This window comes from Patella vulgata, chromosome 2, assembly GCF_932274485.2.
Source record: "Patella vulgata chromosome 2, xgPatVulg1.2, whole genome shotgun sequence".
In the NCBI taxonomy this organism is placed as follows: domain Eukaryota; kingdom Metazoa; phylum Mollusca; class Gastropoda; family Patellidae; genus Patella; species Patella vulgata.
In genome coordinates, this window is record NC_065880.2 from 4,599,287 (window position 1) to 4,743,465 (window position 144,179).

The 144,179-nt window shown below is 38.7% G+C and overlaps 1 protein-coding gene across 1 annotated transcript; it reads left to right on the forward strand.

Annotated features, from left to right (window-relative positions):
• Positions 1–34,486: 34,486 nt before the first annotated feature.
• On the forward strand, positions 34,487–99,415 carry LOC126810664 (pyrokinin-1 receptor). The gene is made up of 2 exons (XM_056098810.1): positions 34,487–34,775; positions 98,862–99,415. The coding sequence occupies exons 1-2, from the start codon at positions 34,487–34,489 to the stop codon at positions 99,413–99,415; spliced, it is 843 nt and encodes a 280-aa protein (XP_055954785.1).
• Positions 99,416–144,179: the final 44,764 nt, after the last annotated feature.

The window sequence follows — 144,179 nt, forward strand, 5'->3', positions numbered from 1 at the left end:
TTAACGAATTGGCAACATTGCAGATTTGCAAAAAATAATGAATGACTTAGATTTAAATATCAAATTCACAATTGAAACGAACGATCTGCAAATCGCATTCTTGGACGTTCTAGTGAAACGAAGGGGAGAACTCCTTATAACGGATATGTATTCTAAAGAAACAGATACCAAAAACTATCTTTCATATAAATCATGTCACCCACGCCATACCAAAAATAATATAGCTAGAAAAATATGCAGAATTGTGATAGATGATGACCTCCGGGTTGTCAGATTAGGTGAGCTAAAAAGATATTTATTGAAACAGTATTACCCCCTCGAGGTAATAGAGGTTGGGATAAATAAGGCATTGGCAATTGATATTCAAACACTGAGGGCTACTAAAGCAAAAGACAGTTCGGATAATATCATTACCTTTGTCGCTACTCATAACCCCCAACATCCCAATTTCTTTAAAACATTGTACGAGAGCAGGACAATCCTGGCATCAAAAGACAACCTCAGAAAGAAATTTGATAATGTTCAATTCATTAAATCACAAAGACAGCGTTGTAACACAGCCACCTAATCTGAAACGCCCCCTAACCAAAGCAAAATTCAATTCATCTATCACAAGGGCCGGCTTTTATGTATCTAAATGCCTGGATCTTCGATGTAAATGTTGCGACCATATTACGCCAAATAGCAAATATAATTTTCCTAAGTTTACATTTAGTGTCAACGACAATATGAATTGTGACACAAAAAATCTAATATATGTCTTGACTTGCAATGGGTGTCTAAATTTTTACATACGGGAGACGTCCACGCATCTACGGGATAGAGTGCACAACCATCGACGGGATTGTAATATTGAAAATGGGCCCTTATTTGTAAATAGACATATCTTTAAATGTGTACAACACCTACAAGTAAAATTCCAAATTTTCCCTTTTTATAAAATGAAAGTCGATGACACCACGAAAAGGAAATTAATGGAAAGCCACTTTATTAAAAAATATGTTCCTCGACTTAATAGTCAATAAGTAACAATTGGCCATTAGCTTCATTTATTTTCTTAATCCCACGATTATCTTCCAGTCATTGTTTACCGTGGAACAAAGTAGTGCAGCTTTGCGGTTGTGCTGGCAGTACGCAATGGTTAGACGGCCAATTTACACAAATACGATGGAACCACAACCAAACCACGCGAAGAACCCACAACTTGTGGGGTTTTATTATTCGTGTTCGTTATTTGAGCGCAAGGAGATTAACTATAGCATTAAATAATGTATACCATACATTCAGTGTTATTTTTTGGTTATCTATTTCAAATTTTCAATATCTGAAAGGCTTTGAAAAGAAAAGTCATATAAAAAACATCTTCATTTAACTTTCCTAAGATAAGAAATGGTTTCAAAAATCCTAAAATGAAATGAAATGTGAGTTTAACGTCCTACTATTCTGCTCCGGCTGGACTAACGACGACAGGCATACGCGATACAGTGTGCTATGGGGGAAATTTTGCCCCGACAGCGGCGCTACAGCCCACCCTTATATCGAATTCCAACTGCCAAGGGATCATTTACGTGAACGTCAGTGTTATAAGGGACCTCGGTTTTTCTTCTCATGCGAACGACTAGACAGCTGTCGTTGTCAGGCCCTCCGTCCTGTACCACTGACAAGGGAAAACCACCCTGGAAAATTCCAATGAACTTTCTCGTCAAACATCGGGCACAAACCTGTGACCTTCCGGATAGCGAGCCAGCATCTTACTCACTTAGCCACCTCGACTCCCCCACAAAAAAACTTTAACGGGAATGTTTAATTCCAAATCAGTATTAGGAGATTTGTGTATAGATGAGAGTTTTTGCACGCTTAGTTGATTCACGATGTCCAGATAATTATTGACTCCTTTAACCAATTCATAACAAATGTGAACAGACTTAAAGATGTGATAATGTGGGTAATAAAAATAGCTATGCCTAAATCACTTAATGTTTTCTGTCTGTCCAGTACTTGTCCAAATCATAATTAAATATTAGATATACGAGAGTTCTTACACTGTTTTCATATAACGCATTTATGGGAGCAAAGTTCACATCACAGCTGCGTAGAACTTCTGATATGATCAATAAACTTGATTATATCTTGTTCGTTGTTGTAAAGATTTCTACCTTTGGTCATGTCATTACCACCTACTAATATACTAATAAGAAAATAATGTGATTAAAGTCAGGTAGATGATTATAGGACAGCTGTCTGTTTATGGTGGATGTAGTTCCACCCTTTACATACTTTACAGTTACATTTCCTGTTACACGTATTGGAGTAATTAAAGGAGAGAGAGAGAGAGAGAGATGGGGTTTAACGTCCACTCGACACAAACTAGGTCATTTCGGGACTAACATATGGTTTAATTTTATTTCAATAATTCGCTTGCGCATAGGGGTCTTTAGCAGTGGGAGGAAACCGGAGAACCCGGAGAAAACCCACGAGGTTGGACAGGCGCCCCTACTCCTTGTCACGTACAACCGGGGATTCGAAACCACGCCAGTCGACTCAATGACAGACTTTATGATACAGCGCGCGCACGCTAACCATTCAGCCATCCAACCCCCCCTGTAATTAAAGGATGGAGCATCCAATCCAACAATAAGGTAGTATATGATAGTATTGGCTGGGTTTGGGACCCTCTCAGTTTCCATCAACCCATGAACCCAAAGGAAACGATGTCATTAGTGATCGTGGGAACTATATCGGGCGCTATTTTTAAATGTCTTATATTTTGTAGGAGGTAACTCTATTTCTGAGTACCCAATATCACAGGTACATGTGCACAGGAACGTGATTTTTCAACAAAAAAAAGAAAAAAAAAAGATTTTCTGTTGTTTTCTAAATACTTTTCAAAATTCTTGATTTGTTTTATGTTCTTTACATTTTGTGATAAATCATGCAATAATTAATTCAAACAAGTTCCTAATAACAAACATACACCCTGGTTTATAATAATGGAGAACGGTGGGACACTTTTTTGTTAAAACTTTGTTCTCTGTAAGGTACCTTTCACACTTGAATATCATAAATGAAATTGTCTTAAGAGAGAAAAAAAAACGTGTTTATTATACATCAGAAGAAAAAATAGAATTGTTTTTTTTTTTTTTTTTTTGGCGAATATTAAGTTTCTGTCCACATCTACTAAGAAGCTTTAACTGGAGACGGCATGATGTGTTTTTATCATTATGACGATTGAAGCCAGTGACGCCAAATTGGATAACCCAAAACATTAAAATCAATTGGCTATGTTGAGTAAATAAAATTTCTTTAAAAAACAAATAATAAAAAGAATAACCCCGAGAATCAGATAATACTTTATTATCCCATAGGACATTTGTTTTAGGTGAAAGGCAACAAACGTACAGATATAAATAATAAATAAAAAAAGTTATAATAAATCATTTAATTTCCATATAGTTATAGAATTAAAAATATCATCTCAAACAGAGTAGCCTATCTACAATATATTATAGAATATTGCAATTTTTTTCAATTAAATGCCACTGTGTGATTCCCGCGCTACAATAATCATCTGCGAACTATAATATTATGAAAGTGAAATCTTTAGAATACCAATACCTGTCCGAAAATGGTTCGGGTCCACCAACCGATGCGACACCCTACACTACAGGTGTCGCATCGGAAATTGATTACGCAGAATATTGCAGAAAAATTAATTGTGTGACAAAACGGCTACAATGTAAACAATACTGCTTGGAGACGAACAATTCTTTCGCCGTTTTTAATACCTTAAATCACTGTCCAAAGTTTTAGGGACGACCCCAGATTAAACGAAGGGCTGCCATGTTGCTGAACTTAGGAGAGATTTGACTTAACGGGAAAAATAGATATAGTCTCTCAAAAGCTCAAGTATCAGAAGTCAATCCAGCAATGACCAGAGGGGATTTCGCTGGCCATTGCTTCAGGAATATGGGGGAGGGTGACATATGTCCGATAAAATTTCCCATTTAAATCCTGTGGGCCTTGGCCGGTACTATCGGTCGCCAAATGTCTCAAAGCGCGCCGCTGGCAGATATCTTGGAGGCGCTAATTCAATCCATGAATACAACGACCTTAAAGTGCTCAAATATAGCGTTAATTTTATGTTTTTGCAAAATAAATTCAACCCAATGCCCATGCAAAAAATATTGCCCCTAAAGTAGAGTGACTAGTATTAGAGTGAAAATGAAATGAAATGGGGTTTAACGCCCTACTGCTCTGCTCCTAACCTGGGCTAATGAAGACGGGCATACGCCATACAGTGTGCTATGAGGGAAATTTTGCCCGGGCAGCGGCACTATCGCCTACTCTTATATCGAATTGCAACTGCCAAGGGATCTTTTACGTGCAATCCAATGTAATGATGACGGGCATACGCCATACAGTGTGGTATGAGGGAATTTTTACCCGGACAGCGGCGCTACGGCCTACTCTTATATCGAATTCCAACTGCCAAGGGATCTTTTACGTGCACGCCAATGTGTACACGGGACCTCGGTGTTTCGTCCCATCCGAACGACTAGACAGCTGCCCTTGTCGGGACCTCCATCCGGCATCACTGACAAGGGGAAACCACGCCGGAAAATCGGGATGCACTTTATCGGCCAATGCAGGGATCGAACACCCGACCTCCAGGCTAGCGAGCCAGCGTCTTACCCACTTAGCCACGTGATCCCCTAGTTTTAGAGTGACGCTAGACATTGTTTATTACACTGATATTTAATTTTGTTATCTGTTAGTCAATTTAAAGATATCAATTCCCGAAAAAAAAATTAATGAATAGCCCGATAACATTCGCACAATACAGATTGGTTTCACACCAAAAAGTCATGGGATTTCGGGCACCTTATTTTGTCGACTAGCAGGCAAAGGGATCCCCCCTCCCCCCACCAAAAAAAAAAGGCTATATTTCTTGTTTTTGTCACATTAGACGTCTACTCGGAACAGCCCGTCATGTCGTCAGCAAAATTAGAAAGAAGTTGTTTTGGGGTAACCAATATGGTGTCGATGGTTTCATCAAAATGACGCCATGCCGCCTCCACAGGCAAGTAGCCAGAGTCCGGGCCTGGGAGATAAGGGTAAGAACGGCAACATCGCATGAAAAGCAAACTTGCGTGTGAGGAGTGTAGGGGTGCAACACCCTGATAATTTTGAAATATGGATCGCCGCAAAAGCTACATCCTGCACTTTCGAGGTGTAGTTGGGAGGGCAGGAATCGAAAAAGCGAAAATTTTTTAAAAAACAATCATATAGATAGTAAAAATATTTAAAAAAAACACGAATTTGTACATGAAATATAGTGCAGAATTGGGCTTCAAAAGTTTGAAAATCAGATGGTGCAAATACCATTTCGTGTACTTTGGGACATTAGGGGCTATACATAAGAACATGTAAAAACTGTATAGTCATGATAGAAATTAAAATTATTTTCTAAACATACAATTGGCTGTTTCAAATTTGAACACGAAATTCAGCGTTTTCATTCGTTGGCTGTTCCCGTCATCATTGACCCTGTCGGAGTAGAAACGTCGGGCGTTAAACCTCTGTTTGCTGTTCGTGCTTGTAACATTCTGCTGGTTCGGCGATATGAGAATTGATTTATCTTTGAATGTTAACGTATGATGTCTAAATATCGGTACTACTAATTTGCTGTCGACGTTTCCAGGATGTTGGTGGGGGGATATATTTAGGGGTGGGGAGAGGGATTTATCTCCCCCCCCACCCTTTATCTCCCCCCCCACCCTTAGCCATGGGCATGGTCCAATATAAATATTTTGTTTAGTGGATGGGAAGTAAATATCAATCTATAAATACAGATTGATATATACAGATTGCCAACTTTGTGGTTTTATACAACAAGTGAAATCCCAATATTTGAGACTATGGAAGACCAAACAGCTCTTTATTCAGTTCTTATTTCTCAATTCATAGTCCTTAATTCGTATTTCTTCATTTGTTGTCGTATGGGGGGTTGGATGGCTGAATGGTTAGCGTGCGCGCGCTGTATCATAAAGTCTGTCATTGAGTCGACTGGCGTGGTTTCGAATCCCCGGTTGTACGTGACAAGGAGTAGGGTTGCCTGTCCAACCTCGTGGGTTTTCTCCGGGTCCTCCGGTTTTCCCCCACTGCTAAAGACCCCTACGCGCAAGCGAATTATGTAAATAAAATTAAACCATATGTTAGTCCCGAAATGACCTAGTTTGTGTCGAGTGGACGTTAAAACCCATTTATCTCTCTCTCTCTCTCTCTCTCTCTCTCTCTCTTGTTGTCGTATTTGGACTTTTGTATACAAATGTCTGATTTGTAAAACAAATATCGATTTTAAGATGCAAATTTCAATTTAAGTGTACAAATGTTGAAAAACGGCACCAAATTAAGAAATAAGAATTAAGGACTATGAATTAAGAACTAAGAATGAAGGACACTGAATAAAGAGCTTTTTGGTCTTCCATATGAGACAGTTACTGGTGAATATTATAGGTCGAAGAGATTTGGAAGTTAATTGACTTGACTCTCCCCCCATATACGATCAATAGAAATTAAAAATTAAAAATTAAATTTGAATTTAAATTAAAAATAAAATAAAAATTTGAATTTAAATTAAAAATAAAAAAAATTAAATTTGAATTAAGAATAAATAAAATTTTTGGATTAAATTAAAATCTAAAGATAAAATCAAAATTAAAAAATTAATTTAAATTTAATATATTACAAAATAATAAACGTTACTTACCCGTACCGTTTCTAATTCTATTTTAATGAATTATAATGAAACCATCTAAAAAAAGGAAGTAAAATGGTATCGCCCTCTATCTCAATTTACTACAAGACATCTTCCTCTACCAGGCATGGCGTTGATGAATATGATATTCTGGCGTGTCTCTAGTGAGATTCGATTTCACTTCCCTGTGTTCACCTATTTTGTTTTAACATCAAGTTATTGTCGGTCAACCCCATGTGTATTCTATCAAACACTGAAAAATGAGAGTTTTATAATATAGTTGAATGCTACACTGTAGATCATAAGGTCGGTAAACTATGCAAAAAGTGGGTTTGTGACAAGGAGTAGAATTATGTGTCTCATCTTGTTAGCTTTCTCTGGATTGCCCCCACCCCCGACAACCAATAACACCAATATTAGGTTGTTTTTAGGGGTAGTGGGGATGGGGTGGGGTTTCATACCTCGTCTACCTTGGGAGTAAGTACATTGAAAATGTGTGCTATTCCCTTTCGGAAATCTGTATACATGTGTTACTAAAACGAATGGTGACGTGTGCCTTAATCTTGCCATAACAATATTATAATATATTTAACAAATATAAAATATTTGGGATCACAATTTGGTTGGATTGTTATTTATTTCCAAGATTAACAATTCCAGGCTATGTATTAAACTGTTTGAGATTATGTGCAGCTGCGGTGGCTCAATGGGTAAAACAGTGGACTGCTTACCACCGAGATCCCATGTACAACTGATTGGATCGTAAAAAAACTTTGACAGTTGAAAATCGAAATAATAATAGACCATAGGAGGGTGCTTTCGGGGCAAAAAATGGCTGTCATCGCACACTATATATCGTAAACTAGTCTCGATTCGCACAACCAGTGCAGAAAAGTAGTACGTTCGATGCCGGCTTGGGTCGAGAATGCTAATCGTGATTTTCCGGCATGGTTATTCCTTGTCTTTGGACTGTCGTTTCGAAACACCGAGGTCCCGTGAACACATTAATGCGCTCGTAAAAAATAGATTTCGAAATAAGAGTAGATCGTACCATTGCTGTCCGGGGAAAATGTCCCCCATTGCATTCTGCATGGCGTATATCCGTCTTCATCAGATGCAATCTAGCATCGCCTAATTATTGAAAATATAGACATACATAGATCAAAACTATATCGGTTCGCCACTATGTATATCAGCTAAATGTGTGAATAGTGAAATTGAAATGAAATCGGGTTTAACGTCCTTCATCGCTGCTCCAACGGTGTGTTCCCACTTAGCCGGCAGACTGTTAATCCTTTGATTGATCTTAAAACTATAGTCTGTTTAAAAGTAGTTACTCAAGAACTGTTCACTAGTGTTCAGCGTTAATGATCCCTTAATCCCTCTTAATAAAACTTATTAACCAACTAATTAATGACATTTTGAACACAGTTCATGACGGCGTTATGATTTCAAACATGAATTCAATTCACTATATTAATATAAATAGATGGTCGATCTGTGTCGAAATTATATTTATTTTAAAATGGCAAACGTTCAGGTTAATATTCGCTTTATCTCCAATAATCGAGGTGGCCGATATTTAATACACAATGGTTACAAGTTCAGTATAAAGTCAAGCAGACCAAATGCCGTCCATTGGAAATCAATATATTTGTATATGTCTAAGCTATTTAATGTTATTTAATAAAAGTTAAATTTGTTAAAATCAATACACTTTTAGTCTTAAAAAAGATATGGACTATAGTTTATAACACCATTGTTCTAGGATTAACTCTGGATTAGCGGCAAAATTTGACATTAAAGCCTGCCGGCTAAGTGGGAACACCCCGCTCCAACTAGGTTAATGCAGTCGGACATACGCCATACAGTGTGCTATGGGGACAATTTTACCATGAAAGCGGTGCTAGAACCTACTCTATATAGAATTCCAACTTTCAAGGGCCCTTCTGCAGACAGTCGTGCACGCCAATGTGTACACGGCACCTCAGTGTTGCTTCCCATTCGAATGGCTACACATGATCCCTAGCCAGACTCTCTGTTCTGCACAACTGATCAGGGGGAACAACGCTAGAACATCCAGATGAACTTTCTCGGCCAACTTTGGAATTGAATACGGGACCCCCAGGATAGATAGCTAATGTCTTAATTTACGGTATACAGATATTCAACATTCATTTTGTCATCAGGAGCAAATAAATAAATGTAGAGGGAGGGTGACCTTAGCTAGGTCCATAAGGAGAGCCTAATCTACAGGTTTCTAAGAAATTTAAAGTCCTAGCTCCATCCACATACTTGCCACGCCCCCACTAGAACCATCTACACACTTGGCCACGCCTTCACTAGCTATATGCAAACACTTGACCACACCTCCACTCGCTCCATTCACACATTTGACCACGCCTCTGACCGTTTGCTGCATTTATATCGTCTACTTGCACATTTTCTATTCTTCTATCGTTTGTCCGTGTTCCTTCCTTCTCCTTTCTCTCGTCTGTCTCTTTCCTGTCTGTACACTCTTCGGATTCCCAAAAGTATGCCATGGGTCCATAGTTAAGGCATTCGCGACATCGAATTTCCGGACTTTTTCATTCATACGATCTGAAAATTTTTGAATGAATGAATGAAATATGAAACGTTTGATTGTGGTATGTACATATTTTATATATTGCCACCTAATCTAATAATTGGATTATACTTTACATTCCTTATTTCATCTCCAGTTTCTGTGAATAAATATTGTTTATAACTATGAAGCTTCTTAGCCCTTCGTAAGTATCAAAGTGTATGACCCAGGGCAGCAATGTAACTTCATGTGGGAAACGACATTTTAGATGCCCATTTCCAGCCAATTGGAACCAGCTTACCAATTATTCATACGCCGTTAATTTTTAGTCTCCCTCCCCGCTTTTGCATGGTTGATTTTTTAGAGTAGAATCGGAGAAAGGGTTTTAAATATATAATTTTCTGCCAGGTTTGGGAGAATATTCATGATTTTAGGGCGGAAGGATGCAATAGTTTACAGGTTGGTTAGGTTGAAATGTAGAACGGAAATTGCATGTTTTGTGATCTCTACTTCCAGTTTCCAGTTTGTGTATCTCAAGTTTTCCATGATGAACCTCATACGTGCTTTTAAACAAGAGGTTGCCACATTTTGCTCCATCTGTGGTAGACAGCGTTCTACCCAACGAAAGTTTGGGGAAAAGTTAGAGCCGGTCTAAGAGACGAGAATTAACATTAAAGTCAACGAGGAAATCATTGGTGATCTGTGGCCATGTGCCAACAAATCAACAGTTATATTAATGACGAATGTACTTATTGTTTACTTCTATTATAGATCGAAGCTCTAAAGCGCGGTGCTTGAGCAAAGCTCTTTTCTGGTAACACATGAGCGTGACGAAAACTGTCATCCACTGATCTATATAATAACTGGATATCTCATTGCAAAGACAAATTGGTAAATACTGCTCATACATTTATTAGTTTATCAAGAACCGTATAGTAAATTTTTTGTACTTTTTTACCGAAGGACTTGATACAGTTTTGGTATTCATAAAGATTTCCGGCGTGGTTCTCCCTTGTCAGTGATGCAGGACGGAGGGGCTGACAAGGAAAACTGTCTAGTCGTTCGGATGGGACGAAAAACCGAGGTCCCGTGTACACATTGGCGTGCACGTAAAAGATCCCTTGGCAGTTGGAATTCGATATAAGAGTAGGCCGTAGTGCCGCTGTCCGGGCAAAATTTCACTCATAGCACACTGTATGGCGTATGCCCGTCTTCATTAGCCCAGGTTAGGAGCAGAACAGTAGGACGTTAAACCCCATTTCATTTCATTTCATTTCATAAAGATTTAAAATAAATAGTAGAAAATTCAGAACGAATACAACTATTTGATTTTCAAATATTTTAAAAATCCGAAATACAAAAAAACTATAATAAAATAAAAAAAAAAGGGGGGGGGGGTGCATCTTACATTTTCTTTGTCATAATGTGATTTATTTTTGTCACACAATAGTGCCATTTTTTACATTAAAAAACTGCCTGATCAGAACACAACAGTCAAAATTAGAATGTTAGTTTACGATTGTCGATTTATCCATGGGTTTAGGCATCACTAAATAATTCATAGTTTGTGTAAAACGTTAGAATGTAACATTATCCTGTAGAATTATCAGCGTGACTTTTAGCTTTTTGCGGAATAGATGGGGAGTCGGTTACCTGGACCACCAGTGTTTGCCTCTGGTGACAATACAGTTATCTCCCCTTGATGAGTTGAAGGTTAGAATCAAAACTATCTACCATTCAGTTTCCGAAAGTTAGTTACGAACGTGTAGGGATGTCACCTGGATCAAGTGAGCGTTCATCTGGATTTTCCTGCGTGACTCCCCCTGGCAAGGGACAACGTATAGTCGTTGGGTTCAGACGAAAAGCCGAGGTCTTGTGTACACATTGGCGTTCACGTGAAAGGAACCCTGAAAATTGGAAATCGAAATAAGAGTCCGGGGAAAGGTTCCCCTCATAGCACACTGCATGATGTATGTCCGTCTTCATTGGTCCAGTAGAAGCTGACTTGTATAGTTGGATAAAGAGGCGACACTGTTTTTGCAATTTGTATCACATCTCTTGAGATGTTGAAAAATTTCCAGAAGGAAACTATTCTGAGAATGATTTATGAACAGGCGAATCTTATGGTAGTATTGGGTAACTTGTTCCGGTAGTTATGTTAAGGTGCACGTATCAATTACGGGTAAAATAATTGTTCTGGTAAAATCAAACAATCGTAGAAAGCCTTTTAAACAAGAACAGCAATATCCAGGAGTGGTTAGTAGGTTTCAATGAGAGGGTCAAAATGTCATTAATTAGTTGGTTAATAAATTATACTAAGAGGGATTAAGAGCTCATTAACGCTGAACACTAGTGAACAGTTCTTGAGTGACTACCTTTAAACAGACTATAGTTTTAAGATCAATCAAAGGATTAACAGTCTGCCGGCTAAGTGGGAACACATCGTGGTCTTAACCCCTGGGTAATTATGGGGTATAAACTTAAAGGTATCTGATAGTAATCCCTGGGTAATTAAAGGGGTGTGATAGTAATCCCTCGATATCTAAGAGGCATAAACTTACTGGGTGTGGTAGTAATTCCTGGGTAATTATAAGGTATAAACTTAAAGGGGTTTAATAGAATATAAAAAGTGTGTATTAAGCCAGTAAATGTACAGTGTGTATGGGGGAGTGCGTTTGTACTCTTTCTTACTCAAAGCATTATACCATTGTTCAAGCCGGTCCTACACACCAACGAATGACCACCAACAACGTACTCTTAGCTCAATATTATGATAGCATTCAGGCATCATCACAAACAAAAATCTAACGAAGAGGACATGACTAAAGAGTCTCCCCTAATTGGACATATTGATACTTTTTAATTTAGTTAGTAGCCATAATTATTATTTACCTTTAAAATCAATGGAAATCTTTTCAGTATAAAGATATGATCCGTCATCACGTTCATAAACCAAGTGAATTGGCCCCTTTGTCTGTTTTAATTGTTTATAAAACAGATATTTGTAAAGGTTGATATCAACAGGACTGGTGTCATGTCCGTGTTGTTCGCGTCATAACGAATTGTAAGATCTCTGCTATAAATCGTCACACTAGCATTATAAATAACGTTAAGTCCAATATAATCGACTCTTGTATAAATATATACATCATCATCATCATCATCATCCGCTGTGATCTCACAACTACAATAGAAATGGTTATCAATCTCAGGATAACGATCTCTGTTATAAGCCAAAGAGAAACTGTTGAGGTTGTGGTTTATTCCTGGTTTGGTCATATCTATAATGAATGTATCTGAAATATAAAACCGATGTATTTATACAAGTGTTTGGGCAAATAAAAAGGAAGGACATCCAGTTGGTGAAATATGATGCTTTAATATAAAGTTTCCTCAAAATCCGATAAAAATTGAGACCTCTAGAGTGTCCACAACCTTGGAATTATATTTTGTCTGACAGTTTTTATCCGATTGTCACGAAATTCGAAGTCAACCATCCTTAGGGCGTAACGGTGATATAATAAAACGTTGTTTTTTTTAGAATCGAGTAAACATTGTGACATGGTCTACAAGCTTAAAACGCTATATTTCGTACAATCTGGAGCCATAATCCAGGAAGTTACGGCCCGATATGCGGAATATCAAAAGAAACTGAGATCTTTGAGTTATACATATTGCAAGTTTTATCTAAATAGGATATAAATTTTGACCTCTATAGTGTCTACATGCTAAAAACATAATTTTTCGTACAATCAAAGGCCATAATACTTGAAATTACGTTCCGATACATGCCAATATCGAAAGAAACCGAGATCTTAGGAAGATAAAGTTATATTTCAAGTTTCTTCCAAATCGGATAAAATTGTGATCTGTAGAGTGACCACAAACAAATTGTGAACGGACGGACAGGGATAACGACAATATACGTCCACATGAAAAAGTGGGCGTATAAAATCTTTGTAGAATGGAATATGCAGGCGTACACAATCGCCAGTCAATTTGAACTGTTCACTTATTTCATCAAACATAACTGATTGGAAATTACAATATTTCTTTCAAACATTTAATATAAATCACATTCATATAACATTACTGTGCTTTTAGAACCATTTTCGTCTATTTCATAGTTCTAAAAATGAGAGCCATACGTCCATTCGCTGCTGATCAGTTTGCCTTTTTTAATGGTAAACCGACTACTGTCTGTTCCAGGTGACAGTACGACACGAAAATTGCTTGCCATTTCTTCAGTTTTTAATTTAAACGGCTTAAACTTAGTGGCATACCTGGAATTGCAATCACATTACTTTCTTACACGAGGGAACCAATTTCAGATCAAGCTATATAACCTCTCTCATGAAAAATCATAGTTTGTTTACATCCCGCTGTTGAACATCAGCCATGTTTGACCTAGTTATCCGGAAGAGTCGAAGATGGAGGGGGCGTTTGTTTGGCTCAAGTCGTTTCGGCCTACTTGGATATTAAGGAAATTGTTTCGGCCCAGTAGAAAATAACTTTTATTTTTATGGAATTCAAGACCACAGCTGTGTGTCCAACTGAATTGAATATTTTTAATTGGCCCCAAGGGCTGTAGAGTTTTGATATTGATATAAACTGCATACAAATTTTATCCTTCCCTGCACGTGATGGAAATTTGGAAGGGGGCTATAGGTGTACACAATAATAACTCGGTCCATAATATGCAAAAGTAGTCGCGGGTTGCATAGTTAATATAAGTTATTCCTTTGCTTGAGAAAATTTAAAGTTGAATTTGTGCTGGAGTAATGATCAGACTAATTGTATATGTAACCTAATTTCTCGTGAAGCCTACAACAAAAGTAAAACGATTTTCATATAATAATTATGTCTGGCGTATTATCGCCCGGTTGATGACGGCGTGTCATTAAACATCAATTGCATCATTTCATTTCATATCTTCAATCAAGGTTATGCAACGCAGAACACATATTCCTGAAGCAATGGCCCGAGAGATCTCTTTTTGACCATTGCTGGATTGACTTCTGTTACTTGAACTTTTGAGGGAGTGTGTCTATTCCCGTTCAATCAAATTTATCCAAAGTACAGCAACATGACAGCCTTTTTGTTAATCTAGGGTCTTCCCTGAAACTCTGGACAGTGATTTAAGGTATTAAAAACGGTGAAAGTAGTGTTCGGCCCCAAACAGTATTGTTTATATTGTATCCGTTTTGATAGCCTCGCTTGTCAAGCAATTTGTTTTTCAGCAATATTCTGCTATGTACTGGTTAATTGGGCGTAAAGTTATGTAAACATATTTGGTCCAATTTCGAGTTCTGTTTAAAGCCCAATGAAATTGTTACGCAGCTAGCTATTCGTTGATAATCGGACTATTGACCAGTCATAATTTGGAACAGAAGTTTGCTTCCATTATAGCAGTGTTAGATCTATTCAAACGAAAAACTGCGAGGAGTATGCACAGAACACGGCTTATGTGTCTGTGGATAGTCTCGCGTATTATATAATTTTGTTCTTTTCCGGTTTTGTAGATAGGCCCTCCTTTAAAACAGATTTTACGGATGTAATTATTGCGTTTGAAATCTCGTGTTTTGAACTTATATATTGCAAATAATTTTGTTTCTCGAAATAATTACATAATAATTTGGTTCATTCCTTGACATCTTGCGTAATTTTCATGCAAGTAATAAACTCTAGATAATAATAATTATTCAAGGGCTTATATTTTCGAAGATTCGTTTTTTTTGTCTTTTCTAGTTGAATATCTGAAACAAATCTGAACTGTTGTCAAATAACAGTACTATGAATATCTATGATCCAACTGTGAACTGTGACGAATATTTAAATACCGGTATTTATTTTGCAAAAAAAAGTGTGTGTTGGGGGGGGGGACAGCTTAGAAAATTATAGAAAACTTTAACTGCGATGCAGTCAGGACACTTTTCACCGGTGCACGTTATCCTTTAATGGACGTCACTTAACATATTCCCATGAGCATGATACACGTGTTACAAATTTAGGCGAAATGGCCATTTTCGATAGCATGTTGACGTGTGGAACTGTTACACAATGACCAATGCTTGATCGTATATCTACACAATATTACTTTAAGGAAATTAGTAAACAGCATTATTAAACGGCATTTTTGCTTTAAGGGTTGAAAATATGTTGGGGTTTTTTTCAAAATCACTGTAGATGTGTTGGGCAAAACAACGTAAACAGTTACTTTTGGACAATTGCATACAGTTATAAACTATCTTTTCATTATTCATATGTTTACAGTGATTTGTGCTTTTCGATAAGTGGAATTAAAGTTTTAAAATTAAACTATAAACAGACAGGTATATTTGAAATTAAAGTATGTTTAATAAGGGTTAAACGTACAAATTTTATAAAATAAAAAAGTTAAATATCATTTGCAGGAAAACGGAGTACGAAAATCGATTCCCGCCTGTTCTGCTTTTTTACGAGGACTATCCAGATATTTATCAGATAATTTGAGATAAGATAATATTTTGTATCAATTATTATCTATAGATGTACAATTTCCAATTCGATGATGCGTTGGTAAAAACGATGCAGGTATAATACACGTACGGGATAATACGCATGCATATCCTATGTCGATATAAGTTAATCCAAGATTATTCTCCTTTTTGCTTCTACGGTACAGATATTATCTGGTATCCTCTGACAACAAGTCTGTTCTTTTTTTCTTTTAATTTACCTCCGGTCCTGGCAACCTGATCATGTTTATTACTCTGACATTTCTTTGCAACAACTGATTAAAGGCATCACAGGTTTTCCCTTTGTCCGACATTTTACGTTTTGACAAGACATACAGGCAATAATCAAATAAATGTAATGTCCTTAAAGATAGTGGTCAGAGATATACGAGAACAAGAAAGAGAGCAGTGACTCGGCAATTTATTTACACTTCCGGTAAGGGAGGATAACTTTAATACAACCACCAAGCCTGCGTAATAATGTCTTAGTAAAGTGAATGCCTACATACCGCCCAATCAAAACAATCAGTACCTACGGGAGTGTAGTAATGGATGCACTGTAATCTGACTGACGGATGACCAGCACATCTCTCCTCACAAGTCCGATGTTTTTAAAACATCTGATGTTATTAATGTATTAATCTAAAGAGGGGGAGAGAGAGAGAGAGGGGGGATGGGGTTTAACGCCCACTCGATACAAACTAGGTCATTTCGGGATTAACACATGGTTCATTTTTTTTATTTCAATAAATAGCATGCGCGTAGGTGTCTTTAACAGTAGGGGAAACAGGAGGACCCGGAGAAAAACCTACGAGGTTGGACAAGCGACCCTACTTTTTGTCACGTAAAACCAAGGAATCGAAACCCCGCCAGTTGACTCAATGACATACCGTATGATACAGCGCCCACGAGCTATTCATTCGGCCATCCATCCCCCCTCTATATAAAAGAGGCTGAAGAAAAGAACACATCTCGAGTGGACGGTTCTAGTATAATATATCTTGGGCAATCAAAATCAATGTGCGTTTGCTGCGTTTTACATGGAACGTCTGTGTATACTGTTTGCCTTATCCACGGGTTTGTCTTTGGGCGACCCCCCTGCAATTCCTAATGATAGCAGTCAAACTTTGCACTGAGTCTGGATATTCATCGTAGACATTATCAATGAGATACCCCCACAAATATAAATTTGGGTGGTTCAAGTCTGGGCTATATTTAAGTTAAAATAAGGCTAATTTTTTGTAGTAAATTCTTAAGCTGGGGGGGGGGGGAGAGAGAGGGGGGGAGATAAATTGGGTTTAATGTCCACTCGACACAAACTAGGTAATTTCGGGACTAACATATGGTTTAATTTAATTTCAATAATTGACTTGCGCGTTGGGGTCTTTAGCAGTGGCAGGACCCGGAGAAAACACACGAGGTTGGTCATGCGTTCCTACTCCATGTCGAGTACAACCGGGGATTCGTAAACCACGCCAGTTGACTCAATGACAGACCTAACCATTCGCCCCCCCCACCCTTAAGCTTGAGAATGAAGACGGGCTAATGAAGACGGGCATACGCCATACAGTGTGCTATGAGGCACTACGGCCTACTGTTATATCGAATTCCAACTGTCAAGGAACTTTTACGTGCACGCCTATGTGTACACGGGACCTCGTTTTATGGTCCCATCCGAAAGACTAGACAGCTGTCATTGTCAGGCCCTCCGTCCTGCATCACTGACAAGGAGGAACCACGCCGGAAAATGCAGGGATTGAACACCGACCTCCAGACTAGCGAGCCAGCGTCTTACCCACCGTGACTCCCGTCTTCATTTTCTCAGTTCGGAGCAGAACAATACGACAGCCCATTTCACCGTATATCTCTATCTTTTATAGCTAATTATATGTTACTTTTGCCAAAGTGGGGAAACAAAGGTAAACTCATTAGAGTTATCTCCCTTTACTCTTCCATTCAATAAGCAGAGATTCAGCATTTTGCACAAATCCAGAAGTGTTTTACCAAAAGTATTGCTGGTTTCATCCTTGTTTCTGCGTGACTTATCTCCGACTCATTTGACGTCCTCAAAATAATCGATCTGTGGACCGACCTGTGAATTTAGGTAACCCAGAATCATTAAGGTTTAACGTCGACGACATAAACTAAGTTATTTCGGGACTAACATATGGTTTTAATTTTATTCATATCCATTTTTAACGGTGATATTACCCTTCAATTCAATTTGGGGAGTGTGGCGGTATATTAGATTCAAAATTCTAACATGCTATCGTCTAATTTCTAACCTCCGTTCATGTAACTTCTAACCTTAATTCATGTAACTTCTAACCTTAAATCATGTAATTTCTAACTTCAATTCGTGTAATTTCTAAATTAAAACAATGTATAATCCAACTTCTTTATTTGTTCAGTGTAAATTTTAATTCTATTTCATCTTATTTCTATTAATTAGACGAAAAACGTCTTCTTCATTGATTCTTTACACGTTTAGAATTTTTACACTTCTGCCTAGCAACCATCATTATGAAGTCGTTTGGTGTCGCCACTGCGTGCTCATTTGGTGATTGCGCACCTGGTAGGGACCATTATGTTTATATAAACGACTCGCTCTTCGCCTGGTTGGTGATTGGGTGGAGTGATGGGAGAGAGAGAGAGAGGGGTAACGACCACTCGGCACAAACTAGGTCATTTCTGGACTAACATATGGTTCAATTTATTTCAACAATTCGCTTGCGCGTAGGGGTCTTTAGCAGTGGGAGGACCCGGAGAAAACCCACGAGGTTGGACAGACGACCCCACTCCTTGACAAGTACAACCAGGGAATCGATGCTGAAATTGAAAACAACATCGAACGTGAAATGGTTGGTAAATAGTACTTCAAATAAAAGCCAAACAGCATTTTTTTTTTCAATTTTCTTGAAGACAGTTAAGCCATCAATAATATTTATTTACTGTTAATCTGTATTCTTTTACCTCTAACAAAAATGATAAACCTTTTCTTGATATGGTTCAATGATATAAATTTAGAAACCTCATACTGTAGGGATGAAACGGCCTTTTCGGGAGTCTGGGATAATCTGTTCATGTGGATAGCGATGGAGTTTTTATTTCTGATTCCTTCATTACACCGACCTGACTAACTTTATGGTAGTTTTCTTTCCAAAAATATTTTATTCAAATTGCATAAAGCAATACCGAAATTCATAGATAGCGGTTTATCGTCCTACTTTTCTACACCATCCAGGCTAATTAAGACGAACTTACGGTGTGCCATGAGTGAAATTTACGGTCTACTTTTATTACGAATAACAGCTGCAACGGTTTTCGTCCGACCCGAACTATTAGACACTGTATATGCCTACAATAACGGCAACCTCCGCAAATCACAAGGACGGAACTAATAATGTCAGAAATATTATAAAGCGTAGTTTTGCCAGTGTGTATACTAGCTGACGATGTTATATAACCCATAGACATATATTTTTTTTTATGATATAACCGCCATATTCCGGCGTGGTTATCCGTCACTTGTTATTGACACAAAACGAGGGTCTGACACGGACAGTGGCTAGTCGTTCGGGTAGTATAAAGAGACATATTTTAGAGCATTAACAGAATAATTTATAGATCAACAGTATATAAATAGTAATTGGCTTAACTGTAAAATAAAAATAAAATAAAATTCTCCAAATCCTGCACTTGTCTTTAAAAAAAATAACAAATGCTGTTTAGCTTATATTTAAAACAGTATTTGCAAACCATATCACGTTCGATGTTGTTTTCAATTTTTACACTCCGCCAAACCATTCAACCTGACGAAGAGCGAGTCGTTTGTGGCAACATAATGATCCCGCTCAGTGCTCAATCACCAAATTGAGCACACGGTGGCGACACCAAACGACGTCATAATGATGGTTGCTAGGTAGAGGTATCAAAATTCTAAATTTGCTCGACGTTCATGATTAACATGTAAAGTGACAATGAAGTAGACATTTTTCGTCTTAACAATAAAAATAAGATGAAACAGAATTAAAATTTACACTGAACAAATAAAGAAGTTGGATTATACATTGTCTTAATTTAGAAATTACACGAATTGAAGTTAGAAATTACATGAATTAAGGTTAGAAGTTACATGAATTAAGGTTAGAAGTTACATGAACGGAGGTTAGAAATTAGACGATAGCATGTTAAAATTTTGAATCTAATATACCGCCATAGGGGAGGGGGGTAGTTTTCATTTGTTTTGTTTTTTTTTTCCTTTTTTTTTTGGGGGGGGGGGGTATCATTGTGTTTAAAAATAAATTATCATTATGAATATGTATTGATATAGCGCTACTTCCACAGTACTGTTTTCCAGTGCGCTTTACAATATAGTTATAAAAACAAATATTAAAATCATAAAAAGAAAACAAAACAATAAAAATAAAGAGGGGTCTGGGGGGTCATCGCCCACAAACTTTTTGAAATGTCGACCTGAAATGGTTGTCTGTGGAGTACATCCAGTCGCGAAGTCATATACTTAGTTCTAAAGGGGTTTTATTTCACCAAATCGCAGGACCCCTTGGCATTTGCCTCAGTTGCCCTTGCCATGATCCATCACTGCTGGGAGGGAAAATATCGCCCACCCTAGCTCACGAGTTGAACGGGCCTTTTCATTAAGATGTTACCCGGGGATGACCGTAAAGTACGATTAAAGTATGAAATTCTAATAGTCTGTTCAAATACGAAGGTGCCAGGTAATTAAGACATTTCAAAGTTAATAAAAGTATTTTAAAACGGATTCTAAAACCAAATTGCGAGCCAGTGTATATGATATAAAACCAAAGTAATATGGCCTTTGAAACAAGTTCTACTTAAAAGTCTTGAAGTTTATTTATCAATCTGCTGAGGTGGCGCATAATTCGGTCTGGGTCTTGGTTACTACTGCACCAGTTAACAGTTTAAATGGTAAACATAACTGAATGTCATCAGTATATAGCGGAAATTCCACGCCATGTTTCCTTACTAGCTCGTCCAGTGTGGAAGTATACAAACTAAACAGTACGGGTCCTAAAACTAACCCCTGCTGAACTCCATACTCATATACGATAATGATGCGTATTTGTTTACTCGGAATGGATAACGTACACTCAAGGCGCTCAAATGATTTACAAATTAGTTGGTTATTCGTCGTTATTGTATATTAACCCTAATCCACGACCGGTGCCGGAAGTTCTGTTTTTATATTTGACTGAATACCCATTAGGAATTATTGCAGATAGTGTTACACTCGAGGATTAGCTGTAAATCCAGGTTTCAGACAAAGCATAAATATTAATATCTTCATCACAGATAATATCATCTAGAGCTGTGGTTTTACAGATCTTTAATTTAGTAGACACACGTGGGTCTTTTCATTAATATACTGATATTGTCGGATGTACAAAAGTCCTTATTACAGGAGTTGGGCTGATCTCAATGGATTAGGCTATTGGTGAGATTTCTCTTGGAAAATTGTTTTTTTTTTTTCAAGTTACTTTTTGGATATTATCAGAGAGAGAGGGAGATAGCGGATGAGAAGTGGGGTTAAACGCCCACTAGACACAAACTAGGTCATTTCGGGACTAACATATGGTTCACTTGTATTTCTATAATTCGCTTGCGCATAGGGGTCTTTAGCAGTGAGTGGAAACCGGAGGACCCGGAGAAAACCCACGAGGTAGGATATTATGAGACGTGGATATATTATTGGAAGATTGTTTCCTTCCATTTAGTTTTCTTTATATATTCCGATATTATCAGACATGGATATATAATTGGATTAATTCACTACTAGTGTATCTGTAAAAACTACTTTCAATTGATAACTGTCTTTAAAAATATGTTATCTATTTTCCTGGGGGTGGGGTGGGGCGAATGGTTAGCGCGCGCGTTGTATCATAAGGTCTGTCACTGAGTCAACTGGAGTGGTTTCGATTCCCCAGTTGTACGTGACAAGGAGTATGGTCGCCTGTCCAACCTCGTGGCTTTTCTCCGGGACCTCCGGCTTTCTCCCACTGCCAAAGACCCCTACGCACAAACGAATTATACAAATAGAATTGAATCCATATGTTAGTCCCGAAATGATCTAGTTTGTGCTGAGTGGACCTTAAACCCAATTTCTCTCTCTATTTATTTCAGTAGGATGTTACACCCCATTTCCTTTCATTTCATTTCTCTATCTATTTTGTTGTGACACTACTTTTGATTTATCATTTTGGTTAAAAATGCGTTATGTGTTTTAAAAACTTACTTTCTGTTTGTCTAAATATCTATTATCTAATTAATTTATTTACCAATTTCCGTTATGATACGTCGTCGTTCAGTTCATTATTGATATTAAATTACATTACGTCCTACTGTTCTGCTCCCAACCTGGGCTAATGAAGACGGGCATACGCCATATAGTGTGCTATGAGGGAAATTTTGCCCGGGCAGCGGCGCTACCGCCTATCTTTTATCTAATTCCAACTTCCAAGGGATCTTTTACGTGCACGCCAATGTGTACACGAGACCTCGGTTTTTCCTCCCATCCGAACGACTAGACAGTCGTCCTTGTCAGGCCCTCCATCCTGCATCACTGAACTGTCTCGGCCAATGCAGGGATCGAACAACCGACCTCCAGGCTAGCGAGCCAGCATCTTACCCACTTAGCCCCGTTATCCCCATCTTTAATAGAATTAGGTCTTGTATAATAATATCCATCCTCGGTAACCCCAGTGGTCTCTTTACTTTCTACTCCACTAACCCCAGGGTTAATCTATGCGGCGGGGAGACACGTTTTCAAGTTATCCACCCTTGATGATTGTGGTATCTTTATCGATCAATGCAATGAATCGTCAATTGCAAAGGTAGATGGCAAAGAGAAGTAACTCTCAGCGGGTAATGTATAAGCAAAACGCAAAGCCCCCCCCCCTCCATCCTTCAAGAGACAAAGTTAGGAATTAACCAGAAGGTAGCCTAAACGAAGAAACGTCCAAATTATACTAAATGTGTATTTATTAACAACAAATTACAATTAGTTTATAATATATCAATGAAGACCCGATGTTTTATATTTGTAGGTTCAAGAGTTTTATTGAGAATCAAATTGCCAAATAAACATAACAGAATGAAATATTCCAGACAAAAAACGGATAGTAATAATAATAAAAAAGTCAAACATAAAGATGTTAAACATATATGAAATCAGAGAAACGTACTACAGATATTGATATATAATACAATTAAATATAAATCAATTAGAAATATATACATTATTTACATAAATCATTCAGGAAACTGTTTTTGGTTGGTTCATAGACTTTAGCTTTAATCATGGCCAGGGAATATAATTTGAAATCGTGGAAACCCTATGGATTAACCTCAGGGTATTGTGAAATAGAACGGAATGAGACTACTGGGGATACCGTGGATGAATAATACCGGGATGTATAGTTTTCACGTTCTGTAATAAAATAAGTAGTGATATTTATCGCCGACTGCCTTTAAATCACACAAAGGACGAATTCTTTGATCAAAATCTACATTCACCCATCTCACGATTTTAATCGGGACTTTACGGTTACATGTTCTATACAAGTATATTTATAATTGTTCGGTAATGATATACGATACGATTCTAATTTAAATTCCGTCTGATAAATTCTATAAATTGCGACTTACAAAGAGGAACCACCGTTTCTAAGTGGGTAAGATGCTGGCTCGCTAGACTGGAGGTCGCGTGTTCGATCCCTGCATTGGCCGAGAAAGTTCATCAGGATTTTCTGACAGCTATCTAGGCGTTCGGATGGGACGGAAAACCGAGGACCCGTTTATATATTGCGTGCACGTAAAGGATCCCTCGATAGTTGGAATTCGATATAAGAGTTGGCCATAGTCCCGCTGTCCGGGCAAAATTACCCTCATAGATGCCCGTCACAGTAGGACGTTAAACCAAATTTCATTTCATTTTTATCAAACATAATGTCTATCCCCCTTTAAAATACTGATTTAAATTTACCATTGTTATTTCAAAAAGAAAGTTATCTTAAAAATAGCAACAGTATGACGTATAGTTACTCTAGTAGGTTACAAGGAAAAGGTAACACAACTTCCTGTTTGGAGTTTAGATTTTCCCAGTGATCTCGTATTAGTATTTCCGGTCAACTATGCCGCCGTAAGGATAAAGTTCCATTATACCAGAACAATTCTCTTAACTTAGTACATTGAAACATGACTAGTCATTCTTTGTGGGCCGAACGCACACTTCCTTGTATTATTTCGTGTGAAAGAGATGGTGCGGGCGGGGGGTTAACGTCCACTCGACAAACTACCTATTTGCTAGATTAACATGGTTCAATTTTATTTCAATAGTTCGCGTGCACGTAGGGGTCTTTAGCAGTGGGGGAAACTGTGGAACGCTGAGTAAACCACGATGTTAGACAGGCAACTCTATTCCTTGTAATTTACAAGGTCGAGATCGAAACCACGCCACTTAATTCAATGAAAGACCTTATGGTCACACGCGAACGCACAGAAGATGGCTTAGTGACTAATCTGGAGTCGGGGTTTCCCTGCTGAGTTTCTTCTTGTCGGTGGGTGGGAGTGGGGGTGGTCTGGAAAGGAACAACGACTAGCCATTTGGGTGGTACAAAAATTCTGGCACACGTCCACATGCAAATAAAAGAACATCTGACAGTTGAAGTTTGAAGAATAGTAGTTGGCACTCCATACAGTATTTCCCGTTCCATTAAGCCATTTGATGCAGAAAAGTAGCACGTTAAACCGGGAGAAAACCCACGAGGTTAGACAGGCGACGATACTCCTTGTCACGTACAAGCTGGGAATCAAAAGCACGCCACATGACTGAATGACACAGCTTCTGATCCAATGCGCACGCGTTAACCATACCGCTCCTTCCGAGATTGGTAAATTGAGACCACCGACAAGGGGAAACCACTTCGGAAAATCCCTATGAACTTTCTCCCCCAACACCCGCCACATTCGGGCCAGCGTCTTACTCAATTACCCACCGTGACTCCCCTAGTATGATAACACTGTATTAATCTTCGTCCATACAGGCCGGTAAAGAAAAGTACAAAGCAGGTCGCGTTGGTTAAATGACTTAAGTCCTTGTTTCACGTGGACTACTAATGCTACGAATCGCCCGAATCCAAAGTTTTTTCCGATTCGTCGATAAATCGTAGATGATTTTTGAAGTTCGTAAGTTATTTTTGGAACAAAACCTTTTGTGGCTTCCTTTCATATGCGCTACGAATGCGTATTGTTCGTAGCAGTTGGTAGCTTGGCCACGAAAGTATCCGTCAAAAACTATCGTAGAAGGTCTACGAATTTCGGATCGTGAACCCTTCGTAGCCCTTTCTTATCGCCCGTATACAATTTTTTAACGAACGAATAGTGCCAAATATCGTAAACTTTTCGTAATTTTATCGGCATTATCCGTGGAGAGCGTAGTGATAGTGTATTCCTAACTGTATTCGGCATATCCATAACTCATTCGTAACTGAATCGCTTTAGTTCGTATAGATGTTTCTTTCATTTCGTAGAACCCCACCTTCACACCCGGCATATTTTTCAGCCGATTACGCACGAATTGTCGTGATTCTTTCTTAAACTATTCGTAACTGCTTCGCAGCTTCTCCCAATCCTCTGCGATCTTTTTGATATCTTTGCTGAATCGCCACGAATCTCGATTCGCGACTATTCGGGGCTATGTTCGTCACATTCGTAGCCACGTGAAAGTCACATTAGTAAACTAATCCGGAGATGACGTGTTAGATGTCAGTAAATTCTTTCAATGGCATTTAGTAATTGAACTAGAGTACACACGTGACATTTCTATGGAATATAATTACGGTTTATTAATGAACGACGTTTCGACAAGGCTTCTCTAGTCATTATCAAGCAATAATTGTATTCCATAGAATTATCTCCTGTAAATTATTAGACCTCGGTGTTGGCTAAGAAAGTTCACCGGGTTTTTTTGCTGAGTTTCCTGTCTCTTGTCGGTGCTGTAGGACGGGGAAAGGGGGGGGGCTTCTGGCAAGGAACAGCATCTAATCGTTCGGGTGCAAAAAAAAGGATAGAGAGAGGAAGTGAGAAAGAGAGATGTAAACAGATAGGGAGGGAGAGAGATAGAGAGAGAGAGAGAGAGAGAGAGAGGGAGAGAGATACCACATAAAGTAGGAGGTAGAACTTCCATTTCCTTTCATGTTAAAAGCATTTTTTTTTTCCACAAAGAAATTAGTTGCTTAAACAAATAAATCTTTAGAGATAATTCAATGCCAGGTACACTCTTATAGGTAATACAGTTTATCACCGATACAAGTGTCGTGAGTTCGAATCAAAGTACGATATGTGTCGTGCTCTTGTGTAGCGGGGGCGGGGGGCTGGATGGCCGAATGGTTAACGTTTGCGCACTGTAGCATAAGGTCTATCATTGATTAAATTGGCGTGGTTGCGATTCGTGGGATTTCTCAGGGTCCTCCGGTTTCCTCCCACTGCTAAAGACCCCTACGCGCAAGCGAATTATTGAAATAAAATTGAACCGTGTGTTAGTTCCGAAATAAGCAAGTTTGCGTCGACTGGACGTTAAACCACATCTCCCTCCTCTCTCTCTCTCTCTCTCTCTCTCTCTCTCCTCTTGTCCCTAATTAATTTTCTGGTATAAATACAAATCCTGTAATCGTCGTCTGGATATTGGCCCTGACTGTCAAACTATTAAACTCCTTACACTGTTCTCAGTTTGACGAAATGGCACCATCTCACTTGTGCCTATTTGTCACTGGACTTGGAAGCGTTGATAATGTCGTAGCTAACCGTGAAATCCCATAATAATGGTCATATTGGTAAATCTGTTAGACTAGTTTAATACTCTCCCGTGATCGTCACAGTACCGGAGTATTTTATCTTTAGTCTCTTCGCTCTTTGTCTTCATATAAACGTGTGCACATATTGCTGAAAGGGTATGGATTATTCATTCACAGACGAGTGTTCATGGATTCGAGAACTTATCTAAGATTTTGTGATACGACTTAGGGATAATTTGAATATGATTAATAAATGTGTTGTTAAGACTGTATCATAATTAATACATTGATAGGAGTGATATTTGATAATTTGAAATTGTTTAAGACTTAATATGGACTAAAGAACAACTGTTTAAGGTAAGTTGTTGTTTGTACGTTCGGAAGGGATCGTGACAATGTGTTCAAAGGTTTTATTTATTTAAATAGTTGCATTACGGGGGGTGGGGGGTGGAGGGAGATTTTTTATCAGAAATTATGGACTTAATAGTACTCGGTTTTTGCAATTAGTCCACTGGTGTTTTTATTTAAATTCTTCGAAATTTTATTTATAAAAGAAGGTTTTAATTATGAGAAACTTATCAATTTAATAATACTCGGGTTGGCCAGAGTTGACTATATGTTTTTCTCTTTTAAAGCCAAAAATTAAAAGAGTAAACGATGAGATCTATATGGCACTATATGCTTACCCTTAATGTGAGAGCCCAGTCGAAGCAGAACAGTATGACGCTAAACCCCATTTCATTTCAATTCGTGTATCGTCCACCCTATCCCCACCTGTTAGGACGTTCACGTGGAATTTTGGCAACTTTACCGCACGACTTGAGCCACTTGATATGAGAAGTTCGATATACAATTATACACTTGGCCCGATTTTATTAACTTCGCTTTATCATAGTATTCTAGTACAATTACTGGAAGGAAACTACAATGAGAGAGGGGTTGAGAAACAGAAACGGGGTTTAACGTCCACTAAACACAAACTAGATCATTTCGGAACAAACGTATGGTACAACTTTTGTTGAATATTTGCTAGCGCGTAATGGTCTTTAGCAGTAAGGGGAAACCGGAGGACCCGGAGAAAACCCACAAGGATGAACAGGCGATCCTACACCTTGTCACGTACAAGCGGGGAATCGACACCACGCAACGGACAGCCCCTCCCCCTATTACCCCCTAGAGATTGGTGCTAACTGACCGTGTACCTTCACAAGGAGCCTAGTCGCCAGCCTAAAGGTTAACTCACAACCCACCGTATGTGTTTTGACACACACGGGTTGTGGGGTTTTGCAACTCGTAGACCAGCCGCAAGGGTGAGAATTTTGTATTTGCAGTTTCAAAAGCCTCTGTGATCTACTACGGTACGAAACACTTGCACGTGACCCGTAAGACTCACGCACGGGTTTACTGAAATTCCCTCCTGTAGACTGCCTGTAGTAGCACGTACGGCGGTTTGTCAACTAATAAACGTTGTCCCTTGTCAGGCCCTATATCCGGCACCACTGATGGACTTTCTTGGCCAACGCAAGGGATCGAACAAGGGACCACCGGGTTAGCGATCCAACGTCTTATTCACTGAGCCACCGTGTCTCCCCTCCGTTATGTAGTGAGATTGTTAGTAATCCAGTTAGAAGTAGTAACGCGTGGGTGTTTTCAAGAAAGTACTTAGCCGATACGATATTTAGTAAAACCAGACGGAAGTATAGGTTTGACGGTTTTGATTTCTATTGATACGAATTATTTGTGGCTACAATATGTGAAACTGGGTGAAGAGGGGAAATATGGTATCGGGAGGAACTCAGATTTTGCAAAATCTCACAAAATAAATCTGCATCCAAATCAATTCAGAAGAGAATAAAATGCTAGTTCTTGTGTTGATGGTTTCCCAGCGGATAATTATGACCAAAGCTTAGAGCACGCGATATTCAAGAAATATTTTAAGATGGAGCCATTTTTACCGAACGGAGTTGATGATAGGTTTACCATGTTAATGAATATCTAATTGATAATTTATATAACATATCTATATATCTATATTTAAAAAAAATATACTAATAATTGGATGAAATGATATATATTTAAAGGAGCTAAATTGCTAATATTTAGGACCTACAAATAGACACAAATGGGTCGCAACGTATATAGTAATGTAATATGAATGTAAATAAACACATTTACATTCAATCGTTTCCGTTTTTACTCTAATTTCAAAGCTGTTATGTTCGGCGAAATACGCCAGAAGTCTCAATCGAATGGCAATCTCTGCGTCTGGTTATTCCAGTCTACACCGATAGTATTTATTGCGCATGCTCTTCAGATAAGAATATGAAGTCACCGTTTGACATGACTTGTGGAATATGTCTAACCTCGTTCTTCAAGTCACTTGCTACAAATTGCGCTGAAACGCATTATGGTACACGAATCGTGTACCAATCGTAAAATGTTTTTTTTTTGTTTTAAATAATGGATATCAAAAACCCATTTTTTCTCGGTAAGATCACAATACCAATGTTGATTACAATTGACAAATAATTCGTGTTTTCAATATCGAAGGTTTTGGATGATATTGAGTTAGAGACTTAGCTACTTTAAATAACTTTTACATTAGTGCCAACATCTTTCGGTCTTTCGGCGTCTTCAGGGCTAATTCAAAAGATAAGTTCATATATCTATATTTATAAATGGTTTTCGTGCTAATGTGTCGTTAAATTTCTGTTGCTGGATAGTCAATTTAATTATCCGTTTGCTGAGAGAGAGACATAGATGTTAGTATTAACGTGAAACTGAAGACATTTGGACACCTGTGCAGTTTTTTTTTCACAAAACTTGATTAAAGACAAACAGATAACTGTAGAATTTACTACAGAAAACACTATAAATTTCATTATATTGGCCAACTTTCGTTGATACAACAAAGTCGTAGACATGCGACGTGCTGCATGGAATGGAAAATAAAGCCTGTCATCTGTTTGAGACTTTTCGCAATCAAAGGGTTAAACTATATTACAATTCTTTTATTGGTATCTACATTGTGGAATGGGAGCTATGTAGAGTTTCAGTATTTTTGATAGGATGGCGTTTAATTAGTAGATGACAACCCTAGCAGGTTTTCAAAAATATGGTTTAGTGAGTAATATGCTGTCTCGCTAAAGGCTGAGTCACACTGGTGGATTTATCCCTTTAAGACAAATCCTATCGAACGTCTTTTGTGGTCATATATTAAATAGAATCCTATGTTTTTTTCGTGATGTGATGTCAATAAGCCTTTTCTCACGATCATGGTAATCTTGAGATTACATCGACCGCAGTTGAAATAAAAAATAAAAAATACAGTTTCGGCCCGGTCCAATTCAATACGCGCTTGCATTTGATCGGTCAATTCTACGTGAATATTACTTGTTCCCGTTCACACGAAAGGATTTAGCTTATGGATATAAAACTTCAGGGTAAATCCACTAGTGTGACTCGGCCTTAACCTGGAGGTTCCAGGTTCGCTCCCACAGTTGGCCGATAAAGTTGATTGGGGTTTACCGCCCCCTTGTCGTTGGTGTAGGACTGGGGATCTGACAATGAACAGTGTCTAATTGTCCGGAGGTCCCTTGTTCACCTTGGCGTGGACGTAAAAGAACCCTTGCCTTGACAGTTGGGATTCGAAATAAGAGTAAGCCGAAGTGCCACTGTCCGGGAGAGAGAGAGAGAGAGAAAAAAAAGAGAGAGAGAAGGGGTGGGGTTTAACGTCCACTCGACACAAACTAGCTCGTTTCGGGACTATCATATGGTTTAATTTTATTTCAATAATTCGCTTGCGCATAGGGGTCTTTAGCAGTGGGAGGAAACCGGAGGACCCGGAGAAAACCCACGCGGTTGGCTAAATTTCCCGCATAACACACTGTATACCGATTGCGTGTTCACGTATTCATTAGCCCAGTTGGTGCAGAATAGTAGGACGTTAAACATCATTTCATTTTTAGAAAAGTAAATCAAAATATCAAAATTTCTGTTTTGTGATTTGGAAGTAATAAATGAAACATGTTTTCTCACCAATTTTTAATCAGAATTTGCAAATTTCTTTGGAACATAGGTCGCAAATAACAACATATTTCCCCGTGAACCCATTTAAAGTAACGAAAATGAATATAGCAAACAATGCACCTTTTAAACAATTCTCGATAAGCTCAACTGAACAGAGTGTTTGACTACTCGCGAGACCGCAAATAACAACTTGTATCTCTGTGAAACCATTTTAAGTACATGTAAATCAAATAATTATAGCAAAAAATGCACCTTTTATACAACTCTCGATAAGCTCAACTGAAATGAAATGGGTTTAACGTCCTATTGTTCTACTCTGACTTGGGCTAATGAATACGGGCATACGCCATGCAGTGTGCTATGAGGGAAATACATTTTGCCCGGGTAGCGACACTAAGGCCTACGTATATATCGAATTCCAACCGCCAAGGGATCTTTTACGTGCACGCCAATGTATATACGGGACCTCGATTTCTCGTCCCATCCGAACGACTAGACAGCTGTCCTTGTCGGACCCTCTGGTCTTGCACTACTGACAAGAGGAAACCACATCGTAAAACTTGAAGGACAGTAAACTGGCCGAACGAGACAAAAATATAATATAATACCCGCAAATGCTTATCAATGGATGACTATAAATAGGAAGAAATTCACAAATATAGAAGCCCCGAAAGGAAACGTTAATCAATTCTTACATTAGTGGAATCAACTCTGGCCTTTCTTAGCCTAAACCGTACCATGCTTGTCTGGGTCAACTGGACTGTTGTCGATTTTGTCTATTAAAGTTTTAGCACTACCCGTAACGCTATAACTTTTCAGGGGGGCGGGGGCGGGAGGGGGGGCTGAATGGTTAGCACGTGCGCGCTGTACCATAAAGTCTGTCATTGAGTCAACTGGCGTGGTTTTTATTCCCCGGTTGTACGTGACAAGGAGTAGGGTCACCTGTCCAACCTCGAGGGTTTTCCCCGCGTCCTCCGGTTTCCTCCCACTGCTAAAGACCCCTACGCGCAAGCGAATTATGGAAATAAAAATTGAACCGTGTGTTAGTTCCGAAATAACCTAGTTTGTGTCGAGTGGACGTTAAACCCCATTCCCCTCTCTCTCTCTCTCTCTCTCTCTCTCTCTCTCTCTTTAACTTTTCAGTGCATTTAAAATCCCAGACGCGAATGTCTTCCAATCTCGGAATATTTTTAATAAATAAATGACATTTGTAATTTGTTGTTCTTGACCTTTTCATAGGGACACTTGATGAGATTTTATTATAACTTAAAAGTATTCGTCTAATCAAATTACCAAAGCAATTCCATAGATGTGGTTTAATAATCAAGCAGTGCCGACACCGTCTTCTTGTGGAGAAAAACAGCCGCGAGACAGTCACAGTTTTCATCTGTAAAGGTTTAGTAAATTATTAACACCACCCCTAGGGGATTTGGGGTTTATTATGGACAAGTGATATTGGAGTGCTGCGTGGAATGTTATCATTTCATGTGATTAATGAACTATTGTGTTCCAATATTTCAAACTCGATGGGCCTTGAACAATATTTTAACTGAAAGGCGATAAGAGTATTGGTAAAAGGTCCAATTGTTATTGTATTAGTCTATTAATAAAATGGTAACAACACGTTCATAACAACACAGTTTATTATTATTCATTATCATTAATGTTACTTGTTTTAGTTATTTGTTTACACGTAAAAGATCACTTGACAGTTCGAATTCGATATAAGAGTAGGCCGTAGTGCCGCTGTCCGTGCAGAATTTCCCTCATAGCACACTGTATGCCGTATGCCGTATGCCCGTATGCAGAACAGTAGGACGCTAAACCCCATTTCATTTCATTTTTGTTATGTGTTAGATAGGAGCCACGGTGTCTCAGTGAGTAAGCCGCTGGCTCACTCTTTAATCTTTTTTTGAACAATAAATACATCAAAAAATGTTCATTTGAAAAAAAACAACAACATTGTCTCGCTAACCGGGAGGTCCAGTATTCGATCACTGTGTTGGCTGAGAAAGTTCATCGGCCTGGAATTGTCAGGTGTAGTGGTGCAGGACGGAGAATTTGACAAGGGGCAACACATATAGTCGCTGGGATGGGACGAGAAACCCAGGTCCCGTTTACACATTGGCGCGCACGTAAAATAGCCCTCGGCAGATAGTGCCACTGTCCGGACAAAATGTCTCTCTAAACACACTGTGTGGTCTATATCCGTCTCCATTAGTCCAGTCGGAGCAGAAAAGTAGCGAGGTTAAACCCCATTTAATTTCATTGCATTTGTTAGATAAAGTTCAGAAAATTTTAAGATAAGATACCGATTGTTATTAATATGAGCAACATTTTTCGCAATGATCGACTGTAAAACATGGTGGGAATTATATACATGTCAAAACAAAATTTAATTCATAATTACCAATCAATGACATGCTACTTATTACTGTTATCTAAAGTATTTATTAGACATTTATTAACTACTCCAGACCATTCGCATCCCTCGATGACATCGCTAGCCTGCGATATTTACTGGATTAGAACCCGGTCAGCTGTTTCTGATTAAATCAAAGAATGGATGATCGAGACTATATATTTATTATCGTACCGACTTTAGTAATGATGATCGCTAAATACTTGGTTCAGGGTAGACCAATTTGACTGAACTTTTCAGCAAATTCCCTTTACATTATCTAGTTTTTTAACTATTATAGTGAGAAGAACGACCAACTCTTTTATCTGATCTGCCATAATGTATCTTTAACTTGCGCCTCTCAGTAAACAAGAATTGTAATCCATAGAAATGTGTCCAGTGCATCACTGAATACTATTGAAACCACTGAAATGTTTCACCCGGGGCTGTGTTATTTATCCAATATCAAGTACCGTTAAACACAAATACCACTGAAGCAATTCATTTTTTTTAAGTCAAGGTGGTGCTACGGCTGGTTGATTCTCCGTTTTGGGGAGTTTTTTTTATATAAACAATATTTATTCAGAAACTGAGGGGATTGGGGAACAGGCAAAGCCTACATAAACCCCTCTCCCGGTTACAAATAAATTACACAATATTACAATAGATTTCAAAAAAAAAGGAAGCGATAGAAAGGGGGAAAAAATATATATATGTACACATAACCTATAATATTACATACATGTAAACATAAATTTGAAATATGTACATGGTTAAATACTGACACATTTTCTTCATGTGTTAGCTTTTCCGATCCGTATAGGAGCACTTTAATGTTTTGCTGTGTCGGAGCTAAGGTGTCGATTGTTCTATGGCGAGCATCTGAGGATGTGAACTGCATTTCTTTATTTTAATAATTTTGATTCTTTATTTCAGGTTTTAAAGAGAATACAGCATAGAAGATCGCCACATAATCTTTATCACCGACGTCGTCAATTATTATCGAACGTCGGGAGTCATTTTCAATTGAAAACAGTTCCTCCCACTTTTCAACACAGACGACACAGGACTCACAGCAACTAGAAAATGTCATCAACTTTATTTTAATGTGAATTTCCACGTTGCTATGCTCTAAATTTCATCTTGCCAAACATAATAGTTGTTTGTTCCGAAAATTGTGAACTAATGTCGTCATGGTAACGGAATACAGTAAACTAATTATATTGGCGCATAAGGTATCATATTGATTTGTTTTGATTGTGTGTAGTGTGGTCCTCCTGCTTGCACTTACTATTAGATATCAAAAACACAGTCTAATTAAAATACTGAAGTGAATAAAATTAATTTTAAAAACATACTAAACAATGACGTATTCGGAATTTTAAATCTTCAATAAAGTAGAAAATGGCGGTTAACATAAGTCATGCTATTTTAACAGTAACTTTAGATAGCATTAGTAACAGCAGTGACGTATTTAACACGTATGAATATCTAAATAAGGAGATGGGTGAGAAACGTCAGGGAATGGTAGCGGTTATAACTCTGACTATTGTGTACTGTGTAATATTTGTGACAGGAATTGTGGGTAATATGTCCACATGTCTGGTTATTGGACGGAATCCCTATTTACATACAGCCACTAACTATTATCTACTTAGTCTTGCTGTGTCTGATATGTTTACTTTACTCCTAGGTAAGCAAACAATGATTTTGTTGTGGTTGTTTGTTTTTGTTGTTGTTGTTGTTGTTTATATACGCCCACGTGGTAAACATGCCTTGTTCTTGTTGTTTTTATACAGTCACATGATAAACGTAGCCCCTCATTGTTGTTTGTATACGCCCACGTGGTAAACATGCCTTGTTGTTTGTATACGCCCACGTATATACGGTCACGGGATAAAAGTAGCCTTTTTTATGTTTATATACGGCCACGGAATACAAGTAGTCCTTTGTGTTGCGTATATACGCCCAAGTGATAAACATGGCCTCTTGTTCTTCTTGTTGTTGTACGCCCCCATGATAAACATGAACTTGTGTTGTTTTCTACACCCAAATGTTAGAGGTGGGGGTTTTGTTGTTGCTGTACGCTCATGATAAATCATGAACTTTTGTTGCTGTACGCCCACATGGTAAACATGAGGGGGGTTGGATGGTCGAATGGTTAGCATGTGCGTGCTGTATCATAAGGCCTGTCATTGAGTCAACTGGCGTGGTTTCGAATCCCCGGTTGTACGTGACAAGGAGTAGGGTCGCCTGTCCAACCTCGTGGATTTTCTCCGGGTCCTCCGGTTTCCTCCCACTGATAAAGACCCCTACGCGCAAGCGAATTATTGAAATAAAATTGAACCATGTGTTAGTCCCGAAATGACCTAGTTTGTGTTGAGTGGACGTTAAACCCCATCTCTCTCTCTCTCTCTCTCTCTCTCTCTCTCTCGGTAAACATGAACTTTTGTTGTCGGTTGATGCGTCCAAATGATAAACGTGGCCTTTTGTTGTTGTACGCCAACATGATAAAGATGACCTTTTGTGGTCGTTTTATACGCTCATATGATAAACGTGGCCTTTTGATGTCTTTTACTTTTCTATGAAAAAATACAAAACAAAATACCTAACAAATTTGAGTATTTTCTCACAAGTACTTCCTGCGTTATTGCCATTGGCATAATTTAAGCTTAATCAATATGAATCCAGATGTGCCCGACATCTTTACCTTAGACAAAAAAAAATATTTCTCTTTCAAATATATCATTTTTTTTAAATTTGTTGCTGTTGTTTTTACACGTCCACATACTAAAGTGGTTCTTATCGAATATGAGTTATTTGACACACGAGTACTCCCAGGTTTATTGCCCATGGCATCATTGTTGGTTAATGGATATTGGCCTATTTCACGCCCAAGCATGCCCTGTTATTGTTGTTTTCCTTCTTCGTTTTTTACACGCCCACATACTAAACGTGATTAGTATCGAAATTGAGTGCTTTTACACTCAAGTAATCCCAGGGTTATTGCCCATGGCATCATTGTTGATTAATGAATATTAGCCTATTGCACATTCCAACATGCCCTTATATTGTTTTTCTTCTTTTCTGTTTTTTCTTTTTTTTACACACCCACATAATAAATAATAAACATGATTCTTATCGAATATGAGCGATTTCACTCACCAGCCCACCCGGGGTTATTGCCCATGGCAAGGTTGTTGGTTAATGGATATTAGCCTATAAACCCATTTCGCCAAACACGTTATAGGTGTCCGCATGGTAAACGTGATTATTATCGAATTTAAGTATTTTTACACACAGGTACTTCCAGGGTTGCCCATAGCATGAATTTTGGATAATGGGTATAAGTCCATTATGCCCACTCTGTAGTGCTGAGCTCTTGGCCATGTTTCACATTGGTTCGTAAGTATTATTCACAGTACGAGCCGTTCAATGCTAAAACTTTGTGTATGCTTCAACACAAACAGGAAATGAAGTGTGAGATGGTGGGTGTATACTATCTGTTATATATGGTTAGTGCTAAATGATAAGGCCAGCTCAATTTTTCGGACCCAGCCCCAATGCTTACCCTAAGCCTAACCGACAATCTCGCCAACAATCACAATTAACATGCCCTAATCTTATTTACATCTCAGCGACCTTGAAAAAAATTGAACTGGCGTTAACTTTTTGATTTAGCCTGTTATATACTATTCAAGAAAAGTAGGGGATATTTGATTTTTAAGTGTTATTAAAGTCACCTAATGAAACTGACGAAGAAACAAATGACAAAATGAAATGAAGTTCACATTCATCGATTTATTCCAAATGATCGTTAGACTAAGTCAGGCACAGACTGACCATTATAAGGGTAAAATGATACCCGGGGTCAAACAGCAAAGTTACCACAGCATCACAACCAAGTCAGTAACGGGTAAATCCTCCTCTGTTTGTCAAACAAGCATTGATCCGACGTGGCATACTCCTAATGAGACGTCTAAGGTCATTTTGGTCCAGATTGTCCCATTCCTGTTGCAACGCAGCAGCAAGTTCTTGGACATTGGCAGGACGTTGTTGACGTTGACGTAACCTCTGTCCAAGCATGTCCCAGACATGCTCGATGGGGGAGAGGTCGGGACTCAGTGCTGGCCAAGGTAATGTGGTGATGTTCTGTTGTTGGAGGTAACCTGTAACGATCCTGGCCCTGTGACATCTTGCGTTGTCATCCTGGAAGATGAAACGGCGGCCATGACGTCGTGCGAACGGCACAACATGGACTGCCAAGATGTTGTCCCGGTAGTACTGGCCTGTAACACGCCCTGCAACAACATGAAAAGCCGTTCTTCCAGCAACAGTGATGCCTCCCCACACCATAACAGAACCACCCCCAAATCGATCATGTCTGATGACGTTAACGTCTTGGAAGCGCTCGTTTCGACGACGCCACACCCTCTTACGTCTGTCCAAAAAATCAACAGTGAACCTTGACTCATCTGAAAACATCACATTGCTCCAGCGTCGATTATCCCAGTGTTGACGATCCCTACACCAACGACGTCTTGCCTGAATGTGATGATCTCTCAAACAAGGGATCACGCGAGGACGTCGGGCGCGAAGGTGACCCCTATGCAGTCGATTCCGAATCGTCTGGCCACTCACTCTCACACCAGTGTCTGTTTGAAGACGAGCGCTGATCTGATTTGCTGTGATGACACGATTTCCCAAGGCCAAGGTACGGATAAATCGATCCTGGGCTTGAGTTGTCGCCCTTGGTCGACCTGAGCGTGGTCTGTCCTGTACAGATTGTGTATCACGGTATCTGGACCATAGCCTGCTTATGACAGACTGAGAAACATTCATCGTCCGCGCCACAACCGCCTGTGTTGTGCCGATCTGTAGCATGCCAAGGGCACGTAAACTTTCATTTTGGGTAAGCCGACGCATATCAAAATTTGTTTTCTGGTCACTAAAACAATTAAACTGATGTTTCCACCCTGGAATTCAATGCCACAATGACTGTAACATTCAAAGTCAGAGTCGTGCAAATCTTGGGTTGGACCCCCATGATGATCCCAAGCATCACCTGCATTCCATGCGGTAGCTATTGGTGCGTTTGGGCGTCACATGTAACTGGAAATGTTTCTTCTGTTAGGTTCTATAGTGACTTTTTTCGTAGTCATTTGCATTTTTTAGTATTATGCCCCCAAAATCAAATATCCCCTACTTTTTTTGAATAGTATATGTAGAATAGCTAGAGTGGATTGAGAGGCTGGCGGCAGGCAGTCCGAACAGGATGGTGATTCTAGTCTTGTGTTTAAACAAAAATGTACAGAGAGAGAGAGAGAGAGAGAGAGAGAGAGAGAGATGGTGTTTATCGTTCAATAAATAAAAACACTGTCATCAGGGACTGACATATAGTTCAATTTTATTTCAATAATTTCCTTGCGCATAGGGGTGTTTAAAAGTTGGAGGAAAGCCGTGGACCTGGCAAAACCCCACAATGTTAGACAGGCAGGCATTCTCCTTGTCACGTACAAAAGTGAGATCGAAATAACCATTCAAGTCATAAGTTGAAGGTTTACCGACAGGCAAAAACTTCCAAATGAAATGGGGTTTAACATAATACTTTTCTCCTCTGACTGGGTTAATGAAGACAAAAATACGCCATACAGTGTGCTATGAGGGACATTTGGCCCGAACAACGCCGCTACGGTCTATTCTTATACATAACTCCAACTGCTAAGGGATATTTACATGTACACCAATGTGTACGCTGGACCTCGGTCTTTCGTCCAATCCGAACGACTATACATTGTCCCTTGCCAGGCCCTCGGTCCTGCACCACTGGCAGAAGCCTTTCTGTTTCGTTCCTACACATAAATCTGACTGAAATAAAATCGCAATGAGCCTTAACCCGCAGACGCAATAAAAAAAAAAAAACAAAAAAGAAAAAAAAAGAAAAAAAAAACAAACCCTCAAGGAACGAAAATAAAAGTATCACTCCAGAATGTGTATATGTTAGCGCCGTGGCATGTAGAACAGCTTCGATCTTTATACTGAGCTATGATAAAATCGTACTTGCCGTATCATGTAAATGAAATGTCGACTTTATTTCTGAGAGTCTTAACAAACTGTCTGACCGATATGCAGATGATTAAAATGATTCGACAAGACAGTAGAATGAGACATTTAATGCTGGAATAAACCCTATCAGTCCATAACAATGCTAAAAATAGTAGTACTTAGAACGAACAAGATAAGGGATTGTGGTGTTACGTAAGAGACGTCATAGGGAGAGAGACAGAAATAAAGAGAGAGAGAGGGGGGAGGGGGTAGAGAGAGAGAGGGGTTTTATTGTCCTACTTTTCTGCTCTGCACCGACTGGGTTAATAAAGATGGGCATAGGGCTATACAGCGTGGTGAGGGAAAGTTTGCCCGGACGGCTGCGCCGAGGACTACTCTTATTTTGCATTCCTTTTGTCAATATCGAGAGAGAGAGAGAGAGAGAGATAGAGAGGGACTTCCATAGCTATCAATGACTGGAACGTAGCGAACCCTGTGAATTCCCCGGGGTTAGGCAAGCGACTTACCACGACACCCAAATCAATAAAAGGCCATGACCTAATACCCACGTCACTCAAATCCCCCTTTAATTGCAAGAAAGCTTTCATCTGCAAGTAAATTTCCATATTTTATGAAAGTAATCATTTAAATCAAATATATTTTACATGCTGCGTATCTATGGACGCAACGGATATAACTAACGGGCTAATTGTGTTGAAAACTACACAAGAGAGTTCAAATATGAATATTTATCAAATTAATTTCCCGATCATTTTTAGACAAAAAACCGGAAATTAGACAAGCGATGCAGAATGATTGCTTCATTACGAAACCTTTCTCCCATCCATCAAATAATGTGATTAATTCAATCCTATCTCGGGCCAACCAGCAATTCAACTTTAATAACAAGAAAAACAAACGAACAGGGTTCTTTTTTTAATAAGATGAAGAAAAATCAATAAATACGAAAATGGATAAATAGAAAGATAACTAAAATTGCTGGACTAGTTGACTAGATGATATGAACAGTTACATTTAGCACCCAATAATACATTCTACAGTAGATATCGCTAGTGTGATAATTTCATAATCTACTACGATATAAGGAGATATGAATTCGATTTGTCAGTTAAAAAGGAACTACCTTTTTTATTTTCAAAGAACAGTTCATATTTTATTAAAAGTAACTGCTTTATCAAAAATGAACTATTTTTATTCAGTTGACCTTGATGGAAAAACTGTGTCGATATAAAAGACTTAGCAATGGTTGAACTGCTGCCAAAAAATGATGTATCACTACGCCGTAATGTAGTCGATCAGGTTCAGTAAAAGTGAAATCTATAGTAAAGAATTATATTTATCTATTTGCGCATGTAAGAAAGGATTGGGTGATAAATAAAATCTCCTACTCGTACGGGATCTGTGTAAGAATCTGTAATTACACGGCACTAAGATTAGGCTAAAAAGTCATTTCCTTACCGAGTAACTATTATGGATATAGCTTGCCAGACTCAGTATCTCGTTAATCGTAACGGTCGCCGGTTGCATTGTTGAGAGAGAGAGTAAGAGAGAGAGAGAGAGAGAGAGATGGTGTTTAACGTCCACTCGACACAAACAAGGTCATGTCGGGAGTAACATGCTTCCGTTTTATTTCAATAATTCGCTTGCACATAGGAGTCTTTAGCAGTGGGCGGAAACCGGAGGACCCGAAGAAAACCCACGAGGTTGGACAGGCAACCCTACTCCTTGTCACGTACAACCGGGGATAAAAAACCACGCAAGTTGACTCAGTGACAGACCTTATAATACAGCGCGCATGTGCTAACCATTCGACCCCCCCCCCCCCAGGTTTGATCAAGCTTTTGGGTAACACACAATGTCTTTGCAGGGAAGCGTCCGATGTGAATGACGGGCGTCTGCATACAGTGTGCTATAGGGGAAATTTAGCCCGTACAATGGCGCTCCGGCCTACTCTTATATTGAATTCCATCTGCCAATGGATCTTTTACGTGCACGCAGATGTGTACACATGACCTACTACTGACAAGGGGAAACCCCGATGAACTTTCTTGGCCGACATCGAGATCGAATCCGCGACCTCCAGACTAGCAAGCCAGCGTAAACAGCACAGGGTGGGTGATCTTAATCACCAAATAATAGGTAGTCAGGCCTGTCAGGGTGGCTTAGTGAGTATGGCATTGAATGAATAAATGAAATGTGGTTTAATGGCACGGCAGCTCCAAACATATGATGAATGATACGAGATGAATTATATGTAATTCCAGACTGAATGAATGAATGAAATGGGGTTTAACGTCCTACTGTTCTGCTCCTAAACTGGGCTAATGAAGACGGGCATACGCCATACAGTGTGCTATGAAGGAAATTTTGCGGCACTATCGCCTACTCTTATATCGAATTCCAACTGCTAAGGGATCTTTTACGTGCATTCTAATGTGTACACGGGACCTCGGTTTTTCGTCTCATCCGAAGGACTAGACAGCTGTATCTGTCAGACCATCCGTTCTGCACGACTGACAAGGGGAAACCACGTCGGAAAATCAGGATGAACTTTCTCGGCCAATGCAGGGATCGAACACCCGACCTCCAGGCTAGCGAGCCAGCGTCTTACCCACCTAGCCACCGTGGCTCCCAATTCCCGACTGTATTTATATACATAAATAACACCAAATATCACAGATTATTTAACATACAGAGCTAAATCTGCCTATTTCAGGTCTTTCTTAACGACTGAAATGTGATCTAAATTATTAATTAGACATCAATTAACTTATCCAGACCGTAATCAACTCGCGATGGCATCGCTAGCCTGCTGCGATATTTACTGGATTAGAATCCGGTCTGCTGCTTCTGATTAAATAAATAAAAATGGATAACCGAGAATATGTTTTTTATCGTACCGGCTTTAGTAATGATAAACGAGGCTAGGCCCGAAATTCAATCGCTAAATACTCGGTTCATAGTGGATCAATTTGAATGAAATTATCAGCAAATTCCATTTACATTATCTAGTTTTTAACTATTATAGTGAGAACTACCACCTCTTTATCTAATCTCCCATAATGTATCTTTAAATAATTAAAAATATAAATCACAAGTTGGTGTACACAGATATTTAAAAATGAAAAACAAGATATGTATAGAATTTCAAGCAAATAATTGATGTAGAGACTGGCAACGGTAATCAATTCGTCTTACATTCTTGAGATGATTGCACTCAATCAAAATGTGGTTATAACTGTCAAAGGAACATGACATTGTTCACATACTGGAAGTATGACACTGGTTTGTTAATCTGTATTTGGTCAAATTGCACAACACATTGATCTCCTCCCGGGTACGTATTGTCCTTCGCATTGGCATGATAATATCAATTGAAATTTAAACGGACATTGTGTAAGGTTTAGCTAAAGAGCTGGAGCAGGTTATTCGATTTTCTATAGGATAAAAATCTTGGCACCAAATTTTCTACGTTTTCTGTGTTGCAAATCCCATAATTTTTCCTACAAATTCATCCTAAAATTTCTAAAGGAAAACATATAGTATTTTGTAGAAAAAACTGAACAGCTGTCCCACTGTCTTCAGTTTCTTGTTAATACTAACTTCTGTGAATTTGTTATACATGTACAGTGAATTTAAAATTTTAAATTCAGCAAATGAACAGTCGTCTCTTAGATTAACTTGAATCAGTCCGTTTGCTAACGGTAATGAAATCAATCTAATTAAAATACTTTAGATGGCCTACACTACATGAAGATCTGACAAGTTATAGCCATAGGTCACGTCAGGGGTCAAAAGACCGACTTTTGACCTTATGACGTCAGACATATGATTAACCAACCAGCATTGATGTTACTAGTGGATTACCCACAGTTCCGTGCAAAACACGCCTAAAGCTCGCCGTAACAGACCGTTTCATTTGCTTATCTCCGACATCATTCAGACAAAATTTTGAACTATAAAAACGAAACGAAATAGGATCCGTGTTTTAACCAGATTGTAATGAAATTGACTTTCCAGCCAAATAAATTTAACAGACAGTTAACAGACGACATGCTAGCAAGATAAAAAAAAACCCGTTAGAGTTTAACGGGTCGTTAAAATAACTTAGTTCTCGTTATAATATTTCGAAATTAAATAATGCAAAATGAATATATTGAGAAGTTCAATCCAATTACATTATTTTGGCGGTACCGTTCTTACCTGCTTAAAATCGGAGCCATCCGATGGCATCGAGGGTTGGTTATGGCCTTGCCATGTTAATAAATGTCTTAGTAAAGACACATTATGGGCGATTAGGTAAAGAGTTAAAAACTAAATAAGGTAAAGGGAATTTGCTGAAAATTTCAAATTGATCCACTCTGACCCGAGATTTTAGCGATTGAATTTTCGGCCTAGCCTCGATTATCATTACTAAGGTCGGTACGATAAAAAAAACATAGTCTAGATTATCCATTTAGTCTAGATTAAATCATGTATGGAAGTCGAACAGCAAATGGGAACATAAACCAATAAACATCGCAGTCTACCGATGACATCGAGAGTAGATTATGGTCTGGATGAGTTATTTAATGTCTAATTAATAATTTAGATGATAACATTTCAGGCCTACAGAAAGACCTGCAATATGCAGATTTAGCTCTTATATAATGCCTGATTAACGAAGAGTCCTTGCAAAATGTCCCACATATCACACTGCCTGACGTATGTATGATATAGAGGGAGAGCGAGTGATAAGGTTGAATGTTCACTCGATATAAACTAGGTCATTTCGGGATTAACATATGGTTCAATTTTATTTCAATAATTCTCTTGCATGTAGGGGTATTTAGCAGTGGGAGGAAGCATACCCTACTCCTTGTCACGTACAACCGGGGAATCGAAACCACGCCATTTGACTCAAAGACATGCCTTATGATACAACGCGCACGCGCTAATCATTCGGCCATCTAACTCCCCTGATTGGTACAGATAGGTGGAACGTTAAACGTTAGGTAACTACTTACTATCTGGTATATTTGAAGAAATGTTTTAAACGTGCGCAACCCGAATCGAAACTATTTCGCTTTAGTCTGGCAGCCTGTCTACACCCTGGAAATATAGTTCACCTAATGTTTTTATATGACTAATATATTCAATATGTAAACATCTAGTATAGGGTGGTGTCACCTTGGCGTCCTTGGGTCAATATTTAGTTAGGTATAATTCGTGACCAATTGTCTGGCACCTCGCATCGAAGATGATTTCTTTATGAATGCTAACTGTTGAATCCAATAAGCGTGGATTTCCCTTCCAAACATGACGGCTAATTCCGTGAAGGGGCCGTATGTAAAATGGTGATTCAAAGTACCCCTTATATAGTGATGAACACATCTAATTTGTCCAGGCATGCTCCCACCCCACCCTTTCCCTATCACAATCTAGTGGGCGCACTTTAGAACCGGTTTTTTGTCAAAGGTCACTGACCATGGCCTTTTCGGGTTTCTGGGTTTTTTTGCGAAATTTTACGGTGGTCTTTGGGTCCGCTCGTGATATGGTAGGAATGGATGTCAATATATTGCTTCTGTCATTCTGAGACTAGCATGTAATGTTATAATACAAAGGAGACTTTTGCCCCGACAGCGGCTTTTCCAGTTACTTGAATCCAGTTGTCATTCTAGTAAAGGCTATATCATCAGGAGGCAGACCCCCATTAATTTCCCCATTGACTTCAATATTAATTCTGGCCTCTTTGTCCACCTCCAACTTTTTCCAAAGTTTCGTTGGACTGAATGCTTTTCACTACAGAGGAACAAATGGTCATGTCTTTGCACTCAAATTTGTATGAGGTTGACCACCAAAATATTGAAGAAGCATACTAAAACATGTAACTAGTTGCCGTACATATCACGGTAGTCAACCTAATAACCCCGTTATCCTTCCGCCTCAAAATCATGAATATTTACCTTTAAGCTGGCAGAAAATCAGAAAATGTTAATTCAAACCCTCTTTGTCCATTCTAGACCAAAAATCAACGAACATGGGCATGCAAAAGGGGAGAAAAGAGACGGAGAGAGAATTGCTATAAATGGACGAACTACAATTTGTGGGAGTGAGATAGGGAGATAATTGCTATAAATAGACGAACTACAATTTGTACCGAGATCGTGAAATTTAATGGTGGTCTGCCTCCATCAAAGCAAATGCCAATAGAAATAGACCTCTGCACTTCCCCCACCTTGTATGTATCGGTCACTGGACTATGCTTAGTATACATTAAACTGGATTAAAAGTATATTCTACTATTCATAAAGGTTTATTACAAAACCGGATATATCCACTATAATTGTTTGCATGAATCGAGCTAATAGAGACGTCACGGAGTTTTCTTTGAAGAATGTTTCTCCGGAAAGCGTTTTAGCCTAATTGCCAAGTCCTCCATTCTGAATCATTGGCAAGGCGAAACCACGCTACACATCCTGTGACTCTTTTTGATCTACAATAGTTAGGTAGTTAATCTAGTAAAAAAATATCAAAACAGAATTGTCAATAGAAAGGTAGGAAGACGTCTGTGTGTGTGTTGGTGTGGCGGGAGCACTGGTATATCCGCCAATGACATACTAATATGTGTAATATAATCTGTAATAAAGTATGATTATTACATACACGTTTTATTGTAAATCACAATACATCCACTGTCGATTTCAGACAAAAAAAGGCGATAACTGTAAAACAAAAAAACATAAATTATTCAGTCACCAGTTTATAGTAATTTTTAGTATGAATATCTTCAATTATAAACAGCGTTTAATCCATCCAATCTATAGACTCTATCTATTATTACACGTCACCACAGATCGATCAAGTTGATTACCTTCTATCAGGATATTGTAAATATTTTATACGATAAAACACTGTCCACTTAGCTAAAGTAACTGTGTGCAATTTATCTGTGTGATATATGACTCCTTTTTTTGTGATGCTATTCAGAAAGGGATTATTTCAAATCCCGAACAAAAAGGTACTATATATGATTAATGCCAACACCAAGGGATTTCTTACACGCAGAAGAGAGAGAGAGAGAGAGAGAGAGAGAGAGAGATGGGCGGGGGGCGAGAGAGAGAGAGACGCGAGGGGGGGGGGGGGTAACGTCCACTCGACGCAAACTAGGTCATTTCGGGACATGGAGTAGGATCAGGATCGTCTTTCAAATTTCGTGGTCGTGGGTCCTCCGTTTTCCTTCCACTGCTAAAGACCCCTACGCGCATGCGAATTATTGAAATAAAATTGATCCATATTTAGTCCCTAAAGACCTAGCTTGTGTCATAATCGAGCGAACAAGCCACCATTTTGTTGTGAATGTAAACAAAGAGGTTAAGGCTGGTTTGTAAACTGTTTTCTGATTGGTTCGTAGAATGAAGCTACGATAAAGGGCGGATAATTTGAATGCTTGTAGAATCAGGCTACGATAAAGGGCGGATAAATGGAATACGTGAATACCCCATGGATGCAACGGGGCTATAGTGGAGGAGTTGAACGAAAAACTGGGGATACCGAGTATATTACGCAACATAAAACTATTGATTGCAATTCTATAGTGTGGTCACGTGGTGCACCTTGTTTGAACTTCAGAAATTCCATGAAGATTGTTCTATTTCCTGAAACCAGCAGCTGGAACGAGTTCATTAAGTCTGTAATTAACTTACTGACATTCAGTAAAAAACAACTAGATCATTGCCTTCCACTCCGTCAACGTATCGATTTTAAAACACTGTATATTACCTACTCTGCTCTAAATGACGATTCTTCACCCCCATACCTTAGAGACCTTCTCAACACCAATAAACCTTTTAAAACCCTTCGACCATGATCCGACCTCTTAATTAAACCTTTTTTTAAAAAAAAAACTCCGGTGATCGTGATAGATCTTTTGCAGTTGGTTCTCCGAAATTATGGAATTCAATATCAAACGAAACTAAAAGCGCAAATTCTATGAAAGGTTTTAAAAAGTGCAAATTCTATGAAAGGTTTTAAAAAGTATCTCAAAACCAAACTTTTTATTCAAATATGTAACTGATTGAATACGGTTCTAGCTGTGTTTGTGTCAGACTTTTACCATGTGTACTAAACAATTCTCTCTGTTCTTTTGTTTATGTCTTTTTATGGATTAGTGTGATGTGATTGTAATTTTAGATTAGTTGTACTTATGTAAAGTGCCCGAGAGCAGTTGACTGAGTTGATCTGTCGACTTTATATAAATGTATTATTATTTTAAAAAATATAGACAGGATTATTTCAGTGCATCTATTTCAGAAGGCAGGACCGCCTATGAAATGAAATGAAATGAAACGTTCCATGGTCCTGGCTGAGAGAGTTTCTGGTGTTTTCAACGTGCTTACGGCACAGAACAGAGGTTGTGGACGGAGTCTATTCGTTCTGATTGGTCGAAAGACCTGTGGGTCGCGTGTTCACGTTGGTGTACATGTAAATAAACTTTCGGCAGTTGGCGTTAAATTCCATTTGGTATCAAAACTATACAGTTATATGGGACAACAATCACTGGTTTATTATACACAAGCACGACGTTTCGATAAGTATTCTCTTATCGTTACTTATCGAAACGTGCTTGATAACGATAAGAGAATACTTATCGAAACGTCGTGCTTGTGTATAATAAACCAGTGATTGTTGTCCCATATAACTGTATAGTTTTGTTATGTTTCCAATTGCTAAATGCCACTAAAGGATTATATCCATTTGGTATGCTTTATAAAAACCGATGCATTCACTACCTTTCGTGAATTGCACACGCATCGCCATATTTAGGTTTCTAATAAAAAAAAGCAACAATTACCATGACCTGTCGTCCTCTTTATAGGCATCTTTCACTGTATCTTTAATATCTGTTTCCACAATACAATTTAACTTGCCACCCTTTTCGCAGATCAGATATCACTTAAAAATACCGAGCGTACCATCGTTAAAACATTGCATGGCTATAAACCAGTAAGTGATTCCTTATATAAGTTTTATTGTGTCTTTCTTATCGCATCACAGTAATGATTCATTTGATATGAAAACCTTCCCAAAGATTCGACAATATGGGTTATTTAAAACCCAAAACATTAAAAAAATATCAATTGATCGTCCTTATAAAAGTGACAAGATATCTTGTAGGCTATTATCAAAGTAATTTAATTCATATGCAAACATTTTAATATCAATTAAGATCGATGTGTAATAGTTTTGGAGACACAAATATTGATTTCTGAAGCGATCTAAAATGTCGGTGACGACAATTATTAATATAGTCTTTTCCCCCATTTTCTCCTATACAAGTTAAATGCAAGCGGTTGTCATGTAAGATAAACACATTTTGCAAGAGAAGGACGGAGAAAAAGCTAAAAAAAAACCTACGATTTTATGTACAATGAGGGGCCATAATCCAATAAGTTACCGTCCGAAATGCGCAACCATTGCAATGAAAAGACTGTGTATAGTATACTTTCCACTGAATTACCGTCTTGCCTATAGATTTAAGTATTGCAGGCACAGTGCTTCTACTGTGAGGAGTCCTATAGGCACAACGCAACTCCCTATTTTTTTTTTTTTTTTTTTTTTAATACCTTACGTATGAGGGGTACACTACTGACAAATGACAGAGCCCGATCCCTATTTGGCATTATCTTACTAACTACCATGTAGGCTGCCTGGAAGGAGGGGTTATGATAATTCTTAAACACGGCTTTAACCCACTGTATTCTACTTAAGAGGCATGCGGATGACCTCATATGACTACGTGTGCCCTTCACATATACTGTTCCCCAGTGTTTCAGACAAAGTAACAGTTGGGACACTTGTCTCTTACGGCAAGGGCCGGTAACTCAGTGAATAGTATACTGCTCCGGAATCATTTTACGAATATCAAAACTAAGACAATGACAACAATATGAACTTTATTAACATCCAATACTTACTCAACTCACAACTCACTTTGCCCCATAACACACTTCGCCCCATAACACACTTCAACCCACCACATATTTTAACCCATTTTTGGTAATCTCGGTCAATTATTCCGTACATAAGGCTTTGAACTTTTATACATTCTGTTCCCATTTTTGAATATCTTCGTGGTTTCAGTCCCGATAATTTAACCCCTATGATTCTAGCTAAATGTTAATGCCCCAGATTAAAAAGGTCATAATAGCTATTATAGATGACTACCCAAATCCCAAATTGCTTTGCAACCTTTCTTTGATTTCACACAGGTAAGCCCCCTTAAAAACTATGCTTCCACACAGGTAAGCCCCTTATTCTGCTTCTACACAGGTAAGCCCCCTTCCACACAAGTAAGCCAACTAATCTATGCTTCCACACAGGTAAGCCTCTTAATCTGCTTCCACACAGGTAAGCCTCATTTTGCTTCCACACAGGCAAGCCTCCTTTTGCTTCCACACAGGTAAGCCAACTAAACTATGCTTCCACACAGGTAAGCTCACTTACTTTGCTTCAACGTGACAGGGAAGCCATCTAAACTATGCTTCCACACAGGCAAGCCTCTTAATTCGCTTCCACACAGGTAAGCCCCATTTAATTTGCTTCCACACAGGTCGGCCATCTAAACTATGCTCCCCTTAAATTGCTTCCACTCAAGCCATCTAAACTTTGTTTCCACAACTTTCACACAGGTAAGCCCCCTTTAATTTTCTTTCACACAGGTAAGCCCCCTTAATTTGCTTCCACACAGGTAAGCATCCTTAATTTGCTTCCACACAGGTATACCCTTTAACTTTGCTTGCGCACAGATAAGCCCTCTTAGCGTATGTTCCATGTTAGGTTGTGGAATAATAAGGCTGAACAGTCTCACTCAAAGTTATTAAAGAAAAACATTCACTTTACTACTTGCCGACACAGTATAAATAAATTAAAACAACCTTAGTGTATATGTCCCATGTTAGATTGCGGAACAAAAAGGCTCAACAGTTTCACTCTAAATTAAATTAAAACAACCTTAGGCTCTGTCCCATGTTAGATTGCGGAACAACAAGGCTGAACAGGTTCACCCAAAATTATTAAAGAAAACATTAGCTTTATTACTTGCCTGCACACAGGTAAAGCCCTTTTATATACTAAAAAAAAGAGGTCAACCGTAGCATATGTTCCATGTTAGATTGAGGAACAACAAGGCTGAACATTCTCTCCTAAAATTATTAAAGAAAAACATTCAGTTTACTTCTTGCCGACACTGTAGAAATAAATTAAAACAACCTTATTGTATGTCCCATGTTCGACTGCGGAACAACAAGGCTGAACTGTTTCACCCTAAATTATTAAAGAAAACATTTGCTTTACTTCTTGCCGACACAGTTGAAATAAATTAAGACAACCTTATTTTGTGCTCCATGTTCGATCTCGAAACAAATTATTGAAGAAAAACATTCAGTTTACTTCTTGCCGACACTGTAGAAATAAATTAAAACAACCTTATTGTATGTCCCATGTTAGACTGCGGAACAACAAGGCTGAACTGTTTCACCCTAAATTATTAAAGAAAACATTTGCTTTATTTCTTGCCGACACAGTTGAAATAAATTAAGACAACCTTATTTTGTGCTCCATGTTAGATCGCGAAACAAATTATTGAAGAAAACATTCATTACTTTGTCTACACAGTAGAAATAAATAAAACAACCTTTGGTGGATGCTCTATGTTATAAATATATTGCGGAACAACAAAGCCGAACAGGCTCACCCAAAATTATTAATAAAGACAAATAGACATTTAATACATCCTAATCAATCGACCACAGCTAAACACAAGTGACGCGTGACGCATGCACGTGCGTGACCCATATCAACGTTTTTCTTCCAATACTGATATACATATAATATGCTATTACTATACCTTCTCGATTCAGATTCAGATACTTTCATGTCGAACACTTTATAGCCGAGAACTAATGCCAGATAATCCTCCATTCTAGCATTCAAGATTTTCTCTGGCCCGTTCATTATCAAAGTTCATGTCAGCCACAAACCTTTTTCGATCTACATGTATTACATTTAAAATTTCGATATTTAACATCAGGTACAATATTGGTCAATATCTGCTGGGTGAACCATTTCCTTTTAACGCCTTCATAAATTTATTTGCAAAGGGTTTACTTTCCCGTTCCACGCTGTTTGCGACATTTCAGCAGATCTTGACTTGACTACTCAAGTGTTTCAGACAAAGTAACAGTTGGGACACTTGTTTCTTACGGCAAGGGCCAGTAACTCAGTGAATAATAACGCAAATCCTAGCTTGGTCAAACAAGTAAGAGTGTAGTATATGGACGAGAAACCGAGTATGACGTCATCACAGCCATCTTGGAATTATGAATCTATATCCAAACTCGATGCGCAACTGGTCAATGAACCTGCATGTCGTTTCATTTCGACTGTAACCTAATTGTAATTGCTGGAGATTTATAATTATTTCGAGAACAAGAAGACCAAAAAAGTGAGGAGGGCTTTGAGAGCAAAATAGGCAAATTATTATTGAGTTATTTGTTTAAGAAACATAGTGATGTCTGCGATATCACTTCGGTGGAAGCGGACGTAAAATACAACTAGCTAACAACAAGAGATGGTGGTGATGAATCAGTAGCAAGCGATGCAAACAAATGACTGTCATTACGATATATACACAAGACCTCGGTCCTACGTCTCATTCGAACAACTAGATAGCTGCCCTTGTCATTCCCTCCGGCATGAACCACTGACAAGGGGGGAGGGGCGCCGGAAAATCCCGATGGACTTTCTCGGCCAATGCAGGGATCGAACACCCGACCTCCAGGCCAGCGATCCAGCGTCTTACCCACTTAGCCACCGTGGCTCCCCAATACTTTCCTGTCTATTAATACAATTGCCCTTATTTGTACATTTTTTTTGGTTTTTTTGTGTGTGTTTTTTTTGTTTGTTTCTGTGATGTTTATATTTAATCTTTAGTCTGACATAGGAAATAATAACGTGAATATCCATCAACTTACAAAGATTTGATAAAAAAATATTCATTAAACCCGTTTAGTCATTGAGTCCAAGATCTGTGAATGTAATTAGTTATTTTGAACAAGAGAAAGAGAGAGAAATGGGGTTTATCGTCCACTCAACACAAACTAGGTCATTTCGGGACTAACATATGGTTAATTTTATTTCATTAATTCGCTTGCGCGTAGGGGTCTTTAGCAGTGGGAGGAAACCGGAGGACCCGGAGAAAACCCACGAGGTTGGACAGGTGACCCTACTCCTTGTCACGTACAACCGGGGATTCGAAACCACGCCAGTTGACTCAATGACAGACTTTATGATACAGCGCGCGCACGCTAACCATTCAGCCATCCAACCCCCCTATTTTGAACAAACATCGGTATGTAAAGTGCACGACCTAACAATTAACGATTGTGAAGTGAAGTCGTTTAGAACCCGATTGATTTATGGCAATTGAACATGTATCCGACACAAATCGCCATCATGCACGAATTGAGAAACTGTTCAAGCTTGTAAAATGGGTCACGAAAGTTCTAGTCAGCTTCCGTTAGTCGATGCAGACGAATGCATAACGTATTTTGAGGTTCAGACACCATGAGTGCATTTTGGTATCCATTCAACACATAGCATGTTCGTGAACATCTGAGACCAATACATTAAACTGGAAATGCCACTTAAATATTAGCCATTAGAATCATTGCTGCTCATCAATTAGATCGGTCTGTGCAGGGAAGTGGGGCGTAAACCCCCAATCCATTTATTCTTCTTCCGAAGTTAGAAGTTAATGAGATTACAGCAATCTGATTAAAAGACAGATCTATATTTCGTTTCGTTTTTTTTATACTTTCGACATTTTGAACTATAAAAAACGAACTGAAATAGGGTGTGTGTGGTTTAACCAGATTTGGGATTACAGTTAATTAATCCAGTTATACCCATTTATCTCTTAACGTCTTTAAACAATATGTCATTCATTTTGGTATATTTAGGGTGTTTTTTGGTTGTTGCTGTCAACATAATATAGCATGGTAGTAGTAGTACAATATCTAGATCTACATTTTTCTTACTTAAGCATTATTCGAGGTCTCGATCTTTACGCCTTAAATGTTATATAAATTATTAATTAGACATTTATTAACATGACAAGACCATAACCAACTCTGTAGGACATCGATTGGCTCTGATTTTTAGGAGATTAGATCGGTTCGGCCATTTAATGATTTCATTAAAAAATATAGAAGCGATGCTAACAAATTCCTGCACACTGTTTAAAATCGCTAATATCTTGGACCGAGAAATTGACACAAATGTATATGTATATCTATAGCGTCTAGTTATTCCAGTCTACACCGATAGTATTTATTGCGCATGCTCTCCATATAAGAATATGACCTCACGGTTTGATATGAATTGTTATTTAATATGTCTAGTCCCTTGTTACAAATGGCACCGAAGCGCATTATGGTACACGATTCGTGTATCAATGATAAAATGTCTATTTTGTCTTAAATATTGGATATCAGAAATCCATATTTTCCCGGCCACAACATCACAACATTAATGTTGATTTACAATCTAATTAAAATATAGATCTATATTTCGTTTCGTTTTTATACTTTCGATGGCCTACACTACATGTAGATCTAACAAGTTATAGTGGGAGTTCACGTTCTATGACGTCAGGTACCAAGCAAGCGACATTTGACCCGATTACGTCAGTCATTCGATTAACCAATTAGCGACCGCCATGTATTTTTTATCTACTTTTGCTTTGTTTTGATTTCTATCGCCGCTAATGTCTACCCACAGTTTCGCGCAAAAAAAGGTCAAACGCTCGATTCGACAGACCATTTGATTGGCTGACCCCTCATTTCAAGCAGAACACGAGTTAAATAACAACGCTTCCGGATCCAAGTGTAGTAAAGACAAGTAAAATCGAAATTTTGAACTATAAAAACGAAACGAAATTGGATCTGTGTTTTAATCAGATTGGTTGATTTAAAATTTAAATTGACAAATAATTCCTGTTTTCAGACTTTGGGTGATATTGAGTTAGAGACATATAACTACTTTAATTGACAAAGTAGGCCACAAGGGTCTCCTAACACCATCAATTGGCTTATGTCAACCCAAGTTCATCAAAGAAAACCAGTGGATTATACCAAACGCCAATTTTGTACTTTCACATCTACGATGAAAAACGAATTTACCAATTAAAATATACTAATATATCAAGTGAACCACATAACTTGTTATGTATTATTCTGAGTTAATCACTCCTACATAAAAAACTATAATTCTCATTAGTTAATTGTATAAACATTGACCAGTTTCAGATTTTAAATGTCGTGTACGCGATTCATATTTTACATTACTCCCACTTCCGACTTCCACTTAATTACTTACATTAACAGGACTTATTGAACTTTACCGTAGTCAGCAAAGTAAAAAAAAACACAGCTTGTCTAAAATCATTGTTAAAAGTATGTAAGTTTGTTATCAGAAAAAAAATGGCATCTGATAATGATTGTGAATTCATACTTTTCTAGGGGGTTGGATGGCCGAATGGTTTGCGCATGCGCGTTGAGTCATAAGGATGTCATTGAGACAACTGGTGTGGTTTCGATTCCTCGGTTGTACGTGACAAGGAGTAGATTCGCCTGGGTTTCCTCCGGGTCCTCGGATTTTCGCCCACTGCTAAAGACCCCTCCGCGCAAGCGAATTATTGAAATAAAACGGAAGCATATGTTAGTCCCGAAATGACCTGGTTTGTGTCGAGTGCACGTTAAACACCATTTATCGCTCCCTCTCTCTCTCTCTCTCTCTTACATGTCTGCTCCCCCAACAATGCAACCGGCGACCGTTACGATTAACGAGATACTGAGTCTGGCAAGCTATATCCATAATAGTTACTCGGTAAGGAAATGACTTTTTAGCCTAATCTTAGTGCCGTGTAATTACAGATTCTTACACAGATCCCGTATCAGACTTAGGCTACACAGAACTATCCTTCCTTTCGTGGCTAAGATAGTAAGTCGGTGGGTATGTGAGTAGGACGCTAGTTTGCTCCCGGTGTTGGCGGAGCAAGTTCTTCGGTATTTTCCGGTGTGGTTTCCCTTTGTCAATTGTAAAGGACACAGGATCTGTCACGGGTGAGACTAAAACCGAGGTCCGGTGTTCACATCAGCCTTCACGTAAATGAACCCTTGGCGGTTGGCATTCGATATATTAGGAGGTCGTAGCGCCGCTGTCTAGGCAAAGTTTCCCTCATAGCACACTGTATGGCGTATGACCATCTTCATTAGCCCAGACGGAGCAAAACAGTAGAACGTTAAACCCCATTATTTTACTGTAATGTAGATCTATTAAACATACAGTTAGGGTAACAGAATGGCGAACATGGCTTTGGTATTACACGGGACAAATTGTCATATGTTTTAATAATAATAATAATAATAACACAGGCGTAAAGAGATGTGGCATGCACAAATAGCTTAATCGGTCGTTATATTTTATATGTTTCCTCTAAAGGGGATAATTACTTAGTACGTCATAAATAATTTAGGTAACCTCTACCGGCGTTTATTCAACCATTCGGGACAAATTTACACGTTTTAATTATAATAATAAAAATATTACAGACGTTAATTGATATGACATGCACATAAAGCGAAATAATCTATGTCGTTATATTTTATTTTTTAACCTCTCGAGGAGACAGTTACTTAGTACGTCGTCAATAATGTAGATAACCTCTACCGGTGTTTATTCAATCATTAGACCGGAAGTAACAACATTAGAGATTGTGACGTAGAAAACAATTGGATTTGATATCATGACTACTATTAACGCGTGCGCCTGTTTGATTGTAGTTTTTCACACACGCGCATGTTTTAGTCATTATCTGTACGTCATCAATTCTGCAGACTATCTCTACCAGCGTTTATTACACTCATAGATCGGAAGTAACAATGATAGCCATTGTGACGTCGATAGCAGACGCAATTAATACCATAATTACTTTCAATGTGTGTTTCTAATAGATTAGAGATTTCACGCATGAGTGTTTTGTTGCAATTACACGTGATTCTAAGGTTTTCTTAAAGTCAAACTGGCCCTCTCGGCTGGGCCCCTCGACCAAAACTGTCCTGATATTCACTGATACACCTCGGAAAGTGTGCTAATAAGTTACTTACATCACATTTCTATCGAGTATTGTGAAGCAAAATGTGAAAAATAGTATTTATTATCGAGTCGTTTCAACCGAAAAGTGACAAATACTTTCTGCTCTTTCATTATTTATCCCTTTCTGAGTCTCACGTTACATTTCATGGTAGAATGATTTCGCAGTAGAGAGACGACCTGAGTAGTATTTACACGTGCGTCTTGCTATGATACTCTGAGCGTAAAACAATCACGTGTTTGTTTAGACCACATCGTCAAAACAACTTCTTATGCTTAAGAAGTTCCAGCTCTCCCCACCCCCTTTGTGAGTGGAATTAAAAGTTTGAGTAGGCCGTATCGCCACTGTCAACTTGTGAGTGGAATTAAAAGTTTGAGTAGGCCGTATCGCCACTGTCAACTTTGGTGTCGATGTTGACATAGTTAATAACCACCTTTATTCATTTATTAGGTTTAATTCAAGCATTTGGAGACTCTGGTTCAAATGAACACCAGTTGTGAGTCGATTTAGACATCCGAGTTGGCCGTAGCGTCGTTGTCAACTGTTGGTTCCGACGTTCACATCGTTATAATAACCAGCTTAGTTCACTTAATAGGTTTAAATCGTTTTATCGCCCCAGGTCTTATATTATACTATTCAAAAAAAGTAGGGGATATTTGATTTTGGGGGCATAATACTAAAATATGCAAATGACTACGAAAAAAGTCACTATAGAACCTAACAGAAGAAACATTTCCAGTTACATGTGACGCCCAAACGCACCAATAGCTACCGCATGGAATGCAGGTGATGCTTGGGATCATCATGGGGTCCAACCCAAGATTTGCACGACTCTGACTTTGAATGTTACAGTCATTGTGGCATTGAATTCCAGGGTGGAAACATCAGTTTAATTGTTTTAGTGACCAGAAAACAAATTTTGATATGCGTCGGCTTACCCAAAATGAAAGGTTACGTGCCCTTGGCATGCTACATATCGGCACAACACAGGCGGTTGTGGCGCGGACGATGAATGTTTCTCAGTCTGTCATAAGCAGGCTATGGTCCAGATACCGTGATACACAATCTGTACAGGACAGACCACGCTCAGGTCGACCAAGGGCGACAACTCAAGCCCAGGATCGATTTATCCGTACCTTGGCCTTGAGAAATCGTGTCATCACAGCAAATCAGATCAGCGCTCGTCTTCAAACAGACACTGGTGTGAGAGTGAGTGGCCAGACGATTCGGAATCGACTGCATAGGGGTCACCTTCGCGCCCAACGTCCTCGCGTGATCCCTTGTTTGAGAGATCATCACATTCAGGCAAGACGTCGTTGGTGTAGGGATCGTCAACACTGGGATAATCGACGCTGGAGCAATGTGATGTTTTCAGATGAGTCAAGGTTCACTGTTGATTTTTTGGACAGACGTAGGAGGGTGTGGCGTCGTCGAAACGAGCGCTTCCAAGACGTTAACGTCATCAGACATGATCGATTTGGGGGCGGTTCTGTTATGGTGTGGGGAGGCATCACTGTTGCTGGAAGAACGGCTTTACATGTTGTTGCAGGGCGTGTTACAGGCCAGTACTACCGGGACAACATCTTGGCAGTCCATGTTGTGCCGTTCGCACGACGTCATGGCCGCCGTTTCATCTTCCAGGATGACAACGCAAGATGTCACAGGGCCAGGATCGTTACAGGTTACCTCCAACAACAGAACATCACCACAATACCTTGGCCAGCACTGAGTCCCGACCTCTCCCCCATCGAGCATGTCTGGGACATGCTTGGACAGAGGTTACGTCAACGTCAACAACGTCCTGCCAATGTCCAAGAACTTGCTGCTGCGTTGCAACAGGAATGGGACAATCTGGACCAAAATGACCTTAGACGTCTCATTAGGAGTATGCCACGTCGGATCAATGCTTGTTTGGCAAACAGAGGAGGATTTACCCGTTACTGACTTGGTTGTGATGCTGTGGTAACTTTGCTGTTTGACCCCGGGTATCATTTTACCCTTATAATGGTCAGTCTGTGCCTTACTTAGTCTAACGATCATTTGGAATAAATCGATGAATGTGAACTTCATTTCATTTTGTCATTTGTTTCTTCGTCAGTTTCATTAGGTGACTTTAATAACACTTAAAAATCAAATATCCCCTACTTTTTTTGAATAGTATATTATATTATTTTAGATTTCTCTCTCTACCGCGACATTAAATTCGCATTCACTTCCATTACTATCAACATCTTCAGATAATCTGTTCCCTAACCATATTACTTCCTGTATAGTGACACATTTCACTTATCTAAATTACAATTTGCCCGACATAATGTTTTGATTAATTACAATATGGAGAGCGACCATGCATTTTGCAGTAGTAATATAAATCTATGCATTATTTATTAAACAACGTGTTTATATTTCTGTAATTAATTCCATCCGTGAGATGAATTGATGCAATATCCGGTGGGTCTTGTTTTCATATCATCGGCATCCTGAGTGGTATCGTTCCGTTGTACTCCACTAACCCCTTGGTCCATCCATGGGGTATTCACGAATTCAAATTTGGTGATTTCATTGGCCACGTAGGTTGATTCGACCAACCAATCAAAAACAGTTTGTATACCAGTCTTGGCATCATGGTTTTCGTTTATTAAAATACAGCAGCTTGTACGCTCAATTATGACAGAAAGTTTTCAAGAATTGTAATAGGAAAGTAGTGACATATGCACACGTTAATAGATGTCCTAAATTATTTAGACACAGTTTACAACAACGATTCGGCGATTTTAGTTGCAAAAAAATGCGAGTCATTTCCTTTCGCCCACTCTATTTATGGATTTTGTTGATAAAAATAACCCAATTATCAAGTGCGTTTACCCCGTGAATGGACCCAGTGGTTAGTGGAGTAGAACGCACCGACGCCATTGGAGATACCGAGGAGGAATAATATGTATCAGTATATCATGTCAATGCATAGTTTTAGAAATAGTAGACGTTAGACCAGCCCCATGGTTTAAAGAGAGGCTTTTCAAGTTCTAGTCAGGGAGCCATGATTGTTCAGTGAGTAAGTAGTCGGCTCGCTAATCTGGGGGTTTCGTGCTCAATCCTGTGTTTACCGAGAAAGGTCACTGGCGTGCCCCCCCCCCCTTATCAGTGGTACAGAATAGGTTATATAACTACCGGGTAAAACATATACAATATATATAGTATGACACTAGAACTACCATACAATATAAATAGTATGACACAAGACCTACCGGGTTAAATATATACAATATATACAGTATGACACAAGAACTACCATACAATATAAATAGTATGACACTAGACCTACCGGGTTAAATATATACAATATACATAGTAGGACACTAGAACTACCATACAATATAAATAGTATGACACTAGACCTACCGGGTTAAATATATACAATATATATAGTATGACACTAGAACTACCATACAATATAAATAGTATGACACTAGACCTACCGGGTTAAATATATACAATATACATAGTAGGACACTAGAACTACCATACAATATAAATAGTATGACACTAGACCTACCGGGTTAAATATATACAATATATATAGTAGGACACTAGAACTACCATACAATATAAATAGTATGACACTAGATCTACCGGGTTAAATATATACAATATATATAGTAGGACACTTGATCTACCATACAATATAAATAGTATGACACTAGACCTACTGGGTTAAATATATACAATATATATAGTAGGACACTAGAACTACCATACAATATAAATAGCATGACACTAGACCTACCGGGTTAAATATATACAATATACATAGTAGGACACTAGATCTACCATACAATATAAATAGTTTGACACTAGATCTACCGGGTTAAATATATACAATATACATAGTAGGATACTAGAACTACCATACAATATAACTAGTATGACACTAGATCTACCGGGTTAAATATATACAATATATATAGTAGGACACTAGATCTACCATACAATATAAATAGTATGACACTAGACCTACTGGGTTAAATATATACAATATATATAGTATGACACTAGAACTACCATACAATATAAATAGTATGACACTAGACCTACCGGGTTAAATATATACAATATATATAGTAGGACACTAGATCTACCATACAATATAAATAGTAGGACACTAGATCTACCGGGTTAAATATATACAATATAAATAGTATGACACTAGACCTACCGGGTTAAATATATACAATATATATAGTAGGACACTAGAACTACCATACAATATAACTAGTATGACACTAGACCTACCGGGTTAAATATATACAATATACATAGTAGGACACTAGAACTACCATACAATATAAATAGTATGACACTAGACCCATGCAGTATAACGATCCTCTATGTATCATAAGAGATCTGATTGAAACGGATTACATTCCAAATTGTACAGGTTCGTCTAATGAACCATGTATCAGCATCAAAGCTTCCCGGATGATACCAATAACTTCAGAATTTAATCTGCGGAACGATTTCATTAAATATATAATAAACTAGACTAGCCAATAATTGCATTCTGGATCTTGCTGATGGTCATATTTTAGAACACGATACACGTACGGTTTGTGAAATATTGACAGTTTAGTCTGAAGCAGATACTCTCTCCAGTTCGCAGTACGAGTACGTAACATGTACGTTATTGAACTGTATTGAGCTCTGACTCAATATTATCCGTAATATTCGACATTAAAACACAATTAGTGTTCAATAACTGTGTATTCTAATCAATCAATATATCTGTTTTTATGTTACGGTGAGGTGAGTCGGATGGCCGAATGGTTAGCATGTGCGCGGTGTATCATACTATCTGTCACTCAATCAACTGGCGGGTTTCAATTCCCTGGTTGTACGTGACAAGGAGTAGCGTAGCCTGCCCAACCTTGTGGGATTTCTCAAGGTCCTCCGGTTTCCTCCCACTGCTAAAGACCCCTACGGGCAAGCGAATTATTGAAATAAAATGTTGAACCATGTGTTAGTCCCGAAATGACCTAGTTTGTGTCGATTAGGCGTTAAACTCTCTCTCTCTCTCTCTCTCTCTCTCTCTCTCCCTGTTACTGTAATAACAAATTCTACATTCTTTCTGTCTTTCAAATTATTGCTAGTTTTGTTTTCTCTCTGTGTGTCAATAATAACCCGTTTACTGCCACCCCGGATCAATATTAAACCAGATATGTGATATATTATTGTGATGCAACTCAACAAATATTCGTGATGCCCAACCATTTATCTTATTTTTATTTCATTACAATTCAGCAACATGGAGACAAAAATAGTGAACATCATCCGTATCACTACAGAAATAGCACAGATTATGTGACATGCAAATATATCTTTGTTGCCATGTAAGATACACATTTATATTGCTCCTCCACAATGCCATGGCGTGACTGGGGTAATGGTATTGGAGGACTAACCAGGCCATGGCGAGTGGTGACTGGGTGAAAGGTACTGGAGGACTAACCAGGTTCGATCCAGGTGACGGCAGAGGATATTTATCAGCATTGGCCGTGTTGACTTCGTGGGTATGGCGCTGACGCACTGACGAGGTAGTTCTCGTTTAGATCTTGTTGAGACTTATAACGTTTTTCGTGATTTGTCAGTGCTGCCGGATATGACATCACAAGTCAGAAGACCAATACGCAGGTTTCATGTTCATCGTAGTTAAATTGACCCAAGCCGTAGACTTTTTCTGAAGAGCTTCACTGCGGGAGGGTCTACCATCGGGGTTGATAGAAAGACAGTGTAGGCGTGTTTAACATAATAGTCGAGTCGATAGAGAGACGGTGCGGGAGGGTCTAACATCGTAGTTCATAGAACGAGGGTGGGTTTGTCTCTGACACGGTAGTCCATAGAAAGACGGTTCGGTGGTGCCATGCAAGTTCATAGAAAGACTGCCGACTGTGCGGGGCGTCTAGCATGGTAGACGATAGAAAAACTGTGTGAGGGCGTCTAACTTGGTACTTGATAGAGATGGCCGGACATGCTAGTCGATAGAAAGACGGTGCGGGGGTGTCTTAACTTGGTACATCATAGAGAGGCAGTGCTGGTTTGTCTAACTTGGTACAACATAGAAAGACAGTGCGGGGGCGTCTAACTTGCAATGAGTATCAATTATCGACGAGAACGAAAATTTAAAAAAACTATACATAAAATACTCGGCTAAAAGGATTGAATTTAATACCTTCCCGTCATAAGTAATTCCCACAGGATATACACCATTTGCACAATCAATTACCGACAAGAAGTATAGATTGTTTTTATGCATGTAACATGTAAAATAATGTCGGCAATGAATTCAAGTCAGTTCGATTCCGTCTTATACACCCTTTTATCGACCTAGTGATAGTGCAAAAAGATAATGACCAATCAATGTTTACATGCGCGACGGAGAGAAGTAATGTTAGTCGTAAACCGACATAGTTATTTTCACAAGGTGCAATTTTATGGATAGACAATTACTTAGTTTAATACTAAGCGACGTTTCGACGAACATGAAATGAAATGAAATGAAATGGAGTTTAACGTCCTACTGTTCTGCTCCTAACCTGGGCTAATGAAGACGGGCATACGCCATACAGTGTGCAATGAGGGAAATTTTGCCCGGACAGCGGCACTACGGCCTACTCTTATATCGAATTCCAACTGCCAAGGGATCTTTTACGTGCACGCCAATGTGTACACGGGACCTCGGTTTTTCGTCCCATCCGAACGACTAGACAGCTTTCCTTGTCAGCCCCTCCGTCCTGCATCACTGACAAGGGAGAACCACGCCGGAAAATCTGGATGAACTTTCTCGGCCAATGCAGGGATCGAACACCCGACCTCCAGGCTAGAGAGCTAGCGTCTTACCCACTTAGCCACGTGATCCCCTTCGACGAGCATACTCTCGTCTTTATCCAAAGCGATATGTCTACGAGGAATCTCTCGTCTTTATCAAGCAAAATTTATATCATTTTACTAGTATCAATAGCTTGATAAAAACGCAAGTATCCTCGTCGACATATCGCTTAATATTAAACTCGGTAATTTCATATCCATAAAATTGTACTTTGTGTTAATATGTTTCGACACGATCCCGATTGGTGATGCAAAATATCAGTTTATTCCCCGTTTCATTTCATGCCATAGCTTACTCAAAGTGTCAGTCCTTTTCCAAAACACGAATGTCTGTCATCAGTTTAAAATTGGCTTTTGAGATAATGCATTGGTGCTGATAAGTATCATGTTAAACCATAGTATGTTTAAATTCGACGTTTGATTGAGCCATCGCATGCACACTAATACATACCTTGTACTGTATGTAACTAACCATGCGCATTGATGTACTTCATTAAGGTGGCTTATATCTTATCTGATCTATCGCTATACTGTTCTACTATGTTCTAATGACCGGGGGCGGGCGGGCGGGGGGAGTGGCCGAGTGGTTAACACGTGCGCGCTGTATCATAAGGTCTGTCATTGAGACAACTGACGTGGTTTCCAATCCCGGTTTGAACGTGACAAGGAGTACGGTCGCCTGTCCAGTCTCGTGGGTTTTCTCCGGGTCCTCCGGTTTCTTCCCACTGCTAAGGTCCACTACGCGCAAGCGAATTATTGAAAAAAAAAATAAACCACATTTTGGGGTTATTTGGCAATTTAAAGCAACATTGATGTTGTTATCTTACCGTTAAAAGATAGGCATCTGATAGTCAATATCTAAGACAAAATCAAAATTTAAAAATTGACAGAATGCATTCGATCGCCATTTGTAATGAACACTACCGATGGTGTAGACTGGAATAACGAGACACCTAAGACTGCCATTCAATTCGGACTCTTCGCGTATTTTACCGAACATAACTGATTAAAAATTACAGTAAACAGAATTGATTTATCGTTAATCAATTTATATACATTCATGATGGATTATTATATGCGTTGTGACCCATTTATGTCCATTTGTAGGTGCCGAAGAATAGCGATTTAGCTCCTTCCATCATTAAATAATAATAATACAAATTAGTAAAGGAATGAGAGGAATGTTGTATGTGGGTATAAATCTATAAACACGAACAGGACAAGTTTCACAGCAATGCCGTAATCACTATCAGTAAATACCAATATACATGTCATGTTAAATCAGTCTAAAAAAATAATAAATCAGTTGTGCTCAACTGGAAACAAGCGTGACATATGTTCTGCACAAGACATCCTGAAATAAATGTCGCTAGAGAAATCAACTCTTGTTTTTCTTATTATCTGACTTTTAAAGAATTGTTTTATAAGATAGGATATTATAATGTAATATAGAAAAAAGTCTGTTCCTCGCTTATTTTCTGAGAATAAAATATTGTTTATAAAAACACCGAGAGCATCATGTTGCGTCTGTGGTCGAATTATCTAACATGTTCGCCTTATATTATAAGGCCGGTGTTTGAGTCAAGTGGCTTGGTTTCGATTCACAGCTTGTACGTTTTCCCCGGGTCCTCTGGTTGCCGTTCAGGGAATTGTTGAAATAAATTACATACCATGTAAGAATTGGCGGTAGCGCCAGTGTCCGAGCAAATTGCCTTCATACTACACTGAATGGCGTATGTGTTTAGGCCAGTCGGTTCACAAAACTTGCAAGTTAAACCCCAAATTATTTCCCTCCAAGTAACACTGCATTAAGCGGGTGACAAGTGTTATTCACACAGCAGGGCATTATCTATAACACGAAAATCGGCTATTACCCCGATTTTGTCTTTGTCACACGCTTCGTTCAATATCAACGCAATTAATCATCAAACCTTCGCCTTTATTTTATTTAACCTATACAGGGAGCCGCGTTGGCTCAGTGAGTAGTGCATTGGTTCGCTAACCCGGAGGTCCCGTATACATACGATCACTGCGTTGACCGAGAAAGTCCATCGGGAATATTCCGTAGGTCCAGTGTTTGACCCCTGTGTTTGTAATATCATGTACTATAGTGGTTATTTAAGTTCTCTTAATGGTGTTCTGTTTATTGTATTGTGGTCTTTAACTACGATGGGTGACTGGCAGATTTGGGCTAATTAGGAACATAGCAGATTAAAATCAGTCATTGACGTCATGGCCAGGTTACCCAAATACGGTAATGGTCAGCTCTAATAGCTGACGTGTCTAAACGTTTAACCTTTGTATTATTGGTGTTATAAAGATCAATAGACATAGTTATAACAACACAGTGTTCCGTAGTCAATTGATTACAGGTGAACTTCCGAACGAAGGTGAGCTGTGACACATGGTACGTGTCATATATTTTTTCTTTTGACGGCCGCGAACCAGATAGTGCCACATGTTGGCCGATAAAGTGTGGTTCCCCTGGGAAAGACAGCATATTGTCGATCGGATGGGATGAAAAGCCATGGTCCCGTGTACATATTGGCCAGTACGTAAAAGAACCCTGGACAGTTGAAATTCGAAATAAGAGCAGGTCGGCGCACCGCTGTCCGCGAAAAATGTCCCTTATATCACACTACACAACGTATGCCCGTCGTCATTAACCCAGGAGAAGCAGGATAGTATGACGTTAAACCCCACTTCACTTCTTTTCATTTAATTTCATTATATCCAAATAAAAACAGGGTCATGTTCATTATAATCATATCAACCAGTCAGTATTACTAGTACTTGTATCATATTCCTGAAGCATTGTTCCCGAGAGATTCCTCTCTAACCATTGCTGCACTTGGAGCTTAAAGTGTGTCTATATTTATCGACCAATCAAATATCTCTTTATCTATTTTTTAAAACTATTTCTGCATCATAAAGTCTCGTATTATCTTTCTAAAATGGATCCAAAGCAGCAATAAAACTGTTCTTCTCTCCATCAAATAGGCATGTTTTCACTTCAAAATAAACACGAAATGTCAACATCTTGTTGTTATTGATGAGGATCAAGGGACATAACTTTTATTTTGGATGGCGATCATTTTTGTCGACATTATGTCCATTGATTTTATGTCAACAACATGGAATTTTATAGGGCGTTAGCTATTTTAATTTAAATTTTTTTCTGTAGTTTTGTAATCGGAGTTCAACTTTAAGACATGAAATCACCGCGACCCGAACTATTCATTGTGAATCGATTATATCCGCCTCATATTGCAAATGGAATTCTCATGAAGTAATTCATGCAGTTGCGACTGGGCTTACAACCCCGAGTGGCATGTGTTTTTTGTTTTAAAAAATGTTTTTTGTACTTCCAAACAATAAGAAATCAATTAAGAAAATTATGTTATATTACAATTATTATGAAGCATATCGTGTAAACCAGGTAAACTGCGTTCTGTTATAATTACCATATTAAATATCATGTTTCACCAAATATATTATCGTCGTTCTGTTTTTATTATTACTATATTATTAATCATATTCCACCAATTATATTATCATTTATATTAACAGTATACTAAATCTTTTTGCATTCCACAAAATCGATATATTCTTATAAACGCCTTGGGCAAACGTAGCTCACAGTGATTTCACATCGCCCTCGGATCAATTCACTTGATTTGATATTTGTTGCAGTGTATATATTACAGTTTGTCTTGTCCGCAGGTGGGAGCCATGGTGGCTCAGTGAGTAAGACGTTTGCTCGCTCACCTGGAGGTCCCGTGGTCGATCCCTGTGTTGGCGGTGGTGTAGGACGGGGTGTTTGACAAGGGACGAAAACCCGAGGTCTCGCGTAAACATTGACAATAAGAATTCGATAAAAGTTATTAATCGAAACCACGCCAGTCGACCTAATGATAGACCTTATGCTACAGCGTGCACGTGCTAACCATTCCCCCCCCCCCCCATATACAGCCAGTAGACTCTACATATAATCATAATTATCCTAGAAACTACGCCAGTCGACCCAATGATAGACCTTATGCTACAGCGTGCACGTGCTAACCATTCGCCCCCCCCCCCCCATATACAGCCAGTAGACTCTACATATAATCAATTTTATCCTAGAAACCACGCCAGTCGACCCAATGATAGACCTTATGATACAGCGCGTAATTGCTAACCATTCGCCCCCCCCCCCATACAGCCAGTAAACTATACATATATTCATATTTATCCTATCTTATTTGCTCAATGTAAAACACGTATATCATTAGTAAGTGCAGGGGGGCCGCATCACACACAAACAATTCCACAAGACAGATCTACGGGCAAGACACAATATACAGACATCACAAAGAACAGACGCACATACATATCAAGTGGATTGGTCTGAGGACTAGCCCTAAGCGTCCGGGGGGTTGGGTGGCCGAATGCTTAGCATGTGCGTGCTGTATCATAAGGCCTGTCATTGAGTCAACTGGCATGGTTTCGAATCCCCGGTTGTACGTAGCAAGGAGTAAGGTCGCCTGTACAACCTCGTGGGTTTTCTCCGGGTCCTCCGGTTTCCTCCCACTGCTAAAAACCCCTACGCACAAGCGAATTATTGAAATAAAATCAAACCATGTTAGTCCCGAAATGACCTAGTTTGTTTCGAGTGGACGTTAAACCCAATTTCTCTCTCTCTCTCCTAAGCGGCCGATGCACTCTATTGTCTCAGGCCTGTAGTGATACAGACTTCTCTCAACTCAAGATGGAAAACAAACTAACAATAAGGAAACATTTTCCAAACGATGGATGACACCAATGTGAGTCATGATCGGATATGTGCTACATGAAATATATTGTCATCACCCAGTCTCAGTTTGTTCCTGTCTCTACACAATCTCCCTGTATCTGTTAGAATAATAGTCAAACCAATTTAGTACTATTTCAGCACCATCTTGGGAGTCGTGGTAGCTCAATGGCTAAATTTTAATAACAAAGAGGTCTTTGGTTCGCTCCCCAATTTTCCGGGTTTGTTTTTCTCTTGCCAGTCGTGCAATGCAGAGGGCCTGTAAAGGAACAACTTCTAGTCAAGGAACAGCTTCTGGTCGTTCGGTTGGTAAGCAAGACCGAGGTACTGGCAATATGTCCTTCATAGCACTGTTCGTACAATTACATCCCATTTCAATTCCACCACCATCTTTGGTTAATGTGCCTTTTAACTGTCAAAGATACTAAAACTAGTAAATTAAAAATTAGAATTGTTTCTATATTTAAAAGTTTCTAAATTCAACTCTTAGGCTTATATACCAAAAAATACTAAGATTTGGATTGAAAAATCTATCTTTTAATTATGTTTACATATTTGCCAAGATCTTTCGGCCTTATATATAAAATTCATGTAGTTTGTTATCACAAATCTAATATTTGGGACTCCAAATTTTTCACCGTCCTTCTTTCTGTTGTGACAAATTGAATCTTCGATTAAAAATCAACTCACCAGACAATATATTTTTCCAATATTCCCTCCGTGTGACTGCGAAAATTAATCAAGTACTTGTCGCGTTCGATCTTCTTTTATTGGTACCATTCTGTGATTTAAAACTCCCTCGGCGCCATGGTCGGCTTGATGATTTATACTCTATTATAATTTTTAGCTCAAACGGGAGTTTTACAGCCTCGGTGTGTTATTGGAAAAGGATACGCGTGAATTAGTTTCTTTCTCTATTAAAAAATAGACAGATCGGCGTGTTTTTAGAAAAAAAAAACAGATACACATAAACCGGCTTTTCTTTCTAACCATATTATTATTTTAGATCGTCCTGTATATATACGTTTGGATTTCTATTACTAATTATCGAGATCATTTATGGCAAGTTATCGGGGGCATTTGTGTGGAACTTTTCACCATTAGAGTTCGACAAGATATTGAAATATAATTCCACAAGATTTTTTAATAATTTTCATATAATGTTTTGACATATTACATAATGTGACTTATCGAAAAGCAACTTGACAGCAACTTAACAGCAGTTTGACAGAGTTGTTCTGACAGCAACTTGACAGCAACTTGGTGGGGTGGTACGAGATGGAGTTGAATTTTTTTTAACCTTAAACTAGTAGCTCAACTAGACACTAGCAAACATATTCATCTCTTCCAGGACCATAACACCTCTTAGTCACTAAGTTCACAAATGGAAAAAAAACTTTGATAGCATATAATCAATCCAAATCTGAGATAAAATCAACATAGACGTATTCAAAGTATATCGCGTGTACAAAACGGAAAACAACTGAAGTATTCGATATTTCATTATTCAATCAATCCGCTTTTCAAAGAAAATATTTCAATTCTTCCAATTGTGTATAAAAGAATGTTTTTGCATTAAAAAAAAACGTTAAATTGTAGTTGAAATCATCGAGTATAAAAGCCCTAAGCACGTTTTCATTATCGCAAATTGATAATCGTATTCGTATTTATTCATTTCTCGTGAGAGATAAAAAACAACTTTTCTTTTTAATCATATGTCAAAAAAAATGGATGTCAAAAAAAAAGGGTTTTCGTAAAAAATTATGTCAGTTTTTTTATGGGTTTTCAGATTTTAATCATGTACATTTTTTATGTGTATACTTTCAGTGAAAATAGTGATCCGTTGGTGGATAATTTATTTTTATAAATAATATATTTAAAGGTAGCTTGTATTCTGTGGTGTTTCAAACTTTATCCATTTCAATTTTAGGTATACACACATATACACTCGTGCATCTACAGATGGAAGTATTCAGCATGCCGATACTTGCATTGTGTGTTATACACAAAGTTCATGACTAAAGTATCATAGTAATCGTTTCATTGGTGCGATCGTTTTCAATTTTACCTGACAGCATTTTAAAGTATGTAAAATTCGTATGTATTAATATACCATATCGAAGTTCCTATACACTGGCTTAGTCAAATATAATAATTATATTGCCAGGCAACGAAACAAATAGCAATCATTGGCTTTATTATCGGACAGAAAATTAACAATTGCCGTTCAGAAGGTTAAAACAAACCGAGCTCCACAATTTGGCGAATCTTTGATAGTTGGAATTCGTAATGGTTAGACCGAAGGGCCGATGTTCTTCGTAGCGTATGCCGGTCTTCATTACCCCAGTTGGTCGTCTTTAAACCATATTGTCATTCATGCGCTATGATTTTAAATCTATATCAATCAATGATTATATCATCCGACCATCCGTCAGAATATTAAACGAAAGTAAATCCCCATTAACGACGTTTTTGAATTACATATCAATCCGTATAATACCACATTTTACATTCGACGAATTTATTTGGTTCTTAACTTTAAGATTGGGATTTAAAACGTCTGATGTATGGAACAAGAGAAATGAAATGAAATGAAATGGGGTTTAACGTCCTACTGTTCTGCTCCTATACTGGGCTAATGAAGACCGGCATACGCCATACAGTGTGCTATGAGGGAAATTTTGCCCGGGCAGCGGCACCATCGCCTACTCTTATATCGAATTCCAACTGCCAGGGGATCTTTTACGTGCATTCCAATATATACACGGGACCTCGGTTTTTCGTCTCATCCGAAGGACTAGACAGCTGTACTTGGCAGGTCCTCCGTTCTGCACCACTGACAAGGGGAAACCACGTCGGAAAATCTGGATGAACTTTCTCGGCCAATGCAGGGATCGAACACCCGACCTCCAGGCTAGCGAGCCAGCGTCTTAACCACCTAGCCACCGTGGCTCCCCATGGAACAAGAGATAGAGAGAGAGGGGGGAAATGGGTCTTAACGTTCACTCGACTCAAACCAGGTCATTTCTCGACTAACATATGGTTCAATTTGAATTTAATAATTCGCTTGTGCGTACGGGGTCTTTAGCAGTGGGAGGAAACCAGAGGATCCAAAGAAAACCTACGTAGTTGGACAGGCGACCCTACTCTTTGTCACGTACAACCGGGGAATATAAACCACGCCAGTTGACTCAATGACAGACTTTAGGATACAGCGCGCACACATGCTAACCATTCGCCCCCCCCCCCGCCCCCGATCTATGTAACAAACAAAATACCATATGGAGAGAAATTAAAATTTATAGTATATATATATATATATATATATATATATACTAGTCTTTTCCTGTACGATCTGAGCTGAGAGCCATGGTGCCTAAGCGGATAAGACATACATTTTATTACAATCGGGGTTATACCGTGTAACCCCTATTGTAATATCAACCCCTATTGTAATAAATGTGTCTAAGTGTAGAGAAGGATTTAAAAAATGCTATCAGGAGGATTATTTTATCTGATAGGCCCACGGAAAAGATGTTCAAAATCCTCAGACGACAGATAGTTTAGAGAACATATTTTACGTTTTAATTAAATATCGTTGATTACAATATGGGCTGACATTCTATTTTAATAATTTCTCCAATCTCGTTAACGGCTTTTAATCATGTTCTCGGTCGCGTCGTTTCATAATATTCTATGCAGTATACCATTACTTCTATATTGATATTCAATGGGTTTTCAAAATCCATTGACTTTTAAATTTAGAAGTCGAATTTATTGTATGGTAAAATACATAAATTACAATAGGGGTTGATATTACAATAGGGGTTAATTGAAATTTTATTACAATTATTACATTTATTACAATAGGGGTTGTTATTACAATAGGGGTTGTAACAACGGTGCCTAAACTGGTAAGACGCTGGCTCGCTAGTCTGGAGGTCACGTGTTCGATCCCTGCATTGGCCGAGAAAGTTCATCGGGATGTTCCGACATGGTTTCCCCTTGTCAGTGGTGCAGGACGGAGGGCCTCACAAGGTCAGCTGTCTAGTCGTTCGGATGAGACGAAAAACCGAAGTCCCGTGTATACATTGGCATGCACATAAAAGATCACTTGATAGTTGGATTTCGATATAAGAGTAGGCCATAATGCCGCTGCATGGGCGAAATTTCGCTCCTTAGCACACTGTATGACGTATGCCCGTCTTCATTAGCCCAGGATAGGAGCCGAGCCGTAGGACTTTAAACCCCATTTCATTTAATTTCATTTCTCAGAGATAAAGTATGGAGACCGACAACTCCGAGACTAATGTCGCTTTGCTTTGATTAATCCTGTTTGTCCATCTTCATTTAAGATTGTCCAGACATCAAAACAATATCCAATAAATTACTGATTGCATGCTATAAAGCAATATGTAACCAGAAATTACTTATAACTAGTATTTATTACATATTAACTGATCTTGTCTGGCAAGTCGAGATTAATTTGTCACATGAAATTAATCTACTTGGTTCTGCCTTGTCTTGTGAACACAAAGTACGTGTGTTTTAGGTTACGGCGTGTACTCATGTATCTTAGCAACCCCTTTCAATAAATGCTCTTAAAATGTTTAGAATCGAAATAATACAGATTACAAAGACGCATTTAGCTAATAATCTTTAAATCTATGAGATTGTAAATTTTGTCATGCTATGTTTGTTTTTTGATGAGCTTTTAGAGAGAGAGAGAGAGAGAGAGAGAGAGGGGGAGGCCATGACGATGACGGCAAAACCAATCTTAATTGTTCGTTTGCAGTGGGTGGAGGACCCTGCGTAAACTCACGCGGTTGGACTGGCGACCCTTCTCGTTGTCAAGCCACTTAACCCGTCTATTAGTGGACCATTACCTATTTTATAGAAACTATTTCTCTAACACAATCCCGTGACATATAGCGAACTGCGTATTAACCATAAATACCCGATACTAAATAATGAAGTGTTTTCAAGACGGTGATATATCGTTCAGTTACAAGACAAATACAAGGAGTCAGAATTATGTTACGATAGTCATATTTCACAATTTCTGTAGATAATATTTCAAAATATGAAAGACAAATCATAAGACATTGTTGGTGTTAATTATTTTCGGCAACTACAATTCTCGAAGTGCGAAAACATGATATCTCCATACGCAGAGCATCCTACTTATTTATATATTGGAACAATACTCCAATATTATAACCTTTTTTTGTCTATATCGTACATAAAACTAACATCGACTAATGGATTATAGACAATAATTGAGGAGTACGGTTATTTGCCCGAAATTTGACTTTCGTCCTTTAAACAGAAATGTAGCTTTCGTACCTTAAACAGAAATGTAGCTTTCGTATTTTAAACATAAATGTAGCTTTCGTATTTTAAACATAAATGTAGCCTTTAGTACTTTAAATAGATATGTAGCTTTCGTACTTTAAACAGACGTGTAGCTTTCGTACTTTAAACAGAAACGTAGCCTTCGTACTTTAAACAGAACGTTGCTTTCGTACTTTACACAGAAATGTAGCTTTCGTACTTTAAACAGAACGTTGCTTTCGTACTTTACACAGAAATGAAATGCAGTTCAAGGTCTCACTTCTCTGCACCAATTGACCCATTGAAGATGTGCATGGGCCAATCAATGTGCAGGAAGGGAATGTTTGCTCTGATATTGGGGATTGCAGTCTACTATTCATCGGATCCCAACGGTCGAGAATTCTTTTAAAAGCGCGTGACATGTCGAGACCCCCCCCCCCTCCCCCATTGGATTATACGAGATTTTACATAGTGCATAGAAGTGGTTAAACACGTTTCACTTATTATTGTAGCAAGGAAATATTTGATGTGAAGATTCCGGACTGTAAAGAGCGGTAACAGGTACACAGACGATTTGCCGCTCACTGATAATTCCTCGGAGGAAGTCAAGTTGTCATATGACATTTTGAGATGATATAATTTCAAGAAACGTTTGACACGCGATTAGAAAAGGGCGTTAAAGTTCATTTATGTCGTAAAATATTAAAGGAAACACGTCTGAATATGACGTATATGAATTTTACAAGATGGAAGCCAGTCGCTGATCATGTTTTGTAATTTTTCGGAAAATATGAAATTTTCCACGGCGACATAATCCATGCTAAAATATAATTACCAGATGTATAATTCAACATTTAATTAAACATGCATTTTGCAAGAGCTAAATCTGTCTATTGCAGGTCTTTCTTTAGGCCTGAAATAATTTGATATAAATTAATAATTATAAATTTATTAACACGCCAATACGATCATCAACTCTCGATGCCATCGGATACGCTCGTATCAGCAGATTTAAATACGTTTTGTGGTTGATGAAATTGCCGTAAAAATGGATAATCGAGACTTTGTTTATTATCATCGTAATAAGGGTAGTAACGACAATCAATGCTAGAAAAAATCGTATCATCGATAGCTTGACTCAGAGTGAAGTATGTTGACTAAAATTTTCAGTATATTCTCTTTTCATTAGCGAGAACTGTCAGCTCTTTATCTAATCTTATCTAAAGCCGCTTTGATTAAGAAATCACCAACAGTAGATAATCTCCCAGAGAGAGAGAGAGAGAGAAATGGGGTTTAACGTCCACTCGACACTAACTAGGTCATTTCGGGACTAACATATGGTTTAATTTTTTTTCGATAAATCGCTTGCGCATAGGGGTCTTTAGCAGTGGGAGGAAATCGGAGGACCCGGAGAAAACCCACGAGGTTGGACAGGCGACCCTACTCCTTGTCACGTACAACCGGGGAATCGAAACCACGCCAGTCGACTAGAAACTAGAAACCACGCCAGTTGACTCAATGACAGACTTTATGATACAGCGAGCGCACGCTAACCATTCGGCCATCCAACCCCCCAGAAAATCTTCCGGTTTAGATTCAACAGGATTAACAAAAAGATGGTGCCGACTTGTTTCTGAGAGTAAAAGACGGGAATGGTCTTAAACCAAAATGGCCCAAGACTCCAAAAAGGACATTACCTTTATTTCAAATGTATGCCCCTCTCTCGCATTATATTGTAGCTGTCTACAGGCCATGTTTTATCTGTTTTATCATAATATTTATTTCAACCATTTCGTATTATTAACTAATTAATTAATTTAAAGAAATAATTATATTGAACACTATTTTGACTTTTTGACTCAAAAAGGACATAACTTTTATTCAAAACGATCATAGATCCATGGATATATTAGCTATGATTTAATTTTTTTTAGAAAATCCAGTGATATATATATTTAGATATCATTTGACGATGTCGTGGGTCGTTATGACTAAGGTTGGTTTAGGCCGTGCTTGTTCACTAACCATTTGTGGTTTCCCCTTGTCAGTGATGCAGAGCGGAGGGCCTGACAAGGACAGCTGTTTAGTCGTTCGGATGAGAGGTGCACGTAAAAGATCCCTTGGCAGTTGGAATTCGATATAAGAGTAGGCCGTAGCGCCGCTGCCCGGGCAAAATTTTCCTCATAGCACACTGTATGGCGTATGCCCGTCTTCATTAGTCCAGGTTAGGAGCAGAATAGTAGGGCGTTAAACCCCATTTCATTTCATTTCATTTTTCACTTCCCATTTGGACGTTTCCAGTGCAGAGGATGGCGAGGGGGGTTGGATGGCTGAATGGTTAGCGTGCGCGCGCTGTATCATAAAGTCTGTCATTGAGTCGACTGGCGTGGTTTCGAATCCCCGGTTGTACGTGACAAGGAGTAGGGTCGCCTGTCCAACCTCGTGGGTTTTCTCCGGGTCCTCCGGTTTCCTCCCACTGCTAAAGACCCCTACGCGCAAGCGAATTATGTAAATAAAATTACACCATATGTTAGTCCCGAAATGACCTAGTTTGTGTCGAGTGGACGTTAAACCCCATCTCTCTCAGAGGATGGCGAATGTTGCATAATGTTCAATTCATCATATTCTTCAAGGACCTTAATTAAATCTTCTCTAATGATTTTAAAAAAAGTTTTAGTTGTCAACTTTTATTGAAGTTCTTAGCTGCTGACATGAATGAACTGCTGGGAGCTAAAAGCTATACCGATTTAATTGACATTTGAAGAGACAATTAGGTGTAACTTTAGTGATGAATCTGCAGGTATTATAACGCATTTGGTCTGCGTTGTGTTGCCTAAGATCCTGTTACTGTCAATTACATCACCTTGGATACTCTTTACAATTAGTTGTCATTGAGATGATATAAAAGATATGGTGGCAGTCCACTCAGTTATATTCAGTCAAATATGCCATCGTATGTTGGGTCACGTTTTGTCATTAAGTGCTAAATAAAAATTCCATCTGAATAAAACCGTTGATATTATAAGAGACAACTAAATCCAAATCAAGGAATTTTACTGGATGATTTGTAATGAAATCAAATAGAGTTTAACGTCCTATATTTCTGAACCTACACTAGGCTAACGAAGACGGGCATACGCAAGGCAGAATGTTATGAGGGATCTTTTGTCTGGATAGCGGGGCTACGGCCTACTCTTTTTTAGAATTCCAACTTCCAGGGTTTATTTTACCTGTATGTCAATGTGTGCACAGGACCTTCCAGACAAATAGACACTGTCCTCGCCTGGCCCCCCGTTCTGCACTACTGACAACGCGAAACCGCGCCGTAGAATCCCGAGTAACTTTCTCAGGCAACACTGGGGGCGAAACCGAGGCCCCTTGGTTTGCGAGCTAGCGACTTACTCACTATTTGCTAGAAAATTCCGACCTTTCACCACGGTGGCTAAATGAGTAAGACGCTGGCTCGCTAACCCGGAGGTCGCGGGTTCGCTCCCTGCATTGCCCGAGAAAGTTCATCGGAATTTTCCAGCGTGGTTTATCCTTGTCGGGGGCGCAGGACAGTGGGCTTGACAATGACAGTTGTCTAGTCGTTCGGGTGGGACGAAAGACCGAAGTCCCGTGTACACATTGGCTCGCTAGCCTGGGGGTCGCGGGTTCGCTCCCTGCATTGGCAGAGAAAGTTCATTGGAGGTTTCCAGCGTGGTATATCCTTGTCGGTGGTACAAGACAGAGGGCTTGACAATGACAGTTGTCGAGTCGTTCGGATGGGACGAAAAACCGAGATACACACTGACTCGTAAAAGATCTCGTGGCAGTTGCAATTCGATATAATTTCCCTCTTAGCACATAGTATGACGTATGCCCGTCTTCATTAGCACAGTCGGGGCAGAACAGTAGGACGTTAACCCCTATTTCAATTAATTTCATTTCAATGTTCCACCTTTATAAAACACCTGTTTGCAAGAAGATGTATATGTCGAAGACTGTGGATAATTCTTTAAATTAGGTTTTATCACAAAAATAAATATCATTTCACTATTCCTATTGTGGTGACTTCAGTATCAACACAGGCAGTGGGAGAAATGGGGTTGGACGTCCAATCGACATCAGCAAGGCCGTTTTGGACTAACATATAGAAGGGGTCTTTAGTAATGGGAGGAAACCAGAGGTAATCCACTCCTTGTCCAGTAGAAGATTGGGATAAAATTGAACCATAAGTTAGTCTCGAAATGACCTAGTTTGTGTCGAGTCGACGTTAAACCCCACTCTCTCTCTCTCTCTCTCTCTCTAGTAAACATCTACATACCCCACAGAAACATACGGTCGAACAGAAATGTTAAGAGGAGTCAAGTACTTCGAGGATTCGGGCGCATTAATAATGCACATGTATTATTAGTATTGTTATGTACTGATTTAGTTTTTTATTTTCTATGCTGAAATGATTGTTGACCTTTATCCAAATGAAATAATGTTGTTCTCGATTTACTAGTTCTACTTGAGAGTTACGTCTAGTATGTTACAGTAATAGTATATAATCTAATACTCAAGTCTCGAGAACAGAAACAGAAAGGTCGTAATTTTTCTGGAAAGACGGGTACTTCCCCGTTTATTAATCAGAAACAGCGTTAACTATATCTCCTGCGATTACTTCATTTATAAATAATAAGTTATAGTTTAAATAAAAATAATAGTAACATAGGTAAAATCGGGTCTGAGAGAAAGAGAGAGGGGGAGAGAGAGAGGGGGGGGTGTTAACGTCCAATAGCCACAAACTACGTCATTTCGCGACTAACATGTGGTTCATTCTATTTCAATAATTCGCTTGTGCGTAGGGGTCTTTAGCAGTGGGAGGAAACCGAAGGACACAGAGAAAACCCACGAGATTGGACAGGCGACCCTACTCCTTGTCACGTAAAACCGGGGATTCGAAACCACGCCAGTTGACTCAATGACAGACCTTATGTTACAGCAGGCACTAGCTAACCATTCGGCCATCCAACCCCCCAAAATCGGGTCTGTAGACCGTTACAATATATTGGGATAGAGCGGCATAAATTTCGGAACGGGATTATCAATCTTATCTCTGATTAAAACAAAACTCGTGGAATATAGAAATCTTCTAGAAAATCTGGTGTTGTATAAAGTTAGAATGTAGAAATCGTCTAGAAAACTGATGTTTATAAAGGTGCAACATAGAAATCTTCTAGCAAATGGGTTTATCATCCGGTCTAATGAAACGGGCATAAGCCATGCTACGAAGGAAATTTTGTCCATACCGCGGCGTTGCCGTCGAATTGCAAGAGTGAACGGAAGCTCAATTGTTTGTCCGAATTTAATGAATTAATATTTTGATGTTGCTTTCCAAACCCCTAGATAAACTTTCTCGCGCAACATCGGGATCGAGACCGGTTTTTGAGTCACTACTCTACTCACTGAGCCACCGTACATGGCGCCAACTATCGTGAAAACATTTAACAAGAAAGAAATCTGTATTCGGCGACTGAAGGTCTGATATTGGGTCTATTCCTGATTATCGAACGTCAGATGTTGTAACGAAGCACGGTTGAAGGATATAATATGAACTGGTATGTTCTCCGTTTAACGTTGTAGCTAGCCAGGTCATCTTTATATGTTATTGTCCAATCGTTCGTGCATGTCGTACTAGCCAATATAAACAGTTTGTCCAATCGTTCGTGCATGTCGTACTAGCCAATATAAACAGTTTATTGAATATTTGATTTCATTTGAGGAGTTTAGTTCGTATTAAGTTGGACCAATAACGTTTCTAATTTATACTCGTTAGACCGTGATATTCGATTAATATGGCGAGGAATGGGGTTTAACGTCCTCTCGACACAAACTACGTCATTTCTGGAGTAAAATATGCTTTTATTTCAATAATTCGCGTGCACGTAGGGTCTTTAGCAGTGGGAGGAAACCGGAGGACCCGGAGAAAGCCAACGGAGTTGGAAAAACGAACCAACTAATTGGCACGCGTTAAACCACAAGACCACACGACCCCTCTGTTAGACCAGATATGATTTTGATAATGTCAACTGGACATTTTAACCAATCTGTCAATCTTTCATCACCATCACCCTATCTCTCTCTCTCTCTCTCTCTCTCTCTCGCTATCTCAAATGTTAATTAAAGAAAGAACGTATTACACCCACGGTACAAAGGTCCGTACCAATAACCAATTCTGTGACAACGCACATTGATTAACAATTTAATTAAAGCCCTCTGTTTTAAGTCTTTCTGTATTAACGTTGGAAATGTTGACAGCCTTAAGACACCGTGTTGTTAATCTGTATAAATGGAGAATTGATCAACTACAAACATTCGAGGTATTAGCAAATAACACGGAATAATCCAATACCCATCGTAATTGAAATCAGCCCACAAGTATTTCCTTGCTTAATTTTCATATAAAATCTTAAATGATTGGGAATTGTATAAGGTCATTCGTGTTGAAAAGTATTAATATGAGTTCAAAGGTTTATCGTATCAAAAATATATGAACGTATTACAGACCATATAGAGCGAATAAAATGGAGTTTAACATCCTACTGTTATTAAGACATCGCTTTAAATGAAATTTGAAGATGTAAATATTTACACAATACTTTAGTGGATAACATTGTGTGTGAAATATCTTTATTTAACGTCCGCTTCCACCGAGGTGTTATCGCAGACAAATAGAGAGAGAGAGAGAAATGGGGTTTAACGTCCACTCGACACAAACTAGGTCATTTCGGGACTAACATATGGTTTAATTTTATTTACATAATTCGCTTGCGCGTAGGGGTCTTTAGCAGTGGGAGGAAACCGGAGGACCCGGAGAAAACCCACGAGGTTGGACAGGCGACCCTACTCCTTGCCACGTACAACCGGGGATTCTAAACCACGCCAGTCGACTCAATTACAGACTTTATGATACAGCGCGCGCACGCTAACCATTCAGCCATCCACCCCCCCCCCTTCGCAGACAAATAGATAACATTATCTTCTTTTTCCTTTTATGCACAGTCTCATAATATTGTATTCTCCATTGCCCTGCCCGTTTCTTAAATTTGCTAGTTTCTTAAATTTTTAATCGAACTATAATATATGCCTTGTTCAAATCGCAAGTCATTTTATACATTAAACAGTTCAGTCATATTCCGCTTAAATTATACATTACCATCCGTATTGAACAAAATGTAAGTAATGTTTTTGATTCGTTTCTGACTTATTATTCAAAGCTTAACATTGATATGATTTACAGTATATATAATTATTTTTAACTGCTATGTATTTATGTATTTAAATTATACTGTGTATATTGATTCGCTAACTTGTTTAAAATTGTAATATTGATAACAATATGTAAAGAGAGAGAGAGAGAGAGAGAGAGAGAGAGGGAGAGAGAGAGATATGGGGTTTAACGTTCACTCGATCCAAACTAGGTCATTTCGGGACTAACATATGATTTAATTTTATTTCATTAATTCGATTGCACGCAGATGTCTTTAGCATCGGGAGGAATCCCGGACAAAACCCAGGAGGTTGGACAGGTGACCCTATTCATTGTCACGTACAAGTGGGGAATCGAACCAATATGTTTAACTAACTAACAAATCGAGAAGATAAAAACGGGGAGTGTGTGATGAGGGAAAGCAGGGTTCCCGCCTATTCGTCCTATAATTCCAATTGTCGTGGGGTTTTGTGGCGTGCACCCAAACATTTTGTGTTCTACCTGGTCAACCAGACAGTGTTCATTGTGTCGCAGTGTTGTATTCTAGGGATTGTAGCTCATTCGATAACTACCGACGATAACTCAGAATAAATAGTTAAAATTTTACTTCTAATAAACGAGTGTCCAGAACTGGTTAACGGTCACAATAACGAGATGGGTATCGTTAGGACGAGCCGATTACCAGATTGAAGCTGAAGAAGAATATTGATCATATATACAAGCTTAGGATTAAAATAATTATATAATAATATATGATCAAAAATGTTGAATTGCACATAAGAAACAGATGTTTAAATATAGAAGATACAATATAAGGAAATATATATCCTTACATTAAGTTTAATCCCAAAGTTTGGTAAGATATCAATTCTGACATCGGTCAATGCTTATTTTAACTAAAATTATATAATACAATATGTACAAAGATACCCTAATAAAATTGCAAGCCCACGCGTCCTGCACCAGGCGATATCTCGGGAACTTGCTTGTTCAACACCGTGATCGAAATCCCCCCCCCCACCATTCCTGGTTGTCCTTTAAGTGCCTTACCTACCAGACCACCATGACACAATTTAACATGCTTGAGTTTGGTTGCATCCGTAACCATTGGTCTCATTTCGATACTTGTGTCTTAGCGCTATTCTCTAACGACTTCGGTTGTCCTTGGGGGGTTGGGTGGCTGAATGGTTAGCACGTGCGCGCTGTACCATAAAGTCTGTCATTGAGTCAACTGGCGTGGTTTCGAATCCCCGGTTGTATGTGGCAAGGAGTAGGGTCGCCTGTCCAACCTCGTGGGTTTTCTCCGGGTCCTCCGGTTTCCTCCCACTGCTAAAGACCCCTTCGCGCAAGCGAATTATTGAAATAAAATTAAACCATGTGTTAGTCCCGAAATGACCTAGTTTCTCTCTCTCGGTTGTCCTTGGCGAAACTGCATTTTCCGTGACAACTTGTATTTTGTTAAGCTAACAGTTGACAACTTTATTGGATCACTACACATAACAATACAATAAAGTAGAATCCCTGCAGACCTTTTCAAACAGGTTCTTAAATGTACGAATTGCGGTATGTCTATGTTTACCTGTTGTCGTAGCATGAAACTTTTAACTCGTAATACCCAACAATCTTATCAGATAACTGATTTGTATTCTGATTGCTAGGAGTGAATTTATTACTGAAGGCACAGATTAAAGTAGCCAAGTCTCTAACTCAATATCATCCAAAGTCTTACACGTTGAAAATATGAATTATTTGTCAATTCAAATCAACATTGATGTTGTGATCTTACCAGGAAAAGGCAGGCTTTTGATATCCAATATATTTAAGACAAAATAATCATTTTACCATTGGTCCTGCAAATACAAACTTTCCACCTGGTTTCTTGCGGCTGGTCTGCGAGCTACCAAACCCTACGACCCGTGCGTGTCCAACACCCGTACGAAGGGTTATGCGCTAGGCTTGATAACAGGGTCATGGTAATGGATGCACTAGCATCAAAAAGCAGAGGTGGAGTTTATTTTGCTTATTTATACTCTGGTCCGTAAAACGCTATAACTTTTATTTGATATTTTTTTTTATTTGTTTCTTGCAATGTGTGTGTAGTTTATCTTATCGGATGTGTTTGTGTGCTATGCGATCCTCCTGCATTAACTTGGTATTCGAATAGTTCTTGTCCTATCATTAATAGAAATAAAACATCAGCTCAACCCAATCTATCATAGTAAGTATGTCACAATCAAAATCATGCAGCTCCTTGAAGCTTTTAATCATCCTCTAAAGATCAACAACATGTCAATATCAAGTACTTCCGGCTAGTAGTCACACACACACACACAGCCAGATGTAACTGGAAAATCGAAATTATCACTGGTAGTAAGTCACGAATATGTGAGTATTGAATTAACCTCCTGCAATCAGATTGGTCCATGTCAACTGGAACAAACACAAACTGATGAGATATTATTGTAAATCTGAGACGGGTAGAATAGTCGAATGAAATGAAATGAAATGGGGTTTAACGTCCTACTGTTCTGCTCCGAACTGGGCTAATGAAGACGGGCATACGCCATACAGTGTGCTATGAGGGAAATTTTGCCCGGACAGCGGCACTACAGCCTACTCTTATATCGAATTCCAACTGTCAAGGGATCTTTTATGTGCACGCCAATGTGTACACGGGACCTCGGTTTTTTGTCCCATCCGAACGACTAGACAGCACTCCTTGTCAGGCCCTCCGTATTGTATCACTGACAAGGGAGAACCACTCCAGAAAATCTGGATGAACTTTCTCGGCTAATGCAGGGATCGAACACCGAATGGTCGAATAGTTAAACGCGCTCGGTTTAGATCATATAGTCTGTTATTTGAGTCACGTGGCTTGCTTTCGATTCCCCGCTTGTACGTGACAAAAAGTAAGATCACCTTTCCAGCCTCGCAGTTTTCTCCCGATTTTCCCTTATATCGAATTCCAAACGTCAAGGGTCCCTTTACGTGCACACCAATGTATATATGGGGACTTGGTTTTTACGTATATATTTAAATAACACACCTAACTGAACAGGTGTAACAACGTAACGAAAATGGACGTAACTTTATATTTTGTTCATGTCATTAACACACAAAAAGTCATGGTGATTAACGATGCTATTTGTAATTACTATATTCAGGACACTACTTGATATCGATTCCAGAATCTTCAGTACTATAACAGCGAGTTGGATGATTGATTGGTGAAGGTCGTGTAGGTTAAATAAATGAGGGTCGCTAATCTGATTGAAATCTGACAAGTGAAGAATTGATCTATCAGAACAGCCTTATATGGCCAAACATAGATTTTCCTTTCATATAACTTAGGTGACATTGAACTTTAGCCTTAAAGCGAGATAGAGAGAGAGAGGGGGTAGAGAGAGAGAGAGAGAGAGAGAGAGAGAGAGATGGCGAGAGAGGGGGGAGGGGTATCCTTATAAAAAAACATTGACAAGTTAGAGAGAGGGGTCCAGGTCCACAAACTACGTCTGTTCGGGACTAACAGTACAACCGAGCCTCATTTCATTAATTTGAATGCGACCCTTCTTCTTGAAACCTCCCTTCACGTGCGTGACTCAATTACAGACCGTATGCTATAAGGCGCACGCGTTAGACCCAGGACCATGTTATTTAAAAAATGTTACACATTGTCGCATGTATGAGGGCGATCATGTCATATCAGTAATCTTTTGCAGTTGGAATTCGATAGAAATGTAGGCCATAGCACCGCTGTCCAGACAAAACGTCCCTCATGGCACACTGTAAGGCGTATGCCCGTCTTCATTAGCCCAGTTTACGAGCAGAACATTAGGACGTTAAACCCCATTTCATTTCATATCAGTAGAATTGTCACTTGAAATAGTATCTGTTCGTGTCTGTCGTTGGTGTTACATCTTGAGAAAAAAAAAAACATGTTGTGTTGCTTTTCAACTGTCACCATGACATTGACACAAATCACCCATGTGGAGAACTGAGACAAATCATAGATGATGCTCATGTTCTCGCCACATTAACTGACTGTAAGGTGTTGAGATGATAATCGCGGGCTTGTCTTGGCTGTCTCCGGTAGCAAAAGATTAATAGACTGGGAAAACAAGAATAGTGGCGGGGGAGAACAATAATGAGCGATATTGTTCCCTAGTGATTTTAGAGAGAGGCTGGATTTTAGATAAACCAATAATCGCAACCGGAAGAGCTTGACAGATGTCGTATATCACTTAAAACCGCCGTTTGTCATTTGCATTTGTAAGATAATATCTGATTGTTCACGACTATATTCATACTAAAATTAATTAATAGATTCTTCGGTTGTACGTGACAAGGAGTAGGGTCGAGTGTCCAACATCGTGGGTTTTCTCCGGGTCCTACGAGCAAACGAATTATTGAACTAAAATTGAACCATATGTTAGTGCCGAAATGACCTAGTTTGTGTCGAGTGGGCGTTAAACCTCATTTCTCTCTCTCTCTCTCTCTCCCTAAAGCCAATCTCTTCCACAGATATACCGGTAAATGTGAAGAATAACTATCCTGGAATATATACAATATTTCTGCTGATGATATACTATTTGGCAGCGATCCAGAACGGAAATTGTGTGTTGATATTTTACACTTTAACAAATAACTCTCTTTTTTAGCATCTAAACAAACATCTATTACGACAATATATTTCCTGTAGCGTGACTTGGCCAGACGCAATTCTTCTCCTACCAAATACAGCTTGTTAACGAAATGTCAAAATATAGAAATCACACAAATTACAACACGTATGACCAATATCTGGGTGATCAACACATGGTGGTATTAATTATTTACATCATTTTGTCTGTAATCATTCATAGCCAGGTCATGGTGGTCAGTTAGTAAGGCGCTGGCACACTTAGGATATTCGTCCATGGTTTCCCCCGAACCAGTGTCTACTCGTTCGGATGGGGGGAGGGGAACCACGTGTGCATGAACGGAAAATAACCAGTGTCTACTCGTTCGGATGTGGGGGGGGGGGGGCACGTGTACATGAACGTAAAAGAACCACCGACAGTTCGAAATCGACGGAAAATAGGTTGAATCGATGATATCGGCATTTGCTCGTATTCATTATCCCATTAAGTTCCGAAAAGGAGAGAGAGAGAGAGAGAGAGAGAGCGAGAGGGAGCGAGAGATGGTTTTACGTCAACTCAACATAGACTAGGTCATTTCGGGACTAATATATGATTTAATATTACTTCTTAGGTTAGAGAGAGAGAGAGGGATAGAGAGGGAGATTGTTTAACGTCAATTAACACAGACTAGGTTTCGGGACTAATATGTAGTTCAATATTACTTCGTGGGTTATCTCCGTGTCCTTCGGTTTCCCCCCACTGCTAAAGACCCCTACGCGCAGACCAATTATTGAAATACAATTGAACCATATGTTAGTCCCGAAATGACATAGTTTGTGTCGGTCGAGTAGATGTCATACCACCCGTACACCGTACACCCCAATCTTCAATGATGTACGGATGTGAAAAAGCAGAACTAGTAATTAACACAACTGTCTCTATTATAGTGAATGATCGATTATTTAATTGACCCTATATTCTTTATTACTTTTAAAAAAATGAAAGAAATGTGGCTTCCCCATTCATATTGTAAGACATTCGTTCTATGATAACTAAGACGTTTGAAGGAAGGGGTGGGGTATGAGGATTTATTTTAATGAACTACTGATATCGAACATACTAAGACGTTTGAAGGAAGGGGTGGGGTATGAGGATTTATTTTAATGAACTACTGATATCGAACATACGTAGAACTTCAGAATGTAATAACGTCCCGGAACATATACTACAGGGCAGCCAGTAGACATGTCGACAGGTTTTTCATTAAATATACTTATGTAAGTTAGTACAGATTGGCAGAACAGCTTTGTTGCTCGGGGGTCAGTCTGCCTTATACACAAGTCAATTTCTACAAGAGATGAAATAAAATTGACTTTGGGTCTGAATTTCAGATTGTCTAAATCTGGCTTGACAGTTACACGTCTTTATTCGCTTTATAAATGAGATAACTTGTCTACCGATTGTATGATAAAACTACACCAATTAACCGGTCTGTTCATTAAAATAAAGGTGACATAGAGATCTCGGGAGTTAATAATACACAAAGACGCCAAGTCCCGGTCCAGTAGACGTTAGAGAGAGAGAGAGAGAGAGAGAGAGAGATGGGGACATTTCGGGACTAACATGTTGTTCAGATTTATTTCATTAATTCGCTTGGGCGTAGTGGTCTTTAGCATAAGTAGTGCGAGGAAACCGAGAAAGAGAGAGAGGGAGGGAGGGGGGGGGGGGGGTGAGGTTTCACGTCAATTCGACACAAACTAAGTTACTTCGAGACTAAATGGCTTGCGCGTATGGGGTCTTTATCAGTGGGGGGTAACCGCGGTGCTCGGAGGAGAAAACCCACGGGGTTTGACAGGCGACTCTACGTATAGTACAACCGGGGAATCGAAATCACGGCAGTTGGCTCAATGACAGACCTTATGATACAACGCGCACCCTCTAACCATCCAATTTTCCTCAGTAGAAGTTAGAATCGTAAAAAAAAGAGAAGAAAAAACATTTAAATTTTATCATTTTAAAAGTGGAACATTGTGTTCCTCCTATAGTAAAAGATCGGGGCCAGACATTATCCACGTGGGTTCGAGCCTGGTGTTGGTCGAGAAAGTTGTTTGGGATTTTCCAGCGTGGTGTCCCACTACTACCCACTAAACAAACTATTAGCTAGGACGAGTGTAGACTCTCAAACGTTGGTCAAGATGAGGATGCGTTATCCATGTCCACATCGGTATGCACATACAGCAGTTACTGACAGTTGCATGGAAATCGATGCAGTGTGGTCAATTCGCCTCTCTACCACTGCACGCTGACCACATAATTAAAGCCATTCACTTATGTTACTGTCTGAAAGGATTTCTTCGATTATGATTAAACTTTTTAATTACAGTCATTATATATGGATATGTGGTTGAAATCACCTCCGGATAAATAAAATCCATTGTACTATTTAATATTCCAGCGAATAAAAAAGTTATCTCTTGACAAATTGAACTCCTTACTAATTTGGCATGGTTTAATGCCAAAATGGAAGCTAATTACGTCACTCATCGAAATAAATAAACCATTTGGTACAAGGGGGTGGGAGCAAGTCTTATCTGTCGAAACGATGTATGGCGCTTTTTACAACAATTCGAATTTTGTGTATGAATAAGTTATTACACACTGCCCCAGTAATGAGTTTTGGCGTTTACCCACGTAAATACGCCCACATTTTACGTCCGTAGTCTGTTATTGTGTTTTAATTACTTGATTAGAGAGTTGAGTTGTGTTTTAATTACTTGATTAGAGAGTTGAGTTGGATGATTTTCTTTTGAACACAGTTACAAAACAAAAAGAACGACATTCATTTTACGGGCCATACTTTCACCCTTAAATTCCTTTAATAGTTCTTGGTGAAGTAGAGCAGTCCTATCAATTAACCTCGTCATGTTGCAATAGCCGAGGTAATTGCCTGCAAATAAAAATAAAAATAACCGACGTCATTGATATATACTCTTAGAGTCTATTTTATTTGTATGACTTCATTCATCCATGGGGGGTTGGATGGCCGAATGGTTAGCACGCACGCGCTGTATCATACGATCTGTCATTGAGTCAACTGGCGGGGTTTCGATTCCCCGGTTGTACGTGACAAGGAGTAGGGTCGCCTGTCCAACCTCGTGGGTTTTCTCCAGGCCCTCCGGTTTCCTCCCACCCCTACGCGCAAGCGAATGATTGAAATAAAATTAAATCATGTGTTAGTCCCGAAATGACATAGTTTGTGTCGAGTGGACTTTAAACCCCATTTCTCTCTCTCTCTCTCTCTCTCTCTCTCTCATTCATCCATAAATACCAAGAATTATGAACAAATCGGTTTCCTTCACCGCCCACAGGTTTAATGATCAACATAATAGTTCCATTTCAATTATCTGTGTATATTTCCATTGCGCAAGAGGTGTTTACAATTTTATAACCGTGGGTCTCCGTAACATAATTATGATTACGAAATCCCGGCCTCATTTTAAAATTCACAGGACAATATATCCATACGATGGCACTGCCATTTATTTATTAAATCACCCGTTAAGTTAACTTTTCATAGATAATTTTTGTCACGAGTACGACTCCATTTTAAAATCCGTGGCGAATATGGAATTTTCCGATGACATTGCGTAGATCGCGACCACGCCAAGCAAGCCTTTTACTTCTATTGCCGTATAATTGTCGCATGTCATATGAGGTATTGTATACTACTAATTTGGCACGAGATTTTCGTACGATCTGAATAAAAAACAAAACCTGATAATACGCGCATTCTGCAATGCTTCATTTGACAAGAATTTTTGTCTATAAAGACGATAAAGGATGTAGGCCCCAAGTTCACAAAGCATTTTCAGACTTCAGTTGAGAATTTACTCAAAATTGTTCGCCTTATTGTAAGTAAAATATAATCATTTATAAAACTTTTGTTGTTTTAATGTATCAAATACATCAATAAGAAACTATGTGTTTCTGGATCAAAGATATTTCTCATAAACAGTGAATGAAAATTGACTAATTTATTCTGGAATGAACTTACAATTGACATTATCGAGAAGCGGTGACCTTTTTTCATATCTTTTGTGGGAATCATAAACTTTCAAAATGGATTAATAACCGTACGGCATAGCAACCAGAAAATACTTTCCATTTCTGTGAAATTCATAGAGCATGCTAGAATCCGTTATGAAATACGAACTTTAATTATGAAATAAAGTGGGTGTATTTATAAATTGTAGCCAGGATTGTAAACTAATTGATGATAGTAGTGCAATAAGATCAACAAGTGCCGTTGTTTTTAAATGAGATTATTGATTTTTTTCAAAAAGATTTTCTCAACATCTTGTTAGTTTTTATCATTTTATGTGTTTGAAATAGCTTTATTTAACGTCCGCTTTCAGCGAAGTGATATCGCAAACAGTTGCATGTTATATGTACAAAGCGAGTTGTTTATTTAGCGAAAAGAATTGAAAGGATGTATAGATCGAATAAAGAGAGAGAGAGAGAGAGAGAGAGAGAGAGAGCGAGATGGGGGTTTAACGTTCACTCGACACAAACTAGGTCATTTCGTTACTAACACACGGTTCATTTTTATTTCAATAATTCGCTTGTGCGTAGGGGTCTTTAGCAGTGGGAGGAAATCGGAGGACCCGGGGAAAACCCACGAGGTTGGACAGGCGACCCTTCTCCTTGTCACGTACAACCGAGAACGAATAAAACAAATCATGACTGACGATAACAGTTATATAGCGTGTGCTGTAAAAAAAGGGTACAAATAGAGACTAACATAGACATTTTACGACAGACTGGACAACACGAACAGTTGATAAAACAAGACACGAATATTTAGACAGTTAAACATAGAATGTACATATATATTTATAGAGTCATTTGTATCGGTCTGGTCGATTTGTCCGGTTGAATGGCAGGGCGGTGCAACCCTTCCTTGTGACTTGTTGGGGAGTGTGGGGTCTGGTTCATTCTCCATTCCATCTGATCTTTCTTGCCCGGTATGGTTGTTGATTTCATCTTCGTTGAACTGTTGTTCGTTCCTTTGCTGATGGTTCTCCATGGAACAAGAGATAGAGAGAGATGGGGGAAATGGGGTTTAACGTCCACTCGACACAAACTAGGTCATTTCGGGATTAACATGGTTTAATTTATTTACATAATTCGCTTGCGCGTAGGGGTCTTTATCAGTGGGGGGAAACCGGAGAACCCGGAGAAAACCCACGAGGTTGGAGAGAAACAAAAGAGAGTATCCGACCTTACAATAATCTTGTCCGGTATGGTTGTGGTCATTTTATCATTTTTATCACAGTATATGTCAACCTGTACCCCCCCCCCCCCTCAAACACCGTACGATTACTACGCTCATCACGTGACTTGCGCAATAGTTTAATAAACTATGTCAAAAATACAAGCAAAAACAAAGACTTTCCAATTAAAGGATAACCTTTTTATTCGTTTAGATATTGAATTGTACAATGGATTTTATTCGTTTAGATATTGAATTGTACAATGGATTTTACTTCACCAGAGGTAATTTCAAACACAAAGACAAGTTTATAATAACCATAAGCGAAGAAATCAGTTTAAAATCTTGGACGGTTCATTACCACACGGGGGTTGGATAGCTGAATGGTTAGCGTGTGCGCCCTGTATCATAAGGTCTGTCATTGAGTCAACTCGCGTGGTTTCGATCGCCCGGTTGTCAGTGACAAGGAGTAGGGTCGCCTCTCCATCCTCATGGGTTCTCTCCAGGTCCCCCGGTTTCCTCCCACTGCTAAATACCACTGCGCGCAAGCGAATTATTGAAATAAAATTGAACCATATGTTAGTCCCGAAATTCGCAAACATCTTTCTATTCGTTAGCCGATGTTGCACATGTGAGTGTCCACGATAGTTTTGATTTCGAGTTAAAATGTTCTTTATGATCTGTATTTATAACCCAATAATACTACTGTATCGTGTTAAAGCTGCAATTTACTGTAATATTATTGTAAACGTTATAATTATAACAAGAGAAGGATGGAGATCATTGGAGAGAGAGAGAGAAGGGGGGTGGGATTTAAAGTTCACTCGACACAAACTAGGTCATTTCGGGACTAACATATGGTTCAATTGTATTTCTATACTTCGCTTGCGCGTAGGGATCTTTAGCAGTGAGAGGAAACCGGAGGACCCTACTCCTTGTCACGTACAACCGGGGATTCGAAACCACGCCAGTTGACTCAATAACAGACTTAATGATACAGCGCGCACGTGCTAACCACTAAGCCATCCACCCCCACCCCCCCCCCTCGAGATAATTGGAAGGGAGCCACGGTAGCTCAGTGGGTAGGACGTTGGCTGGCTATAACCTGGAGGTCCCGTATTCGAGAAAGTTTGTTGGGATTTTTGGGCGTGGTTACCCCTTGTCAGTAGTGCAAGATGAAGGGTCTGACAAGGACATCTGTCTAGTAGTTCGGACGGGACGAAAACCGCGGTTCCGTGTACACATTGGCGTGCACTTGAAAGACCCCGTGGCAGTTGGAATTCAATAAAAGAGTAGGTCATAACGCTGCTGTTCGGGCAAAAATTCCCTCATAGCACACTGTGACATATGCCCGTCTTCATTAGCCCAATCGGGGCAGAAGAGTAGAACGTTAAACCCCATTTCATTTCATGGTCATTATAAAAACAAACTAAAAAGCTTTCTGTACAATCATTCTTTAAGGCAGACAAAAATTCCAAATTATTCCAGTTCCTCAGTAGGGCGCATTTTATTGTGTAACTGGAGGGGAAAAAACGCATAGCAGGATTCTGGTTAAGAATGGAAAATAAAGACAGTCAAATTCCGGTATAGCACGCGACCCCTCTCCAGGACGTGCGGTCGTTAAAATCAACCGCAATAACAAAATAAATCGGACAATTATGTTTTGGTTTTGTTTAGCTAAGCCTACCAAAGGCTACAAGTATAGCGTTGTCATTTCAGAGTAATTTTAAGTTCGTCCTTTAATCAGATTTCAAGCGCGGGTAGGAATATTCCAATTACAGTCTAACGTCAAAAAACTTTATTTAAGTTTTATCATGTATTCTTTAAGTAACACTTTCTGTGCACCGAACGTTCTTGATTTTTTGCTTTTTAGCCGTTGTAATAAAACTCGCTGACTTTTCCCCCGCTGATTTAAAACATGGAGGAACGTGAAGCGCCATCAAATGTTTTATTCACCGCTCGCCATTAACGATACTTCACCTTAATGGCAAATAAAAGGTAATAACATCAAACACTCGAAATCCTTCTCCATCTATTTTACGTGAATGTGAATACTGCACGACATTTCTTAATAAAGCGAGAGAGCGAGACGCAGAGTGAGAGAGAGAGAGATGTGGTTTAACGCCAACTCGACACAAACTAGGTCATTTCGGGACTAACATATGTTTCAATGGGAGGAAACCAGAGAACCCGGAGAAAACCCACGAGGTAGCGGGCAGTCGACCCTACTCCTTATCACGTACAACGGGGGATCGAAACCACGCCAGTGGAGTCCATGGCAGACCTTATGATAGATACTGCGCTCACGTGCTAACCATTCGGCCATCCAACACCTTCTCTTTAAAAATCGGGTTCTGTTGGAAAGTGTATATAGCCTAAAGTCAGTGGCATTTAGGGATGGTGGTGAGTGGACCGGGAGACGGCACCACGCATCCATTTTACTGAAGAGGGGGCAGGAGACATCCAGCCAATGAAAGAAATACAAATTAAGTTCTCTTTGTGATTGTTCACTACAGATCTAAACATTTCGCGAAAACTCTTAAAGAGATTTGAATATCCAGACATTTGATTTGATGTTTAATCAAGGTCAAAAGATCATCATAGATTGCTAAAAATCGTCACGAAACAAACCCTCTTAGTTTTAAGAACCATGTAGACATCAGAGAGAGAGAGAGAGAGAGAGAGGGGGGAAAGAGAGAGCGTTAGAGGGGGGGGGCATCCTTATATTGACAAACATTGACAAGGGACTTAATGACAAATCTTAAGATCTATAACGCACGCCTTAGAACCCTTGACCACAGAACTCCCAGAATACATATATAATACGCTAGCAGACTGTAGTTTACACAATTCCCTTAATACAACATGCCGGATATTATTCACCGGTCAAATCACATCAAATCGAAAATTATATTTTGATCGATGGACAGCGATGGTAGTGTAGACATGTCTCTTTGAGGGATGTTAGAGTTAATTGAGTGTCTGTGAGGTTGATGTTTTTAATAAATGTCAATATGCTTAGCGATAATCTTATTATACATTTAACATGTTGTACACAATACCTACAGGGCAGCGTAAACCACTTAACACGTCGTGCTAATTGACCATTTTAACACACCAAGTACTTCATTTAAACTTTCCATTATAAATAAAGTGGTCTATTATAATTATCATTAATTAACCACTTTGCATTAATCTGTTATACCTACCGCTTAAATAAGAATTCTTTTATTAAACATACATTATGACGTCACATTAATAATGACGTCATTGTATTAATCATATTAAACATACATTATGCAAGAGCTAATCTGTCTATTGCAGGTCTTTCTTAAGGACTGAAATGTTATCTAAATTATTAATTAGACATTAATCAACTTATCCAAAACTGGATAATCGAGACAATGTCTTTCTTTTTTTTTTGATTGTACCGACTTTAGTAATGATGATCGAGGCTAGGCCTAAAATTCAAAAGCTATCATCTCGGTTCAGAGTGGATCAATTTTCAGAAAATTCCCTTTACATTATCTAGTTTTTCACTATTATAGTGAGAACTGCCAGCTCTTTATCTAATCTCCCATAATGCCTCTTTATATATGCATTTTTTAGATATATAGCAGATCGTTCTTACTATAATATAGTTCCGAAATAGATAATGCAAAATAAATATTATTGAAAATTTCAGTCAAATTACTTCATTCTGAGCGAAGTTATCACTGATTGAAGTTTTGGCAAGATGTAGCATAGCTTGTTTATTATGTCAGTAACGGGTACTTGCTAATCGCGCCCACGTCTCCATTCAACGTGTTTCAGTCCGTTTAAAACCCCGCCATCCGATAATCTAGAGAGTTAATTATGGGCTTGCAATGGGCATAAATAAAGACTTGAAATAAGAAAAAATTAGCTTTTACATGATGCATATTTTAGAAAAATAGTCACCATAAAGTGTCATATTGTAAGCCAACTAACTACTTTAAATGAACAATTATGATAGCTTAAAGATACATTATGGGAGATAAGATAAAGAGATGGCAGTTCTCGCCATAATAGTTAAAAACTAGATAGTGTAAATGTAATTTGCTGACAATTTCAGTCAAATTGATCCACTATGAGCCGAGAACGAAGCGGGTGAAATTTTCGCATAGTCTCGGTCATCATTACTAAAATCATTAATATAAACAGCATAGTCTCGATTATCCATTGTTTTGATTTAATTATCAATAACCGTTAAGCGGCATATATGAATCTAATCCAGCCAACATCGAAGGCTAGCCTTGACATCGAGAGTTTATTATGGTCTGGATAAGTTAATTAATGTCTAATTGATAATTTAGATAACATTTCAGGCCTAAAGAAAGATTTGTAATAAGCAGATTTTGCTCTTGCATAATGCATGTTTAAACAAATGTAATGCATCTATACTGGGCGACTGGGAAGTTAACCCGATTCATTCTACAGTGAACGAGCTACTTAAAATATCATCTAAATGGTCATAATTTAATGAATAAAACATGGTGTTTAATGATTACCACCTGATTAAACTATTTATGTTGTTTCCAATACAACCTATAACCACTCTATAGCATTTGTTTATAAATATTAATCGACTGTTCAACCTCTGGTTTCCTCCCACTGCTGTACACCCCTGCGTGCAAGCGAATTGTTGAAATAATATTGAAGCAAATGTTAGTCCCGAATTTACCTAGTTTATGTCGAGTGGACTTTAAACGCGCTCTCTCTCTCTCTCTCTCTCTCTCTGGGGGGTTGGACGGCTGAATAGTTAGCGTGCGCGCGCTGTATCATAAAGTCTGTCATTGAGTCGAATGACGTGGTTTCGAATCCCCGGTTGTACGTGACAAGGAGTAGGGTCGCCTGTCCAAGTTAGTGGGTTTTCTCCGGGTTTTCAGTGTATGATATAACATTTCAGTGTCTATAAGTATAGCAAAAAAGACGATAAAAAGACAACAATGTTATACGGAACTTTTCCGTATGAAAGCTGTTCGATACGTGCTGTCGTATCCGTGTACCGTATCACGTATGAGAAATACAAAAACATTGATGACGTCACAGGCACAATCCACACGAATACGCGATACGAAGCAGAAATTTACGCTTGCCAAAAGTCTCTATTGTTTCAGAGTCTACATCCGTCCTAGCTAATTAAAAGTTTGCTTAGTGGGTAGTGGGCCACCACGCTGGAAAATACCAAACAACTTTCTCGACTAACACCAGACTCGAACCCACGTGGATAGTGACTGGCCCCGATCTTTTACTATAGGAGGAACACAATGTTCCACTTTTAAAATGATAAAGTTTAAATGTTTTGTTCTTCTCTTTCTTTAAAATACTAAGGAGCTTGATGGTCGGATGGTTAGCGCGTCGTTTCGATTCCCCAGGTAATACGTGGCAAGGAGTAGGTTCGCCTGTTCAACCTCGTCGGTTTTCACCGGGTCCTATGGTTTCCTCCCACTGCTATAGGCCCTATGCACAAGCGAATTATTGAAATAAAATTACGCCATATGTAAGTCCCGAAATGACCTAGTTTGTGTCGAGTGGACGTGAAATCCCATCTCTCTCTCCCTCCCTCCCTCTCTCTCTCTCTCTCTCTCTCTCTTTATAAATATTAAGGCTCGATTTCACTTGGCATAAAAGGATGAAATTCGATTTCAACCGAACGATATCGTATTTAATCTTCAAATGGCATTTAGTAACTGAGAAACACATGTACAGAACACGATGGTTTCATTCCAAAAGTACGACGTTTCGATAACGCTAACAATAAGTTGATACTTGTCGAAACGTCGTACTTTTAGAATTAAATCACTGAGTGTTTCCCCATAAAAATTGTGTTCTGTTAGATATCTCATTTCTTCCACCGAGTATTTCCTTCACGACGGATTATTTCTAAATGCCACGAGGGCATTCGATAATAAAATAACGTCTTTAACTGGCTTGTAAAATTATTACTGTGTTTCTGGAAGACACTCAGAATGGTGATATTATTACCCCTACATTAAAAAGATTAATTTGAAAACGTTTTTCGGCCATATATTTTTTGGGTAGAGAGTACCTTTGCTTTTTGACGTTCTCATATTTCTTATTTAGCTTCCATTCTGAAATAATCCCTGCATTGGACGAGGTAGTTCATTGTGATTTTCCGACGTAGTTTCACCTTGTCAGTGGTGCATGACGGACGGCCTGACTAGGACAGCTGTCAAGTCGTTCGGATGGGGCGAAAAGTCAAGGTCCCGTGTATACTTTGGCGGGTACCTAAAAGCTCTCTTAGCATTTTGATACAGGACGGAGGGCCTGTAGGCGTTTGCTCAATGCGTCCCAACGCTTCCCTACACACACCAATAATCTTCTTTTCCCCCAAAACAGTGACAATACATTTAGAGGAAAATACAGTTTATTGACATCAATACTGGAAGGTACACCTATCTAGGAGACGTAATTTTAGATATAGACGGAGTATATTGGAGACGATTAACAAGTTGTCTACTACCAAGATTCCAAAACAAGTTTATAATCAGAGAGTACCACAGAACGGCTTGTACTATTTAAAAGGACGAAAAAACGAGGTCCCGTGTACACATTGCCGTGCACGTAAAAGATCCCTTGGCAGTTGGAATTCGATATAAGAGTAGGCCGTAGTGCCGCTGCCGGACAAAATTTCCCTCATAGTACACTGTATGGCGTATGCCCGTCTTCATTAGCCCAGGTTAGGAGCAGAACAGTATTACGTTAAACCCCATTTTATTTCATTTCCATTCTGAAAATATCAGTGACAAATGGAATTCGATGTAGCGTAAACCCGTACCTATGTCATCACATTGGTTACCCTGCTACTTCTAGGATGTTTGGCAGACATGCGCTTTATCTTCCCGCCGTTTTAATTTCCCTTTCTCTGAATTAATCCACCGCCATCTCGAACGAGAAATGCCTGTTTACTCATAATCTGTCAATTTAAACGCGAAGGGGTCTAATCTCAACTAATACCTCATACTGCCCTTGGCTCTCGTTTTGTACTCGAAGCTTGACGAAGACACAATCAGTTAATCTTAACAATTACGCTTAATGTGGTTGATGCAAAGCCAGGAGAGAGAGAGAGAGGGGGGGAGAGAGAGGGAGAGAGAGAGAGAGAAAGGGGGAGAGAGAGAAAGGGGGGAGAGAGAGGGGGAGAGAGAGAGAGAGAGAGAGAGAGAGAGAGAGGGGGGGGGGGGGAGTTTAGTGCCTACTAGACACAAACCAGATCATATCGGAACTAATGTATTGTTCACTTTTATATCAATTCCTCCTATCGCGGGTAGAGGTTGTGGCAGGAAACCGGAGGACCATACGAAACCCTATTGGGTTGGGCAGGCGACCCTACTTACGCATTATCACGTACAAGCGGGGCATAGAAACACCACCACTAGACCCAATAACCTACCATGATCTAACACGTAATTGAAATTTGCCACAAATATCACATACTATATTAATCTTAAAAAACAACGAATGAAAAGTAACAGGTTATACATACATTATATGGAATTGTCACTTCTAATAATAAATTGTTTCAATGGTATTTTGTAATTGAACTGGAATATACAGGTCACAATTCTATGGAAAAAGTATTACTGCTTGATAATGACTAGAGAAGCCTAGTCGCTCAGTAATAAGCAGTACTTGTATTCCATATAATTGTGACCAGTATATTCTAATAGTAATTTGTTTGAGACTAAATGTACTCTATTTTACCGAGATTTCGTCCAATAGTTTGGATGCAGCTATGGCGGGTGTAGCGCCAGGCAGGGTAAGCTTACTCTTCCGGACACCTGTTACCACTGTTTGTCGTGTATTTTGTACACGATGAACAGTCCATTAGCTGATTACACTATTTTGCCTATGCCGTTCTTTTGGGACTTCGAATTTTGTGTGATGGTTTGGATTGTTCGTACTTGGTTTTATTTTATATATATATATATATATGTGTGTGTGTGTGTGTGTGTTTGGTTTAATGATCTAGAGCGAGACATTAATTAATGTATCTGAATAGTGCATGAAGACCATTAAAAAACGTAAAATACAGACACTATCCCGCATGTACATTTTAGTGAAATCGTCACGTGGGTCCAATATGTCAGCTAGTATAAATAATGCACGATTGGCAAGTTGCTCGTACCAGCGTTTGAAATAACGGTACGCCAACATCAACGGGTGCTGTCACGACTGTATTTTAAGCATCATGACCGAAAAGGGTAACGCATAGTATTTTGAAGAGAATAAAATAGGCTATAATTCCATGGTATTGAATCCCAATCAGTAAGGAATTCGTCCATTTTGTAAATTCTTCATCAACATTATATTATAAGCTATTTAACGTTTTTTTTTCTATTTTCAGGCCTTCCCCCGGAACTGTACAGCGTCTGGGAAGCGTATCCATGGAGATTTGGCGAGGCCTTTTGTATCTTTAAATCATTCTTCTCGGAAATGACATCATACGCGTCTGTGTTGACCATCACTGCCTTTACAGGAGAACGTTATGTCGCTATCTGTTATCCCATCAAATCACAGACCTTTTCCAACTTACGACGCGCTGTTCGTCTAATATTTATCATCTGGTTTGTGGCTTGTATTTGTGCGCTACCTTTTCCTATTCACACACGACTATTCTACTACTTAAAATATCCAAATACAACCCAACCTATTTCCGAATCCCTACAGTGTAACATTCCGCTAGAATGGATAGACTACATGAAGTCCATGTTTCAGATTTCATCGTTTGTATTTTTTGTGCTGCCAATGGGGATAATTTCCATCATGTACATCCTGATCGGATTAACTCTCAAGCGATCCCACTTTAACAAGAACTCGGCAGATGATTTCTGTAAACTTGAAGCTAAAGAAGCAGCTAGAAATGCTGTTATTAAAATGTTAGGTAAGTATAGCCAGTAGACAGGTGTTTATTTTACTGAAAGTACATGAAGTTACTTAAATTAACCCCTCTAGCCCTGCCCAGTTATTTCATTGATTGACCCCCCACCACACACACCACCATAAGTAGCTTAAATCTAGAATTAAATCAAATCCGATAGCCGGTAGACAGGTGTTTATTACAAAGTTCTCTCATGCCTGCACAGTTACTTAAATTAAATTAAATCCCCTGAGAAGATTCCTCTTTCACAGAATTCTGTATCTTGTAATCCTTTAATATACATTCCCGCGTACAAACTGGGTGATTTAATGGTATATATAGACTAAAACATATTTAAACTAATTAATTTGTCATAATTTTGCTTCAAATCCTTCCCAAACATTGTAATTGCGAAGGAATGCCCTGCTATAAAAATTCGATCAAACCAGGTCATGTTTGTACATCAAGCGCTCAATGTTCGCGTGTGACCTTTGACATCACGCGTGCAGAAATTCCTAATCGTCGGGCTGTTGATTAGGGGAACCCTTACATTTTTGTCCTGTATATGCTCCATGAGTGTTTTTCGGGGAATCCAGTATTTTTCTAGTAAGATTGGATATCTCCATTTTCCATATATGCCAAAATTGACGTACTTTTATTGGAAATAACTTCCCGATAAATACTTTTCTGGGAACCCATCTTTAAGACAAAAATGTATGTACATTAACAGTTTAATATGTGTTTTGTAATCTAATATAAGTTTAAAGGATTACAATTCCAAATGGGTTAATCAAAATTAAATTAAATTAAGTTTCGCGCCATCTTGATCTTGGCTATCTTCATAAGTTGTTGAACCTTTAGGTAGTTTCGCTTTATGATGTACAAAAAATAGCAAAGTGGATCTTCACTCTGAGATACGCCCACGATAGTCGGCCATGAAATAATAAAAACAGATAAATCGAATTTAAAAAAAACTCGGGACAGCTGAACAATAATTCATGTTCTGGAGTGGCAAACACCAACCGATTCTGAAATTCGAGTGTCTGTATTGCGTGTACACCTGTAGGAAGAGAGACGATGGAGCGACAATATATTATCCCCACGTGTGGGGGTGTTTAAAACTTTTCTGGCATTTATAGAACATGTGGTCGTGAAACGCTTCAGACAAATGGCAACATGAAACACAAATCTGTAAAAAGTGAAAATAAACAAGCTTATGGTTGAATGTTCTTAAAAACAAATTGTTTTACTAATAAGTTCGATTTAATATAAATTAGCGGTTGAACCGGCGTAGCACGGGTTTAGCTATGAACTGAAGTAAAATAACTCCTAAACGGAAATGGGGATCACGTGACTAAGTGGGTAAGACGCTGGCTCGCTAGCCTGGAGGTCGGGTGTTCGATCTCTGCATTGGCCGAGAAAGTTCATCCAGATTTTCCGGCGTGGTTTCCCCTTGTCAGTGATGCAGGACGGAGGGCCTGACAAGGACTGCTGTCTAGTCGTTCGGATGGGATGAAAAACCGAGGTCCCGTGTACACATTGGCGTGCACGTAAAAGATCCCATGACAGTTGAAATTCGATATAAAAGTAGGTCGTAGTGCCGCTGTCCGGGCAAAATTTCCCTCATGACACACGGTATGGCGTATGCCCGTCTTCATTAGCCCAGTTCGGAGCAGAACAGTAGGAAGTTAAACCCCATTTCATTTCATTTCCTAAACAGGAAGTGGTACTCCATCGCCACCAGGACTATGTTACTCCCCGGTCCGAGCTACCCCTATTATACACCAAATTTCAGCCTCGCAGCACAGCCCTAGTGTAGGCCGCCAATACACAAACGACAGTCACGAATATTGATATATATTTTCCACACAGTTATAAATTTACCACGGTACTTAAAAATTGATATTTTAGAATAGCAAACGATTGAAAATAAAAGCTAATCATGGGGAATGGTTATGTGCAAATTGTTCGTAAAATTGTGAATTTCGTCACTCTTTATATTCTTAATAACGAACCAATAAACATTATTTCCTTCGTTTCCCTGTTAATTTACACTTCAAATCGTCTTTAATTTACTTGAAAGACAAAATCGATGAAAATCTTCCCGCCAATTACTCAAGTTAATTTCTACTTCAAAGTTGCTATTTTTATCTATACAAACCTGGTGGAACTATCGGTAAAGACGAATAAAACAATTTACTTCTACGACAGTGTTAATCGACACCATGTTTAATGCGTTTGTCCAATCCAATAGGATAAATGCAAAGGGCGGAAACCTGGTGGCTGTGGATTGCTTGTAGGTATAGTCTGAACTAGGATTAGGCCTTAGAAAACTATTGTAATGTCGTTCGCTGTGAATTTGTTTGAAGCTTAGATGTGATGCCGCCGAATAAAATCCTTTAAACCAATATACTTATCACGTAAAATAATATCAAAGAATGTAGCCTCGATCAATTAATAAAGAATGTAGCCTCGATCAATTAATCTTCGTAACATAATTATTACCGTCAAACAATACAGAGAGAGAAAGAGAGAGTAGAAATATGTTTGCTAGTTTGTACATTATTTCCAGTGCGGTATTGAGAGGGAGAGAGAGAGAGAGAGAGAGAGCTTAATGCCCACTCGACACAAACTCGGTCATTTCGGGACTGACATATGGTTCAATCTTATTTCATTAATTCGCTTGCGTGCGCGTAGGGGTCATTAGCAGTGCGAGGAAACCGGAGAACCCGTAGAAAACCCACGAGGTTGGACCCTAACGCTTCACCTTGTCACGAACAAGCGGGGAATCGAAACCATGCCACTTGACTCAATGACAAACCTTATGATGCAACGCACACTCTTTAACCACCACCCACACATCCCACCCCGCACCAATCCACTGACTTAGCGAATATTGATGGATTGTCTTGTGGGGGAGTTCACATCTATTCATATCAAGTAATTCATTCATGAAATACGACAGTTTGGTAAAAGTTTCCAATACTTCTTTTGAGTTTTTACTAGCTTGTGCAATGATTCGTAGAAATCTTTGTTAAAGTGGCACAGGAAGACTTGCATCAATAAATTTGAAAAAAATATAAAAGTGCCTAATATATATTTACAATATTTACTAATTTTATAATTGAAAGGTCAGTGTAATTTTATATAATTCAATATGTTTTGGGATATTGTCTATCGGCATCAAGCAATGCTAGAGTAGATTTGTGGAAAATCTAAGCCGAGGTATATGTTTGAAATATGATTATAGTAGTTACTTTACGAACGTCTCTCGTCGAACGATGTACTCTGACAGTTCCTATCCTTCCCTATATACATGTAGCTGCAATATGAAAATACCGCTCTTCCCAACCTCTGTTCTAGGGCTATTTTGGAATCCGTGATTCTTCTTTGTCCGCCAAAGGAATCATTTCTTGCCACAATTGACACAAATTTGTAATAATTTAAGACATAATGTCGAGATTAAAAACATACAAAAAAAACGTTTGAACTGATTAGCCATTAGGTGACTCGAACATGCGCAGACTGCATGTTTATTTAATTGCTAAATTCTACATGGAAATAGTGTTAGATATCTGTGTACGAATTGATTCCTTTCGGCGAAAAATAAAGGATCACGGTGTAAAATAGAAGTAAAGATTCCAAAATAGCCTTAGAACAAAGGTGGGAAGACCTGTATTTTACAGATTCCAAAATAGCCTTAGAACAAAGGTGGGAAGACCTGTATTTTACCGTATTTTCATATTGCAGCTATATAGGAAGGAATAAGAAGTGTAAGCGGAAATCGTCCGATGAGAGACAGTTCCTAAAGGAAATATAATTATAGCGTTGACAATCACATTGAAACCCCCTACTGTAATTTGCTTGGTAAGTTTTGTATTGTTTATGTTTTGTGGCTCTCAACATTATTAGCCTATGCACATGAGATTATTGTAGTAATTACATGCGGTTTTTAATACCGAATCGGTCTCTGAAGATTCAATTTAATTAAATATCCTAGATGTTTTTAAAACGATTTAAGTATTACGCTCCACTAACGACACCAGCCTAGTAGTAATTCAATTAATTCCGACTCAAATGTGCCAACGTCTTCATTAACCCAGTTGGTGCAGACAATTATGACGTAACACCCCATCTAATTCTGTTTAATTATTTGTCTTTTCTTGGAATAAAGCTCTATCGATGCATATACTAGGCTAGTCGTTAGCTTGATTTGGTGGGCGTCTTCATTATCAAGAACACAGATCATTAAGATAATCAATTACAGTAAAAAAAACCCGAACACATTAGCAAGACATTAAACACAGCCAACAAAAGCTCATTCAATAAATACTAAAGATGTTATCTCAAATGCCAACAAGGCCTAAACAGGAATGATCAAATAAAATTCGCGAAAAGAAAACTTGACGGAAAGAAAAAAAAACATAATTTAATATCGACCTCTAACAGAGTTGGGAATCGTATTAAAGATTTTTTACCAGCTGATGCGAGGGTTTGATTTCTTGGCATGTAATAGAAATAGATGTGATGTAAATAGGACAAGAGAACGCAGTTAACAATACAACCAACAACGGATGAATCTAAATTCACAGCTGGAGAGATTAGAAGGAAAAAAACATCTTAACAACCATTTGTCAATTTTAATTCCCATTGTTTTCATTGTGCCAGTAAACAGGACAAGATTGATGGTGCATACAGTTGTATTGTTTACTGGGAGACCAGCATGATTGCCTCGAGATCTGATAACAAAAAAAAAAACAACATAAGATGAATCATTTACGATATTTCTTAGAAATCGGCCATAAATTGCGTAAAGGGTGTATAGCTATATCCTTTGGAACTCGATCTTGAAGCACACATTAATGTAATATAAAGTATACATCATTTATGCTACGGTCCCTCTACGATTGTCCCTATGAAGTCCACGATCTGGTACCTGGCGATTCGATCGGATACGCTTGGATGCGATCAACACGATTGCTACGATTGACCACAATATATAATATATCGTGCGATGCTTTACGATAGGATGGTCCATGCGGAGTCCAAGATCTGGTACGTCCAGATTCGATACGTCTTGATACGACCAACACGATTGCTACGACAGAACTCAGTATAACCCGATAGAATCCGCACGATTACTCTACGATTAAAACAACGATAGTGGGTTTCCAATCGCTTCCGTTTTTACTCTAATTTCCAATCAGTCATGTTCAGCGAAATACGCAAGGAGTCTAAATTGAATGACAGTCTTTGGCGTCTGGTTATTCCAGTCTACACCATTAGTATTTCCCCCTGGTGGGTATGCTTAGCTTCGTTCAACACGTTGCTTATTACAAATGTCACTCGAAAGCATTCGAACAGGCGATTCGTGCGCCAATTTTAAAATTTTCATTGTGTCTTAAATATAGGATATCGGGAGCCCATCTTTTCACGGTAAGATAACCACATCATTGTTGATTTAAATTGACCAATAAGTCTTGTTTGTAAAGTCGAAGATTGTGGGGGGATCACGTGGCTACGCGGGTAGGGCGCTGACTCGCTAGCCTGTAGGTCGGGTGTTCGATCCCTGCATTGGGCGAGAAAGAAAATCCAGATTTTCCGGCGTGGTTTCCCCTTGTCAGTGATACAGGACGGAGGGCCTGACAAGGACAGCTGTCTAGTCGTTCGAATGGGACGAAAAACCGAGGTCCCATGTACACATTGGCGTGCACGTAAAAGATCCCCTGGCAGTTGGAATTCGATATAAGAGTAGGCCGTAGCGCCGCTGCCCGGGTAAAATCCCCCTCATAGCACCCTGTATGGCGTATGCCCGTCTTCATTAGCCAAGGTTAGGAGCAGAACAGTAGAACGTTAAACCGAATTTCATTTCATTTCATTTCCTTTAAATATGTTGGGTTCGTAGGGGACATGTATGTAAGGCTTCAGTAATATTCCCAGAATAATTATTTAGACCATGCCCTAGATCAATCAACTTGTCATTTCGTTGGACTTCTTGGGTAATATAAAACTATAGAAATTGCTTTATCTTAAATAAAATACGTTGACACGTTGATCTTATTTCACAATACAGACAATTAGTATTTTAAAATCGAACTCTTTTCTGTCAAGCGTGATACGTTATTAATAGTACTTGAGGGTTAAGCGTACTAACATTCATACGTTGGTTATGACGTTAGATAATATGGCGTTCGGGGCCCTTATTCACGAAAACTTAAACTAAGATACAATCGAAGTTTTAAGAAATACTGCAATTCGATTGGCTGATCAGTAAAATCAATTTGCATATATCCAATGAAGTTGCAGTATTTCTTAAAATATGACTTGCATATTTTGACTATCTGGTGTATTAGGAAAGCATTGAACCGGAATTAATGTGTCCCGCTGTTTGCACAAAGACCGTGAGGTCACGAGATGTAAACAGAGTTAGCACTAATCCCAACAATTGTCTGGTTAAACATCGTTATATGCTAACAATATTAGCTGACATTGCATTAGAAAAATTAACGAAAGGAAAATGTAATCTAATTTTAATTCGATTGGTGCATATAATAATCTAGATTTAATTGTTCGTTTTATTTCAAATTGTAAATGTCCTGTGGTATTGTTCTAATAGAACGAAATAATGCATTGTGTATATTGGGTGAATAAATACATCTACATGCTTTAGCTAGCCAATCACATTTGACTTAATTGCAATCGTCGTTTCGATCCCTGATGTGAGTCTATGTGGCTTACAATCGTCGTTTCGATTCCTGGCGTGAGCGTATGTGGCTTGTGGTCTTCGTTTCGATCCTTGGTGTGAGTCTATGTGGCCTGTGATCTTCGTTTCAATTCCTGATCTTCGTTTCAATTCCTGGTCTTCGTTTCGATCCTTGGTGTGAGTCTATGTGGCCTGTGATCTTCGTTTCAATTCCTGGTCTGAGCATATGTGGTTTCCGATCGTCATTTCGATTCCTGGCTTGGAAATATGGGCACCTGCTCAACCTTATTAGTTTACTTTTTGGTACTCTCTGGATTCCTCCTTCATGAAAAACCCTTGCGCATGCGCTGAATATACTGACATAAAGAACACCTGTCTGCGAAATTACAATCGATGGAAGCGGAAGTTAAACCCTAGGAACAACAACAGCTACCACTACAGGTGTATCTGAAACTAAAACAAACATAAAGACAATCCACATGTATTTAATGAAAATCAGTTGAATATTTATGGTTCCATGGCATTGTGATAAGGAATTATAGGATTGTCAATAGCGATGAATGAATATTAATATTGTAAAGAGGAAATAAATCTGATCATATTAATATAACTATAGAATTGATAGAGCCTGGGTAATAGTGGCTAAATGCTAGCATCAATCAATTTAAATCTAACAAAATAAACATAAAATCAAGCAAACCAAATGTCAGAAGAGTCAAACTAGGAATAAAAATACCACATATTAAACTAAAGCTGTCATTCATATGCCAATGTTTGTGTTTTTACTAGTGAATGATGCCCATTAATGTCCTGGATGACAGGATTAGTTTTACAATTATTAAAAAAGGTTATTTTAAAAAAATAAAACTGTGTGGTATATGTTCTATAATCTATTATTTCTTTTAAGTGTTTTCCGAGATTCTATCTGGATTACGTCCCTTATTGTTAACATTTTTTGAGGTTCTACCTCGTGACGTCAACTGGCAGACTAACGCCATTAAAGAGGCGACCACCGTCAAGATCGGTCGTATTGTCTCATTTTATTTTACATTAAGCCGGTATCATTACAGGCCCGGACTGTATAACACAGTAGCTGCTCACGCTTGCCCCCTCCCACCCCCGATTCATTCACTTGATTGATATTTGTTGTTTATATCTGGCAGTGTCTATGTATTTCTGTCTTGTCCGCAGGTACATCCCATACGTTTTGTTTTACGTGTAGTTCTGCCCACTCTGCACTTACTATTAAACATTTATTCACATGACAAACCTATAATCACCTCCCTAGACTATCGGATGGCCGAAATTGAAATGGATTAGAACACCCACGAGATTTAAAGATAGCCATGCAAAGCGTGAAATACGCCTAAACAGCAGCTTACTCGACAGGAAAACTGGATGTTGAGCAAATTTATTCCTTAATGAAATATAATTCCCTGGGTTCATCATCTTATGAAGCCATTGTTTCCAACCAAATTTAAACAAATATATGCTAAAACATAGCCCCAATCGAGTTCACAAGCTTTTCGGCAAAGGGGATAACTCAGGAAAGGAAGGCCGTGGATTATAAAGACCGATAGGGATCGATGATCCAAATGCTTAAAACCAAATACGAAAAAGATCCATTAATTTCTTTATATCCACATTAACATGTGCGATATAAAAACTATGTCTTCAATCATGCAATAAGTTTAAAGAATATGTAATGAAAACACTGGCCTCTACGGCGCAGACAAGAAAGTGTGCACATACCAACGGACGGAAAGGGCGATTATAACATTCGAACACATTTGGGAGGGTAGAAGTGTAAGTATAAAATAGATAATTGAGACGTAATCAGTACCGTTGCTACGATAATGAACAATCTATGACAAATCCTCGCACACATATAACTTCTCAAAATAAAGTAGTTGTTAGTTTTCATTATATTCAGTTTTTAAAATCATATCAATAACGTCCAGTTTTTTATCTAAATCTTATTGCATAATGCATCTTTACGTCTTCTCCGGGACGGATGATGCATTATTATATGGAAGGGTATCGCTGCCAATATTAAATACTCCGCGACAATGTCGTTTCCATTGTTTATATGTAAAAAGTACAATGTACAAAGTCCTAATACCGATAATTATAAAGTCAAAATGCCCTAATACCGATAATTATAAAGTCAAAATGTAGAATGCAGACACGTCAAAAAAAGCATTTTCCCACAAATCATTTAACACTTAACATTTGACATTTTACATTTAACTTTGACCTTAGAGGTATTTTTGACTCTATCATTATCGGTATTGGGACTTTGTACATTGTACTTTTTACATATAATCAATGGAAAAGACATTGTAGCAGAGCATTTAATATTGGCAGCGACACCCTTCCATATTCTTGAGTTTAAGATGAAAAATGCTTACACGTTTATTTTCTGTTTAACATTTGTGATCGAATAAATTTAATTAGTGTAGTGTAGTGGAGTTCAAGAACTAAGCTGGAATTATTTCTGCTCTATCGAGTTGATTAGGTAATTAGACTATATTCATTAAAACTCACTATGACAGGAAGCTACACGAATACCTGGTTCCATATATCGTTAACTCTATCGATCATCGTATTGAAATCTATTCATACGTAACATCATTCATGATTGGATCATTAGCTCTAAGTAAATATTATTTCAATTGGTCAACCGAGTGTCTGTCACATGATAAAACGTACATGTATCGTTACATGTCATTGATTCAAGTCCCTTTATAACTCCACGCACCCATTCTGTACTTATATGACCCCCACCCCGTTCTTGTGATTTGTAGAGAGAAAATGGGGTTTAATGTCCACTCGATACAGACTAGGTCATTTCTGGATTAACATATGTTTCAATTCTATTTCAATAATGTCCAATCGACTCAAACTATATCATTTCGGGGCTAACATATGGTTCAATCTTATTTCAATAATTCGCTTGCGCATAGGGTTCTTTTGCAGTGGGAGGAAACCGGAGGACCCGGAGAAAACCCACGAGGTTGGACAGGCGTTGTGATTTGTAACTTACAGATGCATTATGTAAGATTTAGATTAAGGACTGACATTTCTCGCTATAATAATTTTACAAATAGATAATACAAAGTTAATATATTGAAAATGTCAGTCAAGGTACTGTATTCTTTGAGAATTTATGAATGTTTGAAATTTTGACGAGAATAGCGCTGTCTATCTATTGTTATAAAAGTAGATAAATAAAGCGACATATATTATTAAACCGACGTCAGATATTATTAAACCAACGTTTAATTATATTGGACGATGAAAATAGTGTTTAATAATATATATGATGATGAAAACGGTGTTTAATAATATATGATAATGAAATCGGTGTTTAATAATATCTAATGATGAAAACGGTGTTTAATTATATCGAACGATGAAAACAGTGTGTAATAATATATGACGATGAAAACAGTGTTTAATAATAGCTGACGATGAAAACGGTGTTAGTATCGCTTTTGTTTATATACTTTGTTATTCTTGTGAAGGATACTTCCGTATCGGATTCCTCGATCCATTGTTTTCATATTCCTGTTCGACGCGGATTCTACACACGTTATCCATTGTCATATAGCTATGATAATAAACGAAATCCACATTTTCGTCTTTACCGTTAACCCATTAAATGGCACATTTCTCAGCTACCCGTTGTTATCAAGTAGTGATTATGGACTTTTCATGTGAATAAATGTCTAAATGAAATGGGGTTTAACGTCCTACTCCTGCAGTGGGCTAATGAAGATAAACATACCGCATACAGTGTGCTATGAGGGAAATTTTGCCCGGGCGGCGGCACTATTGTCTACTCTTATATCGAGTTCCAAATGCCAAGGGGTATTTCAATGGGAAACTACGTCGAAAAATTCCGATGAACTCTCTTAGTCAATGTAGGGTAAATGTCTAAATGATAATTTATAGAACATCTGAAGCCATAATAAAAAGACCTATAATAGTTTATGTGAGATGTAGATAAATAGCTGCCCGTTCTTGCTATAATAGTTTAACAGCGGCTGCCAGGCAGGATACGCCCACATTTTCGAGAGATGGATAGAGAACAAGCTAACAAGAAAGTGATTTTTCCTACAATCAAGGGCCATAATTCAGGAAATTACAATTCGATATGCGCGAATATCGAAAGGAACTGAAATCTTTGTGTTATAAACTTACAAGTTTCAACAAAATCGGATAAAAATTGCGACCCGTATAGGGTCCACAACCTTGATATACCATATTTTTACGCTATTTGAGAACGAACGGCGGCCATTTTGTCTGTCAATTTTAGGCCGATTTTCACAAAATTGGAACTCAGCCATCCTTAAGGTGTAACGGTGATATAATAATACGTTTTTTTTAAATCGGATAAAAATTATGACTTCTATAGGGTCCACAAGCTAAAAACGCGATTTTTTGTACAATCAGGGGCCATAATTCAGGAAGTTAAGGTCCGATATGCGCGAATATCGAAAGGAACCGAGATCTTTGGGTTATGAACTTACATTTCAAGTTTCAACAAAATCGGATAAAAATTGTGACCTCTATTGGGTCCACAACCTAAAAACGTGATTTTTCGTACAAACAGGGGCCATAATCCTAGAAGTTTCGATCCGATACATGCCAATATCGACAGCAGCCGAGATCTTTTGGGGATAAACCTATATTTCAAGTTTCGTCAAAATCGGACAAGAATTGTGACCTGTAGAGAGTCCACAAACAAATTGTGGGCGGACGGACGACGGACAGGGGCGACGACAATATACGTCCACATGAAAATGTGGGCGTATAAAAATAGATAACGCGAAATGAATAATATATTGAAAATGTAAGTCAAATCGCTGCAGTGGGGGCTAAGTTATGACTGTTTGAAGAATAGAGTTGTCTCCATTTACATTGTTACGATAATCGTTGTCAAGATTATCCAATTTTAATTTAAATTATTAAATGGCGATCGTGTTTCAATCCGTTGAAAATCACAACCATTCGATTGGCTAAATAGAGTTATGGGCTTTTCATGCGGATAGATGTCTTAATATATATATAGAGAGAGAGAGAAAATAAAAAAATGGCAAAAGAAAACTACATATTTTCCGCTAGCGCTTTCACAATTTACGTTACTCTTCAGGCGGATTTTAATATTGCCACTAATTAATAAATAATAGATACATATTATGACGTCGTGGTTACATTATGCACAATACATGCAAGGGTGATAACTCAGTACATTTTTAACCATTAATTTGAAACCTATCCTCTCATTTAGAGTTAAGTTTTGGATGGTATTTGTCAATAAAAAAACTTTTCTTTGGCCTCTAAGAGGTCGTTATTCTTATTATTGGGCCTATATAATGGGAATACACTAAACTTGCCTCCACCACACACTGCTAGATGTTCACTTAGTGGAATCATCCTGTATTTGGGTTGCAGTATGTGTTTATTAGTTAGTTAAAGCTGCTCTTTGGTAACATATATTTGAAATTAAAGATGGCAAAATAAAACTATCGCGGTGAAAAAGTTAGCATAAAAATGTAGTTTTATTTTGCCATCTTTAATTTCAATTATATATATATATATATATTTAAAAGAAAGACCTGCAATAGGCACATTTAGCTCCTATATAATGCATAGTTAATTGTTCTCTCTATTCCATGGCTCGTAGAAACCACGCTATAGTTTTCACCAATTCTTTAGTTTGACCATTTTCTTTTAAAAACTAGGTCGGGTGGGGGTCTTGGGGGTCTAACGCCTTCACTTTAGACCATAAATTCTGCCATCGATTCTAGTGGTGTGATCTCTGCCCAAACTCGTGGGATTCCGCCAGAGCCTCCCAATGCTGAAGACCCCTATACGCAATCGAATTTTTAAAATAAAAATGTAATGCATGTTTGTCCAGATATGACCTAGTTTGGTCGAGTAGACGTTAACCCCAGCTCTCATAGGTCGTGTATTACCGTTTTCGGGTACAAACATCAGAGAATATAGAAATAGAATTGTAAAATTAAATCGCTCGCGGTTTACGTTTTGAATACTAAAATACTTAAGACCTCGCGCAATAACATTGGAAAACACTTTTTAATTAATGATTGATTTATTCTAAAAATTCGGGTGACAATAGACAATTTTCGGGAAAATAGCCTCAGCCTCCCCCCCCCCCCCAAACACACACACACCTATGCCAGCTCTCCCTCGGTCATGGATATAATTGTTTTCATGGCTATATAGAGAATCTCCTACCATTCTTTTTTGATATCAAAAAAATCAACACAAGTTTTTTTTTTTACTTTATCAACGAGTGTTTATTTTTTTTCATATAAAAAAAGATGAGTAGGATATTTTATTTATCACCCAATCCCTTCTTACATGCACAAATAGATAAATATAATTCTTTGCTGTAGATTTCACTTTAACTGAACATTACGGCGTAGTGATACATCATTTTTTGACAGCAATTCAACCATTGCAAAGTCCTTTATATTGACCCAGTGTTTTCACCAAGGTCAATTGAAATGAACTGTTCTTTGAAAATAAAAAAGTAGTTCCTTTTCAACTGACCAATCAAATTGATGTAAAGCGATATGTCCTACGGAGATATCGCAGTAGATTTTGAAATATATCACACAAGCTATATCTACTGTAGAATGTATTATTGGGTGATAAAATAATATGATACTGGATCATTGAAGGTACACGCCATGAAATTGGAGGTTTAATGCAGCCATGCTTTCATCACTGTGACAAATGAGGCTAGGGTTCGGGTTATCGGCTAAAATAAACCAGGCGCTGTAAATACGACGTTCTTTGACCTTATATTTATTATGTCGATGGTAATAAGAATGGTTGAGCAACTTTTCTATGAAATATGACATAAATGAGTCAACTTGTCGCCGTATTTGATGAATGAGAAATAGGAGTTCTTGGTCTGATGGAGATAATTTTGATGGATTGGGAGAGACGGATATATTAGCTCAAAATATTATCATCCGTCAAAAGTGCAGCTTAAATATAATAGATATAAATGATATCGTGAATAGCCAGATCCACATATATGTCATATGCTAAAATAAACCCAATCGGAATACGTGATTCATATCAAATGTGACTTGATTAATATTTCTAGGACACTATCATGTTTCAGAGCTTATGCTTGATCGTGGTTCCGTTTAACGAGACAGGATATACTTTGCATTCTGTTGGTCCGTTCGTATTTAGCGACATTTGAGCACCTTATCTGTAAATGTAGTTTACCTATCTGGTTACTAATGCAACTTTATTAAAACCGATTAACCGTACTTACTGAACCCGCCTTCCACTGAACGATATAATACATGTATTGCTGACTTCACGCCCGTTTCCACAGTATAGGCTGTGATTTAGGCCTGAAAATCGTTTCATCTCGTCCCAGCAAATTCCGGGCGAAAATCTGAAGCTTTGTTACATAAGTAACCCGGTAGGCCGTCACGGTCGCATACATTTCTTTTCTGATGCATTGCACAATACGTCTTGCACTCGAATTACGTCTCGAACTAATACCATACATATATTGCTGACTTCACGCCCGTTTCCACACACTGATCAGTTGTGAAGTTTCGCTAGGCCTCTACAATCACTGATAAGGATGACATCGATGTGACTTAAAGGGACAATAACACTCTTGCTGGCTTGAAAGCTCCAGAAAATAAATAATATCTCTATCTAAGTACTAGATGTTTAAGTGTCCTACCTGTTGTGTAAATTATCCATTACATCCTATTTTATTGGTCCAGAGGGTTCGAAAATATTTTTAAATCGACGTTTCATTTGAAAAGGTTTACGTTAGACGTTTCAAACCATTATGTTGAATTTTTCAAAATTTTTAAATAAGGTGTGTTAAGATGAAATTTGTATCATCAATTAATTGAAATATTCTAAAATAGTACAATTTGTTGACCAGAATAAAGATTGGGACATATTATTCAGTTACAACAAGAGTGGTATTGAGCCTTTAATGAGTACCAAATATTAACTTTTAAATAAAATTCTAAAACATTTTTTTTCATTTATTAGGAACATAAATAAAGACATTTGAATTATTTGTAGGTAAAAATCATTTCCTATTTAGTGTAAATGGGTATTAAAATAAGTAAAATTCACCATTTAGCCCGAATCAGTAACGTCTTATGTAAACAATGCACGCGCTATTGAGCCAATGATTGACGCCGCGTGATGTGACGTCACGTGTCGAAACAGTCATCTGTTAAAGAGATATTAAAAGATCTATGTGAAACAGATTGCCGTTTCCACAGTAGTGATATCGTCGACAATACCGAGGAATTTTTCCGGTTCATATAACCATATCGATTTTAGTATAACTTTCTCGCCAATGCTCTTTGTAAGATATAATTTTGTGGGTTTGTATAGTGCTTGCTAGAAACAAAACCAAATCCAATGTACCCTTGTCACTGAACATATGATATAACTATGGCGTTAGGGTTCTTTATAATGATTTTTAAAAAAATAAAATTAAACCACGCTACTGTCGAATCGAATGAACTAATGCAATTTGAGTTCTATATGGCATATCAGCTTCAACCGGGGGATTATTACACCTACATTTCATGGCGAATCGCAGGAGACAAACGATTTGCAATGACAGAAAGTATTTATATACATAAATAAAATCAAATATCACAGAATATTAAACACACATTATGTAAGAACTAAATCTGCTTATTGCGGGTTTTTCTTTAGGCCTAAAATGTTATATAAACTATTTATATTTATTAATACGAAAAGAATCAACTCTAGATACCATCTTATGTGTCGGATTTTCACTGGATTTGAATCCAATCTGCTGTCCAAAGCTCATTGATGATTAAATGGATAATCGAGACTATGATTTTTATCGTACCGACTTTAATAATGATGATCGAGGCTAGGCCTAAAATTCAATCGCTCATTTTTAAGTATATTCCCTTTACATTATTTATTTTTAACTATTATGCCAGCTCTTTATCTAATCTCCCATAATGTCACTTCAAGTAATTAAAAATAATAATAATAAAAAAAAACTTCATGTACACAAAAAATATTTAAAAATGAAAAAACAAAATGATATATATATATATATATTTATAATTAAAATTGTGTTTAAAAAATTGTCTTATTTATAAAGTCTAGTATTTTACAATGTAGATAAATAATTGATTTAATGACTGGCAACGGTAGTACTACTTTCCTTGAGAAACTTACACTCAATCAAGACATGACAGTGTTAATCCACCCCAGGCTAATTCTTGGTTGCGAAGATGAAGGTCTACTCTGCAGTAGGTGATATATTGAAGAAGGATAACGTGTAGTCAGTCATTCGGATGACCCGAAAAACCGAAGTACCGTGTACAAATTGACGTGCACTTAAAAGATCACCTAGCATTTGCAATTCGATATAAGAGTAGGCCGGTGTCCTGCTTTCCGGGCAATCCTTCCTCATAGTACATGGTGTTACGTATGCCCGTCTTCATTGCCCAGTCGGAGTAGAACAACAGTAAGACGTTAAATAAAACGCTATTTCATTTGTATTGGAAAAGTGGTGGGTGTCTTTCATCGGCTTCTGACATAATTCATGTACCAAACCACCTCTCAAACATCGACATTTAAAGATGTGTTCCCTTCGGGTGCACAGGTCATCATGTTTCTGAAGAAACAACCTCGAGTTTTGCAACATCTTACCGTTGTTAGACTGGTCTGACATTCCCGAACTTATAGGGACCTTATCCACCGTTACCGCAGACACTTGAACAATAGCGTTTTCCAATCAGAGGTCGTGACACAAACACACTCAAATCAAACATGACGACCTCCACGGAAAGCTTGACATTGAACGAACCTTGCAATTTGCAACTCGATTATCTATATATTTTAGCTGGAAAGCGTGAGACTTGGTATTCCCGATAATTTCTATCGAGGAATCTGAAAAGTCGACCGCTGGGTCAGTACCCTGTCGAAATTAATGACGAGATATGTAGGGTATTACGTGAAGGGCTTGATAAGCCGACGAAGTTAAAGCGGGACCAAGCCTTCTTGAAGATGACAGATCACGTATACAAACGTTTTTACTACGACTTTCATTTCTTAAAACCAGTATGTATACATTGAACTTGATTGGTAAGCTCATAATTAATCGACTAAAGAAGGAGCAATGGCGGTAGACGTGTTGGGTTACAACTCATAATTCGCACATGAAACAAATGAAATGAAATGAAATGGAGTTTAACGTCCTACTGTTCTGCTCCTAACCTGGGCTAATGAAGACGGGCATACGCCATACAGTGTGCTATGAGGGAAATTTTGCCCGGACAGCGGCACTACGGCCTACTCTTATATCGAATTCCAACTGCCAAGGGATCTTTTACGTGCACGCCAATGTGTACACGGGACCTCGGTTTTTCGTCCCATCCGAACGACTAGACAGCTTTCTTTGTCAGCCCCTCCGTCCTGCATCACTGACAAGGGAGAACCACGCCGGAAAGTCTGGATGAACTTTCTCGGCCAATGCAGGGATCGAACACCCGACCTCCAGGCTAGCCGCACATGAAACAGTATGGCTTGTCAATTCAAACCGGCATAATAAGCCGCATTATCAATATGGTAATTTCAACAAAATACCATTAAAATTAATGTTTATTTTGAGAAAAAATATATTTTCCCCAGTAATTGGGACACAACCTGTAAAGAGTGGTTGATTATTTAATTTGTACTTTAAATCTCGAAAGCATATATCTTTCAGGTCCTCGTTTGTGAACACTCTATATCGTATCGTGCGACCTTTCATCAGTCGCAGATTCCTACCTATCCTCTTTATTTAATGACAGCCTAATATACGGAATATCTGTGTTAAAAAGATAATCAATTCATTGTCGATTGAAGAGGTGGATTCTCTGGTTTATTTGTAAAACTCCCATTAATAACACATTTAATACTTCCCTGTTGGTGACCGGTACAGAAGCTGTGACAAACATTATTTATACAAATCGGAATAAAATGAATTTACTGAAATTTGATTAATGACCTTCTCTCACGACATTACTAACCGAAAAATCTGTTCGTCACAAATTTAGGCAATTTTGTGAAGACATTTCAGAAAATAATCCATTTTAATAGTAAACCAGACATATTTAATGGCAAATTTATTGGCCACAACGATTACCGTTTATTTTATGGTTCATATGGTTCATGGTAGATTAAGTATCTTCTAGATTACGTTTATTAGGGCAGTTAAATTGGATCGGAGTGACATTGGAGGAGTTATTTCCCTTGGTCTAGTGCTAGCTTCTAGTGTTTACACTATCATTCGTATAATGCGAACGATTTGATTGTAGACACTCTACAGGTCACAATTTTTATCCGATTTTGACGGAATTTGAAATATAGGTATATATCCCAAAGATCTCGATTCCCTCCAATATTGGCATGTATAGGATCGTACGAAAAATCACGTTTTTGGCCTGTGGACACTCTGAGAGGTCACAATTTGTATCCGATTTTGATGAAACTTAAAACGTATATCCCAAAGATCTCGGTTCCTTTTGATATTGACGCATGTCGGACTGTAACATCCTGGATTATGGCCCCTGATTGGATGCAAAATCTATTTTTTTAGCATGTTCTCTGTCCACCCTTTGACACATGTGGACGTATCTTGCATTGCAACCGCTTGTTTGATTAAAATTTCTAACAGACACCATTCGAGAGAGAGAGAGGTGAGAAAGCCCATGAGAGGTTGGACAGGCGACCTTACTCCTTGTCACGTACAACCGGGGATTCGAAACCACGCCAGTTGACTCAATGACAAGCCTTATGATACAGCGCGCACGTTCTAACCATTCGGGCATCCAACCTCCCACACGATATGGAACACATCGAATGTTACATACATTTCTTGTCGTCTAGAAATTACAGAAAACAATGGTATCCTTGATATCCTAACCTGTTATAGGACAGACTGGCACTAATATGATATCGTAAAATGCTAGACATCGTAACAGTATGATGTCCGTTTTACTTGGCCCTGTAACTTTCTGTACCTTTTTCCCTACAATGCTTAACGTAGCTAAGTCTCTAACTCAATATCATCCAAAGTCTTACACGTTGAAAACACGAATTATTTGTCAATTCAAATCAACATTGATGTTGTGATCTTACCGGGAAAAGGTAGGCTTCTGATATCCAAGACAAAATAAACATTTTACCATTGGTAAACGATTGGTGTGAAATGGTGCGTTTCAGATTCATTTGTAACAAGTGACCAGAAAGAACGTGGCTAGACATATTCCGCAACTCATGTCAAACCGTGACGCCATATCTTATCTGGAGAACATGCTCAATAGACTGGAATAACCAGACGCTAGAAATTGGTGTACAAAATACACGACAAACAGTGGTAACAGGTGTCCGGAAGAGTAAGCTTACCCTGCCTGGCGCCACACCCGCCATTAATTCAGCCTATATACAATCAGATTACATTATTATATGAGTTGCGATCCATTTGGGTCAATTTTTAGGTCCCAAATATTAGCGATTTAGCTCCTTTAATACACCTGTTCTAAAGAAAACAGATAAGTGCCCAAAATGGCTTTGTTTGTGGCCAATGGACATGGCTCATTCCCTTCAGGTCTATTCTTACCTAAAAGACAAAACCATAAAGAAATAAAAGAGGCTTCAAGTCTGCAGTAATCGAGCTAATAAACACCGACTTGCGCCCGAGGGAAATGGCGCTACGATCTACTCTTATTTCTAGTACTTGGGTATGAGCAAAGTAAATCTATATAACCCATGCAACACTTGAATTTATCTAAATAACTGATGTTAATTGCATATGAATAATCCTGTTCACTAATTGTCACTGAAACAATTTATATTTCAGTTGCCGTTGTTGTGGCGTTTTTTGTTTGCTGGGCTCCATTTCATGCTCAGAGACTGATGACGGTTTATGTACCACACGCTGATTGGTCGCCAGTTTTAATGACAATACAGAGCCACTTGTTCTACATATCAGGTGAGTTCCGGTGATGCTTTGAGATCTTCAGTGTAGATTACTGAATGCATGATTTAACGTGGCAGGGGTTCCACTACTGATATCTTCGCCTGTCCAACCTCGTGGGTTTTCTCCGGGTCCTCTGGTTTCCTCCGACTACTAACGACCCCTACGCACAAGCGAATTATTGAATAAAAAGGAACCATGTGTTAGTCCCGAAATGACCTAGATTGTGTCAAGTGGACGTTAAACCCCATTTCTTTCTCTCTCTCTACTGATATCTCCCGTCTTGCTCCTGCCACAGTGGTGGATCCATCTAAGGACTACCTTTGAGCACGGCTTGTCACTGTTTAATGAAAACAACGTTCTATAACTCTATTAATTTCCTATTACACTGACCCAAACTGTACTCTACATAGCTTAACATATTTCTGACGTTTTTTAAAATGGTCGCCGACCCAGAATTAAAACATTCACGTCACCTCGAAAATATAGAAAAATTGATCGGTAAGATAAGATTTCCCAGTGTCTCACTCTTCGCTATTTCCATTCAAACTTTCATATGTGTTGTGAATTATGCATTTGAAGCTAATTTTACTTGCGCAAAGTCTCGAATTATGTATCAGTTGTAGCGGCGAACAAGACAAGCGCACTAGCTACAATATTGCAGCCAATCTGATTAAAAAACAGATCTGTATTTCGTTTCGTTTGTTATACTTTCGATGGCCTACACTACATGAAGATCTGACCGGTTGTAGCGATAGGTTGCGTCAGAGGTCATACGAGCAGCTTTTGACCCTATGACGTCAGACATTTGATTACCAATCTGCATTGATGTTACTAGTGGATTACACACAGTTCCGTGTATAACACGCCTAAAGCTCGTTGTAACAGACCGTTTCATTGGCTAATCCCTCACATCCAGAACACTCCAATGATAACTCTTCCAGATCCTAGTGTAGTAAAGACAAGTAAAACGAAATTTTGAACTATAAAAACGAAACGAAATAGGATCTGTGTTTTAATCAGATTAATACTGCATCTAGAATTAACTTGGCAGTTTATCGTTCTACTTTTCTTTATCAACCTGTAAATTCCGGTAATTTATTGAAATCTGCACAGGAGATGCAGTGTCCTATGAGGCACATTTGTCCTAGACACCGACGTGTCGGTCTTCTCGCCGTCGAATTCAAACGATAATAGGGGGGGTTGGATGGCCGAATGGTTAGCACGTGCGTGCTTTATCATAAGACCTGTCATTGAGTGAACTGGCGTGGTTTCGAATCCCGGGTTGTACGTGACAAGGAGTAGGATCGCCTGTCCAACCTCGTGGGTTTTCTCCGGGTCCTCCGGTTTCCTCCCACTGCTAAAGACCCCTACGCGCAAGCGAATTATTGAAATAAAATGAAACCATATGTTAGTCCCGAAATGACCTAGTTTGTGTCGAGTGGACGTTAAACCCCATCTCTCTCTCTCTCTCAAACGATAATAACTATCTTACGCACCATCTACCCGGGTCGCCATTCTGCACCAGGCAGGAAATTCCGATCACCTTTCTCAGCCAATACTGTGATGGAATCCGTAATTTCCTTCCCATTTTGTAACAGGTTTTAAAACACCGTTGTCAAGTACACATTATCTTGGCTTTAGCTGATCTACTTGTAATAAGGTTTTCTCCTTAATAGTTTAGACAGGCGGCGATCCTACTTCCAGACACCCCACTGAGCAACATGCTGAAGCGCCGTGGTCAATTATACAGTATCTTGCCTTTAGAACGACACCACGCTGCTTGAATCAATGGATCTTATGACATAAAGCGCGCGGGTTTGACATCTACCCTCGCCCCGCCCCGCCCCGCCCCGCCCCGCCCCGCAATAAATGTTAATTGTATTCCATTGAATGTGTGTATTCACTATAACTATAATTGATGTTTTTATCTGCCTGTTTTTTTTTCAGGTGTATTGTATTTCTTCAATGCAACAATCAACCCAATCCTCTATAATCTGATGTCAAAGAAATTTCGGACGGCTTTTGTCAGGACATTATGTCGTTGTTGTTTCTCCCGAATAGAATTAGCCGAAATGAGAGGAACAACTCGATCGGTTATGTACTCAGAACGCATCGCTTTAAATGGTAGGATGAGCGTGTACGGCAGGGACACGCCTACGTTGTACACAAACGGAACTTTATATCGCAGTACGGAAATACGGAAACATCCACGAAGTACAATGTTGCATGTGAACGGATTAAATTATTCTGAACGTAATTTGTTGCACGCCTATAGCAACGAAGGTCAAATGACGTCAAGGTCATTGAATACCTCCCCTGTTCACAGCCCAAACAAAATGAGGAACTTGTCATATGATTTAATCGATCAAGCTTCATCCGATTTACTGAACCGGTCTAATTCTCGACTCACTGCCTCAACATCAAGTAATATGCTCGTCAAAGTCAACGGTAAAACAAACGACACTTTTGTGTGATGTAATATTTCCAGTTGTTTTTTTTTAAAACATATGCTATTGTGAATTAAATGGACATGGACTGTGAAGGAACTACAAAAAACTGTTTCGTATAATATGTTCATGCTTTTAGAATTTAAAATAACGCTACGATAAAACATCACGGTGTTGCTAATCTTGGACGCGAAACACAGCGTAAAATATATTTCAGAAAGACGTACTATACACCGTTGTCTATGTTCCTACTTACTTATACATGTTTGTTTTATTCATGGCCGTTCTCCATCATCGAGACATTAATATACATGTTCTTTGTTATAAAATACAATGGAGTTTGTAACGACCTGTAGGTTCTGAAGGCGCCCGCCACCATCCAGAAAATCAGGTACATGAAGGCACCCACCACCACACAGAAAATCGGGTAATAGCTGCCAGTCGTCGAACAACTAAACAAGAGTGGAAATAGGCTACCAGGTTCACCACGCGTTTCAAAAGTGAATTATGGTTTGCATGTTTGCTTGGAATGATTAACAACGGTACCTTTATATATGGCCAGATCAACAGTCGTAGTTAACATAATGAAGCATTGGGGAGAGGGCTTATATAGGCTTTGCCTGTTTCCTAATCCTAATATTCAATAAAATATTGTTTAGAAAAAAAAATGAAGCATTGAGTAAATTATCTGATAGCTGCGTCTGATCATTCTTGATTCCACTTCGGTGAGATGTGGGGACCAGACAGAATGAGACGCTAAAGCAAAATTAGAAACATTTAAATGTGGAAATGAAATATTGTATATGAATACTAATTAAATAAAATGTTGATCAATTGTGACGAGAGAATTGCTGTAATGGAGAGAGAGAGAGAGATGGGCAGAACGTCCACTCGACACAAACCTGATCAATTTGGAACTAACATATTACTCAATTTTATTTCAATAATTCGCTTGGGCGTAGGGTTCTGAAACCGGAGGACCAGGAGAAAACCCACGAGGCTGGACATGAGACACTAGTTCTTGTCACGTAAAAGCGGGACATCGAAACCAAGCCACTTGACTCAATGACAGGCCATTCGGCCACCCCGAACGATACAAGAGAAAGCCATCGAAAGAGAGTTTAACGTCCACTCGACACAAACTAGGTCATTTCGGGACTAACACATGATTCAATTTTATTTTAATAATTCGCTTGCGCGTAGGGACCTTTAGCAGTGAGAGGAACCCCAAAGATCTCGGTTCCTTTCGATAATCGCGCATATCAGAACGTAACATTCTGGATTATGACCCCTGATTGTTCGAAAAATCGCGTTTTTAGCCTGTGGATCCCCTAGAAGTCACAATTTGTATTCAATTTTAAAAAATATATCGCCTTTACAACCCAATGAAGGTTTGAGTTCGAAGTTCATAAAATTGGACGAAGCTGCCGGACAAAATGACCGCTCCTTGTACGCAAATAGTGGAAAAGTATGTAATACCAAGGTTTTTGACCATCTAGAAGTCAAATGTTTTATCCGATCTTGATGAAACTTAAAATATCTTATCTCCGATTCTTTTGATATTGGTGCATTTCTGACCGTAACTTCCTGGATTATGGACCCTGATTGTACCAAAAGTCGCATTTTTTTTACCAAAATGTGGGCGTATCTTGCCTGGCAACCACTGTTTAGACTTTAGTCTGCCACTTCTCAAAAAGCATCGCAAATACCCCAAACCGCTATCGCCAAAATCAAATTTTATTCGCCAATTTCATTTTTGTTTTCGCAATTGCGACTTTGTGGCGACCGACATTGTGAGCTATGGATGCGACGTTTATCAAACCAAAACCATGCCAATTCGAGAACGATGGACATGAAACGTGTCACGCGTGTGTTTTTAGACAATTACGGGACTTCATGGTTCTATTATAGTAAGCACGAGCTCGGTTTGACAGAATTATTTACAAAATAGAAGCCTTTTAATGTCTAACTGCGGGATTTACAAAGTAAGATTCTCATCTCTGGTGCCGACAGCTGATAATGTTTCGATATGAAAATCCCAAGAATAGATTTAGAGATGTACGTCTTGGTTATTGACTAACCTTTTATTGATGGCGTATTAGTAAATCTTACTTAAAACAACTGGACCTGTCAGGTCTATAATATCTATCTGGCAGGTTGGAAGATCATTACTGTCGGGTTTACATCACCACCAGGCAGGGTTGGGAGTTATCTTCTCATAATCCAAGTCAACAAAGAAGGGAGGAATTCTATTTTGAGCGACAACATAATCTCCCGATTGGTAGTGGGATTTTATTACGCAATTTATCTAAGCTCTTTCGAAAGTTTTGTGCTTTATCTTTCATACTGTCGTGACTGGTGTAACAGCATTACTTACAGGGTTATAGACCAGCACGATTGATGATCGCGGTGGTTGTAATCGGAGAGACAATACTTTAAACCGTGTTATTTATTTATTGATGATTCAAATTAAAAGATTTGATATGTCGGCAAGCGATCATCTCATGGGAAGATAAAAGTCGCAATGACTTTTGAGTTGAGTTTAAAGTAGAATGCTACAGCAAAAAGTTGTTTAATATGCAATGAAATGAGGTTTACGTCCTACCAATGAAGACGGGCATATGCCATACAGTGTGCTATGAAGGAAAATGTCCCCAGACTGCGGCGCTATGGCCTACTCTTATATCGAATTCCAAATGCCAAAGATTAGTCCGCGTGCACGCCAGTGTGTACACGGGACCCGTGTTTTCGTCCCATACGAACGACTAGACCGCTGTCTGTCTCGGGCCCTCCGTACTGCACCAAGCACGAAAATTCCGATGAACTTTTCCGGCCTACACCGGGATCGAAAACGCAACCTCCAGGCTAGCGAGCCAGCATGTTACTCACTCACCCCCCCCCCACTCTATGTAATATAGTATCATATAATAATAGCAAAGGCCGAGTTTGAATCTAATTAGGACAGGAAAAGCTGCATAAATACAAGGGATATTTTAGAATTATTATTTGAAATGAGAGAGAGGGGTGGGGGTAAGGTCCATTCGACACAAACTAGGTCACCTCGGGACTAACATATGGTTCAATTTTATTTCAATAATTCGTCTTTAGCTGTGAGGGGGGGGGGACCGAATGACCCACAGAACACCCAAACAACAGGGTCTGTATACAGACTTCGCTTACTTAAGTTTCTGTCACCCATAATTTCCTAGTCGTCAAGGTGCGGAGGTTCTGGGACCGTTGTCAATATTTGACGAAAAGTTTCATAGCCCTTGCGTAACCGAGAATTTGTTTATTTATGTGGTTGGTTATCCAGCATTTTTGGCCAAGTCAAGCAAGAGTTGCGCCCCTTCCCACAATAAATCCCATAATTCTTTCATTATTATAAACAAACATGAATCGTGACGACGAATTAGGATTAACTAAAACACATAGATATGGCTCATGTAGACTGAAATGTTACAATACAATTTTTTAAGAGTGTTGGATAATGAACTGGTAAACCAAATGCAATACAATGGATTTTCTGAAATGGCATGTGTCAATTTCATGGGCGTCGACCTCCCTTAGACTTTGTTTATGATAATGTTAAAAAAACCAAACCCGGATAATCTAGCCAATGACCTATTAGTCTCAAATGTTGACAATGCATCCAGACTATCGCTTACTAAGAAAACAAAGTAACAACAAGGGAGACAACTTATGAACAAACGCATTGGGATAGTAGTGATACAGGCCTCACTTAATATGAAAGGGGCGAGGGAATGGTTAACGCGTGCGCCTTGTATAAGAATGTCTGTCATTGACTCAAGTGGCGTGGTTTCGATTGACAGCTTGTACGTGACCAGTAGTGGGGTCATCTCTTCAACCTTGTGGGTTTTCTTCGGGTTCTCCGGTTTCCTTCCACTGCTAAAGATCCCTAAGCGCAAGCGAAATATTGAAATAAAAATTAAACCAAACCATGTGTTGGTCCCGAAATCACCTAGTTTGTGTGAAGTGGACATTCAATCCAATTTCCCTCTTAAATTATATCTAATGCCAGTCTTGATCGGTTGTGTGTTGCAAGACATCCCCATTGGATTAAACAAAACATTTTCACAAAATAGCGTAAAAGCAGGCGAATCTTTCATCTTCTTCAAAGACATATCGGCGCGCTGATAATGATAATGCATTTTGAAGCGGTAGTCTGATAAAAGAAATGCCGCCCGTTATCTCATCCGGGAATCGTCGCTTATCGCTATATAATGCATACGATCCATGGTGGCAGTATAATTTGAAATACATGTAATATAATGTTAAATAAGGCAGGCATGCTTGCATTCCGTGTGTTCAAAGCCACATTAGGCCCTTATGAAATTCAACTATCAAAACATTCAATTCTCCTCGGCCATTTTGATTAGAGTACATGCCTTTTTTGAGCGTATCCGATACATGACCTAGATATTATATACAGGACGCCGCCATGTTGGTGGACAACAACACACCACCTCTCCGTAATCATGGTAATAGATTTTAGTACCACCCAACATTGATTGTTTTTGAAAGTAAAAACATATAAATGCGCCAGAAAATAATTTACATATTTGAAAAGAGCAATGGACGTGCTTTTAATATATACGTAATATGACATCTGGAATTTTGTATTAATACCCATATTTTAAATTTAAATACCCGGCCATATCCCCGTCAAGTAATACGAGTTCCGTACCAGTGGACTTTCGTCGCTTTCCAATGTTTGTGACGTCATGTGAATTAACTCTATTCCCTCATTAGTTTTAGACGAAGTGAAACAGCAAATTACCACCAATTTACTTAATTATTACGTGTAAATAATGACTACAGGATTACATTTCTCTACACAGTGGTGGGGGGACACTGCTGCGCGACATTTTATTTCATCAATGTTTGAAAGTGTGAATGAAATGATCGTTTTTTAATAGTCCTTCAGAAGTGACGATGAAATGATCATATAATTTCACTATCTCCCAGAAGTGACGATGAAATGCCGTTGTATATAGTCTATCTTTCAGAAGTGACGATGAAATGATCATCTGTATGATACATCTCCCAGAAGTGTGGATGGCATGTATTGTATGTAGACTATGTCCAAGAAGTGTGAATGACATGCTGTGAAAAAAGACCATCTTTTAGAAGTGATGATGAAATGTTGTGAAAACAGGCCATCTTTAGGAAGTGTGCTAGAAATGAACATTTCGGTGGAGTTTTTTTAACACTTCGTTTGAAGTGTCTATAGAAGTGTGTTGGAAATGAACACTTCGGAGGAAGTGTACACTTCATTTCTGTACGGGTTAACATGGTATCTGGAATCTCGTACTTAGACCAGTATTTTTACCTGAATACCCCTTTAATAGTGTGATATTTATTGGATTTAAATTATGAAAATACGATTGTACCAGAAAACTACTTACATATTTACAAACAGAAATGAATGTGATTTTCACTAATATGTAACATGATACCTGAAATTTCGTATTTGGACATTGCACAGCCCCCCCCCCCCGTAATCATCATAAAGTGCCATCCAAAGTGTACTAGGCTGATTTCCTGTTATAGTGGCGTGAATATCCTTCTTCTGGCATATAGTGTGCCAGGTTTCCGTATATGTTAATAAGTCACGTGATATCCTACATTTGCATATGCAAGTTGATGCTGTGCAAAACATGCAATGTAGAATGCGTGAAGGACAAATGGGATGTGGCAGAGAGCAAATGTAAAATGTAATGCGAGAAATGTAAAATGTAGACACGTCAAAAAAAGCATTTTCCCACAAAACATTTGTCATTTAACATTTGACGTTTTACATTTAACTCTTGCCTTAGAGGTATTTTGACGTTATCATTACCGGTATTATGACTTTGTACCTTGTACTTTTTACATATAATCAATAGAAAAGACATTGTAGCAGAGCATTTAATATTGGCAGCGATATCCTTCCATAATACGGCCTTGTTAAGACGTTTTTGTCGGTGGCCATGCATTATATACAAAGTTATTTTTCTCACTTTCGATTGTCGCCCGTATTCTTGTTTGAACATTTTAAAAAATGTTTGATATTCTAACTTATGACCTTAACTGTCATCATTCAGGAAACGACCAGCACGATCGGTCACATTATTTCTACTACGCCTTTCTTTGAATTCATTCATGGTTTGTGTTGGGGGTTTTTTGTGAGCGAAACCTGTATTATTTCAGACCCGGGACTGTACAGAACAGTGGACGCTTACTTGATTTGACATTTGTTTATTTCTTGCAAGGTCTGTGCAGTTTGTCTTGTCCGCAGGGTTGTCATGTCGGTTTTCTTTGCCTGATTGGCGACCCTCAAGCATTTACTCGATTAAGCCCGTGCATATAAACACATGCCCATAATAAATGAAACCGGTTATATTGAGAACATGTTTGTAACTACCATACATGTACTTGTATGGAAACTAAGTTGTCCATTTAGAGTAGCCTATGCCCTATAACCAAGTACGACCGGTACTTCCGTTTCCGCCCCCATCCCGTGCACCATTATTCTGTTGTATGGCCGAATGGTTAGCGCATGTACGTTGTCTCATACGGTCTGTCATTGAGTCAACTGGCGTGGTTTCGATTCCCCGGTTGTATGTGACGAGGAATAGGGTCGCCTGTCCAACCTCGAGGGTTTTCTCCGGGTCCTCCGGTTTCGGTTTTCCCCCACTGCTAAAGACCCCATACGCGCAAGCGAATTATTGAAATAAGATTGAACCATGTTAGTCCCGAAATGACATAGTTTGTGTCAAGTGGACGTTAAACCCCATTCCTCTCTCTGTGCCTAACCTGGAGTTGTTAGTTTTTCTAGTTGGATGGGTCCATGTCTTATTACTAGCGATATTTATAAAAAAAAAACTTAATTACCATATTCGACGCAAATCGTCTTCATTAGCACAATCAGTGTAGAACGGTAGGACGGTAAATCCCATTTCATTTGATTTGATCATTCCACACTAACCCGGCACTTTAAATGTTGAAATTTACAGATCTATCTTGTGATTCGGTTTAAAGTAGCTAAATCTCTAACTCAATATCATCCAAAGTCTTACACGTTGAAAACACGAATTATTTGTCAATTCAAATCAACATTGCTGTTGTAATCTTACCGGGAAAAGGTAGGCCTCTGATATCCAATATTTTAGACAAAATAAACATTTTACCATTGGTACACGATTCGTGTACCATAGTGCGTTTCAGCGTCATTTGTAACAAGGGATCAGAAAGAACGAGGTTAGACATATTCAACAACTTATGTCAAACGGTGATGCCATATCGTATCTGAAGATAGTCTGGAATAACCAGACGCTAGAAATTGGCATTTGGTTGAGACTTGTGTCATTTTTCGTTGGACATAACCGATTTGGTATTAGAGTCAAAACGGAAACAATTGAATGCAAATAAGTTTATATACAATCAGATTACATTATTATATGCTTTGCGACCCATTTGGGTCAATTTCTAGGTCCCAAATATTAGCGATTTAGCTCCTTTAATCTATCTCCCAAAATGAACCAGACAATACAGCGCGCTTGGGGCCGACGTGTAATATAACCTCCATTTCATTCAGTAAAATGAACCGGCATGCGATTTTAATCCATTAACAGAAAATAACCATGTCTATAATATAGTTATAAACCCACATCTGCCATCGAGAATAACATTCATGTCATTGATTTATTTTTTTTTCTTTTGTGAAAACTCTCGATTTTGTTTCATTTGAAATAGAATACGGTATACGTAAGTGATATTTGATGTCTGTAAGACACGATGGGACTAGAGCACGATATCATTGCATCCAGAGAGAGGCCCCAAGTTGCAGACAATTAACGGGTCAATTTCACTTACTGACAGGTTATTATGCTTAGTGATCGCTAGTCGTTTGCAAGACTCGCTAGATTCAGATTCGAGCTCTGGGGTATACTTCAGGACCATAGAATATTTTGATGTCGGCGTTTGGCTTACATTTTCTTTAGAAGCAGTTTGTCATCAGCCCGTTCAAACGCGCACGTCTTCCTTTAAAAGAGAGATACGGGGCAGCGAGAGAGAGAAATGGGGTTTAACGTCCATTCGACACAACCTAGGTCATTTCTGGAATAACATTTGGATTAATTTTATTTACATAATTCGCTTGCGCGTAGGGGTCTTTAGCAATGGGGGGAAACCGGGGGCCCCGGGGAAAACCCACGAGGTTGGACAGGCGACCCTACCCATTGCCACGTACAACCGGGGATTCGAAACCACACCAGTCGACTCAGTGACAGACTTTAAGATACAGCGCGCGCACGCTAACCATTCAGCCATCCACCCCCCCCCCCACACCAGCAAGAGAGAGATTGAGTTTAACGTCCACCGACACAAACTAGGTCATTTTGGGACATACAACCGGGGAATCGAAACCACGCCCGTTACTCAATGCCCTACAAAATTACCACTCCTTGTACGCAAATTATGTACAAGTATGTAATACGAAGAGTGCGGTTCCTAGAGGTCACAATTTTTGTCCGATTTTGATGAAACTTAAAATATATCGTTATATCCCAAAGATTTCAGTCATTTCGGATTATGGCCCCTGATTGTTTTTCGAGCTTGTTCTCTACCCATCTCTTGCAAAATGTGGCCGTATCTTGTTTGGCAACCGCTATTTTTTTGTGATACCTCTCCACTAAACGCCCATCTTATAAAAAGTATGACTGCAACGTGGTTGCATAGAATGGTGAAATTAATTAATAATTACGTTGCTAAAATTGCGAAAGGTCTGCAATGGGTGAGGATTTGGCAAAACATAAAATACATTCTTATGTCCAGTAGAAAGTTCCTGGATAGTATGGAAGGCTAGTATCACCGCCAGTATAAATTGCTCTGCTAAAATGTATTTTTCAGTGATTCATTGTAAAGGGTAAACTGTACAAAGTCCGGATACCGATTGTGTCCAAATATCTGGGTTAAGCTCAGTAACACGAAGAGACCTACATACCTGAACAATCGAATCAAGAGTTATGTCCCTTTGTTGGCTAATCTTGCTATAGCTGTTCTATTTTTCTGAAATATATATTGGTTGTATATCGTGTTACGAAATCTAATCTTGTTTATAGGACCTTGTAAGTTATAGGCTTTAAATGTCTGACTGTTAGTGGTCGTATAATTTGTTGCTTGGCAAGATTAATTTTCCTTTTGGCATTAATGCTAGGTTCCCATTGTCGTGCAATGCATTACCATAGGATTGTCCCTATTGCGTCCATAATCTGCAACGTGCAATATATGAATGAAATGGGGTTTAACGTCCTACTGTTCTGCTTCTATACTGGGCTAATGAAGACGGGCATACGCAATACAGTGTGCTATGAGGGAAATTTTGCCCGGGCAGCGGCACTATCGCCTACTCTTATATCGAATTCCAACTGCCAGGGGATTTATTACGTGCATTCCAATATATACATGGGACCTCTGTTTTTCGTCCCATCCGAAGGACTAGACAGCTGCCCTTGTCAGGCTCTCCGTCCTGCACCACTGACAAGGGGAAACCACGTCGGAAAACCCCGATGAACTTTCTCGGTCAATGCAGGGATCGAACACCCGACCTCCAGGCTAGCGAGCCAGCGTCTTAAACACCTAGCCACCGTGCAATATATGACAAGACCTGATAGGATCACTACGATTTCAATCGTAGCACGAATCGTGATAGTGAGAACCTTGCAGTACCAAACTCTTACAGTGGTAGAAACGTACGGCTGACCAGCGGGTCCATTCAACTGATTCGATGTGTTATATTTCCTGCAGTTGGTATAGTTTGTGAATCTTCTCCATAGTTTGTTTTATCGATTTTTTGTTTGCGTGTCCTAATGCACTTAATATTATAGTAGGGTTTTAGCAGAATGCTGTCGTTGGGCTGTGAACCTGTTAGAAGACACTACATTTTAGAATCTACCCGGATTACCGCCCATTTTATTCTGAAGTTTTTGACAGTCCATCACCACCAGAAAGCGCCATTTAGGAGACTACCTACCACATAACAGGTCGTATCACACTGAAGCCTTTAACATTGCAAGCCGGCACTGTGCAGCACAGTGGATGCTTATAGCTGGCCCTCCCCGGATCGATTTACTTGCATTGGTGTTTGTTATTTATTTCTTGCAATGTCGGTGTCTTGCACTAGACATAACACGAAAGATGGGATTTTGTTGAAAGGCATTGGTCATACTGTATTAACACAAAATTGTGTCTTAAAGCGAGAGCCTCAACTAGAATGTGGAGACTATCAAGTTCCTTTGCCAGTTAAGCCCATGTTAATAAAATGGAAGTATTCTTTGGGATGCAAGATCAAGCCATTACCCTTGTCAGTCAAAACGTAATTGGTTTGCCAAACTAAGAGTTATTTTGCTGAAATGTGTATAGAAATGTTTTGCGATGTAGTTTCGATACATCATATGTTTTTTTGAAAATTCTATGTATTTAAACACATTTTCATTCTACGATCCACGGCAGACGGCGTCCTATGGCCCTGTCCCTGCCAACGACCTCTCTCTCGCGTGACCACTGTCTCCAAATAATTAATGAATTGAGCGCATATTGTTAAAGATACATTTATGGGAGATTAGATAGAGAGCTGGTAGTTCTCACTATCATGGGTAAAAACTAGAAAATGTAAAGGTTATTTGCGGAAAATGTCAGTCAAATTGATCCACTCTGAACCGATAATTTAGCGACTGAATTTTCGGCCTAGCCTCGATCATCATTACTAATGTCGGTACAATAAAAGAACATAGTCTCGATTATCCATTTCGTGATCATCATTACTAATGTCGGTACAATAAAAGAACATAGTCTCGATTATCCATTTCGTGATTTAATCTGAATGAGAGGTTAACAGCAAATCGGATCCTAATCCAGAAAACATCGCAGGCTAGCGATGGCATCGAGAGTTGATTATGGTCTGGATACGTTAATGTCGAATTAATAATTTAGATAACATTTCAGGCCTAAAGAAAGACCTGCAATTGGCAGATTTAGCACTTGAATAATGTATGTTTAATTGTTGTATTCTCTTTTAGGACTCAGAAAGAACACCCGCTTTGTCATAAACACGTTTTATTTTTACCCCGTCATCAGATGAAACATGATACCATATCTCTCTTTTCAAGTTAATAAAAACATGATACATTAATAAGACTTTTACTATAACACAAATCAAAATACAGAAAGTCCTCTGATATTACACCAATATCAAATTCAAATTATTGAAAAACCTATCAAACACAAATTGCCTCTGAAAAATAATTTATGCAGTTTCGTACCTAATGAAGTACCTAAAGTTAAATGTTTTTTACTGACACATCTTAAAACAAAGTAACCAATATAAGTAACCCACACTTTTAGTCAAAACAAGTTATGAATAAATAACACATTTCAAAGATTGAGCTTAATGGGGTGTTTTACAGAACGACCAGATCGCGTGGTGTAGTTTGGTCTATTAACAAAGTGTTCTGGAAGTGTGGCAAGTTTGTCTTTGGCTGTTCGTAGAGTAGAGGTAGAACAGCTTCAGAAATGAAAATGAAATGGAGTTTAACGTCCTACTGTTCTGCTCCTAACTTGGGCTAATGAAGACGGGCATACGCCATACAGTGTGCTATGAGGGAAATTTTGGCCGGACAGCGGCACTACGGCCTACTCTTATATCGAATTCCAACTGCCAAGGGATCTTTTACGTGCACGACAATGTGTACACGGGACCTCGGTTTTTCGTCCCATCCGAACGACTAGACAGCTTTCCTTGTCAGCCCCTCCGTCCTGCATCACTGACAAGGGAGAACCACGCCGGAAAATCTGGATGAACTTTCTCGGCCAATGCAGGGATCGAACACCCGACCTCCAGGCTAGCGAGCCAGCGTCTTACCCACGTGATCCCCTTCAGAAAGAAATGGCTGCATTTAAAGTCATTTCGGGACTAACACATGGTTTAATTTTATTTCAATAATTTGCTTGCGCGTAGGGGTCTTTGGCACATGGAGGAATCCGGAGAAAACCCACGAGGTTGGACAGGCGACCCTACTCCTTGTCACGTACAACCGGGGAATCGATGAAATGTAGTTTTATGGCACGTCAGCTCCAACCGGGCTATATTGTGCCAAACATATGGTGAATATTACGAGACAGGCTAAAGTATATCACAGAAAAACAGTATATGCATAAATAAAAACAATATCGCAGTTAATAAAATTAAAAATAAAATACAACTTTTATGCATATAAATATTAGATACAAAAAATGAAATGATAATTAAAATTTATTATAAAAACCTGTCTCTTTTAAAAAGTCTAATACTTTACCATATAAACCCGGTTGGGCAAACATGTGATGTAATGACTGACAACGGTAAAAATTCGATCTAATATCCTTGAAATGCTTGCACTCAATCAAAATGAGCTTAACTGTCAAAGGAACATGACAGTGTTTACACTCTGGTTGAGGCTCTCGCTTTAAAATTAAAAAGTTAAAAAGGTATGACCAATGCGAGAGCGCCGGGGAATCGAAACCACGCCAGTTGACTCAATGACAGAAAAAGTAGAACAGGATGTTGATGATGGGGAAATGATTGTGGTTGATATATACGAACGTTAACCTGTCAAAGTGTATGTTCTGTACTCTTAGAAATAGATAAATGTATCTTTTTCGCCGAAAGAAATGAAACACTAATGTAAACTTTCTGTTGTTATTTGTGTTTATTACACATTCCAAAGTATAATCTACAAACGTTCGGTTCTAGAACATTCCAATACAGTGCACCTATATTATGGAATTGTTTACCCCATCACCTTAAAACCGCTCCATCACTTGAATCTTTTAAAACAAAACTAAAAAATGATCTATTTACTAGTGCATTTTAGCTAGAATAGAATTAGATATGTGTGTAAATAGTGACCATAGAGTACATATACGCGCATAGAGCATGTATTTGTGGATGGATTAGCGCTTTACAAATATACATTATTATTATTATTATTATAAATATGGACCATCAACACATAAACACACACTGGTCCATACTATTGTGAGGCTTGTATCCTCGTCTTCATTAGCCCAGTCGGAGCAGAACATTAAACCCCATTTCATTTCATTCCATGCTTGTATCATTACAGGCCTGGGATTGTAAAGTACGGTACAAGCTTACATCTGGCCACTTGTTCCGTTTACTTCATTTATGATATATGTTGTAGGAGTTCCTGGAAATAAAAGTGCGTTTCGAATTCAGTAGTATTTCTTTATTTAATTCTGTTAAAAGTGCTCCATAATTTTCATCGAAGTTAGACTATATTCTTGCATATCAAATATTAACATTTATTCAGATGTAATAAACTTATTGATCCCCACATGGTATTGATAATATATGATACTGGTTAGGCACGTATTTCGTGTGTTTTAATTACCGACTTAATAAATCTCACACGTAATTGACAATGATGTTTATTATGTATAATTCGCACGGTCGGCTACGCGATAACATGTGGAGTTCCTTATAAGATGTTCGTATCAATTATGCCTATTGTCGAAAAAACAACGAGTTTGCTGACAGTTAAACAGACGGAGAAAAGAGGCTTGGTTAAGGAGATACGTGGGGCGTATGGGCTTACCCGACTTCAGTCAATGTGCCGTGTTGATGTTATTGATCATGTTCATGATGTATTTAAGTTGCTGCTTAAAATCTATGTTACTGTGTATGTAAATGTTTGAAACTGATTAATATTTGATTTTAATTAAAATATCACATCCTGTCATTTGATGTCGAGAGATGGAGTGGTTTGGACGTTTCCTGATTTTTTGCATTTTTAATGCAATGTTAATAACCGGTAGGCAAACGTTATATTTTATTTTTGTACTGAAAACAAATTTGAAACTTGAGTATTGCATTTCACATAAATTGTATTTATGGTTGTTGCCAAGCAATTACTTATTTCATTCAAATTAGCCGTGGCCAAAGCTGTAACACCACTGGGGAATAAAGATCCCCTTCCCCAATCAGATAATACACGACCAGTGTTTGGTTGTCACATCTCTGTGGCATTTGGCGAGCAGGTAAACGGACTCCCGGCAGTTGACACTTGATGTTAAGAGTCGGTCGGTGGTAGTTCTGCTGTCATAGCACAGTGTATTAAGTAAGATTGTTTTTATTTTTCATTAGTCCTTTTTTTTTCATTTGACAAAGACACGCCGAATGAATGTGTAATCTTGGGGGGGGGGGGGGGGTGTCAAATGTTTACTGATCGCAAAAAGATGAATGTTTAACTTTAATGTATGGTTGTTTTCATATCTGTTTACATATTGGCATAATATATATTCCGTGGAGAAGCCGTTTGATGTCGCTGGTCCACAAGTAACAAGAAGTAATTGCTGCCCGATCGCCAATCCCCGTCTGTCTCCACCTCTGCCCATCCGTCTTCAATAGCCCAGTCGGCGCAGAAAAATAGGACACTAAACCCGAGTTAATTTCAGTTCCCGCTCAGTCCAGAACAGAGTGTGCTAAATTACATCGGTAGCCAGCACTAAGTCAATTGAAGGCCAATACAAATCCGGTCACACTCATTATTGAACGTAATCAAGGTATATACCAAGTTCATCAAATTAGACCCAGAGTTATGGTGTTACGCCCACATCCTCATGTGGACATACATTGTCGTCGCTCCTGTGGACACTCTACAAGTCACAATTTTATCTGATTTTGACGAAACTTGGAATACAGGTCTATCTCCCAAAGATCTCGGTTCCTTTCGATATTGGGTTATGACTCCTGATTATACACCCTAGAGGTCACAATTTTTATCCGATTTTGATGAAACGTGAAATATATGTTTATAACCACAAAATCGCGGTTCCTTGCGATATTCGCGCATAACGGACCGCCACTTCCTGGAATATATGGCGCCTTATTGTACGAAGCAATTGCAATTTCGGCTTGTAGATCCTCTAGAGGTCACAGTTTTCTTCGATTTATAACATCGTTCGAATACAAAATGGACGTTCCCTGTAAGCAAATAGTGTAAAATCAATGTACTGATCGGAATTCCATGGCTCCTGGTTGTAAGAAAAAATCGCGATAATATCTTGTGGATCCTTTTAAAAATCGTTTAAATAGATCACCGTTACATGTTTGGCGCAATATAGCCCGGTTGGAGCTGACGTGCCATAAAACTCTATTTTATTCATTCATATATATCACCGTTACACTCTGATGATGATTGAGTTCGAATTTCGTAAATATCGGACCAAAACTGCCCGACAAAATGACCGCCCTTGAACGCACATAACGTAAATGTACATAGTGTAAATGTATGTAATACGAAAGTTGGGGACCCGCAAGAGGTCACATTTTGTGTTCGATTTTCATGAAACTTTTTAAAAAATATATGTGTTCATGTATATCCCAAAAATATCAGTTGCTTTGGATATTCGGACATATCAGATCATAACTTCCTGGATTATGACTCCAGATTGCACGAACTTAAAGACCACAATTTTTATCCGATTTTAAAAACAGTTTAAATATATAGATGAAGTTCGAATTTCGTGAAAATCGAAACGGAATACCCGCAAAAAAGGGATGCTCTTTGTACGCAATTATGTAAATGTATGTAATACGAAGGTTGTGGATCCCCCAGTGGTAACAATTGTTAACTACTTTTTATGAAACTGTATATCCCTCTCGATATTCCAGATCATAACTTTCTGGATTATGGCCCCTGATTAGCTTGTTCTTGCATATCTTGCAAAATGTGGGCGTATCCTGCTTGGAAGCCGCTGGTCTTAACTAAATGTTAAAAATCAATATGAGCTCACATTTAGCGCGTATTAAATTTGATATTTTAATGAAAACGCAAATGACGTATCGCGTCTTGAATTGATCTGGTCTCAATAGGTTTTGGGAGAACAAAATGAAATCTACAAAAAATATTTGGAAACAAAATTGGAAAAAACAAATTACGGAGAGACATTTTGTTGACAAGCCCAGGTTGGGCGTCGGCACGCTACGGATCACTATAACGGTGGGCGTTCCCATTTCAAGACCAATCAACACAGTCCCACCCATGTATCAAATTGAAATAACTACGACGTTGTTAACTTGTCCAATATTGTTTTTTATGTTGGCATTGGCGCGTGCCATGCAAGCTGTAATAGCCCTCAATGGCAACACATCGTTGCATTTTAAGACACCTGTTAATGCATCATGTGTACTAGTATCAGGCGTTTAACATAACAAATGTAAACTTTAAGGGTGTTGCAACTAAAGCACACCTTCACTTGATTTTTATATTTTATTTATAAATATATCAAATGTTATTTAAGTTAAAGGAGCTAAATCGCTAACATTTGGAACCTAGAAATTGACAAAAGTGGGTCGCAACGCAAATAATACTGTAATATGAATGTATACATTCAATGGTTTCCGTATTTACTCCAATTTCAAATCAGTTATGTTCGGCGAAATAAGCCAGCAGTCTCGAGCGAGTGCAAATTTCTAGAGTCTGGTTATTCCAGTCTACATACGCCGTTTGTTTTGGTGCAATGTGTCTAGCCTCGTCCTTCGAGTCTCTTGATACAACTGGGGCTGAAGCGCATTATGGTACACGATTCGTGCACCAATGGTAAAATGTTTATTTTGTCTTAAATATTGGATATCAAAAGCCCATCTTTTTCCGGTAAGATCACAACATGAATGTTGATTTAATTTGACAAATAAATCGTGTTTTCAATGTTGAAGATTTTGGATGATATTGAGTTAGAGACTTAGCTACTTTAAGGAAGTATCACCAATTCGCTATGTTTCATACCATCCCATATTCATTATTATTTGGTCCTAACTTCCATCTTAGTATGTTTGTTATACTATGTAAAATTTTATTTTAGGAGACGAAATGCTTTTGTCAACTGACAAAGATAATATCTATCGATATAACACGAAGACCAAAGAGACAAAGAAAATTGCGGAGAAAGGTACACGTCAATGTTCTGTCACCATTACGTTTAATTTGGTAAAATGCTAGCAGAATAATAAATTATTATTATTTTTATTATTGAACAAAAACTAATAAATCAATACTCGGGTTGACTCTTGGTTTAGAGAGTGGATTATGGGTTTGTCATGTTACTATTATTTAAATAATAACTCAAATAACATCGGAGAGAGAGAGAGAGATGGGGTTTCACGTCCACTCGACAAAAACTTGGTCATGTCGGGACCAATATATGGTTCAATTTTATTTCAATAATTCGCTTTCGCGGAAGGGTCCTTAGTAGTTGGAAGAAACCGGAGGACCCTGCGAAAACCCACGAGGTTTTACAGGCGACCCAACTCACGTACAACTGGGGAATCGAAACTATTTGAAGCCCAAAAGAAAGACCTGCAATATGCGGATTTTGCTCTTACACAATGCATCTTTAATGAAAGACTTTTCGGTTTGGTTCTCCTCAAGATAATTACGCGACTATCTCTAGTTGGTCAGAATTATAACCAAATACTGCTTTTTTATGTATATATTGTCTCGTATATATTATATATTTAATCATTGGTTCATAAAGACTAGAGAAGTCTAGTCGAAACTGTGTCGTAATCAGATAAATTCCCCCAATTGACAATGACTGGTTTATATTTACAGCTGTATTAATGGCATGTGATTATAAAAGAAATTTTTTATACTATACACAACCACCAAATGTAAATGAAAAGTTCACCACGATGATCCGCATGGATCTTGGCAGTGATGATATAAAAAACATAGATAACGGTAAAACTAATATTTTTTTTTATTTTTTTTTGTTTTAAATTGCATTATATTGCAACAAGAAACATGTACCTTGTTTCTGTGCTTGATGCTGTCACAGCCCGCGACATTAGTCGACATACCTCCGGACTACACTTTGTTCCGGGCCCCTGGACAAGTGTTTCAGCTGTCCCCCTGGCAGGCCCTGGATGCCTTGAGGTTAATAGTATCATACAGGTGTAGAATCGATTGATATCGAACCCAGGTGTGGAGCAAGAGGTCATTAGAATGAATGGATATCGAACCCAGGTATAGCCAAGGGCGACTCTACAATGGTCGGAGATCGAACCTGGGTGTGGAGCAAGGCGCTAATTAGAGTGTTATGAAATGAAATGAAATGTTGTTTAACGCTCTGTTCTGCTCCGAACCGGGCTAATGAAAGACGGGCTTACGCCATACTGTGTGCTATGAGGGAAATTTTGCAAGGACATCGGCACTATATGCCTACTCTTATATCGAATTCCAACTGTCAAGGGATCTTTTACGTGCACGCCAATGTGTACATGGGACCTCGGTTTTTCGTCCCATCCGAACGACTACACAGTTGTCCTTGTCCGTCCTGCATTACTGACAAGAGAGAACGCCGGAAAATCTGGATGAACTTTCTCGGCCAATGCAGGGATCGAACACCCGACTTCCAGGCTAGCGAGCTAGCGTCTCATCCATTTAGCTACCGTGACCCCCAATTAGAGGTTTAAGTGTGTGTGTTTACTGGTGGGTATTTCGGGCTGGTTACCACTATTCAGATGTATTGTGTATAGTATCCAGTGAATCTAATAATAAACAGGTTCAGGTTTTCATGTATTTTAAAGGGCAATGTTGGTGTCCACCAATATTAAACATGTGATAGAACTGGTTAAACACATTCCAAATATAGTTTAAACACATTCCGTAACGAAGATTTGAAGAATGATATTAATGCTATCAATCGTCAATATTGTAGAACGTATTGTGTACTGTATAAATAAAATAAAACCAAGTACGAACAATCCAAACCATTAGACAGAATTTGAAGTCCTAAAAAGACGGTATAGGCAAAATAGTGTAATAAAGCAAAATAGTGTAATCAGCATATGGACTACTGATATCAGTAGAGTTATACATGCTACCAAGCGTCAATATGCCCTTGATACGATTCATTATGTATTAATATATTTCTGTTTGCAAACAATCTGATTAAAATACAGATCTATATTTCGTTTCGTTTTTTTATACTTTCGATGGCCTACTCAACATGAAGTATCGATAGGTCGCGTCAGAGGTCATACGAGAGGATTTTGGCCCTGTAACATCAGACATTTGATTAACCAGTCAGCATTGATGTTACTAGTGGATTACACGGAGTTCCGTGTAAGACACGCCTAAAGCTCGCCGTAACAAACTATTTCATTGGCTAATCCACCACACCATTGAGAACTCGTCAATGATAACAACTCTTCCATGTCCTTGTGTAGTAAATACAAGTAAAGCGAAATTTTGAACTATAAAAACGAAACGAAATGGGATCTGTGTTTTAATCAGAATGGTTTGCATCATTATTTCTTACAAGGACAATTTCATTAACAACACAATTAAAACATAAAAGGGCACGTTAATCTTTGAGATTTGCTTGTCCAGGTCTCGGTCGATTTGTTTATTTCACATCAATTTACAATAATATTTGTTTTTATCTTTCATATTAGTTGACCGTTCGATTGCATCTTTTAGTGTTGACCAAGATACTGGAAACGTATACTATGTCACACAAAACGGAATTGGATTTTTTTCTTACACACAGAATTATAGAAAGACGATTATTTCTAACATTGAGATAGCTGATGATGAATATGTCTATAATATTGGATTTCATGGCAAGGGGTCAAGCAAAAGGTAATGTCATTTGTCATTTAAATGAAAAGGGGTTATCACCTTACTATTATATACTATTTACATGTGTCAATGAGAGGAATATAGTTTAGCGTCCTACTGTTTTAGCCCCACGAGCCAATGCAGATGGCCATATGTTGACAAGGGTTCTGTTACAAGCAGGTCACTGTGTACACTGAGCCTCTGATTTTTAAATCATCCGAAAGACTAAACACTTTCCTTATCACCCCACCTCCTCCTGCACTTATTTGGTAAATTATTATTGTAAAAGGAAAAGGCCACATTATATGCTATGGTGGGGGGGGGGGGCGAATGTTTCGCGCGTACGCGCTGTATCATAAGGTCTGTCATTGAGTCAACTGGCGTGGTTTCGGTTCCCACTGCTAAAGACCCCTACGCGCAAGTGAAATATTGAAATAAAATTGAAAAATATGTTAGTCCCGAAATGACCTAATTTGTGTCGAGTGGACGTTAAACCCCGTTAGAGAGATAAATAACCTAATTTGTGTCGAGTGGACGTTAAATAACGTTTCTCTCTCTAATGGGGTTTAACGTCCACTCGACACAAATTAGGTATTTGTGTCGAGTGGACGTTAAATCACGTTTCTCTCTCTAATGGGGTTTAACGTCCACTCGACAAAAATTAGGTATTTGTGTCGAGTGGACGCTAAACCCCATTAGAGAGAGAAACGTGATTTAACGTCCACTCGACACAAATTAGATCATTTCGGGACTAAGATATATGCTATGTTTATCAAACACCCTTTAACGGTAATAATACAAATGAAATGAAATGGGGTTTAACGTCCTACTTTTCTGCTGCGACTGGGATAATGAGAATGTATATTGCCGTCTCCTCTGTCTGTGTGTATGTGTATGTGTGGCTGTGTGTCGCCTACATACCGCCATTCTTAACTGATCGTCTTGCAACTTTACATACTTATTCCATATGCCCGACCCCTAGGAACAGAACCACGACCATTGTCGTCTACAGCCCGCATTTCTTAACGTATCATCTTGAAACTCTGCATACTTATTCCTTATACCCCAAGGAATCACTTGCTGCAGAATCACATCCATTTTCTTTGTGTGTGTCTGTGATTCGCCTACAGGCCGCAATTCGATCGTCTTGAAAACTTTTCATACGTATTCCTTATACGCCCAATGCGTGTGTTTAGCGTCCGAATGCCACAATTTTGAGTTGATTATCTTGGAACTTGGCATACCTATTCCTCATACCCTGAGAACGGCAACTATTGATTTTGGTGTATGTCTCGCGCCCCCTTTGGGCGGTGCCACATCCATATTTTGTTAATATTTTGTCTGTTAATGGTATACAGGACTGGTTGTAATTATTAACAGATTTGGATCCGATTCGGAAAGATCCATCATAGGGTTGTACCTATTTATATTCTTCCATCTTGGAACTTGGCATATGTGTTTCCTATTAATACTGTAAGGATGCAACTATTTATTTTTGTGCATGTCCAGACCCCAAGGGGTGTGATAGCACAATCACTTTATTGTTAAGTTTTGTCTGTAAATACTTTACAGGTTACTTTACAGGTTCACATTCAGCATATCAATCATTTCCATAACCGGGTGGTACCTATTTATATTGTTCCATATTCAGCCCCCAGGGGCAGAGCCACGCCCAAATTATGTATTTATCGTCTACAACTTTGCATATTTATTCCTTATACTATATTTTTTGGTGCATTGTCCGACACCCTGGGGCCGTGTAACAGCCACTTTTTTGTTAATATTTAGTCTGTAAGTTTTGGCAAAACAAACTCAACGCCTAGCATTTTTTACCTCTTGTCATATTACAGTCATTGCAGCCATTTCTCTTTCGGAATTTTTCAATATATTGTACACTTGTTATAATTTTATAATCACAGAGTTTACTGGTCTACATTGGGTAATTTCTATAGGTCACAAATTAACACCAGAAAGCTTACAGAACTTGGAGGAGAGTGTACATTTTTCAGTACTTTAGGTAAGTTGTGGGTCTTTTAGCTAAGTTTTGAGTATGGGTGAACATTTTGAGTATCTTTTATAATAGTAAGTTATCTAGAGCACTGGTACAAAGTAACATATTATTTAGTAGGGTGTAGATTCCCAGTATATTAAAAACGTTTGGACGAAATTATTGGGCATCTTATATAGCAATAACGGAAATTGAGTTCGACGTTTTTCTTTTCTGCTCCGCATTGGCAAATGAAGACGAACATACACCAAACAATGTGTTATGAGGGAAATTTGGCCCTCATGTCTTGTCTTGCAGTACGATAAATGAAATGGGGTTTTAACGAACTACTGTTCTGCGGCGACTGGGAGAATCAAGACGGGCATAGACTATAAATTGTGCTATGAGGGGATTTGTTTTCCTGGAAAGCGGCGTTACACCCTTATCGTACATAGAATTTCAACTGCCAATAGATATTTAATGCACAGGCCAATGTATGCCACGGGACCTTGGTTGTTTGTCCGATCCAAACGACTTCAGGGTGGTTGGATGGCCGAATGGTTAGCACGCGCGCGCTGTATCATACGGTCTGTCATTGAGTCAACTGGCGGGGTTTCGATTCCCCGGTTATACGTGACAAGGAGTCGGATCGCCTGTCCAACCTCGTGGGTTTTCTCCGGGTCCTCCAGTTTCCTCCCACTGCTAAAGACCCCTTACGCGCAAGCGAATTATTGAAATAAAAATTAAACCATGTTAGTCCCGAAATTTGTGTCGAGTGGACGTTAAACCCCATTTCTCTCTCTCTCTCCCAAACGACCCTGCATCCTCTGTCCTGCACGATTGTCTTTCTTGGCCATCCCGACGATCGAACACGAGACCACCAGAATAACGAATCATCGTCTTACACAATAATCGACTTTTGTCCCTTTATA

Excerpts from the sequence above, each read along its gene's own strand:
- LOC126810664 (XM_056098810.1), top strand. The coding sequence starts at position 34,487 with ATGGCGGTTAACATAAGTCATGCTATTTTAACAGTAACTTTAGATAGC. Across the intron at positions 34,776-98,861 it reads TATGTTTACTTTACTCCTAG|GCCTTCCCCCGGAACTGTAC; the intron begins GTAAGCAAACAA and ends TTCTATTTTCAG.